At 63.1% G+C, this 138,063-nt stretch overlaps 3 protein-coding genes across 5 annotated transcripts in view; 1 reads left to right on the forward strand and 2 right to left on the reverse strand.

The window, feature by feature from the left end:
- Window positions 1–1,949: 1,949 nt before the first annotated feature.
- Window positions 1,950–60,423, reverse strand: SLC37A1 (solute carrier family 37 member 1). 2 transcript variants are annotated; one of them, XM_062175140.1, is made up of 19 exons: window positions 60,225–60,423; window positions 48,754–48,835; window positions 38,026–38,155; window positions 37,450–37,528; window positions 34,829–34,964; window positions 30,487–30,563; window positions 29,313–29,479; window positions 26,511–26,548; window positions 21,523–21,600; window positions 18,418–18,549; window positions 16,154–16,244; window positions 14,881–14,943; window positions 14,497–14,582; window positions 13,784–13,832; window positions 12,626–12,699; window positions 11,480–11,558; window positions 4,620–4,717; window positions 2,869–2,933; window positions 1,950–2,598 (listed from the first exon to the last, which is right to left on the reverse strand). In XM_062175140.1, the coding sequence occupies exons 1-19, from the start codon at window positions 60,278–60,280 to the stop codon at window positions 2,583–2,585; spliced, it is 1,596 nt and encodes a 531-aa protein (XP_062031124.1). In that variant the 5' UTR covers window positions 60,281–60,423; the 3' UTR covers window positions 1,950–2,582. The 2 variants fall into 2 exon arrangements, with proteins under 2 accessions (XP_062031124.1, XP_062031126.1); XM_062175142.1 differs by lacking the exon at window positions 21,523–21,600.
- A 16,197-nt stretch (window positions 60,424–76,620) lies between these two features.
- Window positions 76,621–101,295, forward strand: RSPH1 (radial spoke head component 1). The gene is made up of 8 exons (XM_062175143.1): window positions 76,621–76,674; window positions 79,703–79,808; window positions 88,472–88,562; window positions 89,022–89,157; window positions 92,203–92,274; window positions 98,157–98,316; window positions 98,783–98,917; window positions 101,225–101,295. Exons 1-8 carry the CDS (start codon window positions 76,621–76,623, stop codon window positions 101,275–101,277), a joined length of 807 nt encoding a protein of 268 aa, XP_062031127.1. The 3' UTR covers window positions 101,278–101,295.
- Window positions 101,296–109,672: 8,377 nt separating this feature from the next.
- Window positions 109,673–138,063, reverse strand: part of UBASH3A (ubiquitin associated and SH3 domain containing A) — a 30,570-nt gene continuing 2,179 nt past the window's right edge. Inside the window, exons 3-14 of one of the 2 annotated variants that reach the window (XM_062175148.1) lie at window positions 135,221–135,407; window positions 133,655–133,853; window positions 131,541–131,710; window positions 124,311–124,519; window positions 118,732–118,858; window positions 117,146–117,245; window positions 115,672–115,794; window positions 113,324–113,416; window positions 112,106–112,250; window positions 111,616–111,722; window positions 110,684–110,793; window positions 109,673–109,810 (exon numbers count right to left, since the gene is read on the reverse strand). In XM_062175148.1, coding sequence (XP_062031132.1) covers window positions 109,673–109,810; window positions 110,684–110,793; window positions 111,616–111,722; window positions 112,106–112,250; window positions 113,324–113,416; window positions 115,672–115,794; window positions 117,146–117,245; window positions 118,732–118,858; window positions 124,311–124,519; window positions 131,541–131,710; window positions 133,655–133,853; window positions 135,221–135,407 — 1,708 coding nt within the window. The remainder of the gene's footprint in view (window positions 109,811–110,683; window positions 110,794–111,615; window positions 111,723–112,105; window positions 112,251–113,323; window positions 113,417–115,671; window positions 115,795–117,145; window positions 117,246–118,731; window positions 118,859–124,310; window positions 124,520–131,540; window positions 131,711–133,654; window positions 133,854–135,220; window positions 135,408–138,063) is intronic. The other variant, XM_062175149.1, reaches the window with a different exon arrangement.

Here is a 138,063-nt window from a genome sequence, read left to right on the forward strand (position 1 = left end):
ATCATGGACCACAGGCCACGGACCACAGATCATGAACCATGGATCACAGACCATGGGTCACACATCACAGAGCAGGGATTGCCCCCCACAAGGACATGTGGCCCATCAGACCCTCCCCCGCCCCCGCCCCAGCCCTTATCCAAGCCTCTGGCTCTCCTGGGCTACCACTGCTGGCCTCTCCTTCCCCTCTCTTGTCCCGTGTCCCTTCAGAGACCCCCCCCCCACTGTGATCTCAAGGGTCTGGGGTCCACGGGCAGCCTGGTCCCACGCTCAGGCCCCCTTCCTCCCAGAAGGCTGCAGACAGTGAGTGCAAGGAGGGGGGACGCTGCACCCTCCTTCCTGAGGCCGTGTGGGGACACGTGCGGGGCGGGGTGGGGGTGCCGAGGCTTTGCTGCCCACAGCAGGTGGACGGCAGGGGGTGTGGGCTCGGAGCGGAGACAGCCACGGCAAAGCTGGTGGAAGAGGTGAGGGCTGGCCCCACCGTGCCCTCTGCCTGCAGGGACCCCCTCTGTGGCCCAGTGTCCTGGAGACAGGGACAATGGCAGCTCAGGATGACCTCCTGGACACACCCGCCAGGCCACGGTTTCCTAGGCTTCCAGCCAGGATGGTCCTGGCAGAGGGGAGAGTGGGGGTCCCTGCGTCTGACCTTGAGCCAGCTGGTGAATGGAGGGGCCGGATTCCTCCCTGACCTCCTGAGTTTCTGTGCCGGGCCCCTTGGAAGCCGGCCCTCGAACCACAAAGGGCTTGTGGGCTCTGCCCCCCTGGACTGCAGAGCCCCTGCCAGGCCTGGGACCTCAGCCCCTGGGGGGGTCCTCAGCTCTGCTCCCCGCCCCCCACACTGCTCCTAGCTGCCTAGGTTGTGCAGGCTCGGGGGAGCAGGGCAGGCCCTGGACCCTGGTCACCCTCCGTCCCCGGGGGGCCTGAGCAAGGACTCATGGCGGTCAGGGCCAGGCACGCCGCCAGCCCTGTCTTGGATGGGGAGCGGCTGGGCTGTCCCTGCCCCAGTTGGCCCCAGCCCTTCTCCCTCAGGCAGCCCAGGCCAGGAGCCCCTGCCTCAGCGTGGGGAAACAGCCCCGTGCGTGGGTCCGGCTGGTGGCGCGCAGGCGCCCTGTCACCAGGCAGAGCCGAGTGTGTTCCTGGGTCCCAGCGAGCTGCAGACAAACCACGGGGAGAGGAGGCAGGCGCAGGCTGTGAGTTTTAGGGCCTTCGAGGGCCCCTCTGTGTACTTCTTTTGTTTAAAGATTGCTTGAAAGGCAGAGTGAAGGGAAGTGGGGAAAGGCCAACGGCTGTTAGCTCGGCCAGGCTGAAGCCAGGAGCTTCTTCCGGGTCTCCCACACTGTGCAGGGCCCAAGGACTTGGTCATCTTCCCCTGCTTTCCCAGGCCACAGCAGGGAGCTGGACGGGAAGTGGAGCAGCCGGGACCTGAGCTGGTGCCCGTGCCGCAGGAGCAGCCCCACCTGCTGCCCCACAGCGCCGGCCCCGGCAGGAAGCTGCGGATGTGTGAACTTCTGTTTGTAGGACACGGACGCTGACGCGGTGACGGCAGCTCCCCGAGGCGGCTCCACGCGGGTCTGCGTCCCCACGTGGTCTCCACGGCCCAGGTCCTCCTAGGAGCCATCTTCCCAAACCCGTGCCCGCCCGCCTCCGCTCCTGAGAGGTGTGAAGCCGGCCCCACTCCGCACCGCCCGCAGAACCCGGGCCTCGGCCTCTGTGCTAGGTCGGGCCCGCTAGGAGCCGGGTGGGGGCCGGGGGCTCTGTTAGCAGTGGTCACGGCCTCCACCTGCGAGACCCCCGCGGTGTCCAGCGCCGAGCAAGCCAGATCACCCACCTCTGCCTGTGAGTCCCTGCCCCGGGGATGGAGGTAGCACACACGTTGTTGTCTGCGCCTTCCGCTCGGGGCTTTCTGGTTTTGTTTTTGTAAAAAATCGTTTTATTTCAAAGGTCAGATGAGCACTTAGCGAGAGAACCGAGGAAGCAAACGGCCAGGGGAGGCCTGCGTCCAAATAAATAACCCAAAGCCATTTGGAGCTCAGAGGCCCCGCAACACAGGGGAAACTCACACAACCCCCTGTGGCCTCCCACAGCCCCGCCCCGGAGCCCACGTGGACCAGCCACGCGGTGACCCTGGGCGACAGCACGCGCCCGTGGCTCAGAGCTGGCCAGGCCTGCTGCTTCAGGGCAGGCGGGCGGGAGGTGGAGACCCCTCGGGCGGGCAGTGGGGCCGCGTTCTGTCCCCACTTCTCTTCTCCCAGCCGCCAGCACCGGGTCCCCACAGCTCCTCCCGCGCTGCAGGTCCTGCTCTTGCAGGTTCCCGGCTCCTGACGCCCTGTGCGGAAGCCTGACGGGGACGGGGCGGTCACGGACCCGGGTGGGCCCAGGGCTGGCTGGGCCACCCGCCCTCGGGCTCAGTTAAGGCAGCCGGACAGCAGCGGCTCCCCAGGCCCCACAAGTCGTGTGAACAGTACCAGGAATTCTTAAGTCGCTTCTGCACGTCTTCTGGGTGCGTGTGCAAAAGGCAACGGCAAACGTCCTCCCCAACACGGGACCCTGCACTTGAACTTGTCCTTGGGGCCGCTCGGTGGTCAGTGCTCCTTCAGTCTGCAGGGAGGACGGCACAGCGGAGTCACGGCGGACACTGGACTCACATAGCATCCCCACCCCCGCCCGGGGACAGCCAGCGTCCCCCCCCACCAGCCATCTTGCTGGACACGGGCACACCCACGCACCGCTCCCACGGCCGAGGAGAAGGGGGCAGAGCCGGGGGTGGGGCCACAGCTCAGCCAGCCCCCCGAGAGGCAGTTAGTGGAAGACAGAGAGGGCGGGACACGCGTGCCCCTTCTGCCCGGGAGGGCTTCCCAGTGGACTTACGGAGCCTGGTCACTCGCCACTGGCCCGGGACAGCTCAACTCCTTGTGGATGAGACGGGTCAGGAACTGCAGCCAACAGAGACAGGACGCCTGTTACTGCCGGCGGGGTGGCCGGCAGCCGCGCCCGGTGGTCACCCCCCAGGACGCCTGTTACTGCCGGCGGGGTGGCCGGCAGCCGTGCCCGGTGGTCACCACCCAGGACGCCTGTTACTGCCGGCGGGGTGGCCAGCAGCCGCGCCCGGTGGTCACCACCCAGACCCCCTGCGGCCACTGCGGGCGCCCAGGTTGGGCGGCTCTCTCCCCATGGTGCCCTCCAGCCCGGGGGCCTGGTCACGCATGCGGCTGGGCCGTGACCCTGGAGCAGGCTCTGCGTTCGGGTCGTGTTTAAGGTGGAAGTAGTCCGGCCACAAAACCACGCTCGGCTCGGGAACTGGACTGCTGGGCCGGGTTCTATTCCACGTCCTCATCCAGGTACAGCTTTAGGGACACCCTGCTTCTCACCTCTGCCTTGGTTCCCTCCCTGGCAACCATCGCTGGGGCAACCATCGCCATGGCAACCAGCGGGGGCGTCTTTGTTACAGTGTTGTCATTCCACTCTCACTGTTGCGTTCACGTGTACAGAATTCCACGCCGGTTCCTGAACCTAAGGGCCTGTTCCTCCCCCGTGTGGGAAATTCTAGCTACTTTCTCTCCAGATAGCGCTTCATACCCAGCCCCTGCGTTCCCGGCCCTGGAGGTCCTACTCGGGCTGGACCACTCCCCGGCTTTGGGTCTCGCGGTTCCCATCACCGCTGTGATGCATTCCGGACAATTCCCTGTCTGTCTGCTCCACTTCGGTCTCTCTCTGGCTTTCTCAACCTGCCCACTGACTCCTAGGCCAAAGACCACACTTTTCATTTCCAGAACCTTCCACTGGGTTGTTTTTCAAGCCGGCTCTCCATTGTTGATAGTGTCTTTCTTTTTCCCTCATTAGTTCAGTTCCTTTCTTTATCTTTTTTTTTTTTTTTTAGACAGGCAGAGTGGATAGTGAGAGAGAGAGACAGAGAGAAAGGTCTTCCTTTTGCCGTTGGTTCACCCTCCAATGGCTGCCGCGGTCGGCGCATCGCGCTGATCCGAAGGCAGGAGCCAGGTGCTTCTCCTGGTCTCCCATGGGGTGCAGGGCCCAAGCACTTGGGCCATCCTCCACTGCCTTCCCGGGCCACAGCAGAGAGCTGGCCTGGAAGAGGGGCAACTGGGACAGAATCTGGGACTAGAACCTGGTGTGCTGGCGCCGCAAGGTGGAGGATTAGCCTGTTAAGCCATGGCGCTGGCTTCTTTATATCTTTTTAAAAGATTTATTTATTTATTTGAAAGGCAGAGTGACAGAAACAGAGGGAGAGACACCACCATCACCATCACCATCACCATCATCACCACCATCACCATCACCACCACCACCACCATCACCATCATCACCACCAACACCATCACCACCACCATCACCTCCCCCCCACCAAACAACGCCGCTGTTGTTGGCCCTCTTAGACAGACAGAAGCTGTGGCACAGGGAGGCCCCAGGCCACGCCCAGGCCACGCCCACGCTGGCTGACCTGCAGAGGCCAAAGCCAAACTCAGTGCCCTTGACCTTTGCAGTCCCGCCTGAGACTATAGGGCAACAGAGGCTGTGTGGTTCTGAGCGGAGAGCCGCCCCTCCCACAGCGCGTGGCCCCGGGCCCGCCCTCACCGTGGCTGCCCTGGCAGGGGCGCCCTTACCAGTAAGGCACAGGCGTCGGCCAGCATGAGCATGTAGAACACGTTGCTCCATCCGGACGGGGAGAGGAGCCCGGCCAGCAGAGGGCCCAGCGCCGCTCCTGCAACGAGGCAGACACACACGCGTGGGGCTGGGTCAGCGGGCTCTGGGCAGGACGACCGACACCTGCCCGGCCGGCACACGGACACGCTCGTCGTGGGGAAAACACCGAGACAGCAAAACCCCAGGCCCTCCCTCACAGCGCTGGGTAAGAGGGCTGGCAGGGAGAGTGAGTGTGAGCGTGGGTGTGGACGCAGTGTGAGCGTGGACGCGAGGGAGGGTGTGAGTGAGTGTGAGGAGTGTGAGTGTGGACGCAGTGTGAGCGTAGATGTGAGGGAGGGTGTGAGTGAGTGTGAGGAGTGTGAGTGTGAACGCAGTGTGAGCGTGGACGCGAGGGAGGGTGTGAATGAGTGTGAGGAGTGTGAGTGTGGACGCAGTGTGAGTGTGGATGCGTGAGGGTGTGAATGAGTGTGAGTGTGAGTGTGAACGCAGTGTGAGGGTGGACGTGAGGGAGGGTGTGAATGAGTGTGAGTGTGAGTGTGAACGCAGTGTGAGCGTGGACGCGAGGGAGGGTGTGAATGAGTGTGAGGAGTGTGAGTGTGGACGCAGTGTGAGCGTGGACGCGAGGGAGGGTGTGAGTGAGTGTGAGGAGTGTGAGTGTGGACGCAGTGTGAGCGTGGACGCGAGGGAGGGTGTGAATGAGTGTGAGGAGTGTGAGTGTGGACGCGAGGGAGGGTGTGAATGAGTGTGAGCGTGGGTGTGGACGCAGTGTGAGCGTGGACGCGAGGGAGGGTGTGAGTGAGTGTGAGGAGTGTGAGTGTGGACGCAGTGTGAGTGTAGACGCGAGGGAGGGTGTGAATGAGTGTGAGGAGTGTGAGTGTGGACGCAGTGTGAGTGTGGATGCGTGAGGGTGTGAATGAGTGTGAGTGTGAGTGTGAACGCAGTGTGAGGGTGGACGTGAGGGAGGGTGTGAATGAGTGTGAGTGTGAGTGTGAACGCAGTGTGAGCGTGGACGCGAGGGAGGGTGTGAATGAGTGTGAGGAGTGTGAGTGTGGACGCAGTGTGAGCGTGGACGCGAGGGAGGGTGTGAGTGAGTGTGAGGAGTGTGAGTGTGGACGCAGTGTGAGCGTGGACGCGAGGGAGGGTGTGAATGAGTGTGAGGAGTGTGAGTGTGGACGCGAGGGAGGGTGTGAGTGTGAGGAGTGTGAGTGAGTGTGAGTGTGGATGAGTGTGTGTGTGAATGTATGAGTGTGTTGTGGATGCGAGCGTGTGTGAGTGTGTGAATGAGTGTGTATAAGTGTGAATGGATGCAGGTGTGTGTGTGTGCGCGAGTCTGTGTGTGTGTGTTTTCAACCAGCACCATCTTTTTTCTGGAACCACTTCTAAAGATACATTAGGGTTAGGGTTAATTATTATTTTTAAAATTTATCTTTATTTTATATTTAAATAGTTATTTATTTGAGAGAGTTAGAGAGACAGAGAGAGATCTTCCAACCGCTGGCTCACTCCCCAGATGGCCACGACGGTGAGGGCTGGGCCAAGTCAAAACCAGGCGCCGGAGCCCGGGGTCTCACACGTGGGCAGCGCCCGCGGAGTGGCCGGGAGTGAGGGGCAGGGCTGCACTGCTCCGTGAGTGGCTGGGGAAAGCCACGCACCTGCGCGCTGAGTGCGTGTGTGCGTGTTCACAGTGTGTGCGGGAGAAGTGTGCAGAGATGCCCTGAAGTGTCTGGGTTCTTCGCACAGTGTGCGCGACGTCCCTGCGGTCTAGAGCCCAGAGGCCGGCCCTGGCCTAGCAGTCAGGGCTCCGGGAAGACGCCGCAGGCCACGCTGGAGCTCCGGGCGTCACCCGCTTCTCCTCCCGGCTCTGACTGCGGACGCCCACTGCCTGCTGAGACAGCCCAGAGGGCCCTGGGTTCCCGTCAGCCACGTGGGAAAGCCGGGTTGAGCTCCTGGCTTTGGCCTGCGCAGCCCCAGCCACGGAGGACACGTGGGGAGTGAGCCAGTGGGGGGGGGGAGGGCTCTCTCTCTAGCTCTTCCTCTGCCTCTCCAATGAACAAGTAAAAACATTTAAAACAGATTATTTATTTATTTCAAAGGCGGAACTACAGAGAAGGGGGAGAGGGAGAGAAAAAGAGATCGCCCGTCTGCTGGGTCGGACCCAGATGGCCGCAAGGGCTGGGGTTGGGCCAGGCTGAGGCCTGGAGCCTGGAACGCCATCGAGTCTCCCACACGGGTGCAGGGGCCCAAGGACTCAGGCCATCTTCCACTGCCTTCCCAGGCCATTAGCAGGGAGCTGGATTGGAAGCGGAGCAGCTGGGGCTTGAACCAGAGCCCACGAGGGATGTGGGCACTGCAGGCCGGGGCTTTAACCCGCTGGGCCACAGCGCTACGCCACAATGACGTCAAACGAGTTCTAAAAGCTGCAGGAACAAAGGGAAAGAGCCCCCACACACGTGTGTAAGAGCCTGGCACGCACTCGGTGCGCGTTCCTACCGGGACTGAGAGCACCCGGATACACGCGTGGGACGGTTTCTCCGGTGGAATCGCCGTCCTAAGCACGAAGAATCCTCAGCCGGTTCCTAACTCTGAAGCTGAGCTCCGGAGAACTGGCCCAGGGGCGCCTCCCACGGTGGACGCAGACCGGGCGAGTTGCCAGCGCTGACCGAGCTCACCCACTGCCAGCACGCGCCGCCTGGCGTCTCCGGGCAGCAACACCGCGTGTCCCAGTCACCCAGCAATGCGCACCTGTATTTTCTTAGAATTCCCAGGTGGTCCGCTCATGTTTACCTCAAACACGGGAAAACGGAAAAATCCCAGGCCCAGGGCTGTCTTGCGGTGCGGCAGGTTAGGCACCCGCCTGCAGTGCCGGCGGCCTGTCCCAGGGCGCTGGGTCGAGTCCCGGCTGCTCCGCTTCCAATCCAGCTCCCTGCTAATGCCCCCGGGAGGAAGGCAGCAGCAGACGGCCCGAGTGCTTGGCCCCTGCCTCCACGTGGGAGACTTGGAAGAAGCTCCTGGCTCCTGGCTGGCCCAGGCCTGGCTATTATGGCCACCTGGGGAGTGAACCCGGGGACAGAGCTCCTTCTCTCTGTCTCTCCCTGTCTCTGACAAATTGCCCTCGATAAGGCAGGGCTGTGGGCAGCCACTCTGCAGGAAGCACACAGACCGCAGCCCACGCAGACCCCTGCCCTGTCACTTGCACACCAGTGCCTGGCTGGACGTGCGTTAGCTCGGCCTCCCCTAACCCCGCGTCACTGGGTGGACGTCAGCCCCGGGAGCACGCGGGGGAACCTGGTGGGAAGCAATTCCTGCAGACATCGCGCGGCTCCCCTGTGACCTCGCTGGGCAGCGCTCACGGGGGACAAGCTGTGTGCCGTTTCCATGGCAACGGCTCAGGGCGCCTGCCCCATGGCAGTGGCACCCTAGCCCGGAGGAGCTCAGACGGGTGCTGCAGAGACCACAGCGGCTGCCTCGGGGGCCCCTGCTGGGTGGACCCCGCCGTCCTCTCGCAGGCGGCTCGGGGTGGCGCTGGCGGGCTGCCTCCTGTCTCCGGGCGATGCACAGCCTCCATCTGCAGCCTCACGTTTCTGCCCCTCCCATTAGGAGAACAGCAGGGAAACGGGTCGTCACCTGCCTTTGTGATTTTCCTCTCCTTAAACTCTGATCCCCTGCTTCAAAATAGCAACCAGGCTGCCAGCCCAGTTCCCAATCAGCTTCAGGCGGCTGGCGAGCCGGGGGAGCCGCAAATCCACAAGGACCTGCGGCGCGGAGGCTGCTCTCAGTCACACGGCTAACTGGGCCCGAGTCGCCTGCCCTCCTCCAAGGTCCTCCAGGCTTCTGGAAGCTTCCTTGGTGCTCTGTGGGCCAGCGAGAACGGTGGGCGCACTCCATGTGGGGGGCACCGGGCTGCCCTGTCCTAGTCCCGGCCCCAGCCCCAGCCCCATGAGGGACCCCGAAAGGTGTTCGTCATTCAGTCATCTCTGGAGCTGTGCAGTAAAGGGGCCCACGCTGGGCCCACGCCAGGGCCCCACGCCAGAGCCCACACCAGGGTCCACACCAGAGCCCACGCTGGGCCCACGCCAGGGCCCCATGCCAGAGCCCACACCAGGGTCCATGCCAGAGCCCATGCCAGGGTCCACGCCAGGGCCCCACGCCAGGTCCACGCTGGCCCCACACCAGGGTCCACGCCGGCCCCACACCAGGGTCCATGCCAGGCCCCACGCCAAAGCCCATGCCAGGGTCCACACCAGAGCCCACGCTGGGCCCACGCCAGGGCCCCATGCCAGAGCCCACACCAGGGTCCACGCCAGAGCCCATGCCAGGGTCCACGCCAGGGTCCCATGACAGGGCCCACACCAGAGCCCATGCCAGGGTACACACCAGAGCCCCATGCCAGGGCCCCATGCCAGGCAGAGCCCCATGCCAGGGCCCACACCAGGGTCCCACACCAGAGCTCCACACGAGAGCCCATGCCAGGGCCCACACCAGAGCCCATGCCAGGGCCCCATGCTGGGCCTATGCCAAGCCCACGCCAGGGCCCCATGCCAGAGCCCACGCCAGAGCCCATGCTAGAGCCCCATGCCAGGGCCCACAGCAGAGCCCCACGCCAGAGCCCATGCCAGGGCTCCACGCCAGGGTCCACACCGGGCCCCAGGCCAGGGCCCACACCAGGGTCCCACGCCAGAGCCCACACCGGGCCCACACCAGGGCCCATGCCAGGGCCTCAGGACAGAGCCCACACCAGAGCCCACACTGGGCCCACACAGAGCCCACGCCAGGGCCTCATGACAGAGCCCACACCAGAGCCCACACTGGGCCCACACTGAGCCCACACCAGGCCCACACCAGAGCCCACACCAGGGCCGACGCCAGGGCCTCATGACAGAGCCCACACCAGGCCCACACTGGACCCACACCAGGCCCACACTGGGCCCACACCAGAGCCCACACCGGGCCCACACCAGAGCCCACGCCAGGACCTCATGCCAGAGCCCACACTGGGCCCACACCAGGGTCCACGCCAGGACCTCATGCCAGAGCCCACACCAGAGCCCACACTGGGCCCACACCAGGGTCCACGCCAGGACCTCATGCCAGAGCCCACACCAGGCCCACACCAGTCCACGCCGGGCCCCATGTCCACGCCAGCCTGGGCTGACTTGGGGGAGCAGAGGCCACAGCTCAGCTTCCTGATCAGCGGCGCTTCTTAGCCCAGGCTGCACTGGGCACAGGGCACAGCGGCCGGCCCTGAGAGGTGGCCGGAGTGCGGAGCCAGGGATCCTGTGATGCAGGGGGGCCGGCCCTGCCTGAGGAGCCGAGGACCCCACTCCTCACCGAGGAGCCCGGCCTCCAGGGCCGGCCTGAGATCCCCACTGCCCGGGATCGGAGGGTCAGTTCTTGCTGGGGGGGACACAGCAGAGACCACCATGGCCGCTCCCGGCCCCGAGGAGCTTCCCCCAGCAGAGGGAGGCCAGACCGAGCAAAGGCAGGAAGTGCTGTGGATAGAGGGGGGCTCACTGAGCACACACGGGTACAGAGCTGCGCAGTGGGGTGGGGACACCCAGGGCACAGCCGTGCAAAGGCCCCGTGCAGGGGTCATGCTGGCATCTGTGAGCAGCAGCATAGAGGCTGGGAGGCTGTGGGCAGGGAAGGACGCTGGGTCCTGAGCCAGGAACATGGCAATGGGTACCCAGAAACGTCCTGTGGACATCTGCTACCCGGCCAGCACGAAGGCCACGTCCCGTGTACACCTGCCACCCGGCCAGCACAAGGCCATGTCCTGTGGACACCTGCCACCTGGCCAGCACAAAGGCCACGTCCTGTGGACACCTGCCTCTCAGACAGTACAAAGGCCACGTCCCGTGGACACCTGCCACCCAGCCAGCACAAGGTGATGTCCTGTGGACACCTGCCACCCAGCCAGCACAAAGGCCATGTCCCGTGGACACCCACCACCTGGCCAGCACAAGGCCACGTCCCGTGGACACCTGCCACTCAGGCAGCATGAAGGCCACGTCCCGTGGATACCTGCCACCTGGCCAGCACAAGGCCCTAGGGGGCAGCTGAGGGGAAATACCAGCCTGTCACCCAGGGCAGCAGGAGAGCCGGGTTCTGATTGAGCTGGGTCTCCTGAGCCACCCGGGTCTGCCTATCACTGGTTTTTCTGCTTCGAGACCCCCGGTCTGCCTCCCCACCCACCCCAAGCTCCCTCACCCAGCCCCCTGGTCAGGTGCTGGGGGCCAGGCGACACCAGGCTGCAGCCCCAGAGCCTCCACAACCCAGAGCCTCCTACGCCTCAGGTTCAGGGGCGTCTCCCTGGCTCCCAGGGCCTGGTGCAGGTGGGGTCCTGCCTGGCGGGGAGCAGTCACTGCTGCTTCCAGAGGTGGGGGAAGGGCAAGGCCAAGGCCACGGCCCTCTCTGGCTGGCGGGCTGGGAAGGCCTGGTGTTTTCCACCCCCCACCGCCTGAACCATCTTCCTGTGCTCCACAACACGCTTGGCTTCCCACCGAGAACCTCAGACGCCACGCGCCGGGGTCCCGTGTGCTCCGGGAGGACGCCTTCCCTGGCACCGTCCCTTCAGTACGAGTGTCCCCTCCCAACAGGACGGTGACCACAGCCAGGGGACCGCTTGCAACCCTGACCCTGGGGAACTGGGCCTGCCGGTCTCGTGCCCGCCTCACCTCCAACACCGCCCAGCCACAGGGGACAGCCCTACAGGCTGGCTGCCCCGGGCCGGCCTCACGCAGCGTGAGGAGGCCAGCCGACCCTGACGTTCCCAAGGCACCCAGAAGCCCAGGCACCTGTCGGCCAGGATGAGTCTGCGCACCTACAGAGCCGGTCCCGTCGATGATGGCAGTCACGGTGGACAGGGCGTGCGAGTTCCCCCTCAGGCTCTTGTGAGTCCCCTGGAGGAGAGCAAACCCAGGTGAACCAGGTCTCAGCGGCTTGGAAGCGGGAGAGCCCGGCCGCCCGGGGGACGACGGCCTCCAAGCACTTTGCCGGACGGTTCATCACGCAGCACGGCTTCCATCTCAGAGCCCGCTCTGCTCCATCCCAGGCCCACTCTCGCTTACCTCGCTGGGCAGCCAAGCTGCAAGGGCGCTAAAGTCACAACCCCCAGGGGCCCCTGCCCAGAGCGCTGCTCCCCGCCCGGGGCACCACAGCACGGGAGCTGAACGACTCCCGCCCCTGCCCCGAGCTGCGGCTGCAGCTGGGGTCTCTCTGTGGTGCGTGCCAGACCCCTCTGCGTGCTTCAAAACCAGCAAATGCCAGGGGAGGGCGAGGGGCCCGAGAGACCCAGGCACGAGGGCTGCGCCCTGGCTGGCAGCAGCTCCAGCTCTGACAGCTGCGGGCACAAGGCCGGGGGTCAACAGCACCCACTGAGGACGATGAGAGGAGAAGAGACCGGGGCAGCGGCGCCCAGGACAAACAGTGCCCAAGCTGTGAGCGTAAACACCTACGTGGGAGAGACACACACAGTGGAAGCCACCCACAGCCCGCTTTTCTCCGAGTCTGATAAAGCGGTCAAAGCTCTCTCCCCCATGAGGGCGGCCCCGTATCGGACCGGTGTGGGTCCTTGCAGTTTCCCACGCCCACATGGACGCGTGTCTCCTGCTCGCGCCCGCCCCCGGCAGGCTGCATAAAGGCCATGGAGGAAGGCCCCCCACCCAGAGGCCGCCGGGGGCGGGGCAGGGTTGTCCCTCTGGGTCTGTGACCCGGGATGTGGAGATGGAGGAGCCCAGGTCCCCCCGCTCCTCCCCGTGGGCCTGCCAGGGGCCCGAGACCATGCGGACGATGGCCTGGGCCTCAGAGACTCTGCAGGCCAGTCTGTTGGGCCAACCTCCTGTGACCCCAAGGGAAGAGGCAGAGGGCACAGGCGCCAGAGGACCCCCAAGACCACAGGGACAAGCCGTGTACACCCAGCGCCGATGGGCATGTGCGGCTCACTGCTGGCTGCGGGGCGGGCACTCACCAGGTCGGCAGAGACGGCGGTGGTGATGAGCGCGTAGGGCCCGCTGACCAGGGCTCCGCTGAGCAGCAGCATGGCTGTGGGAAGCAGAGGGGTGCTGAGCGCGGAGCAGTGCACCCTGGGAGCACCGTGCAGCTCGGCCTGGGCGGGGGCAGGCAGGTGTGGGGCAGGGCGGCCACCCAGCGCCACTGGCCTCCCGCTGTGCCTAGCACTGTTCAAGTCCCAGGTGCCCGAGGGCCCAGGTGCGGGCTCAGGTTCCTCCACCTGGGGTGGCAGCTGCTGTTGACACCTGGGTGGCACCTGGCCGCCCTGCCCCCTTCAGTTAGACCTGGCTGTGGCTTTCTCATCACGACAGTGGCTATGGCACCTCACTGCGGGCCCACGACCTGCCTTTCGGGAACCATCTCTCAGCGCACAGGCCTTTGTGCGAAGCTTCAGGACCCAGCAGGAGACTCCAGGCAGCCTCGCGGCTCTCGCCGCCAGGACGCAGGTCTTGGGTGCTGTCGTCCTGCCAGCCCCGCGGGGACCGCAGAACGGCTGCCCTCTGGTCACACCTGGCCCGAGCGGCTCTCAATGCCCACAGGAGGCGGCCGACACCGCCCCAGGCAGCTGCTTTCTGGGTCACTTTCCCTGGGACCACCCCGTCCCACGCCTGTGCGTGCCCGCTGCTGGCTCACTGCTGGAGGTATACTGTCAGCGCTGTCGGCGGGGAGCGTACAACTGGTCCCCAGGGTGACGTCACTGCTCCGGTGGCTGGCGGAAGCCAGCTGGGAGGAGATGGACTGGGCCCTGCCCCGGCTCCCAGGTCACCAAGCCAGGGGCTTGGCCATTTGCTGCAGCCCAAGAGCCAGCCTAGGCCTGGCCTTTCCCTCCAGGGTGTGGGTGCTGCCCGCTCTGCAGGGGCCACTCAAGGGCTGTGTCCAGGTGAAGACCCGGCCTGAGCAGCCTGCTCTGGGCACCCGGGGCTCGGCACTGCCCAGACCAGGCAGCCTGCACCTGCCCCCACCCCCGGCCTGCTCGCAAACCCGCAGACAGCCAGGCCTGTGCCTGGGGGCAGGAGTCCCCGCCTCTGCCCCAGCCGGGCACCTGCTCCGGTTACAGCAGCCTCCCCACCTCCTCTCCCCAGGCCGTAGGGCAAAGAGCAAGGCTCCAGGCACTCACCCACAGTGGCTTCCAGACCCATCCTGCTGACGGTGGAGAACACATACAGCTGTGAACAGGCAGACACGGTGAGACAGGGTGCCTAGGCCACCCCCAGAGTGGGACCCAGACTACCCCCCACCCAGTGCAACCAAGGCCACACCTCCAGTATGGGACCCAGGCTACACCCCCAGCATGGGACCCAGGCTACACCCCCAGCATGGAACCAAGGCCAAGCCCGGCCAGCATCCCTGGGCCATACTCTGGGTGACCGCAGGAGGCAGGAGGGGCTCCATGGGGCTCCTGGGGCTACTGGGGTCGGCGCTGGGCAGCCTTCCCTGGGCGCCCTGTGTGAGGTCCATGGCCTCCTCGGCTTCTCTGCCCGGTGACGTGGGGCCACACTCAGTCACCCTGTTAGTGTGCGAGGGCCACGCTGACCAAGCACTGGGCCTGACTGTGTTCTGGGCACAGTCACAGACTAGTGGGGAGGCAGATGGGCGAGGAATCACAGTGTAAGGGGAGGGGTGGCAGTGTCACTGCCAGTGTCACTGTGTTGCCACAGCACAAACAGCAAGGCCTCGCTCCTTCGTCCTCAGTGCTACTGCCAGAGGGGGGACTGACCAGAGAGGGGCATCCCTGCCCAAGAGCAGGCACAGCAGAGCGAACCAGGAAGGCTGGGGGAGGGGCAGGCGGGAGCACCCCAGGGTGGGGGCGGGGAGCGGGCCGGGGCTGACCGTGGGCGCGGCTAGCAGCAGCATGAGGCCGCAGGTGGAGGCCCTCTTCTCCAGGCGGTCCGAGATCACGCCCGCCAGGATCCCACCTGTGAGGGAGGGGGCAGGCGAGGCGTGACCTGGGTGCAGAACTCCGGGGAGCCACCCCTCCTCCTCCGAGCCCCTCCCCTGGGGAAGGTGACAGCCCCGGGGCAATGGGGCAGGCTCAGGGTGGGTTTCGGTCACCCTGCCGTAGCCCCTTCACCTGCCAGGGCCCCCACCCCACCCGCTGTCCCCGGCTCAGGAAGACGGGCAGGCCTCCATGGGGTGATGGCCTCGGCGGCTCGGGTGCTGTGAGACCCTGGCTGTCCCCAGGGGGTCCCAGCACCACCCCGCCGTGGGACTCACCGAAGATCCCACCCACATCAAACAGGGTGGACAGCTCGCCGGCTCTCTTGGCATCCAGGTGATCTAGGAAAACGGCAGAGTGAGCTCGGGGGGCGCCCTGGCCAGGGAGCTGCGGGGGCGCGACACAGGCCCGTGGTGATGGCTGGCTGGCTGGCTGGCCAGGGAGCTGCGGGGGCGCGACACAGGCCCGTGGCGATGGCTGGCTGGCTGGCTGGCTGGCCAGGGAGCTGCGAGGGTGTGATGCAGGCCCGTGGCGATGGCTGGCTGGCTGGCTGGCCAGGGAGCTGCGGGGGCGCGACACAGGCCCGTGGTGATGGCTGGCTGGCTGGCTGGCTGGCCAGGGAGCTGCGAGGGTGCGATGCAGGCCCGTGGTGATGGCTGGCTGGCTGGCTGGCCAGGGAGCTGCGAGGGTGTGATGCAGGCCCGTGGTGATGGCTGGCTGGCTGGCCAGGGAGCTGCGAGACCGTGACGCAGGCCCGTGGCGATGGCTGGCTGGCTGGCCAGGGAGCTGCGAGACTATAACGCAGGCCCGTGGCAATGGCTGGCTGGCTGGCCAGGGAGCTGCGGGGGCGCGATGCAGGCCCCGTGGTGACTGCTGGCTGGCTGGCCAGGGAGCTGCGAGACCGTGACACAGGCCCGTGGCGATGGCTGGCTGACTCGGAGTTACCAGGGGACAAGGACAAGCAGGGGCTGTTCCCTCCTCCTTGCTCTCCTGGACACCCTGGGCCCAGAGGCCGCTGTGGGCCCGGCCGCCCCCACCATCAGCCCGTGGTTCCGGCTCCTCCACACAGCGAGCCCTTCTGAGGGTTGCTGATCCCCACTCACCTTTCTCTTGGGGGCCACACACAAGGGAGGGGGCCCACACTGCGGAGGGGCAGGCTCCACCCCCCCACCCCGTCCCCAGTGTCCCCGCCCCTCTGTCCCGCAAGGGGAGACGTGCGTCTCCGGGAAGCAGGGCCTGGGTCAGCTCCTCAAGGATTTCCAGGCTCGGATCCCAGCGGCCCTGCCTCGGCTCAGTGTGGGCGGCCCCAGAAGAGGAAGGGCCCTGAGCCACGGAGCCACAGAGCCACGGCTGAGACGCCACGTGCCAGCCCTGAAGCCCAGACGACTGGGAAGTTTGAGAGCCTGAATTCTGTGTTGAACTGTGTTCTGCACCCAGTTCAAGAGCACGGCTCTCCAGGCACCCGTGTGGCCCACACAGGGCTGCAGACAGCCGAGGAGCGAAGGCGGGGCAGCTCCCCGTGGCCAGGCCCCGGGCGGGGGGGGGACTCACCCACACTGGTGATGTACAGCGGCAGCCAGAAGAGGAAGGTGTAGCTGACCAGCTTGGCGAACAGCAGACACAGAGAGAACTCGATCACGCCCTGCAAGAGAAGGTGGCCGGCTGTCCACGCCCGCCCACTGGCCTGGCCTCTGCAGACCTGGCCGGGCTGCGGCCACGGCCCTGTTGTCCAGGGTGGGAGGAGTGTGAGCCGGTCCTCACCCCACCACAGCACCCGCCTGCTGGCCCGGCCTCTGCAGACCTGGCTGGGCTTGGCCACGGCCCTGTTGTCCAGGGCGGGAGGAGTGTGAGCCGGTCCTCACCCCACCACAGCGCCTTCCCACTGGCCCGGCCTCCACAGACCTGGCCCGGCTTGGCCACAGCCCTGTTGTCCAGGGCAGGAGGACTGCGAGCCGGCAGGGACGCTCTCCCGGCACACGGCGACTTTTGGAGCTGGAGAGTCAGCCTCTCTCTCCAGTAGAAACGCGTGGCCATTTGATTCTCGGGCAGGAGCTGGTCGGGAGCTCAGGCGGAGCAGGGCGTGGCGGGGGTGGTCCAGGGCCCGAGTGCGTCCTCTTCCCTGGAGCACTGCCCAGCGGCCACGAAACACAGAGCAGCAGCTCCGCCAGGCCTGGGGCGGCCGCTCTGCCGCGCGTGACACACAGCAGGGGACGCAGGGGACGACGTGAGCAGAGGGAAGGACTCCTGAGACGGGGGTGGGGCGAGCAGCGGTGGCACAGTAACTGCAGGTGCCATCTGGAGAGTGGGGGGGCGGGCGATCCGGGAGCACTGGGACCCGCCCCTCCCCCGCCCATTCCCAGGCTGTCTGGGCCCCGGCACCCCCGTCGAAACAGGGCGAAGGTGCACATTCGATTCCTCTCTTTGAAATGAAACAAACTGAACCATCTGCACTGCTCTGGGCATGCGGGGCCATGTGCAGGAGGCACTGCGTGCCCCCAGGCGCCGGGCTGCGCGCCGGGCTGCCGGGAAATCGGCTCTCTTCATGCCCAGAGCAGCGCTCAGCCAGGCAGGCAGCCCAGGCCTCCCAAGCCTGTCCCCACCTCCACGTGCCGCCCGCGCTGGCATCGCCAGCGTGCGCCCTGCTTTCAGACAGCATTTGGGGCAGCCAGTGCCACGCGGTGTGGAAGGTCGCAGCTGCTAGCAGGAACACGGGTTTTCAAACCCCAGGTTGCCCCAGCGCTCTCCGTGGGCTGCCGCCGGCTCGGGCTTCGCTGCGGGGGACCCTGTGTGTTCCAGACCCTGTCGGCACTCTCTGTCCTGAACCAGTCCGCCCTCTCCTCTAGCTTCCGCCGTGCTGTTCTAAGGTTCTCACTGCCTGGTCTTCAGCCTCCCGGAGCCCGAGGCAGGGCCTGGGGGAAGGCGGTTGGGCTGTGTGGGAGCGCCCTGGGCAGGTGACAGTGCCAGCGGGCACGGTCTGGCCTTGGTGAGCCTGGGATGGCCGGTGCCACCTGGCTCCCTGGCACAGGCTGCTCCCCGCCTTCCTCACCCTCTGCAGCTCCCCACTCTCTGCTGTGGGAGTGGTGGGGTCAGGAACGGAAAAACCAGGAGCGACGGAAGTCGCCGGCTATGCTGCCCCCAACGCCGCACAGCTGCTCCTTCCTTCTCCCCGCGGGCCTGTCTCCCGTCCTCCTGTGTCTGCGCTCCCCGTGGCCCCTCGTCCCCCAGCAGGCCCGCGGGGCCGGCAGAGCGTGCTGTGTCGGCAGACCGAGCGCGTGTCGCCGGCCCGTTCTCCCGCTGGCTCGCGGCCCACGGGCACTCAGCCCCGGTGCTGGGTCCTCTCCGTGCTGTAGGCACCTCCCGAGCACCCACATGTACTTCACGGAGCTGGGCTCAGCTGGGGCTCAGAGCAGCATCAAGGACCGCACCCCCCGCCCGAGGCCTCCGGGCGAGCAGGGTAGGGGGTGAGTGCCCAGAGGGACGGGCTCGGGGGTCGGGGGTCAGGGACCAGGCCTCAGCTCCCTGGTCACTGTCACACGGGTGCCGGTCTAGAGCCGCCAGATTTTTCTTTTTTTTTTCCCCATTAAGACCAGAGTCCTATTTGTCCATGAAAGACTGAATTTCTAACCAGAGCAAACCCCTTTCAGAACAACGGAAGCCTAGTGGGGGGCAAGCAAAGGCCGCAGCAGCAGCTCCCGGCTGCTCCATCTTCCACACCAGGGCTTTACCAGCCCAGGGAACGCCGAGCCGGGATGGCGTCTTCAAGACGGCTGACGGACCCCACCCTCGCCCCACCTCCACCCCAGGGGGGCACTCACCGGAATCCTCAGGGCCCCCAGGAAGCTGATGGCGGCCACGCCGCTCCCGCTGTCCCCAGGGAGGACGACCATGTGGCTGGCATGCGCGGAGCTCTTGCCATCTGACAGCAGCAGGCACTGCATCTCCGGGTCCTGCAATGGAGAGAGGGTGAGGGCCAACTCCTCACGGCCGCGTCTCCCACCGCCGTCACGTTCGCGTGGCACAGAGCAGCATGGACACACCAGGTCCTCCCACCCAGAGACAGGAGTTTGAAAAGGTGAGAGAACGCACGGGGCTGCCACGGGGCCACTGGGTGACAGAGGAAGGTGAGGACGCCCACAGAAACACCACGGGGATGTGGTCAACGGTGTGGGGAACACGGAATTAAACGGTGAGTCCAGGGGCCAGACGGTGGTGTAGTGGAGAAGCCTCCGCCTGCAGCTCTGGAACACACAGGGGCTCTGGTTCGAGTCCCGGCTGCTCCACTTCTGATCCAGCTCTCTGCTGTGGCCTGGGAAAGCAGTGGAGGATGCCCAAGTCCTTGGGCCCCAGCACCCATGTGGGAGACCCGGAAGAAGCTCCTGGCTCCTGGCTTTGGATCGGCGCAGCTCCGGCCGTTGTGGCCATGCGGGGAGTGAACCAGCAGATGGAAGACCTCTCTCTCTCTCTCTCTCTCTCTGTAACTCTGCCTCTCAAATAAGTAATCTTTTTTTTTCTTTTTTAAAAAAGATGAGTCTATTTTGGTGCAAAAGTTTTTGCCATCCACGCAGTTTTTCAACACCGCGTAACCTGCAGGGAGAATCGCGCCTCACTCCACACTGTGTCACTCCACACTGGGCTTTTGTGACGGCCGCCGAGGAAGCTTAACCATCTGCTGCAGCCCTGGTGGCTGTGGGCTCTGCTCCGGAGAGAAACGTGCGAGACTAAGCTGACGGTGGCCTCACAGGACAGGGGGAGGCAGTGACTTCTGCGGAAATGTCAGCCGGAACTTCCCTACGAGGGCCCGGGCGTCAGCGTCCTGAGGCCCCTCACGACGTCCGGACGGTCCTCAGGGGCCCCGGACTCGGGGCGCCTCGAGTGGAGTTCGTGTGAATTCAGAGTTCTTCGTGAAAGCGCCCGGAGGTCCAGTTCACGAGCAAGACAGCTTCAGGGTCTCCACGAAGCCGAACTGGCTTCACAGAACTTATCTCGCTGCAGCCTCTGTGCGTGGATTCAGAACCCAGGGCAGCTTTTGAGGAAGCAGTGGGTGATATGCTCTGTGCCCTCACCCTGGATCTTTAGGATTCTCTTCCAGCGAAAAACAGAAACTCAGAACTGAGTGGCAGGTGCGGCAGGTGCAGCCCGTGTGGGTAGTGCCGGTACGAGCTCGGGGCCCAGGGTGTGCGTCAGCACCCAGAGGTGGCCTCTGGCTAGCAACCTGACGTTTAACCACACACTCTGGTGGTCCAGGCTGGGGACGACTAATGCCAGGCGTGAACGCCAGCGGCTTCCCCGCGGCCATTCCAGGAAGGGATACGGAAGCGGAGAGCTACAGTTGCATTTTGGGAGTACACGCTTCCTGCAAGAATTATGCCAGCTGTCCGGTCTGGGGGTCAGATCCACAGTTCTCAATGCTGGCTAAACACAGGACTCCTCCGGGGGCTTGGAGACCCAGAGGCCCAGCCGCCCCCGGGGCCCCTGCAGCAGTCTCTGGGGGTGGCCCCCCCCCCCCCCCCACAACCGCAGTCCTGAGACCTGGATGAGATGCTGGCCATAGAAAGACAACACTGTGCACGGGGTCGCCTCAGCCAGGAGGGGGCGCTCTGACCTGAGAGTGGCGACGGCAGTGGCCACAGGCCCGGCCACCCTGTGCCCTGGGCCCAGACCCTCTGCTCCTGTGTGAGCAGGGAGGGGCTCGATGGAGCGCAAGCCCTGGGCCTGCGTCTCCGCCAGGGCTCCCTGCCACCAAACCCCAGCCGCTCGTTTCCGGAGGAGACCGGGGAGCCAGGTTGAGCTCCTGGTGAGTTTTCCCAAGCGCTCGGCCGGGGGCGAGGGGCACGTCTCCCATGCGGTGCAGGGGCCCAAGCACTCGGGCCACCTTCTGCTGCTTCCCAGGAGCATCCAACAGGGAGCTGGATCGGAAGTGGAGCAGCTGGGACTTGAACCGACGCCCTGTGACACCACAGTGCCACCCCAAACAACATTTCATAAGGGTAGACTCCAGAGCAGGTATTGTAAAGCATTTCGGTTGATTCACCACTTCCTATGCTTGTCCTAAAAACCCGAAGACCAAGAAGTACACGGTATGGTTTTCCCCTGGTGTAGCGCTTTGACCACCAGGAATAAATTCCTCCAAGTGATCAAGGAAAAAAAGCGGGGCAGTGCTGCGATGGTTAAGCCCCAGTGCCAGGGCACGGGTTCGAGTCCCAGCTGCTCTGCTTCCAACCCAGCTCCCTGCTGATGCCCCTGGGAAGCAGTGGAGGGGTGCCGGGGTCCCTGCCGGCCATGTGGGAGACCCGGATGGAGTTCTGGGCTCCCGTGGCTTCAGCCTGGCCCAGCCCCAGCTGTGGTGGCCATCTGGGGAGTGACCCAGCAGATGGAAGATTCTCTCTCGCTCTCTCTCTTGGTCTCTTCCGTCACTCTACCTTTCAGATAAATAAAATAAATCTTAAAAAAAAAAGTCCACTGTGTCCCTGTGGGCTGAGGGGTCAGCCACGCAGAGGTGACGTGAGGCCACCCACAAGCCACCGGGGAGGCTGCTGGGCCGCACTGTGGCCTCCCCCCTCCCAGGCAGGTGCGCAACACCTCAGTGCCCAGCTGCAAGTTGGGGAGGGGTGGAACAACTCTGTGCCCCTCACCTCGCCTGGCCGTGACCTGCACAGCTCTGCTCTGGGCCTCCCTCAGAGCAGGCTGGGACACGCCCACTCCCCCATGGCCTGGCACTCACGGCCAGACGGCCAGGCGACCAAGCGTCCCCGTGTCCCTGTCCCCGATCCGGGACAGCGCCCGTTGCTGAGCGGCTGAATCGCGTTCCGATTTGATTAACAATCACAGAACAAGTGCAGCCTGCCGTCCAGAGAGAGCTGGCACGGGAGGACGACGGGGCCCCTCTGACCCCGCAGGCAGCGGCGTGGCGGAGAGCTTACCAGGGGCCTGTTCCCGTGGTTTACGGTTTGCTTCTGGAGCCTGAACCTGTTTGTGCCGTTCTCAACGCCTTTGGAATGCTGGGAGGGAGGGAGAATTTCAATTAGAGCAACTACGGAATCAGAAATGGAAGCCAAGTGCGCTGCTGCCCGACAACGACACACGGCGGAGGCCCGGGGCTGGGCAGTGCGGGCCCGGGGCCCCAGAGCCTCGGACAGAGAGCCTGCGGGGAGGCTAAGCCGAGACCCGGCGTGGGCAGGCCCAGCCTCCTGAGTGGCCGTGGCCTTCGCCGTGGCTGGAGAGACAACAGGGCAGAGGCCCTCCGCAGGTGACCTGGCTGGGGAGGAGGGGAGGAGGGGAGGAGGGCTCTCCCAGGCGGGGAGGGGGGCGTGGCTTACTCAGGGGCTGGGGGGGCATGGGCAGGCTGCCCTGACAGCTCCCAGCCCAGGGTCACTTCCCACTCTCCTGCCACGGGGCAGGGGTGGAGACGAAGGCGGTTCCTTGGGCGCAGAGATGGAGGGCCTCTCCAGGGCCTGGTCTAGGCCAGCTGTGCCCCCCGCCCCAGGACTCCCACAGCGGGAGACCCAGAGGCGCCCCCGGCTCTGGGTGGCCCAGAGCGCGAGGCTGAAGCAGACGAGGTGCTCAGAGCCACCCTGGAGGCACAAGTCCGCGTCCTGCACTCAGAAGGGCTCGGTGCGTGTGGGCGCCCCTGGCGGGCCGGGATGGTGAGCGGGCTGGCGCGCGCCCCTGACCGTTCCAGCCGGGGGCAGGCAGGCTCCTCCGCACCCTCCTCTTCACGTCCCCAGAGCCCCAGGTTTTCAGCCAGGAACCCGGGTGCTGAAGGCTCAGCCTCTGTTCGCTCCCTGCAACGAATGATGTGAGGACCTTCTAGGAAGAATTCCCCGTCCCCCTTCCTCCTGGCTGGGATACAGATGTAATGGCTGGAGCTCCAGCAGCAACCGGCACTAATCCTTCACCCGTTTATTCGACAAATAATTACTAAGCAGCAACACTGTTTTAGCTGCTTGGATACTTCAGCTCCGGCGTGAACAGGGGCAAAGCAGAGGCCGGAGGAACCTGGGCTGGTGGCGCAGGGACTCACCACGCCACCCCGGGCTGGCTATGCCTACCTGCACGACTGGACCAGGGAGGCAGAAGCCCCTTCCCATCCTGCCTGCGCCACAGCGCCTGGTTTCCCCGCTGCTTGCTGCCCGGCGGGAACCCAGCTGTCACGGAGACAGCGGCGCAGCTTCAGGCACAGCCTCGAGGAGGAAGGTGGGCCCTGCACGGCTGCCTCAGCCCGCGTGACCCAGCGAGCGCACACAGCTCAAAGGACGAAGCCACGGCCCTGCAGCCGCCGAGGGAGACACGGCTGGGTAAAGGACTGACTGCTTCCCGTCCCAAGTGTCCTGAGTCGCTGGAAGCAAAATAGAACTGGAAAACCCAAGTCTGGGTTGGATCAAGGTTCCCGGCTTACACGCGAGCTGGGACAGAGGGTCCCTTCACACGCGTGGCCAGGGACAGGGCCCACGAGCCCGATGCGGGAGCTCCGTCCTCCCCACAGGAACAAGTCACAGGACAGCAAACAGCAACACAGACGTGGGGCCAACAGTGACGGAGCCGAAGACGAGGAACAGCCCCACCCGATCCTGTGCAGAGCAATGCAACTACATGGGGGGGGGGGCGCTGTGGCGCAGCGGGGAAAGCCTCCGCCTGCAGTGCCGGCATCCCATATGGGCACCAGTTCGAGTCCCGGCTGCTCCACTTCCGATCCAGCTCTCTGCTGTGACCAGGGAAAGCAGTAGAAGATGGCCCAAGTCCTTGGGCCCCTGCACCCACGTGGGAGACCTGGAGGAAGCTCCTGGCTCCTGGCTTTGAATCAGCTCAGCTTCAGCTGTTGTGGTAATTTTGGGAGTGAACCAGCGGATGGAAGACCTCTCTCTCTCTCTCTCTCTCCCTCTCTCTGTCTGTAACTGTCTCTCAAATAAATAAAATCTTAAAAAGAAATGCAAAGCCAGCTAGGAGACAACGGGAGACCTCGATGGTGACCCGACCGTGGAGACAGAAAGGGCTGTGTGCTCGCCCAGCTGCCCGTCCGTCTGTCCGTCCGCGCACTCCTGTCTCCAGCAGCGTGGCTGGGACGTGGCGCACACACCAGGCTGCTCACTAGTGCAGGGCCACACGCGGCAGCTTTTGGCCCGTGAGCTCCGGAGCCTCTGCTACCAGCTTCACCACACGGCCGCCGCACCTCCGGACTCCTGGGCGCTTCACCGGACAGCGCCGCGCCACGTGGCTTCTGTGCCGTGGGACTTTCCCGTGCCGTGTGGCTTTCCCGTGCCATGTGGCTTCCGTGTGCCATGCGGTTTTCACGATGGGCTTCCTTCCCCCCGCATCGTGTTTTCAGGGCTCACGTGTGTCGCCGCACACATCAGCGCTTAACTCCTTTCATTGCCAGAGAAGATTCCACAGTGACAACGCCGTGTCTGAGTCGCCCGACCGCCAGCTGACCAACGCCTGCACGGGTCCCACACGTTGGCTATGAGGAGTCACGTGGCCTGGAACGCTTGTGTGAAGCTCCTGAGTGGACGCAGGCTCTCATTTCTCCTGAGTGGAACGGCTGGGTCACGGAGGCGCTTGGTGCTGCCGGGGCAGGGGCCACCAGCCGGCTGTGACCTCCTCCCCAGCGCCCAGCCCCGCCCAGCCCTCCCAACACCCCTCCCCCATCCGATCCCAGCACAGTGGCGGACATCCGGTGCCTCTCCTCGTGCGTCCCCGACGTGGTGGCGTCGGCAGCTTTTCCGGGAGTTCCTGGACACCTGGATGTCTTTGGAGAAACGTCTCTCCGAGTCATTTGCCCGTTTTTAAACTGGGTCACCTTTCCACTGCTGTCGCAGGTCTTTGTCCATCGGGGATGAAGTCCCTGACCAGAGCCGTGGTTCCCAAGCCTCTCCCTCATCCCAGGAGCTGTCTGGCCACACTTCACAGGCGTCAGGTCCACCGGCTCTCCCACCCCTTGCACCTGCGGAGTCGGATCTAAGAAGGGTCATGAAGACTTACTCCCGGGCTGTCTTCTGAGACTTCTGTAGCCTGAGCTCCTTCGTGGAGTCTTTGTGGAGGCGTGCGCTGAGGTCCAGGCTCACTCCCTGTATCTGGAGTTCCACTGTCCCAGAGCCTGCGGACTCTGCTGCCCCTCTCCCACCATGGTCTCGGCGCTCTTGCTGACAAGCGGCCGACGTCAAGGCGAGGGCTGGTTTTGGACTGGGGTCTGAGTCACCGATCCACAGGACAGCTAGGGCCACCGGCCCACTGTCTCGGTCCCGCCGAGCTGTTACCACGATGGCGTCTCAGGGCAACTTGGCAGGTGTCCCTACCACCAGTCGCTGCCGGAGGGGTCTGATAAAGTGAGATGAGCCGGGGGCCGGGGGCTTGGGTGGTGACGACATGGGGTCCACTGCACTATTACTCTGACCTCTTCATGCTTTCAAATTTCCATCACCAAAACATAAAAATATTAGAAAAAAATAATTATTCTAACAGTAACACTTCTAGACAGACTTGCCCAGCGTTGGTTCTATGAAGGCGTCCCTGCAGAAGTCCAGGGAAAGACACGTTACGGAAGCTGCGCATCGGGCTGCAGCCTTGCCTGCCACGGGAGAACCTCGCCCACCTGAGCAGGACCCGGTGAGGCTCCGGGAAGGGGGCGGCGCCAGAGCAACAGGAACTCCGCCACCACTGGGGGTGACACGTGGGTGGGAGAGTTGACCAGGACGATGCCCCAGGGAATCAGCAGCTTCCAAAAGGACGGCTCATTGAGGCAGGGAGGAGACGGCACTGATGGCCCGCAGTGGCGGAGCCTAAACCTCCATTTGGGCGGAGAAGATGCGACCGGCGCACGCCCTGGTTGCAGGGGGCCGGTGACCACAGGCATCTGCGCTGACTGTAGCGTTAGAGCGCCCCCAGCGCTCCCCCCAGCAGCTGCACCCAGGGCAGGCCTGATGGCATTTCGGGAAGCCCTGGAAAGGGAGGTGAGCCATGCCCTCCTGGGTGGTCCCTAAGACAAGGCAGGATCAGAGCCACAGCGACCAAGAGGGGCAGTGTCCCAGCAGAGCAGAGGGGAGCCAGTCCAGAGCCAAGGTCACGGCCAGGGTTTGGGGAGCGCAGGGCATTTTCTGCGGACTCTGATGACCTCTGCTTCCCTGGGGAAGTCACCGAGGCTAAAACCCCCGGGCAGCTTCCCAGAGAGGCAGGCCACGGCCAGTGCCCCACTCACGCCTCTCAGCAGGTGGGGGCCGTCCTGGGAGAGCTGCCGTGGGGTGGGGGCGCACACCTGAGCCCCAGCAGCAGCAACGCTCCTGCCTGGGGGGGTCTCTGTCCTCCTGAACACCGCACGACAGACAGACCTGCTCCCTGCCCCTAGGCCTGGCCCCACTGGGTGGACGGAGCCCTGGTTAGAGGAGGAGGGTGAGCGCCCAGGTTCTGCCGGACCCCAGAGCCCACTGACAATGACCACGTCCATGCACGCGTGGACGCCAAGGTGCCTGCTCGCGAGGCGCCTGGAAACGCAGCTGCCCGTCTGCGACGCTCGCCCACTAGCGCCCCCCAGAGGCCGGGATCTTCCAGTCCCCTTACGGTCCTCATTTTTGTTCACTCAAGCACCAGAACCCTTCTCTCCAAGTAAAGGGGCCGGGGGGGGGGGGGAGGATGGTGGTGGTGGTGGTGTGTGTGGCTCCTCCCTCACTGACGCCAGGCACTGCCCTGGGGGCCGGGATCTGGCCGGCGTGATCGCCCACATGCTGGGGGAGACAGACGAGAAGCAGGGCCGAAGCCTGTCGCGGAGCGTGATGGGAGCTCCCGGGTGACACGCGGCGAGACTGGCACGTTCTCACGTCTCGCGAGTGAGAGGAAGTGGTCTTAGAGGAGCAAGAGCGGAATGGCGCACTGACCGGACAGGCAGAGAGCGCGAGGGCGTGGGCCGAGCGCGAGTCCTTACCGCCGGGAGGGCCGAGGAGCACCGGATGTCCTTGGGATCTGCAAGGGAAAAAACAGCAAGGCTGACCCTCCGCCCACACGCAGGTCTCAGCCACAGCCGGCGCGCCCGTGGGTGCGGGAACCTCTGCGCTAGGGACACACGCCGACCGGGCAGGCTCTAGCTGCTCCAGCCGCGGAGACGACACACACTGGAAAGCGTGCGCGTGGATGAACTCGTTAATTCACGTCACTCTAGGGACCTTTCAGGAGCCACCCACACCCTGAGACCTCGCGGTATCCACCCTAAGTGGACAGCGTGACTTCATGTAGAGGAACAAGGGGCTGTCTTGGACTTTCACGGAGTGAGCACAAGGTTAAGAAAAAGACCAGAGCACGCCCAGGAGGGGTGAGGGTGCAGCTCGGCCACCCCCCACCAGCCTGCCACGCCGGCTCTCGGCCCGTGACCCCGACCGCCAGCCCCACGTGTGGCAGCAGTCCCCCAGCTCACGCCCACGTAGGGGCAGAGACGGCGTCCACACCGTGGCGAGGATGGCCGAGCAGACCGCGAGCACAGGGCGTTGAAATACAAAAGCACAAAAAGCAAGGTGCACGGGCCAGGGCCCGGAACCACTCCGGAGGAGTCCCTCAGGGCCAGGGGCGCGTCAGGAGCGAACTTACAGGAGACACAGTGCCCGGCCTGACACGGAGCAGGAGAGGGGAGCCGAGGAGCCGGGCTGCACCCTGCGACTTCAACACGACACCAGGGACCTGCGGCCAAGCACCGGGGAGCCCGCAGCCGGGCTTTGGCCACCAGGCCTGGGTGGGCACCAGCCCCAGTGCCTCCTTTAGGCTCCAGGGGCATCTGTTTTACACAGCCTGGTCTTCAGGCAGCCTTGGGCAAACCGTGCCGTGAGCACGGACAGAGCTGCAGGGCTGTAGGTCTCCCACGGCCAAGATCGCTCCCGCGAGACACAGGGTGACACCGCGAGAACATCGCTGTCCCCCAGTCTCTCTACTCGCACTGTGACACCCTTAAGGGTGGCCAGGGGAGGCCACACCTCCCGAGAGCCGCCCAGCCCCCACGCGTGGCTCCTCCTGGGCCTTTGCCTTGCAGGACAAGAGCATACATGTCCCCTGGCTGGGACGCGGCCCAGAGCGGCTTCAGAGCAGACACGGGGTGGGGGCACCCGTCTTTCGGGCCTCGCCCTGGGCAGGAGGCGGTGAAGGAGCAGGATGGACAGCCCCGGCCACCGCTAGTAGCATGCAGTGTCCACCCCGGCCGCCCGGACACGGAGGGCAGAGGCCACCACGAAGCACGTGGCGCTGCCTCCTCACCGCGCAGCTCCCGCCCCCCACCACGCAGCACCTTCGGCCATTCACACGCCCCTCCCTCAGGGCCCAGGCACCTCGTGGACTCCGTCACCTGGAGCCCAGCACGGCCCTGCGCCTGCAGCTCCAGCAGTCCAGGACGCGAGGGTCAGGGATGCCTGTTCACAAGGGGCCCGCTAGGGCGGCGGGGGCGGGGCAGGGTCTGCAGCCCCACTGCCTGGGGCCCCCGCCTGACGCCGTTGGAGGGGCGGCCCTGAAAGCACCTAAGGGCCACACACAGCCCCTGACGCGGCGCTGCTTCTCTCCAGGGCGAGGGGGGTGGGGTGGCGCTCAGATCCCTGCCTGCCGATCTCCACTCCGAAAATTAATTCCCAGCTCAATGACGTCAGAAGTTTGGTTCTGACTCCGGAACCGGGCGAGGAGTTGACTGTCTTCAGCTAATGAAGACGCGTAGCCCTGGGTCACGCTGTGGTGCTAGGATGTGGTCCAGGACGCGGCTTCTCAGCAAGCACCCGGCCGGCCAGGCAGCTCGTGTCCAGCAGCGAGACTGGGCTGAGCAGGTGCAGCCAGGTGGGCCGGGCCTGCACTGCTGCGTGTGAACGCCGTGGCTGGCCTGCACCCCTGCGTGTGAGTGCCGTGGCTGGCCTGCACCCCTGCGTGTGAGCTGTGGCCGGGCCTGCACCCCTGCATGTGAGCGCCGTGGCCGGGCCTGCACACCTGCCCGTGAGTGCCATGGCTGGGCCTGCACCCCTGCGTGTGAGTGCCGTGGCTGGGCCTGCACCCCTGCGTGTGAGCGCCATGGCCGGGCCTGCACCCCTGCGTGTGAGCTGTGGCTGGCCTGCACCCCTGCGTGTGAGCTGTGGCTGGCCTGCACCCCTGCGTGTGAGCGCCGTGGCTGGCCTGCACCCCTGCGTGTGAGCTGTGGCCGGGCCTGCACCCCTGCATGTGAGCGCCGTGGCCGGGCCTGCACACCTGCCCGTGAGTGCCATGGCTGGGCCTGCACCCCTGCGTGTGAGTGCCGTGGCTGGGCCTGCACCCCTGCCCGTGAGCGCCGTGGCCGGGCCTGCACCCCTGCGTGTGAGCTGTGGCTGGCCTGCACCCCTGCGTGTGAGCGCCGTGGCCGGGCCTGCACCCCTGCGTGTGAGCGCCGTGGCCGGGCCTGCACCCCTGCGTGTGAGCTGTGGCTGGCCTGCACCCCTGCCTGTGAGCGCCAGCCCCAGGCAGCTGAGATTCCTGGACATGAACGCCTGGAGCTGAGGACAGGGAAGAAGGAACTTCGACAAGGGACACTCCAGAAATCAGGAATGGCAGAAAATCCAGCGAGACCAGGAGGGAGATGGCTGCTCGGAAGGCCTGTGCATGAGCAGGCAGCCCCTTGGGAGGAGAGCCAAGGCACACAGCCGGCCCCCCTGCCCCGGGGCACATGGAAGCCCCCCGCCCACTGCCCCGGGGCACATGGAAGCCCCCAGGGTCCCGGCCGCAGCGGCGTACTTACGTTCGATGAGGAAGAGAAAGCACACTATCCCCATGGCCGCCACGATGGCCCCTGGCACGACGAAGGACAGGCCCCAGCAGGTGGACACCCAGTAGCCGGCGATCAAGGACCCCAGGATGTTGCCCACGGACGTGTGGGAGTTCCAGACGCCCATGATCAGGCCTCGCCTGCAGGACACAGAACCGCGCTGGTGAGAGGGGCTGCACAGGCAGGCACGCGGCGTGCACGGCCAGCGACAAGGACGCCAGCAGGCAGGGCCCCCAGAGGCTCATGGGAAACGGGACCGCGCCTCTTCTCTCAGAGCTGCTTCTACGATTTAACAGGACAGACGCCTTCCCTGACACTCTTGGAGGCTCACAATCTAAAGCCAGGCCGGGGAGGAGCGGCCTCGGCGACCAGGCTGGAGCTGCCGTGCGCAGGCGGCCGGAGCGCAGTATCCGGCAGGGCCTCCCCACTCGCTCCACGTCTTGAGCTGGGCCTGTGTCCTCCCCACACTGCCCAGAGCCCCGATGCAGGCAGGGCTGCAGCGCTGGGTCCCGTGCGGGGCCTCAGCCTTGGTCCAGGCTTCTGAGCATCGAGTTAACAGTGCAGGCTCCGCCATCGCCCCCCAGCTCTGCTCCAGGAGGCCAGGAGGGGCGGAGCCCCAGGGACAAAGTGCTCACAGCCGGCCACAGCCCCAGGTTTCCAAACTCCTCATTTTATTTTATTTTTAAGATTTATTTATTTATTTGAAAGGCAGAGCTACAGAGAGGCAGAGGTAGAAAGAGAGGTCTTCCATCTGCTGGTTCACTCCCCAAATGGCCACAACAGCCAGAGCTGGGCTGATCCGAAGCCAGGAGCCAGGAGCTTCCTCCGGATCTCCCACGAGAGTGCAGGGGCCCAAGGACTTGGGCCATCCTCCACTGCTTTCCCAGGCCAGCAGAGAGCTGGATCGGAAGAGGAGCAGCCAGGACTTGAACCAGTGCCCATATGGGATGCCGGTGCTTTAGGCCAGGGCTTTAACCCACTGTGCCACAGCACCAGCCCCGCGAACTCCTCATTTTAAACAGGGGTAAACCGAGGGCGTTTGCTGTCTGGAGTCTCAGGAAAGCCTAAAGCTGAGGTTTTTTTCTGCTTATGATCAGAATCTTCTAGAAAATAAACGCTGTTGGAAATGGGGCCGTTTTTTTCTCACCTTCCTTTTCCAAACCAGTTGCCGAGGCACGTGACGACGCTGGGCCAGCCGGTGGTCTGCACCAGCCCGTTGACGACCTGCAGCGGGGGTGGGGGGACAGAGGGTGGGCTCAGTGCCCCAGGAGCTCCGCTGAGCCGCTCACACAGGAAGGGGCAACACCTGTGGCCTCAGCAGCCAGGGGCATGTTCTGAAATTTATATTTGCATATCATACATATGCAGACATGGCTGATACGAATCCAGATTCTTAAAATACATAGATATACTTTATATATATATGTACACACACACACACACACACGAGTGCTTCCTCATAAAGTTTGTGGAAAATGGAATTAAAAGCATGAGCTGATTTTGCTGTAAAAACAGTTTTCAAATCCATGCAGTTGTTTTATAATATGCATTTCCTGCATATTGTGGAAAAAACCCTTTTGCACCAAATTTTTATACCAAAATAAACTCACACGTTCAGTCCCATTTTCCCACTAAGTGCCCTCATGGCTGACATACATGGAATACACACACAGTGCATACAGAACACGTATGCACACCCTAGACTCTGCTTTTGGGGCAGCTGCTGTGGCACATTAGGTTAAGCTGCCGCCTGTGGATGCCTGGAGCCCTTCCTGGGGCGCTGGTTCGAGTCCCGGCTGCTCCACTTCTGATTCAGCTCCGTTAATGCAGCTGGGAAGCAGCAGAAGATGAGCAGAGCTCACCGGGGTCTCCCTCGTGGGTGGCAGGGACTCTCAAGTACCAGAGTCCCTGTCACCCACGTGGAGACCCTGATGGAGCTCCTGGCTCCTGGCTTCAGCCTGGCCCAGCCCTGGCCGTTGTGGCCATCTGGGGAGTGAACTAGCAGATAGAAGACTGATCTGTCTCTCTCTCTCTGCCACTCTGCCTTTAACATAAACCCTTAAAAAATAAAAATAGATACTTCTTATCTTTCTTTTTTAAGCTTATTTTATGTATTTGAAATCAGAGTTACAGAGATGAATCTTCCGTTTTCTGGTTCAGCCTACAACAGTCAAGGCTGGGCTGGCTCAGCCCAGAGCCAGGAGCCGGAGCTCCACCAGGGTCACGGAGTGGGAGGCGGAGACCCAGGCACTTGAGCCGGCACCTGCTGCCTCCCAGCGTGGCTCAGCAGGGAGCTGAATCGGAAATGGAGCGAGGACGCCAACCCCGGCACCTGGTATGGGACGCAGGAGTCCCAGGTGCCGTGGCCAGGTGTACATCTAATAAAAGTGACATGTGCCTACTGTGGGTGCTCTAGGACAAGTGGAGGGAAGCAGAAAAAAACCCGGCCAGAAGCCCACCATCACCACCAGGCAGAGACCCCGCCGACAGCCCAGGGCCAAGGTCTTCAGTCACTTTTGAATCTAAAAACCTCACAGAGCAGAGCGTTCCGGCTGTGCCCTGAATGGTCAGAAGCCACGCTGTGACCCCAGCGTCCCAGCGGCTGGCGTTCCCTCGCTACGTCACGAAGATGGGGCTGTCGCTCGCCACCCTCTGAAACAGACGTGAGCTTGGCTGAGCCCGGGGGAGGCACCTCCGCCCTCCTCGAGCCCTGAGCCTGGGCGCCTGGTGGGGACTGAGGGGCCGGATCAGCAGCTTGGCTTCAGTCTCGTGAGACCCAGGGCCACGCTAGGACACCCCGCAAGACAAGGCCTAGCTTGGTGGTGGGGCCGGCAGAGCCCGGCACTCCTCCAGCGGACGGCCGGGGCCTCTGGCTGACCAGGCGTGGCCCACAGCCAAGGACCCCCTTCTCTCTAACTTCCTGTGTTTCCATCCTCAGCCCCTCTGTATCTGAGGGTTCAGCCAAGCTTGACAGACACTGTCGCCAGTCCCTGGGGGCCGCGTCTACTGCTGTAGACCTCTGCTGTCAGCGTCAGCCCCACACAACACCGCGTGGCAACAGGCCACATCATGTGGTGATGGGTGACACCGTGTGGTGACAGGCCACATCATGTGGTGATGGGTGACACTGTGTGGCAATGTGCAACACAGCCTGGTGACAGTGACACTGTGTGGCAACAGGTAACAGCCAGCCTTGTGATGGGTGACACCGTGTGGTGACAGCTGACACAGCCTGGTGATGGTGATACCGCGTGGTGACAGGCCACATAGCCTGGTGACAGTGACACAATGTGGTGACAGGTGACACAGCCTGGTGACAGTGACACTGCGTGGCAACAGGTAACAGCCAGCCTTGTGATGGGTGACACCATGTGGTGACAGCTGACACAGCCTGGTGACGTGACACTGCGTGGTGACAGGCCACATCATGTGGTGATGGGTGACACCGCGTGACAATGTGTAACACAGCCTGGTGACAGTGACACCGTGTGGTGACAGGTAACAGCCAGCCTTGTGATGGGTGACACTGTGTGGTGACAGCTGACACAGCCTGGTGATGGTGATACCGCGTGGCAACAGGCCACACAGCCTGGTGACGTGACACCACGTGGTGACAGGCCACATCATGTGGTGATGGGTGACACCGCGTGGTGACAGGCCACATCATGTGGTGATGGGTGACACCGTGTGGTGACAGCTGACACAGCCTGGTGATGGTGATACCGCGTGGTGACAGGCCACATAGCCTGGTGACAGTGACACAACGTGGTGACAGGTGACACAGCCTGGTGACAGTGACACCACGTGGCAACAGGTAACAGCCAGCCTTGTGATGGGTGACACCGCGTGGTGACAGCTGACACAGCCTGGTGATGGTGATACCGCGTGGTGACAGGCCACACAGCCTGGTGACAGTGACACAACGTGGTGACAGGTGACACAGCCTGGTGACAGTGACACCACGTGGCAACAGGTAACAGCCAGCCTTGTGATGGGTGACACCGTGTGGTGACAGCTGACACAGCCTGGTGATGGGTGACACCACATGGCAACAGGCAACACAGCCTGGTGATGGTGATACCACGTGGTGACAGGTGACACAGCCTGGTGACAGTGACATGACGTGGTGACAGGCCACATCATGTGGTAATGGATGACACCGCATGACAACGGGCAACACAGCCTGATGATGGTGACACCACGTGGTGATAGGTGTCACTACCTGGTGACGGTGACCACGTGGTGACAGGTGACCGCGTGGTGACAGGTGACAGCGCTCACATGGCACTAGTGCTCCAAGTACCCTAGAGGCAATCTCACGCTGACGGCAGCTGGGCACAGGCCCCGTGCAGGTACCACACTGAGTTATAGGAGCTCGAGGGGGCGTCCAGAACCCACACTGTGGGTGCCCAGGACAATACACAAGTGTGGTCACTTTAAATTTTTATAAAAAGATTTATTTTTATGAAAGGCAGAGAGACGGAGAGAGAGAAATTGTCCCAAAAATTGGCACTCCCCAAATGGCTGGGGCTGGCCAGGCTGAACCTAGGAGCCAGGAGTTCCACCCAGGTCCCCATGTGGGTGACAGAGGACCAGCACTTGGGCCGTCCTCTGCTGCTTCCCAGGCGCATTGGCAGGGAGCTGGATGGGAAGTGGAGCAGCCGGGACTCGAACCGGTGCTCATAGAGGATGCCAGTGCCACAGGCAGCAGCTTAACCTGCTGGGCCACAACAAACAGAAAAATCACAGGTGTTTCTGGGGTGCTACGTGACGTCTTGATGCACGTACCCACTGAATGGCGTCCGATCCAGCTCTGACATTAGCGTTTCTTTATGGCGAAGACACCCACAGTCCTGTCTCCTAGTTGGTCTTCCCTGGGGTAGGGGAGGGTACGGCACAGACACCCAGTCGCTCTCCTGCACCACAGCACCCACACTCGCAGCTCCGCTCTCGCTCTAACCCGATGAGAGTCACTTTTGTCCTTAAACTTCTTCGAGTGTCGCAGAAAAGTCTTGGGAAGCAGTTAGGTACGATTGGCCCTGGAGGTTTTACTGCGTCTCCCCAGTGCTGGTCAGTCACGCAGCCACAGGACTGCTGGCAGGGCGGACGGCCGGGGCTGGAGGAGGGCAGAGCTGGCCTCCCGGGCCTCGCCCCTGCTAGCGCCTCGAGCGGCTCTCCTTCCCTCCTGCACCCCACAGCCCTCCACTGCGGAGGGGGTGAGCCTGCGGCAAGACAAGACCTCCGACTCAGCCGGGCCAGGGTCTGACGGCTCCAGGGAGCTCCAGACAGGATGCTGTAGAGGCCACTCGGCCACAGCAAAGTCTCCGGCTGTCAGGATTTAGATCACACAAGGGAGGGGGGCTTCCCAGGCCGGTGACCCCAGCCTCAGCCAGGACACAGTCCTGCCCCTCCTCTCTCGGCAGAGCTGTGGTCCTGCGACCTGAACAGCCCCTCCCCTCAGCCCGGCACGCCGTGGACCTGAGCCTTACCTGGGTTACCACGTAGAACCCCAGGCTGTGCACGTCGTAGAAATAGCCCAAGCCAAACAGGGCGGTGCAGGCGCCGCTGGCAAACATGCCAAAAGTCAGGTAATACCTAATCGGCAGGCGCTCTCCGATGATGCCGCTGCGGAGGGAGAGGAAGACAAACATGAGCGAGCGGGCACGCCCCTCAGGCCCCGGATGTGTGCGTGCTGTTCTCTGGGCTTCCGGAACTCAGAATCCCCGCGGTTTCCAGGAAGGTTTAACCGCTGGTGCTCTGGGGCACCTGCTCGCCAGAACCCAGCAGCGTCAACACCTCCGGGACTTCCTGTGAGAGGTCACTGGCTGGCGACTGACACGAGCCGCACACTGGCTTGCAGAAGGCAAGGAATGGTTTAAAGAGCTCAGAACTGGTCCTGCTAGTTCCTCCAGCTTTCACGGAAACCATAAATGGCCTGTAAAGCTAGACTGCACTTTAAAACCCAACTGCCGCACTACACTACAGAAAAGGTCATGAAAACGGATCCTTAGGACCTTGAGCAAGTCACCCAACCCAGGAGAGGAGCTGTGTCGCCCACGTGCATGGCCCTTGGGACGTGGAACCTTGCCCCTCCTGTCACGGCGCCCTCCCATCCCAGGAGCTGTGTCGCCCACGTGCATGGCCCCGGGGACGTAGAACCTCGCCCCTCCTGCCACGGCCACCCTCCCAGCCTTGGAGACAGCGGAAGGCAGGGCTGAGGCCCCAGGGAGGAATCCCTCCCTCCGCTCCTTTCGGACAGTCGTGAACTGGTCTCCTTGGAGCTTCACCAAGTCCCTGGCCACTGTGGTGCCCGTGACAGGATGGGGCGGGGAGGGGACAGCCTCCAGGCCCGACACCTGCTGGGTATTCAACAGGCTTTGACCACGCTCAGCTGCCGCCACCCAACACCAGTGCACACGAGACACATTCTTCACTGCCGTAAGGGCAGTGTCACTGGGGGGCGACACCGTGACTTTTCCCGTGCGTGAACCGGCTGCAGAACGGCACAGCTGACGTCCGCGCCCTTGGCAGGACCACGGATGCTGGGGGTTTCACTCTCTCCTGCACAATCCCACCGGCAGCGCCGGGAACTAGCTCCGGCACTCTCCCTGGCCTCACACACCACAGGCCAGTCCCTAATGCCAAGATCTACCTGGAACCACGCACGTGACCTTTACACACGGAAACGGAAGAAAGTGGCTTCGCGTTAATCACTAGCAGCACCCGGGTCGGAGTGCTGGCCAATGGAAGCTGAACACCACCCACTCGGGTTTCCTGCTGCACCTGCCCAGGACAAGGGCACGGTCACACGGGCTCCTGGGAGCTGGAGCCACCGGCTAGGGCTCGGCAACATTCTCCAGGCCCGCGGTGCGGATCTGGGCGCACACTGACTCCACTTTGGAGTCTTTTTTTGGGGTCTGCAAAGAAAAGGCTGAGCGCAGTGGACACCGCCCCTGCCTGAACCTGGGCCGTTGTATCCGACGTCACCTGACGTTCAGAATTAGACGCCCCGCTGTCGTCAGCTCGGGCAGTTACTACCCCAGCAGTCCCGCCGGCCGCTGGGCTGTGTGGGCACAGGACGAGGCCCCTTCAACGAAGCCCTGGGGGTCCCTGTTTCGGTCATGAGACTTCTGTAGGGCCTCCCGTTAGGTGGACTTTGTCTCCATCACCTCTTGGATGGACGCATAAAAAACCAACTGCCAATAAAAACAATGCAGCCGCCTGCTTTGCTCTGGCCAGGGTTCTGGACCTCAGCGCGGCGAGGTCCAGGCCGGCCGTGCCGGAAGCAGCGTCCCCACCCTGCCGCGACAGCCACCAGTGCCTCCAGGCACCACGAAGGCACACCCCACCCCGGTCGTTTACACTACGGACCCTCCGCAAGAGCCCCCCTCTAGAACACGCGTGTTTGACCCCTCGGGAGACGGCTGCAGCCCCAGCTGGGCGGATCTCATGGAAGCAGCGCCGTGCTCACAGGGTCCCTGCCACGACCTACGACCTTGTCCTCTCAGAAGCTCAGCCAGGAGACAGGAGGCCCCAGCTGTGCTGGCAGCTTCCAACCAGCCAATCACAGGTCCCCTTGCCCATGGCTCTTCCACCACCTGCCCAGGCCAAGCCAGGAACGGGCTCAGGACTGGGGGGGGGGCACCCTGGGCCTGGCGCTGTCCTCACCGTCCATGGACATTAGCTCACCTAACCGGCCCCTCACTCCTGAGACAAGAAAGGGGAAACTGAGGTTCAAGAACAGGAGCAGCTTGCCCGGGGCCACAGCGTCCCTGGCCGTGTCTGTGCCCCTGGCCCCAGCCCCAGGCAAAGCCACCTCCGTGGGCTCTGGGTCCTGCTGGGGCATCAGGAGGAGACGCATGTCACCTGTCACTTGACCGAGTCTCTGTGCACAGACGGTGGCACTGCAACCACGGGGTGAGCATCCTAAGAGCCTCCAGTGCTCATTCCCAAGTGGCCACACCCAGGACCAGGACTGGCAGGGGTCAGGGTGTGCACAACACCCAGGACGTGAGCCCTCTGCCTGGGGAGCTGCCTTGTGGGACTCCTCGCTGCCCCCGCCCCGGCCAGAGGCGAGCCGGGTGCGCCGCGCCAGGCCACGCAGACCTACCTCAGGTACATGCCCACGGCGTAGGCGCACAGGAAGGAGTAGTCCAGGGCCCCAAGCAGCTGCTGGTAGTTGCTCTTATCTGCAGGGGGAGAATCGGCAGGGAAGCTCAGTGCTTGGGTTTATGGTCTGGAGCAAGGCGATAAAACACATCCATCCTCTCCACCCGGGGTCCGTGGGACGTGCAAGCGATGGCGTACCTTCCGCTGGGGATGCAAAGTCGCCGCATTTCCAGCGATCCCTAGAGGAGGGCACGCTCCACAGCTCACACCGTGGGAGGGCGGTCATGTCCTGTCGCTGTCTCCACGGCTCGGGCTTTTCTCCCGCCCCCCGCCCCCAGCACACCCCCGGGCCTCCCTTCCTCCCACCTGGATTCACACTCTGCAAAGCTCTAACCACCAGGCTACAAACACAAAAGGCAAGACAACGGTCAGCAGGTCTCACGTTTCCGGGGTGCCTGCTCTGCACACGGGCAACTCCAGGCCCCACGGCAGCTGCCACGGAGACACAGCGACACGTGAGGATGGTACTGCCACGGCTACAGCCAGTGGAGCCCCGCCGAGGAGGGCTGGAACTCACCGAACGGTGCCCAGCCACAGTCAGTCTGGTTGTCTGGGGGCTGGTGAGGGGGGCTGTACCCCGCTTTGCTCTCGCCGCTGGATCTGCCGTCGGCCGCATCCCAGGCGGCACAGTACCTGTGCAGCTCGCCCTAGGGCGGGAGACAGGAGGTGAGCCTGCCATCCGCCGCCGCTCCTGCTGGGTGAGTTCAAGGGCGAAGGGAGGCCCCACAGGAGTCCTAGGGCAGGGCCCCCGCAGCTCCACTCCAGACCAGGGTGCCTGCAGGTGCTGCTGAAGGCTGGCTCTGGGGCCTAGGCACTGCCCGGGGGGAGTGGCAGGAGTCCCAGGGGCCGAGCCGACTGCCTATGAGCCTTGACCCCGCCCACGAGAGAAGAGCGGGCATTTTCCTAGGCTCAGACCGCAGCGAGGCCGACTCTCACAGGCGACCGGAAGTGAGGAAGCCAGGCACGAGCAGACAAACCGAACAGGCAAACGTGTGGTGACAGCAGCAAGATGTGCGGGGGACGTGGGGACAGGGCACAGGGAGCCCCCTGGGGGTAGGAGAGGGCCCATACGGTGGGGACACACAGGTGAGCCGGCAGGACGCCAGGCCCCACGGCGAGGACCCGGGCACTCTCCTCCGTCGACGAGACCTCACGAGGCCCCCTGCCCAGCACGGCGCCCATAGGACCGGCAAGCGCCGGGGTCTAAGAGCTCGTCTGGGAGGGAAAGCCATGGCCCGGGAGCGTGGTGGCTGCTGCCGCAGTCCCCCATCTGCACACGGGGCGCCGCTTGCTCAAAGCGCAGTGCTGGGGGGGGGGGGCCCTCGAGACACAGACACTGGTGGAGCCCAGCAAGGGGACGTGGAGACTTTCTCAGAGGCACTGATGCTCCTGGCAAGGTGCCCACCTGTGGGGGGACACGGAGGGAGCAGTGGCACCCTGCACCTCCACGTCTTCCCAGGGTGGTCTCGCGCACTCCCACGGCTCCCTGGCACCACGCCAGCCTCAGCCAGGGACAGAACCCAGGTATCCTTCCCGGGACACCAGCGGGGTCCTCAAGAGAGCCGGGACCAGCAAGAGCCAGGCCCCGAAGGGCGCCACAGAAAGCTGGCTCCGGGGCCACCGCACAGCACGGCAGGTGAGCAGCCTGCAGCCCTGCCCACCTTCCCAGGAGGGAGCCCCCAGAGAGGCCGGGGCCGCGGTCTGCCTGGGCTGCCCGCCCCTGAGTCCTGGCAGGTACACAGAACACAGCCACCCTGTGGTCACACGGCTGTCACCAGCAGCGGGCTGTTCTGCTGTACCTTAAATGCTGCCCTGTAATGGTGGGTAGCCAAGGGCCCTGCCTGACAAATTCACCAATCGGCCGCAGACAGCTTTCCGCGGCACAGCTCACACGCCTCTGGGCCTGGGGGAGCGGGCACTGTTGGCCACTTGCCCATGCTCCTGCCCTCACCCAAGGTGACCGTGGGGAGCTGTGGATGGGGCTGGCAGTGGCACCCAAGGTGGCGTGGGGAGCTGTGGACATGGCACCCAAGGTGGCGCGGGGAGCTGTGGACATGACTGGCAGTGGCACCTAAGGTGGCGCGGGGAGCTGTGGACGTGGCACCCAAGGTGGCGCGGGGAGCTGTGGACGTGGCTGGCAGTGGCACCCAAGGTGGCGTGGGGAGCTGTGGACGTGGCTGGCAGTGGCACCCAAGGTGGCGTGGGGAGCTGTGGACGTGGCTGGCAGTGGCACCCAAGGTGGCGCGGGGAGCTGTGGACGTGGCTGGACGTGGCACCCAAGGTGGCGCGGGGAGCTGTGGACGTGGCTGGATGCGGCACCCAAGGTGGCGTGGGGGAGCTGTGGACGTGGCTGGATGCGGCACCCAAGGTGGCGTGGGGGAGCTGTGGACGTGGCTGGATGCGGCACCCAAGGTGGTGTGGGCGCTGTGGACGTGGCTGGATGCGGCACCCAAGGTGGCGTGGGGAGCTGTGGACGTGGCTGGACGTGGCAGCCTTGCCTGAGCTCCCGCTATGTGCTTTACGCTCTGCTCCCGTTTCCTTAGGAAGCCAAGGCTTCTGCCCACCCTTTCAGAAGCCGGTTTGGCCACACCCAGGAAGAGACTGACTGAAGAGAGCCACCAGCGGGCGGCCAGGGGGAGAGAGTCACGTGGGGCCAGTGTGGGGCCAGCGTGGGCCTTCGCAGAAGCAGGGCCAGGAAGCCTGCCGACCACGCAGCCTTCGTACCCCTTTCTCATTCTGACATTCGGGCTCGGGAGGGGCGTCCACGGAACACGGCCGCGGCACTCCGTCTCTCTCGGCTTCCTGCTCTGGTTTCGCTACACAAGGAGGGCACCCTCCTGCCCTGATGGGGACATGGGGTTGGCTGCAGCTGGGCCAGAGCTGGGACCTTGGCAATGTCGCCCACAACCCCCAGCCACCAGCTTGGCGGCTGCGAGCTTGGCTCCCTCCCAGCCGCTGAGTAGGGGCCGCCCCCAGCCCAGCCCACTCCGCAGCAGCCTGGGTGGGAGGCTGCGCGGGAACAGGGACCTGCCGTGACCATGACTCAGCATTACAGGGGCAGCGCAATGACTCAGCAGAAGGGCCGGCCCCATGCTAGTTTTCAATGTTTGGCCTTAAGTAGATGGAGGTGAACGAGCCCCCCCCCCCCATGGCCGCAGGGTCCCTGTCACGACACGGGGAGGGGCTGACTCCTCGGGGACCCACGCATTCCACAAAAGCGTCTTCTTCGCAGACTGTTCACCTGAGCACCTCCCAGCGAGTCACGCAGAAGCTGATCGGGCAAAAGGGATCCGTGAGAGGCCACGTGACTGACAGCGTGGACCAGGCCTAGGACGCGCCCCAGCTCTGATCCCACATCACACCACAGGACGGCGACAACAGCAAGCCGGCTGCGGTCTGGAGGCGGCGGTGGGGAAGAAGGCTCGGGAGAGCTGGGCATCTAGCAGAGGGCACGGGGCTGCGTGCACGCGGGGGCAGCGAGAGGTGGGGCCGCCTCCATCTGCAGAGCCCCTCCCCAGACGCCCGCACTGCCCCGCACTACCACCTGCAGGGCCGCTGACGGCTCCAGCAGCGAGCGGTTCTCCTCCGAAAGATGGCACAGGGATGGCCCGGGTATGGGGACAGGGACGTCCGTGCTACGCATCCAGGGAAGACTCCACTTCTATAGACTCGGAACACGCGCGCGGATGATCGTGCCCTGCGGCTAACGTGTCCAGGTCACTTCCTGCGGCCCATGAGGCTGTGTGGCCTCGTTTATTTTAGCGAGTCCTCTGAACGCCTTTCTAAAGAACTCCTGTGGGCAGGCGACTGGCACGGTGGTTGACCCCACTCGGGACGCCCGCATCCCGTACTGCGTGGCGTGGCTGGAGTCCCACCTCCTGCAGGCTTCCCTTCCGACTTCCTGTTACTGCGCCCGGGAGAGCAGCGGATGGTGGTCCACGTGCATGGGTGCGTGGGTGCCCACCATCTGTGGGAGGCATGCACTGTTCCTGGCTCCCGCCTTCAGCCTGGCCCAGCCCCTGCTGTTGGGATGGAAGACCTCGCCCTCTCTCTGTCACTCTGCCTTCCAGTTAAATAAATGTTTTATAAAAGTTACAATAAAAGAACTCTCCAAAGCACTGCACCAAAGAAGTCCTGGGAGACAAATGAGTTTTGGGACCCGAAGCGGGATGTCAGACAAGCTGTGTCCCATTTACGGCAGCGCCCGAAGGCAGCTGGGTTGTGAGTGACCACAGCGGCCACAACGGGCACACACACATGGTCCCCGGTTACACTCTCGCCTTGGTGCTAACCCACAGGCCTTTGGGGGAACCCAGGACTGGACCTGGTTCGCCGGCGTGGGTCTAGTGTCCCGCCCTCTCCTGCGGTGCTGGGCAGCTCCCACAGCCCTGGGGTCCCAGGCGAAGGGCACCGCTGAGCCGCGAGGTGGAGTTACGGGCAGCTAATGCATTTCCCGCCGCTATGCCGGCTCCACTCAGAGCTACACAGAAACACGCAGGGAGCCTGCCGACCACGGCTCACGTGTCCTGCACGTTCTCACACACGCCTTCTCACTCCAAGCACCCCCGACCACCTCCCAGGCAGCTGCTCCGGCTCTAACACTCTTCACGTGGATCTGCTGGAACCTAGCCAGACTTGGGAGAGGAGTGGGGCGCTGGGCGGACTGCGTCCCTGTGACGGCGGCTGGCTCCCTTTGTCTGTTTGGTTTCCTGCTTTGGGTTTTGCTCACCATGAGCAACTCTGCAATGAGGGCCTGTGCCGCTGCCCCGGGGATGGGTGCCGCTACCCCAGGGCGAAGTTCCCCGGAAGAAGACTGACGGCCGTGGAGACTTCCACCCCAACACGCGCTGCCAGCACTGGCCGCCCCCTCCTGACGGGCCGGCAGCAGAGGGCACCCACCTCTCCAAGCTCGCACCAGCTGGCAGGCGGCAAATGGCACCCACCTCTCCAAGCTCGCACCAGCAAGCGAGCGGCAAACGGCACCCACCTCTCCAAGCTCGCAGCAGCAAGCGAGCGGCAAACGGCACCCACCTCTCCAAGCTCGCAGCAGCAAGCGAGCGGCAAACGGCCCCCACCTCTCCAAGCCAGCGGGCATGGGCTACAGCTACATCAGCTGCACCTGTAGACACCCGTGACCTTGAACCTGGTTCTTTGTAACTTGGATTCTTTGTGAACGGTCTGACCCTCCCTCCTGCCTCCTCGTCCTTTGGGTTTCCCACCTCACAACAACACGAGCCTAAGTTTATTCTTGGATTTCTGCTGTTTAGTTCTTGCTTTTATATCTTTAACTCATCCTTTGTTTGCTCGGGTTTTTTTTTTTTTTTTGGTAAGAAAAGGATTCCGGCCGGCGCCGTGGCTCACTAGGCTAATCCTCCGCCTTGCGGCACCGGCACACGGGGTTCTAGTCCCGGTCTGGGCACCGGATTCTATCCTGGTTGCCCCTCTTCCAGGCCAGCTCTCTGCTGTGGCCCGGAGTGCAGTGGAGGATGGCCCAAGTGCTTGGGCCCTGCACCTGCATGGGAGACCAGGAGAAGCACCTGGCTCCTGCCTTTGGATCAGCATGGTGCGCCGACCACAGCGCGCCGGCCGTGGCGGCCATTGGGGGGTGAACCAACGGCAAAAGGAAGACCTTTCTCTCTGTCTCTCTCTCTCACTGTCCACTCTGCCTGTCAAAAAAAAAAAAAAAAAAAAAAAGGAAAAGAAAAAAAAAAAGGATTCAACCTTTATTTCTTCCAGATGTATAACCTCTTGTGCCAACATCATTCATTAAATAAAGCCACACTTTGCCTATCATCCGTCAAACACTCCATAATTTCTATTCTATTATACTGACCCTTTTGTCTATATTTGTGCAAAATCATAACTGATTTGTTATTTAAAAATAATTTTTTCATATTTTAATTTCATATCATAAGAGTGTTACCTTCTCCACACTTTTTCTAGTGATTAATTCCTAGCCATTCTTTCATATACACTTTAAATTATTTTATTCAGGGGCCAGCGCTGTGGCGTAGCTGGTAAAGCTGCTGCCTGCAGTGCCAGCATCCCATATGGGTACCTGTTTGACACCCGGCAGCTCCACTTCCAGTCCAGCTCTCTGCTGTGGTCTGGGAGAGCAGTGGAGGATGGCCCAGGTCCTCGGGCCCCTGCACCTACACAGGACCGGAGGAAGCTCTTGGCGCCTGACTTCAGATAGGCCCAGCTCTGGCTGTTACAGTTATTTGGGGAGTGAACCAGCAGATGGAAGACCTCTCTCTTTCTCTCTCTCTCTGTAATTCTGCCTTTCAAATAAATAAATAAATCTTTAAAAAAAAAGATTATTTTATTCAGGGGCTGACACTATCGTTAAGCCACTGCCTGCAGAGCCAGCATCCCACATGGGCACTGGTTCGAGTCCCGGCTGCTCCACTCCCAGTCCAGCTCCCTGCTGATGCACCTGGGAAAGCAGCAGAGGATGGTCCACGTGCTCGGGCCCCTGCACCCACGTGGGAGACCTGGAAGAAGCTCCTGGCTCCTGGCTCCCAGCTTCAGCCCAGCCCATCAGTGACGACTGCAGGCATTTGGGGAGGGAACCAGCAGGTGGTAGATCTCTCTCTCCCTCGCTCTCTCAAGTAAATAAGTTTTTGTGAAATCAGAAATTGGGGGCTGGCATCATGGCATAGAGGGCAGCATAGGCATCCCATGGGGCACCAGTTCGAGTCCCGGCTGCTCCACCTCCGGTCCAGCTCCCTGCTAATGCACCTGGGCAAGCAGCCAAGGACGGCCCTTGGACTCACATGGGAGACCCGGATGAAGCTCCTGGCTGTTGGCTTTGGCCTGGCCCAGCCCCAGCCCCAGCCATTATGGCCATTTGGGAAGTGAATCAGCAGACGGAAGACCTCTCTCTCTCTCTCTGCCTCTCCTCTAACTCTGACTTTCAAATACATAAAAAAAAATTTTTAAAAAAGATTATTTTATTCAATCAAAACAAACAAACAAACAAACAAAAAACACTGTTGAGAGTTTTGCAGGCCTGCATTCTATTTAATACTAACACAGGGAGGGTTGGAACTTTCTGGACGGCAAGTTTCCCACCCGAAGCCATGCTTTGTGTTTTCAGCGTTGCAGACTTTGCTCTCTGCCTGCCATGGAGGGTTTTATAGTATTTTTCTTAGAGGCCCTGTGTGTGCAGAAAGGGCTGGGCAAACAGTCAACGCCACCATTCCCCAGGCCCCCGGCTCCCAGGTCTCTGCTGTGGCCCAGCCCGGGGTGAACAGCCTCTGAAAGGCCTCCACGGCCGGGTGTAGCCCCCACCCGCCCGCCAGCCTGGCGGACACGTGCACAGTTGTGAGCCTGGTACGGTGGGGACAACAGTCGAAAGGATGGGGCTGTACCTGCGACACAGCCATCCTCCCAGCCTGATCTTGTCAGCATTTTCATGCACATTTTTTAAAGATCTACTTTATACGTTTGACAGGTGGAGTGAGGCGAGAGAGAGAGAAATCGATCTTCCACTGCGGGTTCACCACCCAAGTGGCTGCAACTGAGCCAGGAGCTCACCGAGGCTCCCACAGGGCTGCAGGGGCTCAAGTACTTGGGCCTCTTCTGCTGCTTTCCCAGGTGCGTTAGGGGGAACTGGCTAGGGAGCAGAGCAGCTGAGACTCAGGCTGGTGCTCTGGTACGGTGTCGGCAGCGCAGGCAGCAGCTTGACCTGCTACGCCACAAAGCAGGCCCAAATACAGGGTTGTCTGGGGCAGGCACTGTGGCCTAGTGGGCTAAGCCACCACCTGGGGTGCCCACGTTCCACATCAGCCTACCGAGGTAAGTCCTACCTGCATCTCCTTCTATTGTGAGCCCTGGGAGGCACAGACGACAGACACAGAGAGACAGACAATGAGATAAGGTTGATTCGAAAGGCAGAGTGACAGAGAGGAGGGGGAGAGACAAAGAGAACGAGAGAGAGAGAGAGAGAGAGCGCGCGCAAGCTTCTAACCCCTGGCTCACTCCACATAGGCCTACAACAGCCATGGCTGGGCTAAGCCAAAGCCAGGAATCAGAAATTCACCAGAGACAAAGAAAACCAATCTGCAATGAACAAAAATACATCCAGGGCTGGCAGTTGGCAGAGCAGTTACGACACAGTTGGGATACCTACTTCCTGTATTGGACCAAGTTCCCTCAGCTTCCTGTATCGGATCAAGCCCCCCCCACTTCCTGTATTGGATCAGGTGACCCTCTACTTCCTGTATTGATCAAGTCCCCTCTACTTCCTGTATTGGACCAAGTCCCCCCCCCCACTTCCTGTATTGGACCAAGTTCCCTCAGCTTCCTGTATCGGATCAAGTCCCCCCACTTCCTGTATTGGATCAGGTGACCCTCTACTTCCTGTATTGATCAAGTCCCCTCTACTTCCTGTATTGGACCAAGTCCCCCCCCCCACTTCCTGTATTGGACCAAGTTCCCTCAGCTTCCTGTATTGGACCAAGTCCCCTCTACTTCCTGTATTGATCAAGTCTCCCCCCCACTTCCTGTATTGGATTAAGTCCCCCCCACTTCCTGTATTGATCAAGTCCCCCCCACTTCCTGTATTGGATCAGGTGTCCCCTCAATTCCTGTATTGGACCAGGTCCCCTCTACTTCCTGTATTGGACCAAGTCCCCCCCCCCCACTTCCTGTATTGGACCAAGTTCCCTCAGCTTCCTGTATCGGATCAAGTCCCCCCACTTCCTGTATTGGATCAGGTGACCCTCTACTTCCTGTATTGATCAAGTCCCCCCCACTTCCTGTATTGGACCAAGTCCCCTCTACTTCCTGTATTGATCAAGTCTCCCCCCCACTTCCTGTATTGATCAAGTCTCCCCCCCACTTCCTGTATTGGATTAAGTCCCCCCCACTTCCTGTATTGATCAAGTCCCCCCCACTTCCTGTATTGGATCAGGTGTCCCCTCAATTCCTGTATTGGACCAGGTCCCCTCTACTTCCTGTATTGGACCAAGTCCCCTCTACTTCCTGTATTGATCAAGTCCCCCCCCCCCACTTCCTGTATTGATCAAGCTCCCCCCCCCCCCAACCCAGCTTCCTGGTAGCGTGCACTCTTGCAGACAGCAGCTGGCGCTAGTGCTCGGGCTCCTCCTACCGGTGTGGGAGACCCAGACTCAGTTCTGGGCTCCTGGCTTCAACCTGACACAGAGCTGACTACGGCAGCCATTTGAGGAGGGAACCAGCAGACAGCAATCTCTCCACCCGCCTCTACCCTCAAGTAAATAAATACATTTTTTTTAAATCAGAAAATGTAGGCCGCCACATCCCATATGGGCACCCGTTCGAGTTCTGGCTTCCCCACATCTCTGCTGATGTGCTTGGGAAACAGCGGAAGATGGCCCAAGTGCTTGGGCCCCTGCACCCGTGTGGAGACCCAAAAGAGGCTCCTGGCTTCGGCTTGGCCCAGCCCTGGCCATTGCGGCCATCTGGGAGTGAACCAGCAGATGGAAGGTCTCACTCGCTCACTCTGTGTCTCTCCCTCTCTCTCTGCAACTGTGCCTTCCAAATAAGTAAACCTTCGAAACAAATCAGGACTTGTTGAGTCAATCTAACAGTTACAGAGTAACCCAAGTCTCAGCGGATCTGCCATTCATCCTGTAAGTGACAGTAGAGACGCAATTGGTCATTAGATACGTCTCAGCCCCGTGACTGCCTCCCGGTAGGTATATACAGTTTGCTTTTGCTTTGCTTACGACGTCCTAGGAGACACAGGCTGGAGAGTTGGTGGACCCCCTACTCCTTCCAGTTTGATTTCTGCCGTGCCCACACAGGCTACAGCGTGGGACAGCTGGGTGAGGCTGCACGACACGCGGACTATCACGTGTGCTGGGATGTTCTTGGCCAGACCATGCTCAGGCAGTGCTGAGTCAGAAAACCTGTGAGCTACAGATCTGGAGGCGACGCCACAGCTCTACTCCAGCGTGAAACCCCAGAGGGGCCCTGAGGCACAGGGGCTGGGGTGGGCTCCTTGGAGGGAGTGGTTCTCACCCGAGTGAGCCCACTCTGTCTGGGAGGTGTATGGGGTGGGGGCAGGACTCAGCTCCGCCTCCTCCTACGAGGATCATGCCTTGTGTGAACGCTGGCCTTGTCAGTGAGCCCAAGCCCCAGGTGGGGACGCGTCTACACAGGCTGGGGCTGGGGTCCTTGGAGGGAGTGGTTCTCACCCGAGTGAGCCCACTCTGTCTGGGAGGTGTATGGGGTGGGGGCAGGACTCAGCTCCGCCTCCTCCTACGAGGATCGTGCACTCCTGGGCCCATGTCCTGATGCAGAGACCGGCTGGTGGCCGGCCCACCCTGCGTGCCAGGTACAGCTCCGTGGTGACGCCCCCGCCCTCTGCCCGTCCACCCACCAGGCACATCCACCCACCCGGAGACTCTAGCCCACCCTGTCCTGGTCAATGTTGGAACCCCAAAGCCTGTCACACCCCACTCCTGGCCGCACTGGACCCTCAGCTCCAGGGCACTTGCTAAAAACAATTTGCAAATGCCTCCCGCGTCAGTGACCCGCTGCCTCCCGAGGGTCACGGAGGAGGCAGGTGAGCACGTGACGCCCACTGGAGGGCAGGGGACACGGCTGGCCCTGGGAACTGACGCGTGTGCATCACCTCCACTGTGGGAGGCCTGAAGGCTGCTGTGGGCGTGGAGGGGATGGGGGGGGGGGCGGGCACGGAGGTCACAGAGCCGCAGCCCTGGCGCCGTGTCCTGGGCAGCTACAGAGAGCAAGCGAGGGGCGGCTGAGCCGGCCCTGGACGACTTCCTGTTCCTGCTACGAGACAGCCAGGGGCTGGGCAGGCGCGCACACAGTCCAGGGCGTGCAGCAGCCCTCCCGCCTCCTCCCCAGTTGTAACAGCCAATCCTGCAGGGCCGTCTACTCTGCTCTCATCTCAGAGTCCAGCTGAACACCTGTCCGCCCATCTCCGGCACAGCCTCGGCGGCCAAGCAGAATGACAGGTGAGGCGATTTGGAAAGCACTGGAAGGCCGGGCGTACTGGGAAGGAAACAGGGCTTAAAGCAAATATTTGAGCGTTCCACCAACATAAGTAAAGGTAAACTGTCCATGAAGCCATAAACTGCCACACTGTTAGAGTTTGGATTCAGAAAAAAGAAGCTAAAAAAACCAAAGCAGCAGTCCCTTGTCTCTAGCCATCTCCTTTGTCCCCACCTCCCCCAACCCCTCCAGGATGACACGGCCCAGGGCGGCGCCTGCCCCGAGCCCCGAGGCTCACCTTCACGATGCTGATGGGCTTGCGAGATAAGTGGAAGCTGGCGTACAGCACAAACGTCAAGGTGAAAATGAAGGCTCTGTACCTGCAACACCAAACAGCGAGAGGACCCTGGTGACCACACCGGACAGTGGAGAGGACCCTGGGGACCACACCGGACAGTGGAGAGGACCCTGGGGACACAGGACAGTGGAGAGGACCCTGGTGACCACACCGGACAGTGGAGAGGACCCTGGGGGACACAGGACAGTGGAGAGGACCCTGGGGGACACAGGACAGTGGAGAGGACCCTGGGGACCACACCGGACAGTGGAGAGGACCCTGGTGACCACACCGGACAGTGGAGAGGACCCTGGGGGACACAGGACAGCGGAGAGGACCCTGGGGGACACAGGACAGTGGAGAGGACCTGGAGGACACAGGACAGTGGAGAGGACCCTGGTGACCACACCGGACAGTGGAGAGGACCCTGGGGACACAGGACAGTGGAGAGGACCCTGGGGGACACAGGACAGCGGAGAGGACCCTGGGGGACACAGGACAGTGGAGAGGACCCTGTGACCACACCGGACAGTGGAGAGGACCCTGGGGGACACAGGACAGTGGAGAGGACCCTGGGGGACACAGGACAGTGGAGAGGACCCTGGGGACACAGGACAGTGGAGAGGACCCTGGGGGACACAGGACAGTGGAGAGGACCCTGGTGACCACACCGGACAGTGGAGAGGACCCTGGGGACACAGGACAGTGGAGAGGACCCTGGGGGACACAGGACAGCGGAGAGGACCCTGGGGGACACAGGACAGTGGAGAGGACCCTGTGACCACACCGGACAGTGGAGAGGACCCTGGGGACACACAGGACATCGAGGAGGACCCTGGGGACACAGGACAGTGGAGAGGCCCCTGTGACCACACCAGACAGTGGAGAGGACCCTGGGGGACACAGGACAGTGGAGAGGACCCTGGGGACACAGGACAGTGGAGAGGACCCTGGGGACGCAGGACAGCGGAGAGGACCCTGGGGGACACAGGACAGCGAGGAGGACCCTGGGGACACAGGACAGCGAGGAGGACCCTGGGGACACAGGACAGTGGAGAGGCCCCTGTGACCACACCAGACAGTGGAGAGGACCCTGGGGGACACAGGACAGTGGAGAGGACCCTGGGGACACAGGACAGTGGAGAGGACCCTGGGGACACAGGACAGCGGAGAGGACCCTGGGGGACACAGGACAGTGGAGAGGACCCTGGGGACACACAGGACAGCAAGGAGGACCCTGGGGACACAGGACAGCGAGGAGGAACCTGGGGACACAGGACAGTGGAGAGGACCTGGAGGACACAGGACAGCGAAGAGGACCCTGGGGACACAGGACAGTGGAGAGGATCTGGGGGACACAGGACAGTGGAGAGGACCCTGGTGACCACACTGGACAGTGGAGAGGACCCTGGGGGACACACTGGACAGTGGAGAGGACCGTGGGGGACACAGGACAGTGGAGAGGACCCTGGGGACACAGGACAGTGGAGAGGATCTGGGGGACACAGGACAGTGGAGAGGACCCTGGGGACACAGGACAGCGGAGAGGACCCTGTGACCACACCGGACAGTGGAGAGGACCCTGTGACCACACCGGACAGTGGAGAGGACCCTGGGGACACAGGACAGTGGAGAGGACCCTGGGGACACAGGACAGCGGAGAGGACCCTGGGGGACACAGGACAGTGGAGAGGCCCCTGTGACCACACCGGACAGTGGAGAGGACCCTGGGGACACAGGACAGTGGAGAGGACCCTGTGACCACACCGGACAGTGGAGAGGACCCTGGGGACACAGGACAGCGGAGAGGACCCTGGTGACCACACCGGACAGTGGAGAGGACCCTGGGGACACACAGGACATCGAGGAGGACCCTGGGGACACAGAACAGTGGAGAGGACCCTGGTGACCACACCGGGCAGTGGAGAGGACCCTGGGGACCACACCGGACAGTGGAGAGGACCCTGGGGACACAGGACAGTGGAGAGGACCCTGGTGACCACACCGGACAGTGGAGAGGACCCTGGGGGACACAGGACAGTGGAGAGGACCCTGGGGACACAGGACAGCAGAGAGGACCCTGGGGGACACAGGACAGTGGAGAGGACCTGGAGGACACAGGACAGCGAAGAGGACCCTGGGGACACAGGACAGCGAGGAGGACCCTGGGGACACAGGACAGTGGAGAGGACCTGGGGGACACAGGACAGCGAAGAGGACCCTGGGGAAACAGGACAGCGAGGAGGACCCTGGGGACACAGGACAGTGGAGAGGACCTGGAGGACACAGGACAGCGAAGAGGACCCTGGGGACACAGGACAGCGAGGAGGACCCTGGGGACACAGGACAGTGGAGAGGACCCTGGGGACACAGGACAGCGGAGAGGACCCTGGTGACCACACCGGACAGTGGAGAGGACCCTGGGGACACAGGACAGTGGAGAGGACCCTGGGGACACAGGACAGTGGAGAGGACCCTGGGGGACACAGGACAGTGGAGAGGACCCTGGTGACACAGGACAGTGGAGAGGACCCTGGGGACACAGGACAGTGGAGAGGATCTGGGGGACACAGGACAGTGGAGAGGACCCTGGGGACACAGGACAGCGGAGAGGACCCTGGTGACCACACCGGACAGTGGAGAGGACCCTGGGGACACACAGGACATCGAGGAGGACCCTGGGGACACAGGACAGTGGAGAGGACCCTGGTGACCACACCGGGCAGTGGAGAGGACCCTGGGGACCACACCGGACAGTGGAGAGGACCCTGGGGACACAGGACAGTGGAGAGGACCCTGGTGACCACACCGGACAGTGGAGAGGACCCTGGGGGACACAGGACAGTGGAGAGGACCCTGGGGACACAGGACAGCAGAGAGGACCCTGGGGGACACAGGACAGTGGAGAGGACCTGGAGGACACAGGACAGCGAAGAGGACCCTGGGGACACAGGACAGCGAGGAGGACCCTGGGGACACAGGACAGCGAAGAGGACCCTGGGGACACAGGACAGCGAGGAGGACCCTGGGGACACAGGACAGTGGAGAGGACCTGGAGGACACAGGACAGCGAAGAGGACCCTGGGGACACAGGACAGTGGAGAGGATCTGGGGGACACAGGACAGTGGAGAGGACCCTGGTGACCACACTGGACAGTGGAGAGGACCCTGGGGGACACACTGGACAGTGGAGAGGACCCTGGGGGACACACTGGACAGTGGAGAGGACCGTGGGGGACACAGGACAGTGGAGAGGACCCTGGGGACACAGGACAGCGGAGAGGACCCTGGTGACCACACCGGACAGTGGAGAGGACCCTGGGGACACACAGGACATCGAGGAGGACCCTGGGGACACAGGACAGTGGAGAGGACCCTGGTGACCACACCGGGCAGTGGAGAGGACCCTGGGGACACAGGACAATGGAGAGGACCCTGGGGGACACAGGACAGCGGAGAGGACCCTGGGGGACACAGGACAGTGGAGAGGACCTGGAGGACACAGGACAGTGGAGAGGACCCTGGGGACACAGGACAGCGGAGAGGACCCTGGGGACACAGGACTGTGGAGAGGACCCTGGTGACCACACCGGACAGTGGAGAGGACCCTGGGGACACAGGACAGTGGAGAGGACCCTGGGGGACACACCAGAGAGTGGAGAGGACCTGGGGACACAGGACAGTGGAGAGGACCCTGGGGACACAGGACAGCGGAGAGGACCCTGGGGGACACAGGACAGTGGAGAGGACCCTGGTGACCACACCGGACAGTGGAGAGGACCCTGGGGACACAGGACAGTGGAGAGGACCCTGGGGGACACACCAGAGAGTGGAGAGGACCTGGGGACACAGGACAGTGGAGAGGACCCTGGGGGACACAGGACAGCGAGGAGGACCCTGGGGGACACAGGACAGTGGAGAGGACCCTGGGGACACAGGACAGTGGAGAGGACCCTGGGGGACACACTGGACAGTGGTGAGGACCCTGGGGACACAGGATAGCGGAGAGGACCTGGGGACACAGGACAGTGGAGAGGACCCTGGAGGACACAGGACAGCAGAGACAACGGCGACACCCTGCGATTGCCCCATGCTGTGTGTGCTCCATCCAGCCCTGTGTTGCGATCACCCCAACTGCCCTCGTGTCACTCCCACTGTCCTGTGTGTTCCCCAGTTAGAACATCACCAGTGTTGCTGCTTCGGCTCCTTCGGACTGCAATTCCTTGAATACCTGACAGCAGTGCCCGCCCCCCCCAGAACCCTTCTACACAGTTGTGGGGTCTCCCCGACACCCAGCACTCCCCCGAGGCACCTGCTGGGCGTCCTCTGACCCAGCCCAACTCTGTGCTGTTACTGGCAGGTGGCCGCAGGCCGGAGACGGCCCCACCCCTCAGACACCAATCACAGCCCCAGACTGGGCCCTGCCCTGGCCCCGTCTGCTGGGAGTCTGGGGTTCCCTGGTTTGCGGGGCAGCTCCCGGGGCTCTGGGGAGCACTTTGCTCCGCCTGTCCATTTCCTGCAAAGGATGCAGTAGGGGGCACAGGCGGGGGGCCAGGGAAAGACGCAGGGGGCGGGGTGTGGGCAGGGGCACCGCCACCAGGAGGGCTCACCGCACAGGCCTGACTGGATGGTCACGAGTGACTGACACCCCACAGCCCCGCCCGCCCCCCCCCCCCCAAGCTGGTGACTCCCTGACAGCCAGGCCCACAGGGAGGGACCCGGGAGCCTCAGCCACCAGTCACCTGGTCGGCACCCACGAGACTCATCCCCGGGGAGATGCCGGGGTGTCAGGAGCTGGGTGCCGGGAAGCAGGGGCGGGCACCGAATGTAGGCGTGTCTCTTGCCATGTCACGTCACTGTCACGTGCGTTCAAGACACGGTAACCAGAGAGAAATGCGGGACTTGGAAGATGAGGCTGTCTGTTCCCAGAGCAGACGCCAGTCGGTTCCTCAGTGGACGGCTGGGCCAGCTGCGGCCCCCTGGGTGGCTGCCACCCTGGGCTCTAAGGTCAGATTTATTTTTAGCCGTTCCATTTCTAAGTGACTTTTTAGAAGCGCACACGCAGAGCGGACATAAATACAACACTGACCTCAATGAGCAAAGTGAGTGATGCCGGCCAGCTCGCCCGAGGCCCAGGACGGGACAACCCTGGCACGCGGCCCGGCTGCCGGGTTGAGAGGGCGGCTGTCCCCGGGCAGCGGGAGGCAGGACGAGGAGGGCTCCCCACAGGGCTGCTCAGGAAAGCAGTCACCACTCTGTGCCCCTCTGCAGGGAAGGCCCCTGGGGGCTGCCGCACTGCCTCCACTCCACCTGCTAATCTTTTAGTTAAGTAATCAATTAAATTTGAAAGGCCGAATGACTGCCAGAGATCTCCCACCTGCTGGCTTACTCCCCTGGCAAGGCCAGGAGGCAGGAACCCCTCCGGAGCCTCCCAGGTGGGCGGCAGGGACCCAGGTATCAGTCAGCCCCTGCTGCCTCCCCGGGTGCATGAGCAGGACGCTGGGACTGGGAGGGCAGCCCGGGCTCGCGCCATGGGCTGCAGTATGGGAAGCCCCGGCTGCACCCCCACCTTGGCAGGGGAACCCCGTGGATAACGATGCGCTGCACCCTAGGGCCCTGGGGCTCCTGTGTCTCTGGCCACCAGCAAAGCACCTGCAGACTAGAAGTGGCTGGCAGTGCCGGGCACTCGCCCCACCAGCTCCGGGATGCCCGGGCCTCGGGGAGAGGAGAGCAGCCAGCACCCTGCCAGGGCCTCCGTAGACGCTGCTCCATGCGCAGGAAACACCCGGCACCCTCCTCCTCAGGGCAGTGTGCAGGAACTTCGCAGTTTGTGGAAAGACGGAGTTAAAAAGGAAACTGACTCCGGTGGGAAAATTTTGAAATCCCTGTATATGACGGGTCTTCAAAAAGTTCGTGGGAAACGTGTATCTCGAACAAATTCCATGCGTGGTGTTCCCAGGACTCTCTCCACACTCACGCCCAAAGGCGACTAGGAAATCAGTGCACCTAAAAGGTGCATCCTTTACCCCAAGCCCAGAGAACAAAGCCGTAAGTGCACAAAACCTGCGTTGCTGAAGCTCGCTCTGGGCGAAGACTGGGAGTCTGGGCTCTGGTGGAGGCTGTGCTACGCCCCCTGCTGTGGTCAGAGGGTCCCCTCGGGAACTCAGTGGCCACGGGACAGCAGCAAGAGGCCTTCAGCCCGTGAGGGTCCGGCTCTCCCGCTGGATCAAGCCGCCGTCTCCGGGGGGCAGCGGGCAGTGTGAACCCCCACGCCCTCCGTCTCCCTCGCAGGCTTCCATGCCCCAGCCGAGTGCACTTGTCCCGTATCCTCCTGACAAAGGAGCGCACCCACCCGCTGTTCACCCCCAAATGCCTGCAATGGCCTGGCTGAAGCCAGGAGCTGGGAGCTCCATCCTGGTCTCCCACATGAGCAGGGCCCCAGTCACCGAAGCCATCGCTTCGCCCTCTCCGGGTCTGCAGTGCCAGGAGCCACGGCCAGGAGGCGAGCGCAGACAGTCTGCTGTGGGATGTGGGATGTGGGATGTGGGGTGTGCGAAGCTAAGCGCTCCCCGCCCTCCCCCGTTTCCCCTCCTAACCCCCAAGTGCCGCCTGAAGTGAGGCCCAGAGCAGAGTCACAGAGCATGTGGCGCTCCACCCGCCCCTGGTGTTGCAGGGATGTTCCCAGCCCCGACCTGCACAGGTGCCTGACCATGAAGGGCTCCCCAGAGCAGGTGCTCAGGGGGCCTTCGGGGCAGGCTCTGTGCGCTCCCCAGACACCCTCGGCATGGAGGGATGCGCTCCCTGGGTCTGGGGGATCAGGCCTGGCGGTAGCCCCAGAGCCCGCCCGCCCTCCCTCCCTGGCCATTCTGCAGGAGCTGCCACATGCCCAGCGGCTCACAGGGGCTCACAGGCACGGCCCCTCCAGGCAGGGTGGCAGGGCGGCAGGGCTCTGAGGGGCTGCCCTGCCCAGCAGGCTGCAGCTTCCCAGAGACCAACGTCTCCCAGGGAGGAAAGCGCACGCTTTATTTAGCCGGTATCCGGCCAGCGCCACTTCCTCTGTTTCCAAACCCGTCTGCTCCCACTTGCCTCATCTTCACACGGAACTCGTGGGGGAGGCTGGGGCACCTCCGGGACAGGGTCTGACCACGGCGTCCACGGGGCCCTGCCGGGCGGGCGCCACCCTGGAGGCTGTCCCCACAGAGCCTCCACCCTGGCTCCCAGAGCAGGCGGGCGCCCCTGGCTGCTGGGACTGAAGCCTGCTTCCCGTTTCCAACCTAGCCCCGCTGTCTCTGTCATCACTGACGCCAGCGCTTTGGACGGTGTCTGGCCCCTCTTACCCGGCACAGGGCTGGGCAGCTACTCTAAGCGCTCCAGTCCAGCCCAGGCCCCGGACGGCAGCGTCTTTTGGAAGCTGTCTTGCAGATGGATCGGGTGAGGTCACACTGGGTCAGGGAGGGGGCCCCAAACCCACTGACCTGCGGACCTGCGTCTTTCTAACAGGTGTAATGACACAGCGTGGCTCGGAGCCCCACTGCTGGCAACGCCGGAGGCTGGGGAGGCCAGGAAGCAAACCCCGGCAGAGGCCTGCTGAGAGCCCCAGGCCTGCGGGAGAGCCGCCGCCTGCATGTTAAGGTGCCTGCTTTGCCCGCCTTGCTCGAGTGGCCTAGGAAACAGAACCCCTTCACTTCTGCTCCCTGCTACACTCAGAAGCGGTATGGCGGGAAGTGGACGACCGTCCCACCCCCGGCGGCCACTGACTGTGGCTGCGTCCCACCCCCAGCGGTCTTTGCAGCCCCCAGGGCAGCAGGAATGGCACCTGGGTGAACCCCAAGTTTCCAGCAAGCAAGGCCCAGAAACAACAGCACAGGAGGAGGCGCCCGCAGAGCCTCCTTAACACTGCTCTCAGGGGGCCAGCGGTGTGGTGGTGTAGGCTAAGCATCAGCCCATGTGGGACCAGTTGGGGTCCCGGCTGCTCCACTTCCGACCCAGCTCTCTGCTGTGGCCTGGGAAAACAGTGGAAGATGGCCCGAGTCTGTGGGCCCCTGCACCCACGTGGGAGACCAGGAAGAAGCTCCTGGCTCCTGGCTTTGGACAGGCCTGGCTCTGGCTGCTGTGACCATTTGGGGAGTGAACCAGCGGATGGAAGACCTGTCACTCCCCCCCCCCCCCCAACTCTGCCTCTCAAGTAAATAAATAAATCTCTGGAAAAAAGAAAAGCTCTCAGGTGAGCGGCACCTGCTCTGTCCTCTTGCTCAGCGGAGTAATCTCACTCACACCCAACTAAGCAGCTCGATCTGGTAGATCAGAAACGATGGAACAGGCGTCCGAGCTGTGCGCAGAGGGCAGAGCCGCCCCTGTGCGCCGCCATCCCATCTGGTGCTCGTTTGTGTCCAGGCTGGTCCACTTCCAATCCAGCCCCTGGCCAAAGGCCTGGGGAGGCAGCACAACATGGCCCAAGTGCTTGGGCTTCTGCCACCACCTGGGAGACCTGGATGAAGCTCCCGCCTTCTGCCTGGCCCAGCCATGGCCCTTGTGACCATCTGGGAAGTGAACCAGCAGGTGGAAGATCTGTCCCTCCCTCTCTTTCTGTAACGCTTTCAAATACATAAACCAACCTTAAAAGAAAAAAAGGAGGGGAGAAAGGAAGAAACAAAGCAAGCAATGAAAGTGAACGGGGCACAGTGCTGTGACCCTGCCGCAGTGTCCTCTGGGAAGTCCCGATGTCAGTGACCACTGTCCACCCCACGGAGAGGACGACTCCCCCTGAAGTCAGGAATACGGGTTTGTGGTGCACATGCTGGGGTGATGCAGATACCTTGTTGGTCAGCTGCCACGCCCCGGGTGTGTCCCCCGGTCTGCACGAAGCACCCCCCTGAGGGCTCGCGGTGGTGACGGCAGACTCCCCGTCACGGCTGGCGCCACACTTGTCTCCATGCATTGGGCTGCTCAGCCCCAGCGGGGTGGCCACACTGGGTACCCGGGGGACCCAGGGCCCACAGCACCAGCACAGCTCGCTGCAAGCCTCCCACCGTCCCAGATTCAGCGGGAGGCCGCTCCTCTGTAAGCAGGTCCTGTGCCGGCTCATCTCCCTTCCTGCCCAGTCCTAGCATCCGCCATGTCTCCAAAGCCCCTGGCCCTGCCGCTGAGAGGCACCGCGCTAGGCATCGCTGTGTCCAGGACCTCCCGGCAGGGCGCATTTCGCCGGACCCTGCCCCGGGCACCCATTTCCGTGTCCATCTGATGGCACAGGCTCACCCTGGGACCCTAGCGTCCGATCCTACCACACAGGCTCAGCTCCAGCCCCTCCCTCCGTATCTGCAGCCCCTCCCCATCAACGACAAAGCGGAGTGTCCCAGCCAAACATCGGAATCTCATCGCCAGGAAATAACAGTCACCCCAAGTGGGGGCAGTTTGCGGCATAAATGGCTGGAACCCCTCACACGTGTCGAGGCCATAAAACGCGGAAGAGCCAAGAAACATTCCGGGTTAAGGGACATTAAACCCCTTGGAAGGCCACCACAAAACACACCTAGCACCGGAGCAAGGGAAGGGGTTATCGACGGGGGTGGGGGTGGGGGTGGGGGTGGGGAGCCAGACAGGCTGGGGGGAGGGGGAAAAAGGGCCTGGGTCGGAAAACAGGCCTTGTTATAGCCTCGCGGGAGGAGGGAATGGGAACAGCAAACCCCGTTGGAGTGGGGGTGGGGCTGCTGCTTATGGCTGGGCCGTTCGGTCACCTGACTCCCAGTAAGCCAGGCTGGGCCTGGAGCGGCCAAGATGGCGTCTGGGGCTTGAATGGCGCCTTTAGAGAGGCGGCATCATCCCACTGACGTCCCTGCATAGCTCACCGCCGTGCGTGGACCCTGGACGGGGGACACGCTGTAGAAGATGTTACTGCGGAGCGGCGCTGTGGCACTGCGGGTAGAGCTGCCGCCCGCGATGCCGGCGTCCCACATGGGCACCCCCTCCGGCATCACAGTGCGTGGGACTGAGTCCCGCACCCCCGCTTCCATTACACACTTCCTGCTCCTGCACCTGGGAGGCAGCAGAGGACGGCCGAGTGCTCGGGCTCCTGCCACCCACGCGGGAGACCTGAGTGGGGTTCCCAGCTCTTAGCTTTGGTCTGGCCCAGCTCTGGCTTTGCAGGCATCTGGGGAGTGAACCAGCAGAGGGAAGAGTGCGCTCTCTGTCACTCTGCCACTCAAATAAACAAATCTTTTTTAAAAAAGCATTGACAGGCCGGCGCCATGGCTTAACAGGCTAATCCTCCGCCTTGCAGCGCCAGCACACCGGGTTCTAGTCCCGGTTGGGGTGCCGGATTCTATCCTGGTTGCCCCTCTTCCAGGCCAGCTCTCTGCTATGGCCAGGGAAGGCATTGGAGGATGGCCCAAGTGCTTGGGCCCTGCACCCGCATGGGAGACCAGGGGAAGCACCTGGCTCCTGGCTTCGGATCAGCGCGATGTGGTGGCCGCAGTGGCCATTGGAGGGTGAACCAATGGCAAAAAGGAAGACCTTTCTCTCTGTCTCTCTCACTATCCACTCTGCCTGTCAAAATAAATAAATAAATAAAAATTTAAAAAAAAAAAAAAAAAGCATTGACAAGGGGCCGGACTTGGCTAAAGAGCCATGTTTTCAAGTCAGAGCCAAAACCCCCCGCACCTCATGCTCCGGCACCCGCAGAGGGCGCCGCGGTGAGGAGAGGGACAGGACCCGACTGTGGGCTCACTCACAGCCAAAGCCACTCCAACCCCTGAACTCTGACCTGCCTAAAAGGAGAACCTCCCAAAGGGGCTCAAGTGCTACAGGTCCTCTCCACGGAGTGACCATCTCTCACCAGCTCTCACCAGGCTCGAGTCTCCCGGAGCCGGTCGCTATCACAAACACAAACCATATCACAACCGTACCACTGTACCAGGCCTCCCAGCTGTGTCTTCAGGACCCCTTTGTCTTTCCAAAAAGCCTCAGGCTGCTTCTCTCAGGCCTCCTGCCTGCGTTCCCTCCCCTATGCCCCACCCCTCCCATACATCCCCGATGGAGCCTGTCTGTCTCTCCTTACCCTGTCTTGGTCTGTTGAACTGCTCAGGCCCCACGCACTAAGAGGGTAGCAGAAGTGTCCTGCCTGGCCGTGACCCGCAGGGAGGAGGAGAGCCCCGAGACTCGGGCTGTAGACTCGGCCCTGTGCCATCTGCCTCCTTCAGGGTGTGGGCGGAGTGAACCCACCCGGGAGGGGTCTCTGGCCAGCTCTGAACACTCGCTAGCCGGCCACTCACTGGGGCTCAGCGCCGTGTGCTAACCCTGCCAAGAGTCAGTGGGCCCCTCTGCAGTTACGTGGAGGACCACGAGGGAGCCCGATGCCACAGAGGAAGGACGCCACTGGGCAGAGGCTCGCACGTGGGTAGTGAGCCCCACGCAGCCCCCGACCCGCCAGGACTCACCACTGGTCCCTGGAGAAGGAGGCGATGAAGCGGATGCCGGCGGGGAGTCGAGCCATCTACGCTGCCACCGACCGGGGCCTGAGGATCTCGAACAGGCTCCGGGTCCCGCTCCAGGTTCTTCCCCAGATGGCCCTGTACTTCCACACAGGGTGACAGGGCTGCAACGTGGGCACCGGAGCCCCCCTCCCGGCGACAGCAGCTCCGCTCTGCGGGAAGGAGGAGAGACACTGCAGTCAGGCGTCCGGACAAGGGCACCCACGGAGGAGCCGGCGGAAGTTACCATGGCGCTTCCCTGAGGACCGTCGCCTGCATCACCAGGGCTCCCAGCATCACCAGGGCTCCCAGCGGGGCGGCATCTGCCCCAGGCTGGTCGCTTCAAAGCTCACCGGAGCAGCCGTGTTCACAGGCCGGCCTCCTGCCTGGGCCTCGAACCCGTTCACTCTTACAGGCAAACGAAGCTTCCAACACTTCGGTCCTGGGCCCTGTAATCAGAGCAGGGCCCCAGCCTCGCTCCAGGCCGCCCACCGTGGCCCCAGCCACCCTTGAGCCCTCGTGATGGAGAGGAACACGGAACTGGGCCACGTGCAGAGGGAACCAAGCATCCAACCATGGCGTTGGACTACAATGGAAACGCAGGGAGCGACTCCACCGGTCTGGGCCTTCCTGTCTCCTGTCCTGGGGTCACCCCGAGGCTGTGCAAAACCTCTTTAGGAAGTCAGAGCTAAAGGTGATAAGGGCCCCTGCCTGATAAGGGTTGTGGCTCGCATTTCCAAGTCGCTGTCTCCACCCTCCCCCACTCCCATCCCTCTCCCAGCGCAGTGTTCAGTGGCTGTCCAGTCACAGAGCCACACAGAGCCCTGGGGCAGCCTCTCCCCCGCCCCCTGCCCCCGCTGGGAGAAGCACACCTAGCACCAGTCCCTGCAGCCCCCAGGGCCTTAATCAGTGCACTCAGTCCACCTGGACCGCCTCCGCCCCACACCGACCTTGGGCTGGGTGCGCCTGGGAAGGTCTTAACCCCTCTGCTCCCTTACAGGCCCTAAGTCACTTAACCCTTTCGCTCCCTGACCTTCCCGGCTAAAACCCAGGACAGCAGCAGGAGTGCCTACAACCGGGGTGTTCACAGCTCAGCTAGGCGAGGCCCCTCCCCCGAGCCCGGCCCCCGGGGGTTTGTGAAGGAGGGAAGCAGCGAAGGCATCCCTCTCACAGGCGGAGAAATGGGCCGCGACTGCTGGATGTTGTGGGGCAAATTCCAGTTGGTCCTGTTTGCCGGGTCACCTCTCCCGGCCACCACTTCCTCCTGCCGGCCAGAGCAGAGGAGCACAGGACCCGGTAGGAGCCCTGGCTCCGGCACACAGCCTGGGCACAGACAAAAAAATAAAAATAAAAATAAAAATCAGCCGCTCCCTGGGGTCCCCTGGAACTCAGTCCCCCCACCCCCAGGGGAAAGGCCCAGAATGCCGGTTCCTCTGCAACCTGGCGAACACCTGGCCCCTCCACTCACAGCTTTAGACCCCACCTCCGGGGAAGCCCCGCCCAGCCCCGCCCAGCGAAACAGAAAGACCGGGGGAACGGCCAGGCAGCACAGCGGGGTTCTCACAGGCACCTGTGGTCCAGCCGCGGTGCCCAGGGCCAGCGGCTCCCGCGTCTGACACTAGCAGTCACAGGAGACCCACGGGTAGTTCAACAATCCTCACAACAACTAAAGGTTACCTCCAAGACAAAGAGGAAGAAGTGCACCTTCCCCACCCCCACTCCCCACAAGTTTCCACGCATCAAGCCACAGAAGACAACTCCAGAGTGGCCGGGCCACAGCTCCCTGCTCTAAAGGAGATGCGCCCAGGGCCACTCTCCTCCGCAGGGCACCAAGGGCTCCACACAAACTAGACGAGGCACCTGCCGTCCGGAGTCCTGCTTTCTCCTCTGTCTAAAAGGGGGTTGGGGGGGATCTAATATCTTTCCCAACTCCCAACTTCACACAATGCAAGTTCAAGGGCAGGCAGGTCAGGGCCCCAGAATCCCCCTACGGAAATCCAGACCTGGGTGGGGGAAGGGGCTTCCAGGAGCCGCCTTTCAAATGCAAATCTTGAGCCTGTACCTCCTCGGGTCACCAGCACCGGCCGCGGCCGCCAGGGCTGGGGGACTTCCCTGCGTGCTAAGTCCTCATTGTCACCCCCGCGGGTCGCAGGCGCTCGCGCCGGCCAGGAGGCCCACGGGCTCCGGGAACCGGCTGTTCCACACCGGGACGAGCGGGAGCCCAGGGCGCGGGCGCCCGAGCCTTGGCCGGGACTCAGGCGCCGGCTCCTCCCGGACTCGGTGCCGTGCCGAGTCACGGAGGAGGCGAAGGCGCCGGGCACGCCCACTCCCCATCGCGCGGCAGACAATGAGGGGGCTCCTCCGGGTGGGGAGAGCCCCCGCAGGTCCCCTACGCTCGCCCCGGCCAGGGGCTTCCTCCCAGCACCCGCTCCCTCGGCGCCCCTGCCCGAAGCCCTGCGGCGGCGCCGGGTCCGGGAACGCCCGGCATTGTCGCCTGGGGCCATCCCTCTAAGCAGACCCCGTAGTTCAGTTTCCTTAGTGAAGGGAGCTTGAGACCGGCCCCCCGCCTTCTCCCACACAAAACAAAATAAAAATCAAAGCCAACCAAAAATGAAAAGCGAGAGGACAGGGCCCGAGCCGGGCGGCGCGGAAGCGGTGCCCAGCTACCGGCTAGGGCGCGCGCGTGGCAGGTGCGCGCGGCTGCGGCACGGCGGCCGCAGGTGCGCCGCTGGGGAGGGGGCCCGCACCGCCCGCCGGCTCCCGGCCCCGCGTCTCACCTGCGCAGCCGAGGCCCCGCACCGCAGCCGGCGCGGCCCCGCGGGCGCTTCCTGCTCGCGACTTCCTGGAGCGGCGCGCGGGAGGCCCTGACGCCCTTTCGCTTTCCCCGGCCCGCGGGGCGCGGGGCCCGGGCGGCGGCGGGGCCTGACGGCTCCTCCTCCTCCCTGGTTCGCCCCGGCCCCAGCTTCGGCGCGCTCGCCGGGAACGCCGGGCGAGGGCGCCCGCGCGCGAGTGTCGTTACGCGGCTGGCCGCGGACGCCGCCTGGCCCGAGCCCCGGCCGTTCCTGCATCCTCCGGACGGAGGCGCCTTCGCCGGCCCCGGGCCGCAGGGGGCCCACCGGGGCCCTTTGTCCGCAGGCAGATCCCACCCAACGGCTGCAAGGACGACCACGACTCGCCCGGTGCCCGCGCACTTGGGAGGCCCCCCCGGCTCTCTGTCTGCTCAGCGGGCAGCATCGTGAAGACCAGCGTTCTGGAAGGCGACCTGGGGTGCATGGACAGGGCTGCTGAACGAGCCGGCCACTCACCTGGCGCTGGAGTGGCGCGTGCCCACAAGGCAAAGCCGGAGGAGCCCTGGTCCACGCTGACCACTCCCATCTCATCCCAAGGCCCGCGAGCTCTTGGCAAAAATCACTTTGGACAGAGAGGGTTGTTTTCCCGGGGGTTCCTGCAGATCCCCGCACCAGACACCCCTGGCGCCCAGCCCACCCCAGGGCAGAAGGCGGATTTCTAGGGAAGCGGCTGCCCTCCGTTAAAACCCAAGGCCTGCCTGTACACCCCAGCAGGGGGTTGGGGCACCCCTCCGTGGGGTCCCGGGCACCCCGAGGCCCTGCTGTTTTTCTGGAACACCCACTGATCCCCGTTCCTGCGAGCTCAGAGGTGGAGGGAGACCAAGTAGGCCGGATTGAGAAAGGAGATGGCCTGCGTGCCGCCGCGGGTGCCACCCCGGCCTCCCGGCCTCTCCCACCCTGGTTATGACTGCCCCTCCCAGGGTCTCCACACCAGCCCCGCCTGTCCCCCGTCCCCAGCCCTCGCACTGAACCTGGGCCACAGCCTCCTGGCTCGCCACTCCCTGCACACAGGGCTCTCAGTGGCCTCTGGTCCATCCCTAAAGCAAACCTGCTCAGCCATTCCAGGTTAGGACCTGCAGGACCCACAGAGCCAGAGGGAGTCCCCTGGGCGCTGGACGCAGGGCCCGGGACCACTGTTGGGGCTCAGTCTCTCTGTGCCCCGGGCTTCGGGGTGGCTCCGAGTTCCTGGGTCCTGGCTTTGTTACGCTGGGGTGTTTCTTTTCTTTCTTTCTTTCTTTTTTTTTTTTTTTTTGACAGGCAGAGTGGACAGTGAGAGAGAGAGAGACAGAGAGAAAGGTCTTTTTTCCATTGGTTCACCCCACAATGGCCGCTGCGGCCAGTGCTCTGCACTGATCCGAAGCCAGGAGCCAGGTGCTTCCTCCTGGTCTCCCATGTGGGTGCAGGGCCCAAGCACTTGGGCCATCCTCCATTGCCTTCCTGGGCCATTGCAGAGAGCTGGCCTGGAAGAGGAGCAACCGGGACAGAATCCGGCGCCCTGACCGGGACTAGAACCCGGGGTGCCGGTGCCGCAGGCAGAGGATTAGCCTAGTGAGCCGCGCGCTGGCCTGGGGTGTTTCTGTCTTGCTCCTCCTGACCCAGCTGTTCCTGGCGGCTGGCAGTGGAGAAGGCGTCTCTGCTCACCCACGGCCTCTGCACTGCGGTCCTGGGCACTCAGGAACAAGCCCCTGGCTGCAGGAGGGGACCCGGGGTTCCTGGTTCCCCGTCCTGACTTGGAAGGCGTCACCGGTGCTCGCTAATGACACAGGACAGGGGCAGCCCGTGGGCATCCGCATTTCCTCACATAACAGTGCTCTTTGTACGGCACCCCAGGGGAAACCAGAGGGAACGCGGGATGTGGACACCTAGCTCCCTGCTGACGATGTTAATCTTTCAATTTTACAAAGATTAAAAATTCACCTGTGATAAAAGATCCATCTCTATCAATTTCGTGTAAGAAACATTTTAAAATGTATTAGAGGAGATAAAAAATTCTGTAGAAGGTTCAGGTGAAATATTTCACCTTTTGAAGTGAAAACTGTGATTGCGCTTGGGAGGCGGTGCCTGGGGCCAGCACAGCCAGTGCAGCCCACCGAGGGCTCCCGGCCCAGCTCGACTGCGATTTGGGCGAGAAGTGAAGCTGTAAATGCGGAATCTCCAAAAAGTTCATGGAATGCACGTTATCTTTCAATTGCATTTTCCACACACTTTCTGCGGCGGCTTTGTATACCTGCGCTGTACCACACGCGTGTACACTTTGTGAAATAATTACCACACACGCAAGAGGCTTCCACAGCCTTGGCAGCTCATGACAAGAGCCTGGGTGGTCACTGACGTCATCCGTGAGCGTGTCAGCTGTTCAGTCCACAACAGGCGTACTGTGCACCTGCTCCCCACGTGGGGCCTCTCCCTGCCCCCTGACCTACATTTCGCCACGCGCCAGGCTCCCAGGGCGCCAGCCAGCACCAGCCTACTCTCTGCTTCGAGTTCCGCCCTTTTAGAGCCCACACAGCGGGAGGCACTCCGGTGTCTGCGCCTGGTCTCACTCCGAGTGCGCTGCAGGCTCCTCGGCTGTTACAGAGGCTGAGTGGCGTCCCTGTGTGTGTGGGGTGTGCACTCCACACTTCCTTTTGACTTGATTTTCACGTTACCTGGCAGAGAGACACCGAGGGGGGATGGAGGGGGCAGGCGGAGTCTTCCACCCGTGGACTCAATCCCCAAATACCTGCAGTGGGGGCTGGGCCAGCCTGAAGCCAGGAGTCCAGAGCTCCATCCAGATCTCCCACGTGGGTGGCGGGGACCCAAGCACCGGAGGAGCCATCACCTGCGCCTCCCAGGCTCCAGAGTGGAGCCAGGACTTGACAGAGGCACCAGGAGGGGTGTGGGCACCCGGGGGGGTCCCAGCTGCTCACCCAATGCCTACCCCACTTACATCTGATGATTGGGAAATATAATCCACTTACACTTAATTATCGATTGGTAATGATATTGCAATTTTCTTTCATTTTTTAAAAACGAATTATTTTACTTACGTGAAAGGCAGAGTGACAGAGAGAAAGAGAGAGAGAGAGAGAGATGGAGAGATGGAGAGATACCTTTCCCCACTGACTCATTCCCCAATTGGCTTCAATGTTTGGGGGGCCAGGAGCCAGGACTCCATCCGGGTCTCCCACTCGGGTTGCAGCACCCAAGCGCTTGGGCCAGCCTTGACTGCTCTCCCAGACACGTCAGCAGGGAGCTGGATGGGGAGTGGAGCAGTGGGGCCTGAACTGGCTCTGGTAAGGGAGCCTGGCCTCCCGGGCAGCGGCTCCACCTGCTCCGCACAAGGCCAACTCCGCCAGTTACTGTGGCGTCTCCGCTGCTCCCCTCCTCTGCTGCTCCTCCTAGTGGTGTGCTTGGTCCCCCTACCTTCTGTGTATCTGCTGCGGGCTCGTGGTCACCACGATGCTTGCATTAAACATATTTGTAACAGTCTGCTGATTTAGTAAGCTAGTAAAAACTTAACTTCAGCCAAATAAAAACCCTCTATGACTCCTCCCCCAAATAAAAAACCCTCTATAACTCCTCCCCCATTTTGTTACTGATGTCACAATTTACATCTTTCACATACTATATAACCACTGACACTATGTCAGTGTAACTATATGTAACTATGCTTTTAATATTTTTGTCTTTTAACTTTTTTAAAAAAATATTTATTTATTTATTTGAAAGGCAGAGTTAGAGAGAGCGAGTATCTTCCATCCAGTGGTTCACTCCCCAAGTGGACATAACGGCTGGAGCTGGGCCAGTCTGAAGCCAGGAGCCAGGAGCTCCATCTGGGTCTCCTACATGGGTGCAGGGCCCCAAGGATTTGAGCCACCCTCCGCTGCTTTCCCAGGAGCACTAGCAAGGAGCTGGAGCAGAAGTGGAGCAGCCGGGACTCGATCCAGCGCCCATATGGGATGCCGGCATGGCAGGCGGTGGCTTTACCCGCTACACCACAGCGCCGGCCCCAACCTCTAACCTTGTACTGGAGTGAGCGACACCAGCATTGCAGAGGGAAGGTGTTCTGAGTCCGACCGCAGCCTCACCTTTGCCGTGGGCTTCGCATTCGTCCTACTTGGAGAACTCCTGTCAGCGCTGCTTGTGAGCTGGCCGAGCGGTGGCCGAGACCCCGGCTTCGGCCTGGGGATGTGCCCTGCGTTCTGTAGGACAGCCTTGCCAGGGACAGTGTGCACGTCCCCTCCCGTCCTGGCCTGCCAGGTGTCTGCCGAGAAGGCCCCGACGTGTCCCAGGCTCCTTTGCGGGTGACAAGCTGCCGCCTCCCACTGCCCCCAGAGCCTCCTCTGGGACTTGGGAGCGCTGGGTGACATCTGTCCTCGTGAAGATCTGGGTCCGGGGGACTCAGGCAGCCGGGGGTCCGTTCCAGCTTTCCGTCTGGGGTTTTCCGTCACCCTTCCTGTAAGCGGGCTCTCTGCTTCTTCTGCTCCTGCTGGGGCTCCACGTTCCTGTCTGGCTCGCTCGACTCTGTCCCGTGAGTCCTGGCGGCTCTCTCCCCATCCGCTGAGTGGATGAAGTGCGCCGCCAACCGAGGAGCAGACCAGCCTCGCACAGGGCCCACGGAGGCCGGCCCTGCCCAGCGGGCAGCCGTTGGGACACGGGGCATCTGAGCGCCAGCACAGGCTCCTGTTGGAGCACACAGGATTCCACGTTATTGGAGCTGAGGGAAGGGAGGGCCAGAAGCCGGGTATTTAACACCGGGAGGAGAAACCTGATCCCACCGCCCGTGAGCAGACCTCACCGTCCTCCTCACCGTCCTCACCGTGAGAGAAGGCTGATTGAGGTTGGTTACTCACTCTCTGATGACGGACAGGAGGAAACCCCTCCCATCATTAGGCCAGCTCTGTGTTCTAGGCTCGGAGCCAAGATGACAAGCATCTGTGCACCGAGCGGACCGGACCGGGTGGAGGAACACGCAGGGAGGAGCCACACCGGTGCAGTGCCGCCGGTCTGCTCTCAGCGGGCTCACGCACGAAAGCCGTTTCCCCAAAGCGTCCTCCTGATCCCGAGACACAGCGGCCCTGAAAACACAGACTGAGCCACCCTGGGTGCAATCCACCTGCTGGCCCCACTGCGTCAGGCGGGGCACGCGACGGGGCAACAGGTCCACGGGAGAGGCCAGGATTGGACCTAGGGCTCCCAGGAGCCTGACGCGCCTTAGAGCATGTTGGACCACCGGGAGGACAGCGAAGGGGCTCCGAGCGGCGGGGGGTGAGACGGAGTGGACGCAGGCAAGCTCTGTGCTCCCGTCCGTGCCGTGGCTCCCATCCTGTGCCTTTTGGGGCCGTGTGATTTAAGCAGAGCCATGCCTGTTTAAGTGAAATAAATTAGACCAAACAGTAGTGTAAGAGAGAGAAGGTGGTGCTGAATCTAGGTCAAGGCCTTCCCGGGGTGGAATTTCAGACGCTCTGAGACCTGCACTGGGGGGGGGGGGGGGGTCCCTGCGGTGCCCCGGAATGAAAAGGGAACGGACCATCTGTAAGGGAGGCCCTGGTGCCATCCCTGGCTGAGACAGGCTGGGCCACGTTTCTTATGTCCGAGAACCTGGGAAGGACTGAACAGCATCTGGGCCCCCGGTGCGTGGCAGTTAATGGGTCAGCGCTGACCGCTGGTGGCTGCGGGCGGAGGCCTGGGCCCTTGGGGCGGGGGCTGGGTCCTCACGGGACTGGGCTCGGAGAAAGGCTCGACCGGATCCAGGGGCCCGAGCTGGGTCCACGCTGGACTCACTCGGGCCCGTCTGCTCCAAGTCCCTCCGCACTCTGACAGGTAGCGTAACAGCAACCTACTCACCGCGAAGCAGCCATGCCCGCGGTGAGCGAGCCGGCGCTTCCAGGGGGCTCAGGAGCCTTGGTTCCTGACGTGGCTTTGGAAAGCAGGTGGTGTCAAGTCAGGAGGCGGGCGGTGCTGTCACCCTCGCCCGCCTGCACCTGGTGGTTCACGGACCAGGGTGCTTCGGCTGTGAGCCGCGGGCTACAGCCGGGGGAGAAGGCCCTCACTCACATCCCCGTCCAGACCCCACTGGTCTAACCAGGGCTGCCACCTTGTCCCCCGCACAGGAGTCTGGGACGGGCTACCTCTGGGAGGCTCGGCGTTCATCGGCGGGTGGCGGTCCATGAGGCCCCGCCCATCTCCACTCCCACCTGGGCTCCCCGTGGTTCCTGTGGGGGGGCGGCCCGGGCTCACCCACAAACAGCTTCTTCCTAGTTCCTCATTGCGGTGACACGGGCGGTTAGACCATGTGCTGCGGGGCCTATGGAAACCCTTCCTCCAAGCACACGTGTGCCACTCCATAATGAAAGCGACATTTTAAATACGACCTTGGCCTGGCCACAGAGGGCGTGGGATTTAGAACCAGAAACTGCAGGCTCGACTCCCCCTCCTAACTCCACTACTGGAGACCTGGGGGGGGGGGGCACTTTATTCCCCCGGGCTGCGACTTCCCGGGGTTGATGTGAGGATGAGGAGGGTAAGGAGTTACAGTGCAGAGGCCATGAGGTCTGGAACGTTTGCCTGGTCGCTCATCAGTGAGATCTTATTACACAGAGCCACGCCTGGAACGCAGGGGCTGACCTGGGCACAGGCAGTCACGTGGTCTACAGGGTGCGGGGATAGCACAGCCAGAGACAGCAAGAAGGGGCTGGGCGCGGGCAGGGAGGGCCGGGGCAGGTCACCTGTGGGCTCACCGCGCGCAGAAGCAGGGGAAGGGACAGTGTGCAGAGAGACCACCCAGGGAACGACAGAAAGCAGATCGCCCGAGACGCCGCTCTGCCTGTTGGCTCTCGGCCTTGAGTCACACGCCCTGCGCTGGCCAGGGCGGGGGCAGGTGCCACGGTTCCCGCAGGCAGGGGCCCTCGCCTCCCACCCAGCGAGTCTCTTCCAGAAGCCGTGTTCTGTGGATCAGAACGTGCGATTCGGCAGAGGCCCACGCGTTCAGGAGCCCCCAGCCGTCCCAGGCACATCTGCTCTGGGCAGCAGGTGCACAAACTCTAAGTCACTGCCTAACGTGGACGCGCATTGCGTGGGCATTGGATATCATCCACGGTTTTCCACTCTGAGAACACACACACCGCCTTCCAATGAGAACACGTTACGCTCTGGAGGGCGGCCAGGGCACGTCCGATTTCACTATTTTACTAGGCCTCCAGGGTGGATTAACACAGAGTTTGCCCAGGAGTAGAGTGGTTACATCCCCTTCTCATTTCATTATTAACCCTTAGTCTGCAGCCCAGCACACACTCGGATGCCCTTAGGCAGCGACACGCTGACAGAATCCCTGGAAAATGAAGTCTGATTTGAGTAAGAGAAAAAAGCCAAGATCACGCTCCAGCAGGAAGATAAAAGAATAAAATACTTTGCCTTTTTTTTGGTCTTTCTCGAGTGCTTCATTAAGTACAACTCTGTTGCAAAACGCAGTCAATGTGATGAACCTGCACCGACAGTACACCTGCTGTGTGCAGGCCCCGGGCCAGGTGACGTCCCCAGGGCGGGGCGGCCGCCCAGGTTCAAGTCCGACATCCCTGGGCTCCACCCTGGTGGACGTCCACTGACCGGCTGGTGTGATAAACGTGAATGATCCACTTCCTGGATGGGAAGCCATCTGATGCGTCTCCACGTCCTTCCACGGAACTGCATTCCTGTGTGTATATTTGCTGTTCCCTCCTTGTTGGGTCCAACTTTGTAAGAGCTATCTTCCCCACACAGCCTGAATTTTTTTTTTTTTTTGACAGGCAGAGTGGACAGTGAGAGAGAGAGACAGAGAGAAAGGTCTTCCTTTTTGCCGTTGGTTCACCCTCCAATGGCTGCTGCGGCCGGCTCATCGCGCTGATCTGAAGCCAGGAGCCAGGTGCTTCTCCTGGTCTCCCATGGGGTGCAGGGCCCAAGCACTTGGGCCATCCTCCACTGCACTCCCGGGCCACGGCAGAGAGCTGGCCTGGAAGAGGAGCAACCGGGACAGAATCCGGAGCCCCGACCCGGACTAGAACCCGGTGTGCCGGTGCCGCAAGGTGGAGGATTAGCCTAGTGAGCTGTGGCGCGGGCCCTACAGCCAGAATTTTTGTCTGCATTATTTCTACAAACTTCAGTGTCCTCCCACACCACGGCCGATGGTGTCGATTAACCAGCACAACGGTAACCTGTTCATCACGGACCGATCTCTGAACGCCACAACCATCTTTGGTAGTTCCTCCTCTTCCTGAAAGAAACTCGACTGAGCACCACAAAGCAAACCGGGGTCAGAGTCCCACAGGGACCTACAGACCAAACGTTACCGGCCGCTGTGAGGGTGGCGGCCACACAATGCACAGCGACCCTACCCTGTACCAAGAGCCTCCCGGAGTCCCAGCAGGCACTGCACCACCTCAGCCCCAAGGTCACACACACCCTGCACTGTGTCACCTCAGCCCCAAGGTCACACACACCCCGCACTGTGTCACCTCTGCCCCAAGGTCGCAAACACCCCGCACTGTGTCACCTCAGCCCCAAGGTCACACACACCCCGCACTGTGTCACCTCAGCCCCAAGGTCACACACACCCCGCACTGTGTCACCTCAGCCCCAAGGTCACACACACCCCGCACTGTGTCACCTCAGCCCCAAGGTCACACACACCCCGCACTGTGTCACCTCAGCCCCAAGGTCACACACACCCCGCACTGTGTCACCTCAGCCCCGAGGTCACACACACCCTGCACTGTGTCACCTCAGCCCCGAGGTCACACACACCCTGCACTGTGTCACCTCAGCCCCAAGGTCACACACACCCCGCGCTGTGTCACCTCAGCCCCGAGGTCACACACACCCTGCACTGTGTCACCTCAGCCCCAAGGTCACACACACCCCGCACTGTGTCACCTCAGCCCCAAGGTCACACACACCCTGCACTGTGTCACCTCAGCCCCAAGGTCACACACACCCCGCGCTGTGTCACCTCAGCCCCGAGGTCACACACACCCTGCACTGTGTCACCTCAGCCCCAAGGTCACACACACCCCGCGCTGTGTCACCTCAGCCCCGAGGTCACACACACCCTGCACTGTGTCATTTCAGCCCCAAGGTCACACACCCCGCGCTGTGTCACCTCAGCCCCAAGGTCACACACACCCTGCACTGTGTCACCTCAGCCCCGAGGTCACACACACCCTGCACCACCTCAGCCCCAAGGTCACACACACCCCGCACTGTGTCACCTCAGCTCCAAGGTCACACACACCCCGCACTGTGTCATCTCAGCCCCAAGGTCGCACACTCCCTGCTGTGTCACCTCAGCCCAAGGTCGCTCGCAGACCCCATCAGCCCTGGAGTCGCACGCCGCGTCCACAGCACGGGTGACTAAGCTGACCTGGAGAGCTCCGCGCCGCCGGGACCCCAGCCCGGGCCCGGGTCTGACCCCGCGGACGCCCGGTGGGATCCCTGTGCAGGATTCCGCCACCCCGTGTGCAGATGGAGAACTTCCGGTGCGCGAGCGTGCGTCAGGCGCTTGGGCCGAGCCGGGGCCCGCAGCCGAGGGCCGGGAATTCTGTCCAGGGCTCCGCTCTCTCCCCGAGCAGGCGCCGCGAGCTCTGAGCTGTTTGGGTTTTCCGAGCCTCCTCTGTTCTCGGAGCCTGTCCCGGACAGCCGTGGGGACAGGCCGGGGACTCTGGGGACGCCCTGGTCACCACGGTAACCCGCGAGGCCGTGGCCGCTGCCCACGCCACTCTCCCTGGCCCCGCCGGACCGACCCCCCCCATCTGGGAGGTGGGCGTGACAGGGCCCGGCCCCTGCCCGTGTTTAAGAAAAGATAAAACGACGACTTCTTACTAGGGAGACAGCAGTGGACGCGGGCTCGCTCCTGCGGCTCCGGAAGCGCGACACCCGCAGCTTCCGCTGGGCATGACGGGAAGACGCCCCTTCGCCACGGGAGACCCCTCTGAGCATGATGGGAAGCCCCGCCCTGCGACGGAGGGCTCTGCCAGTGCACGATGGGAAGGACCCCAGGGGCTGATGGGAAGCCCCTTTTGATGCATGATGGGAGATTCCCATGGATGATGGGAAGAACCCCCCAGGGCTGATGGGAAGCCCCTTTTGATGCATGATGGGAGATCCCCATGGATGATGGGAAGACCCCCCCCCAGGGGTGATGGGAAGCCCCTTTTGGTGTGTGATGGGTGGCCCCTGGGAATGATGGGAAGACCCCCAGGAGCTGATGGGAGGCCCTGCCAGTGCATGATGGGAGGCCCCTGGGAATGATGGGAAGACCCACAGAGGCTGATGGGAAGCCCCTTTTGGTGCGTGATGGGAGGCCCCTGGGAATGATGGGAAGCCCCCCAGGGGTGATGGGAAGCCTTTTTGGTGCATGATGGGAGATCCCCACGGATGATGGGAAGACCCCCAGGGGTGATGGGAAGCCCTGCCAGTGCATGATGGGAGGTCCGCGGGAATGATGGGAAGCCCTGGGGCTGATGGGAAGTGTCCCCAGGGGTGAGGGAGGTCACCGTCCGCGGAGGTGGGAATCCCTTTAGCGGCGCAGCCAGGAATCGAGGGCAGGAAGGAGGCTCCGGCGGCGTCTCCTGGGCACCGGGGACGGCCGGCCGAGGGGGCCTGAGAGCCTCGGGCGCCTCCCGGGGCAGGGCCGAGCTCCTGTGTGCAGAGCGGCGGTGCCGGCCTGAGCCTGGGAGGAGCCGGGCCGAGCGCGGTGGGCACCGCGGGTCCCCTGGCGCCTGGGGCTGGGGTCGCTGCGTGGCCGGCGGTGCGTGCGCTCGCTGGCAGCTCCCCGGACGCTGCCTCTGGGAGGCACCATGGGCTGTGGCCACCGCAGCCGCGCGTCCCAGCGACTTGGGCTCCGGGAGCCGCGTGGGCTCCCCAGCAACGCCCGGCCACACCCCGGCCACGGAAGCCACGCCGCTCCGCGCCGGGTGTGCACATGCCCTGGGCCCCACCCTGCCCGGCACGTCTGCCTGTGGTTCACGAGGTCCTGGGGGCGCCCAGCCGTCCTCCCGCCCGTGCTGTGGCTTCGTGGCCGCCTCCGGGCCCTGACCTGCGGCTGCTCCCCGCCTGGGCCCCAGGGGCCTCTGCCCCCCTCTGCCCCCTCTGCCCGACGGTGGGAGCGGGTGGAGAGGCCCCGTGGCTGCCGCCCTTGGCCATGTCGGCCTCAGAAGCCGAATTTCCCTCGTGTGCTTCCGTGTGCGGGAAACCACACCATGGACGTGAGCCTGCCGGGAGGCAGCAGCGATGGCTCGGGTGGCCGGGTCCCTGCCACTCACGTGGGGCTTTGGGTGGAGCTCCTGGCTCCTAGGCACTCGGGGACGGAGCCAGTGGACAGCTGCTCTGCCCCTCTCTCTCGCCGTCTTTGTGTCTGTCTCTCTCTGTGTCTCTATCTCTCTCTGTCTCTCGCTCTCTCTTCTCCCCTCTGTGTGTCTGATTCTCTGCTTTCAAAAAAAAAAAAAAAAAAAAAAGCAAAAAAGCGCTGGGAGACCCAGAACTACAAGTTGGGCCGTCTGACTCTAGGGAAGAAATGTTGTTGCCAAACAACGGTGACTTTAAGACCCGTTTGCCTCCTTTTAAATCGATTTTTTAAAGACTGCTTAGACAAGGGGGCAGCTGGTTGGGCTGTCACTGCTGACGGGGTTCCGCTTGAATAGCCACAGAAGCCTGCACGCTGTGTAGACTCCGGGTGAAACAGTTATTGGTGTCATTCCCAGATATGCGCGAGGGAATGGGTACACAAGTGGGCAACTGCCAGAGCAGGTGTTTAAACAGCCGTGGGCACAGTGCGGCTGCCTGCCCAGCAAAGCGCCCGTTCCCCTGGTCACCAGCCCAGGGAGCCGGCCTGCATTCCGCCAGAAATCCAGGGCGCCGTCGACCTCGTGGACTCAGTAATTCCAGGACTCGGCTCGTCTGGTCCCATTTCCAAGTGAGGCGCAGAGGCCAGCACCAGTCCCCTGGTGGGTCACCTACGGAGGCCCGGCTTCGGGGTGGCCAGCAGCGTGCTGGGTGCCTGTGGTCATCGAGCCAAAGCGGGCGGAGCAAATCACCACGGCCCACACCCTGCGTGTGGCAGGCGTGCTGGTCGGTCAGTCTAGAAACTCGCCACTCAGTGACATTCGGCCACCCTCAGACCCTTAAAATAGGTACCTGGGAGAGACGACAGCTGGGTAGATGAAGAGAGACAGGTGACAGGTAGCAGACGGCCGGCTGGACGTGAGACAGGACCGGGCGGAAGCCCCCAGCTCCGGCTGGCCCTCGCTGGACCTGGGCACCTTTGGGAAGTGGCCCCTGGCCGTCCTCAGGGAACGGATGTGGGTTGGACAGGCAGACGGGGGATGTGTGTCCGCAGCTCCAGGCCGGCTGGGGGACACGGAGGACAGGGGCTGGAGGCCAAGCGCCCAGGGCGAAGGCGGAATGGACGCAGCTCCAGGACATGGGGACACGGGGGCCAGGCCCCGGGGAGGCAGAGTGGGACGGCCCACGTTCCAGGGGGTGTGTCCGTGTGTGAGCGCGTGGCATGTGCACACGTGCACACACATGTACATGCGTGTGCGACAGCTGGTGTGTACCTGTGTGAGGCCATGCGCTTCTGCATGCGCGCGAACATGCATGTACGTGCGTGCGCGTACGCGTGGGCGCGCGCCGGTGGCTGGGAGCGCGGGCGACACCTGCCGCGACCCCGCAGTGGCCAATGCCCGCCGAGGACGGCGAACCCGGAAGGGCCGGGAGCTGGCAAGGGCGCTGAGGAGCCGCAGCGACCCCCGAGGACCCCAGGGGCCGAGGGCGGTGCGCGGAGGGGCACTGCCAGGTCTCGGGGCCCTGACGCGGCGTGCGGGCGAGGCAGCCCGACGGCCACTTGGGGGACCCGGCCCGCCTAGGCCCCGCCTCCACCGCCTTCCCGGGCGGCGATTGGCCGAGGCGCCCTTCCCGTTGCCATGGCAGCACGCGAGGGCCTCCCTTCACGCCCTCTTGTCCTCCATCCCCGACGGCGATTGGCTGAGGCCACTTCTCGTTGCTATGATACTACGCGAAGCCTGCCAGTGGCTCCGCCCCTCGCCTCCCGCCACGCCCTCTTGCCTGCACACCCTCCCCACCCCCCCGCCTCTTCCTTGGCGGCGATTGGCTGAGGGGTTCTACCCGTTGCTATGACAGCACGCGAAGGCCTCCAGTACTTCCTTCCCCGTCTCTCGCCACGCCCTCTTGCCCGCCCTCCATCTATTCCACGACGGGGATTGGCTGAGGCGCCCTTCCCGTTGCTATGACAGTACGCGAAGCCTACCAGTGGCTCCTCGTCTCGTACCGCCACGCCCTCTTGCCCGCCCCCCGCCTCTTCCTGGGCAGCGATTGGCTGAGGGGCCGCCCGTGGCTGCTCCAGGCGCTCTCCTCCTAGCCCCGCGATTCTCAGCATCCGGGCCCGCACGAGACCTGGCTGGCCCCGTCTCCATGGCGACAGCCGACGCGGCGGCGAGGGCGGCGGGTGACCTACCTGCTGGGATCCGGGCTGGACCGAGGCCATGTCGGACCTGGGCTCAGAAGAGCTAGAGGAAGAGAGAGAGAACGATCTTGGGGTGAGGGTCTCCCCGAGCCGCAGTCCCGGAGGGCCAGGGTGTCCAGGCGGGGCCCCCGGTACAGCCCCCCGCAGCGGCACCGGGCGGGCGTGGCGTGGGCGCACGGTGCGGCGGGCTCGGAGCGCACTTCTGCGAGCCCGCCCTGCAGACCCAGCGCCCCGCCGCCCGGCCGGAAGCCCCCCGAGTCCGGGGCTCGCACCCCTACCCGGCTTCCCCGCGGTGTTCGCGGCCCTGCCGCCTCCCGGCCGCCTCCCTGGCTTCTGCCCTGGGCCTCCCCCCGAGGGGTAGCTTTCCTGGGCCCACAGATTAGGTCCAGATCACACGGGGGTCCCTTGGAAGGATTTCTCCTCTCCAGCAGGTGCCCGGCGTGGGGGGGGGGGGGTCCTCCCGACGGGCGGGGGCCTTCTGTGCCCTGTGCCACCTTGAACCACAGGTTCTGGGCTAGACGGTGCTAGAAAGGGCAAGAATAGCACAGCTGTTTGTTAATCAAGTGTTTTTCAAGTGAATTGCTTATTTATTTGAAAGGTAGAGTGACAGAGAGAGGGAGAGAGCCAGCGAGCGAGCTTCCGTCCACTGGTTCGCTCCAGATGCCCGGGACAGCCTGGACTGGGCCAGGCTGAGATCAGGAGCCAGGAGCTCCATCTGGGTCTCCCACGTGGGGGGCAGATCCACCCCAGGCACTCCCGGTGCCGGCCTCCCAAGCAGTGACTTAGCCTGCCTGAGTCTCTGACGTGTGTAATGTCGGTGTCTGTGTTTGTGTTGTAATAAATCCAGACATGTCCAATTCCATGGTTTTCACCTTAAAAAATAAATTCCATTTTTTAAAAAGATTTTTTATTATTTGAAAGGCAGAGTTACAGAGAGAGGGAGACACACGGATTGAGAGAGAGGTCTTCCATCTGCTGTTTCACTCCCCAGATGGCCACGATGGCTGGGGCTGGCCCAGGCTGTAGCCAGGAGCCAGGAGCTTCTTCCAGGTCTCCCACGTGGGTGCAGGGGCCCAAGCACTTGGCCTGTCCTCCTCTGCTCTCCCAGGTGCATGAGCAGGGAGCTGGACGGGGAGTGCAGCAGCCGGGACTCGAAGCTGGTGCCCACCTGGGATGCCGGCACTGCAGGCGGCTTTACCCACTACACCACAGCACCAGCCCCCACTTTATTATTTATTATACGTGCTCTATACTGAGGCTAGGTGCAGAGGAATGTTTATTTTATGAAAAACAGGAAAATTAGGGATGTGAGAAGCTTGTGTTATATTTTTTATTGATTTACTTTTAAATTCACTAAGTATTGGGCTAAGAGTATTTGAACCCTAAGTCTTGATAGGCAGTTTATTTATTTATTTATTTTTTTGACAGGCAGAGTGGACAGTGAGAGAGACAGAGAGAAAGGTCTTCCTTTGCCGTTGGTTCACCCTCCAATGGCCGCTGCAGCTGGCGCGCTGCAGCCGGCGCACCGCGCTGATCCGATGGCAGGAGCCAGGTGCTTCTGGTCTCCCATGGGGTGCAGGGCCCAAGCACTTGGGCCATGCTCCACTGCACTCCCGGGCCACAGCAGAGAGCTGGCCTGGAAGAGGGGCAACCGGGATAGAATCCAGCGCCCCGACAGGGACTAGAACCCGGTGTGCCGGCGCCGCAGGCGGAGGATTAGCCTGTTGAGCCACGGCACCGGCCTTGATAGGCAGTTTAAAAATAAGATGAAAAGGGCTGGCACTGTGGACAGTGGGCTAAGCCTCCACCTAAGGCATCCCCTATGGGCGCTGGTTTGAGCCCCGGCTGCTCCACTTCCGATCCAGCTCTCTGCTGTGGCCTGGGAAAGCAGTGGAAGATGGCCCAAGTCCTTGGGCCCATGCACCCACGTGGGAAACCTGGAAGAAGCTCCTGGCTCCTGGCTTCGGATGGGCGCAGCTCTGGTCATTGTGGCCAACTGGGGAGTGAACCAGCAGACGGAAGACCTATCCCCACCTCCCGCCCCCCCGCCGTCTGAAATTCTGCCTCTCAAATAAATAAATAAATAAATAAAATCTTTTTTTCCCCAAGATTTTTTTTTTTTTGACAGGCAGAGTGGATAGTGAGAGAGAGAGACAGAGAGAAAGGTCTTCCTTTTTGCCATTGGTTCACCCTCCAGTGGCCGCTGTGGCCGGCACTTCACGCTGATCCGAAGCCAGGAGCCAGGTGCTTCTCCTGGTCTCCCATGCAGGTGCAGGGCCCAAGGACTTGGGCCATCCTCCACTGCACTCCCGGGCCACAGCAGAGAGCTGGCCTGGAAGAGGGGCAACCGGGATAGAATCCGGCACCCCAACTGGGACTAGAACCCAGTGTGCCGGCGCCGCAAGGCGGAGGATTAGCCTGTTAAGCCACGGCGCCGGCCTAATAAATAAAATCTTTAAGAGAAAATAAGGTAAACTAAACCAAGCCAGTGCACACCGGAGCACCCCTCCCCCTGTCGTCTGAATTTCCTTGGGGGGGGTGGGGTGGCAAAGGCCTCTTCAGGCCACAGATAAGGGAGGGAGCCTAGGGGGAGACTCAGGTATTTGCCCTTGGTCTGTAGCACTGCGGGGAGCCAGGAAGAGGTGCGTGCAGGGCGGGGCCGTACCACCTGCGGGTTTCACAGTCCGGTCAGTCTGCTTCCGGTGGAAAGGGTTCTCATCCAGTCACAAGCACAGGTGTCTGGGGAGGGAGCGTGCCCCGTGCCCCCACACACCCACACGCGCGTCGGTTCCCCTCCCGGGCCGACTGAGCGTGGCGCCCAGGACCGGGAGATGTCGCCAGCACCGTGTCCACGGAACGCGTGGCACTGGACGGACGGGAGCCGCAGCTCTCCACTTCTCACCCAGGAGTACGAGGGGGAACGGAACGAGGCGGGCGAGCGGCACGGGCACGGGAAAGCGAGGCTGCCCAACGGCGACATTTACGAAGGCAGCTATGAGTTCGGGAAAAGACATGGCCAGGTCAGAACCAGGGGCGGGGCCCGCTCCCGTCAGCACAGGTGGAATCCGGGGGTGACGGGGGCCCTCCGACGGCTGTTTCAGGGCGTCTACAAGTTTAAAAACGGAGCTCGGTACATCGGAGAGTACGTGAAGAACAAGAAGCACGGGCAGGGCACCTTCATCTACCCAGACGGCTCGCGGTACGAAGGTAGTGTGGGGCCGGCGGCAGAGCCCGAGCCTGTCTCTCCCTTCCCTGTCTCCACTCGCCTGCGAGGCACAGCGGGCTCAGGCCCTCCACGTCCGTCAGTGACCCAGGGCTCAGGTCCCCCACGTCCGTCAGTGGTCCAGGGCTCAGGTCCCCCACGTCGGTCAGTGACCCAGGGCTCAGGTCCCCCACATCGGTCAGTGGTCCAGGGCTCAGGTCCCCCACGTCCGTCAGTGGTCCAGGGCTCAGGTCCCCCACGTCGGTCAGTGACCCAGGGCTCAGGTCCCCCACATCGGTCAGTGGTCCAGGGCTCAGGTCCCCCACGTCCATCAGTCGTCCAGGGCTCAGGTCCCCCACATCCGTCAGTCGTCCAGGGCTCAGGTCCCCCACGTCCGTCAGTCGTCCAGGGCTCAGGTCCCCCACGTCCGTCAGTCGTCCAGGGCTCAGGTCCCCCACGTCCGTCAGACCTCCAGGGCTCAGGTCCCCCACGTCCGTCATTGGTCCAGGGCTCAGGTCCCCCACGTCCGTCATTGGTCCAGGGCTCAGGTCCCCCACGTCTGTCAGTGACCCAGGGCTCAGGTCCCCCACGTCCGTCATTGGTCCAGGGCTCAGGTCCCCCACGTCCGTCATTGGTCCAGGGCTCAGGTCCCCCACGTCTGTCAGTGACCCAGGGCTCAGGTCCCCCACGTCCGTCATTGGTCCAGGGCTCAGGTCCCCCACGTCCGTCATTGGTCCAGGGCTCAGGTCCCCCATGTAGGTCAGTTGTCCAGGGCTCAGGTCCCCCACGTCCGTCAGTCCTCCAGGGCTCAGGTCCCTCACGTCGGTCAGTCCTCCAGGGCTCAGGTCCCCTACGTCCATCAGTCCTCCAGGGCTCAGGTCCCCCACATCCGTCAGTCGTCCAGGGCTCAGGTCCCCCACGTCCGTCAGTGGTCCAGGGCTCAGGTCCCTTTCGTCGGTCAGTCCTCCAGGGCTCAGGTCCCCCACGTCTGTCAGTCCTCCAGGGCTCAGGTCCCCCACATCTGTCATTGGTCCAGGGCTCAGGTCCCCCACATCTGTCAGTCGTCCAGGGCTCAGGTCCCCCACGTCTGTCAGTAGTCCAGGGCTCAGGTCCCTCACGTCGGTCAGTGGTCCAGGGCTCAGGTCCCCCACGTCTGTCAGTCGTCCAGGGCTCAGGTCCCCCACGTCTGTCAGTAGTCCAGGGCTCAGGTCACCGACGTCCGTCAGTCCTCCAGGGTTCAGGTCCTCTAGGTCGGTCAGTGGTCCAGGGGCCAGGAACGTGGTCATGGGGTTTCTATGGAAACCAGAGAGCTTGCTTGCAGTTAATTCAGGAATCTGTCATCAGTGGGAAATCTGGTCCCTGTGGCCAGCTTGGGGGTGGGCCTTGCTCCGACAGCAGCAAATGAGAGGCAGGAGTCTGTCATCGTGGCTCCGCCTCCCCGTTCTGGGTTTCTTCCAACCCCTCTTCTGAGGGCCGGGGTGTTTTCTTGGGGGCCTCTAACTTGTGAGCTGGGCTTCGCCCATCTCAGCCGCAGTCCCCCACCCCGAGCCAGCGTCTCTGGAGCTCCTTGTCCGATCCTTTCCCCGAGCCTCTCCGCTGCCCCTGTACCACTGCCATGCGGCATGACTCGCACCCACACCTGGATTCGTGCTCCCCAGGCCCCGTTTACTTATTTGAAGGGCACAGTGACACACAGAGATCTCCCCTCCACTGGTTCACTCCCCCAAATGGCTGCAGCGGCCAGAGGTGGGCCAGGCGGAAGCCAGGAGCCGGGAGCTTCATCCGTGTCTCCCACGTTGGCGCAGGATCTCAAGAACTTGAGCCACATCCGCTGCCTCCTAGGCACACTAGTGGGGAGCTGGGTGGGAAGTGGGGTGGCTGGGACGAGAAGTGTCACGGGAGTGCGTATCTGGATTGCCAGTCCCCATCCGTTCTCGTTCCTGCCACGGGAAACTGGCAGGATTCCCGCTCCCCTGGGGCCTGTGAGCTGTTTCCGGAAATCAGCGCCTGCGGATGGGGGTGCAGGAGCTCCGGTTCGAGGCCACGCTGGACAGAGTGTGGGTCCCCTGGGGACCAAGGCTGGAGATTGGGGTCTGGATTGGGAGGCAGGTTTGTGGGCGCTCTGTGGAGACCCAGCTGTCCACAGAGACACGGCCATCAGATCTCAGGGCCCCAGGGTTTTCACGGAGCTCGGCACGCAGCCCCCAGCCCGCGAGGCTGCAGAGTGGGCTGAGCAGGCCCACCCTCCGAGCCCTCCCAACAGCAGCTCCTCCTGCAGGCTGGCGCCTTGTGAGTGACGCTCCCGTCTCCCGGGAAGCTCCAAGGATTTCCGGAGCTCTGTGCTAGGAACAGTGGCCCGACACTAACGCACACAGTCGCCTGGGAACAGTCGGGGTGGTTGCAGCCCCACAGCGGACAGGTGCAGCACCTGCCTCGGGAACTCCTCCCGCCGCAGCCCAGGAAAGCGCCTCATTCCTCCAAGATGGTGATGGGGACCGGACTCCGAGGCTGCGCTACTAACCTCAGGTCCGAAAGTCAGTCATCTTCTAACCACAGGCTGGCGAACGCCTGGCTGACCGCCACCAAGGGCCCACGTGTCCCACGAGGTGGCCCAGGAGGGAGCAGGAGCTCCAGCAGGCAGGGTGGGGGCCGCTGGGAGGTGAGGCCAATGGAGGCAGGAGGCTGGAAGCCAGGTGTTGGGGTGGGTGGGGCCACCTGTGCAAATTTGGAAGCTTGGGGGTGGGTGGGGGGCACCTGAGGGTCTCAGGCTGGGAAGGCAGAGAGGGTGTGGCTCTCTGGTCTTGCTGCCCGCCCACTGCCCACCAGAACTCATCAAAGTGAAGTTCCACAATGAGATTTCAGAGGGAGGCCTATGGCGAGTGCGGGGTGGGGGTGGGGACGCCCCATACCGGCTCAGAGCGGTTTCCCCACTGACCTTAGTTCCTCTCTTCTGAGTTTGGCTGCCCCGGCAGAGGGGGCCAGCTTGGCGAGACCACACTGACCAGCCTGGGGAGGGGGGTTTAGCCCCCTGGGGGCCAGGTCTGGGGGCCCCATCTGCCTTGGTACTGATGGCAGAGCTTTGTAAGGGACACAGTGCCCCTCCCAGGGGAAAACCCACAGGGCAGCCAGCGGTGGGGGTTACTCAAGAAGAGAAATGTGGCTGCTAAGACGACATCAGAGGCGAAAGACTTTTTTTTTTAAAGTGCAAATTTAAAGCCACAGTAACACAGTTTCCACTTGTCGTTCACTGCAGGACAGGGTCTGTCTTGCCGCCGGGTTTTCCGTGGCGGCTCCGTGGTCTGTGGGCGGAGAGCAGGACTGGAAACCCTGACTCCCTGGCGGGAAATCGAGTGACTTTTTGCAACTGAATTTTTCGGTTTCTGAAATTTTTCTGCGAATCTGCAGCAGGTTTTTCTGGTCCTGCTGCCCTGAGAGCAGAGGGGCGTGGCGGTGTGGTCTGGTCTCCTGCTGGAGGAAGCCCGGTGGCCAGTGTAGCTACTGTCCAGCCGGAGCCAGCCGGCGGTGGTGCCCAAAGCCAATTCCGCGCTTGCCCCACCCTGTAGGCTGTGGTGGGGAAGAAGTACTGGGGCTGCTGACCATCCGGCCATCACCACAGACACCTCCTCGGGGCGGGGCAGGGGGCACTCTGCTTGTCCCCCCACTGTGCTTGTCCCCCACTCTGCTTGTCCCCCCACTCTGCTTGTCCCCCACTCTGCTTGTCCCCCCACTCTGCTTGTCCCCCACTGTGCTTGTCCCCCACTCTGCTTGTCCCCCACTCTGCTTGTCCCCCCACCCTGCTTGTCCCCCCACCCTGCTTGTCCCCCACTCTGCTTGTCCCCCCACCCTGCTTGTCCCCCCACCCTGCTTGTCCCCCACTGTGCTTGTCCCCCCACCCTGCTTGTCCCCCACTGTGCTTGTCCCCCCACCCTGCTTGTCCCCCACTCTGCTTGTCCCCCACTCTGCTTGTCCCCCCACCCTGCTTGTCCCCCACCCTGCTTGTCCCCCCACTCTACTTGTCCCCCACCCTGCTTGTCCCCCCACTCTGCTTGTCCCCCCACCCTGCTTGTCCCCCACCCTGCTTGTCCCCCACTCTGCTTGTCCCCCCACCCTGCTTGTCCCCCACTGTGCTTGTCCCCCACTCTGCTTGTCCCCAACCCTGCTTGTCCCCCCACCCTGCTTGTCCCCCACTGTGCTTGTCCCCCCACCCTGCTTGTCCCCCCACCCTGCTTGTCCCCCACTCTGCTTGTACCCCCACCCTGCTTGTCCCCCACTCTGCTTGTCCCCCACTCTGCTTGTCCCCAACCCTGCTTGTCCCCCCACCCTGCTTGTCCCCCCACTCTGCTTGTCCCCCACCGTGCTTGTCCCCCACTCTGCTTGTCCCCCCACCCTGCTTGTCCCCCCACCCTGCTTGTCCCCCACTGTGCTTGTCCCCCCACCCTGCTTGTCCCCCCACCCTGCTTGTCCCCCACTCTGCTTGTCCCCCCACCCTGCTTGTCCCCAACCCTGCTTGTCCCCCCACCCTGCTTGTCCCCCACCGTGCTTGTCCCCCCACCCTGCTTGTCCCCCCACCCTGCTTGTCCCCCACTCTGCTTGTCCCCCCACCCTGCTTGTCCCCCACTCTGCTTGTCCCCCCACCCTGCTTGTCCCCCACTGTGCTTGTCCCCCACTCTGCTTGTCCCCAACCCTGCTTGTCCCCCCACCCTGCTTGTCCCCCCACTCTGCTTGTCCCCCACCGTGCTTGTCCCCCACTCTGCTTGTCCCCCCACCCTGCTTGTCCCCCCACTCTGCTTGTCCCCCCACTCTGCTTGTCCCCCACTGTGCTTGTCCCCCACTCTGCTTGTCCCCCCACCCTGCTTGTCCCCCCACCCTGCTTGTCCTCCCACTGTGCTTGTCCCCACTCTGCTTGTCCCCCACTCTGCTTGTCTCCCCACTCTGCTTGTCCCCCCACCCTGCTTGTCCCCCACCCTGCTTGTCCCCCACTCTGTTTGTCCCCCACCCTGCTTGTCCCCCACTCTGCTTGTCCCCCAACTCTGCTTGTCCCCCCACTCTGCTTGTCCCCCACTCTGCTTGTCCCCTCACTGTGCTTGTCCCCCCACCCTGCTTGTCCCCCCACCCTGCTTGTCCCCCCACTCTGCTTGTCCCCCCACCCTGCTTGTCCCCCCACTCTGCTTGTCCCCCCACTCTGCTTGTCCCCCACTGTGCTTGTCCCCCACTCTGCTTGTCCCCCCACCCTGCTTGTCCCCCCACTCTGTTTGTCCCCCCACTCTGCTTGTCCCCCCACCCTGCTTGTCCCCCCACTGTGCTTGTCCCCCACTCTGCTTGTCCCCCCACTCTGTTTGTCCCCCCACTCTGCTTGTCCCCCCACCCTGCTTGTCCCCCCACTCTGCTTGTCCCCCCACCCTGCTTGTCCCTCCACTCTGTTTGTCCCCCACCCTGCTTGTCCCCCCACTCTGCTTGTCCCCCCACCCTGCTTGTCCCCCACTCTGCTTGTCCCCCCACCCTGCTTGTCCCCCCACTCTGCTTGTCCCCCCACCCTGCTTGTCCCCCACTCTGCTTGTCCCCCACTCTGCTTGTCCCCCACTGTGCTTGTCCCCCACTCTGCTTGTCCCCCCACCCTGCTTGTCCCCCCACTCTGTTTGTCCCCCCACTCTGCTTGTCCCCCACTCTGCTTGTCCCCAACCCTGCTTGTCCCCCCACCCTGCTTGTCCCCCCACTCTGTTTGTCCCCCCACTCTGCTTGTCCCCCCACCCTGCTTGTCCCCCCACTCTGCTTGTCCCCCCACCCTGCTTGTCCCTCCACTCTGTTTGTCCCCCACCCTGCTTGTCCCCCCACTCTGCTTGTCCCCCCACCCTGCTTGTCCCCCACTCTGCTTGTCCCCCCACCCTGCTTGTCCCCCACTCTGCTTGTCCCCCACCCTGCTTGTCCCCCACTCTGCTTGTCCCCCAACTCTGCTTGTCCCCCACTGTGCTTGTCCCCCACTCTGCTTGTCCCCCCACCCTGCTTGTCCCCCCACTCTGCTTGTCCCCCCACCCTGCTTGTCCCCCACTCTGCTTGTCCCCCCACCCTGCTTGTCCCCCACTCTGTTTGTCCCCCAACTCTGCTTGTCCCCCACTGTGCTTGTCCCCCACTCTGCTTGTCCCCCCACTCTGCTTGTCCCCCACTCTGCTTGTCCCCCCACTCTGCTTGTCCCCCACTCTGCCTGTCCCCCACTCTGCTTATCCCCCCACCCTGCTTGTCCCCCACTCTGCTTGTCCCCCCACTCTGCTTGTCCCCCCACCCTGCTTGTCCCCCCACTCTGCTTGTCCCCCAACTCTGCTTGTCCCCTCACTATGCTTGTCCCCCACTGTGCTTGTCCCCCCACCCTGCTTGTCCCCCACTCTGCTTATCCCTTGGCTACTTCAGGCCCAGAGGCCCGAGGCTGTTTTGCGGAATCCTCTGTCTTCTGGGGTGCTCCCCCATCCCCCCTGTTGTCCCTATCCCCCTGCTGTCCCTGTCCCCCTGCTGTCCCTGTCCCCCTGCTGTCCCTGTCCCCCAGGCCGTCATGGAACCCTGTCCTCTTCCTCAGATGCTGGCAGTCGCCACCCTCCCCCTCCTCTGGTTGCTCCCTGAGCCTGGACTTGGCCCTGGGAATCAGTGGGGTGCTCTCTGCCGCCGGCCCCTCCCCTGCTGAGGGTGCCCCGTCCGCCTCCCCCTCCCCAGCCTAGTGACGGCTCCCTGGCTCCCGGAGCTGTTGGCCCAGCCGCCTCCCAGCGTGCCCGGGAAATGGTGGCGTGGCTCGGGGGATGGGACCTTCTTTTGTGGATAAGCCTGGGGGCTCGTTCATGCCACACGTATTGCTTCAATCCTTGGTGTTTTCCCGGCAGAGCGAGCATTGAGTATCTGCCTGGGGAAGTGGATCTCTCCCTCGAAGCCTGGAGCGTAAGGTAGCAGCGGCTATGGGAGTGAATTTTCGTTAGCAATGAGAAATCAAAGTAAATAGTTTTCACAACACCCCGAACATTACAGAACCCAGAAAGGTGCCCGCGTCTGTAAGAACACATCTCGACTTTCCCTGCCTTTGTGGACGCTGCTGGCTCTTTGAAGGCCTGCACACGACCACAGCTTTGAAGTCTTTTCTTAGAATAGGAAGCTAACTCTTGTTTTCACCCTTGGATCAACAAAGTGACCAAATTAGGTTTTGTTTTAATTCTCGGTCTAGAAGGATATCATTCATCTCAGCGACTAGCCATGGCTGGCGTCGTGTAAGTGTTCAAGAGAGCTGTCTGTCGTAGGGAAGCCCTGTCAGTCTCCCTCCCAGGTGGCTGGAAGCTGTGAGGAGCCCCCGCTCTCCTGGCACGGGGACTCGTGGTAAACGCCTTTAGCCGGTGACGCGGTTTGCTGAGGAGTCGTCCTGGCTTTACGACACACTTGAGAATCTCAGCGTTTCCTCGCATACCTGCCTGAAAGGAGCAGGTACCCAGTGTGGCCGGGTGGACAGGGCCGCCCAGGCGAGGGACGAGGCCACGCAGGGGGCAGGGCCAGGTGGTGTGGCTGGGCCCGCAGGTGCAGGGGAGCCAGCAGCTGGGTGGGAGTCAGAGTGTGGTGCTGGACAGACCGTGGGATTGGCCAGGTTTTCTGTTGCTCTAAAAAGACCCTGGAGGGGCTGGCGCCACGGCTCACTTGGCTAATCCTCTGCCTGCGGCGCCGGCACCCTGGGTTCTAGTCCTGTTCGGGGCACCGGATTCTGTCCCAGTTGCTCTTCTTCCAGGCCAGCTCTCTGCTGTGGCCCGGGAGTGCAGTGGAGGATGGCCCAAGTGCTTGGGCCCTGCACCCCATGGGAGACCAGGAGGAAGCACTTGGATCCTGGCTTCGGATCGGCGCAGCGCCGGCCGTGGCGGCCATTTTGGGGGTGAACCAACAGAAGGAAGACCTTTCTCTCTGTCTCTCTCACTGTCTAACTCTGCCTGTCAAAAAAAAAAAAAAAAAAAAAAAAAAAAAAAAGAAAGAAAGAAAGAAAGAGACCCTGGAGGAGCAACTTAGGAGGGATTGAGGTTTCCTCGTGTTTGCAGTTCGGAGGTTCACAGTCCAAGCTCGGCCTGGAGCCTGCTGGAGCTGGCGATGACGGTGCAGGCGGAGGGAACGTCCCCCCGCGAGCTGGCAGGCAGAGGGGACACAGGCCCTGCTTGGCGGAGACAACCAGCCCCCTGGAGGGGACTCCCCCACCCTTGAGGTCTTGCCCCTCATGGCCTAAAGACCTCCCACTGTCCACCCCAAGGACATCTGAGCCGTCACCAGGTCAGGTCCCTGTCACGCGACCCCAGTCATCACTGACCATGCACACAGACTTTGGGGACCTTGGGAACCCCCCCAGCTCTTATCAAGCCTCGAGGTTGCTGCGGGGCCACTGAGCAGCCGCGGGGTGAATGCAGTGTTGGGGGTCATCGGTGAGAGGCCTGCGTTGCCTTGGCTGGGCTCACCGTGGGCCCTGATCTGCACAGGTGACTCTCCGTCCTCGCCAAGCCCTCCCCTGGCCAGCCTGCCAAATGGCTCGGCCAGGCCAGGCCATCCAGTGCAAGAGGATGGGGCACAGGGAGAAGTGGGAGGAGCCACGGGCAGAGCTCTGTGGGGCGCAGCGCCAGGCCCTCCCGGCCACTGCCCCTCACCCAGGCCTGCCCTGTGTCACCCCTAGGGGAGTGGGCCGACGACCAGAGGCACGGCCACGGCGTGTACTATTACGTCAACAACGACAGCTACACCGGGGAGTGGTTCGCTCACCAGAGGTGCGCTGGGAATGGCTCCGGGCCGCTTCACTCCCTAAGAAATGTCCCTTAGTCACAACAGAGCCCCTCGCCGGCTCTGCCAGTTCCAGTCTTTCCGCGGGGGCCAGGGCAGCTCCCAGGGGAAGCCTGGCCTGGCAGGTGCAGCTTCAGCAGCGGCCGTCTCCCCGGAACACGTGGCGCCTTCAGCCGCGAGCCCCCGGGGGTGGGGAGCACCGAGGGGCTGTCTGGGGGATGGGACCACGGCTCTCGGGGTCTCTGCCTCCTCCCGGGGAAGGCAGGAGGCGGCTGACCCAGGTGACGCTGACCTCTGCACCCCTTACTGTCCCTGAGCCCCCTTAGTCGTGCGCCTGCCCCCTGCTGGGCCACCCCGGGCCACCCTCACGTCCACAGTGCGGGTGACAACCTGGGGGCTTCCCCCGAGGCTGAGACAGACTGCCCTGTGCCCTTCGTCTTGAGCAGGCATGGGCAAGGCACCTACTTCTACGCGGAGACGGGCAGCAAGTACGTCGGTACCTGGGTGAACGGACAGCAGGAGGGCGCGGCCGAGCTCATCCACCTGAACCACAGGTACCAGGGCAAGTTCCTGAACAAAAACGTAAGTCGCTGGGAACCACGCTTGCGGCGTGGTGGGCGGGGCCTCCTCCCGTGGGGTGTGGGTGGAGAGCGCTGAACGCTGGCCGCCTGCCGCTGGGGCACGCGGCCTCTCACACCCACAGTGGAGTAGGGGAGCCAGGGGAGACGCGCAGCCCTTCTGCCCCAGCGGAAAGCCCTGGGGTCTTTGGCATTGTCCTGTGGGGTGGGGGGGTTCCTCCTGCTGTGCCCCAGCAGAGACCCCCAGCTCCCCCCACCCCGGCCGTCGCAGCCCACCAGCCCCTGATGACACAGGGGCATCAGGGCCACCCTGAGCACCCTGCCTGGGCCGGGGGCTGCCAGTGCCCGGTGCCCGCCGCTGCCCGCTTGTGTCTGGAGGACTCCTGTGTGGGCAGGACCCTCTGGGGTGCAGAGAAGCCCTGTGTCACGGAGGCTCCCACGCCGGGTGGGGCGTCCCGGGAGGAGTGTGCGGAGCGCCGACAGTGTCAGAAGTTGGTGTCGGGAATGGTGACCGGGCTGAACCAAGTCTCCACAGACTGACCGAGCCACCCGCTGCCCCTGCCTCCCCCGGCTCCAGGGGGTCTCCTTGCACACACCCCGTGGGCGTCACGTGCACACAGATGGCTGACACGGGGCACGGTTTGGGGGGTTTTGATTTCTTGAGTGGATTGCACCATGTTGGGACACAAAAGTCTACACAAAGCTACACCTCCCGTCACCCTGCGCGTTTGTGAGGGTTAAGTGTGTAGGAGGCCTTTGATTTGGACGGAGCTCCTGCACCAGGTCCAGCTAGGGCCACGCGCTGAAGATCCACATCACCGACCTGGAAGTGAGCTGTGTTGGGTCTTCCAGGGGTCCCAGGGAGAGAGGCATGAGGCCGGCGGTCACCTCCGTGTTATCCCTCACAGGGGGAGGGCCTCCGAAGTGACCCGTCCACTCCGTGTCCTCGGGTTCTGTTCTCCTCTGCCCCCTCCGTGCCCTTCCCGCCCCATGCACCTGAACACTCCCGCGTGACAGCCGCGTTGCCCGGTTCTAGGGTGAGCTGACGGCCACTGAAGACCAGTGCATTAAATAGGTTGCGGTTTGGCCGTCCGACAGGAGCGTTTGTGTAGATTAAGGGATGGAGGTGCTGGCACACGGTGCTGGTGTCCTGAGCCACACAGGTGCTGTCCCGGCAGACGGCTCAGCCTCTCGCCCGCTGGTCTGTGCCTCTTGGCCATGAAGTGGCCTCAGCACCAGCGATGACCAGCCGATAACTTTTGTTATTTGTCCTTCAAGTCTGCTGGGGGTGGCTGTCCCGCCCCGCTTCCAGGGTGCCTCTCCCTGACCGTTAGTGAGGTCAGTCCTTTCCCCACGTTTTTACTGCTGGCTTCTATCTCCTGGGGGGTTGTTTGGCTGACAAACACAAGTTGCACTAATTGGAGCCGTGGGGTGGCAGCTAGCGGCGTTCAGACGAGCAGTCTGAGACAGGCGCCGGTGGCTGGGACAGCGTCGCACTCGGTACAGGAGTCGCTGCAAGCCCTGAGGGGGTGTGGGGCAGGGAGTCGGGGAAGAACCAGAGTCTGTGCTCCCACTACAGACCGTGGAGCTTTCTAGAAGCTGCAGATGTTTGAATGTGGCCGGGAAGAGTCCATGTGGAGAGCTAGCGGGGTGGACGTTTGTTAGCTTAGGAGTGAGGAATTCTAGAGACGTAAAGGGAAAAGCAATGGTGTCGCTGCGTAAAATCGCCCGTCATGGGTTCACCTGTGTGAGGGGATCTAAGAGGTGAATAGCACGGAGCTCTGCACGGACGCTGTGGTGCAGGGACGCTGTGGTGCAGGGACGCTGTGGTGCACGGACGCTGTGGTGCACGGACGCTGTGGTGCAGGAATGGCTGTGGTGCACGGATGCTGTGGTGCAGGGACGCTGTGGTGCACGGACGCTGTGGTGCAGGGACGCTGTGGTGCAGGGACGCTGTGGTGCAGGGACGCTGTGGTGCGGGGACGCTGTGGTGCGGGGACGCTGTGGTGCAGGGACGCTGTGGTGCACGGATGCTGTGGTGCAGGAATGGCTGTGGTGCACGGACGCTGTGGTGCAGGAATGGCTGTGGTGCACGGACGCTGTGGTGCAGGGACGCTGTGGTGCACGGACACTGTGGTGCACGGACGCTGTGGTGGACGGACGCTGTGGTGCAGGGACGCTGTGGTGCAGGGACGCTGTGGTGCAGGGACGCTGTGGTGCGGGGACGCTGTGGTGCGGGGACGCTGTGGTGCACGGACGCTGTGGTGCACGGACGCTGTGGTGCGGGGACGCTGTGGTGCACGGACGCTGTGGTGCAGGGACGCTGTGGTGCGGGGACGCTGTGGTGCAGGGACGCTGTGGTGCACGGACGCTGTGGTGCGGGGACGCTGTGGTGCAGGGACGCTGTGGTGCAGGGACGCTGTGGTGCGGGGACGCTGTGGTGCACGGACGCTGTGGTGGACGGACGCTGTGGTGCAGGGACGCTGTGGTGCAGGGACGCTGTGGTGCACGGACGCTGTGGTGGACGGACGCTGTGGTGCAGGGACGCTGTGGTGCACGGACACTGTGGTGCACGGACGCTGTGGTGGACGGACGCTGTGGTGCAGGGACGCTGTGGTGCAGGGACGCTGTGGTGCAGGGACGCTGTGGTGCACGGACGCTGTGGTGCAGGGACGCTGTGGTGCAGGGACGCTGTGGTGCACGGACGCTGTGGTGCACGGACACTGTGGTGCAGGGACGCTGTGGTGCACGGACGCTGTGGTGCACTGGTGGCTGTGGTGCAGGGACGGCTGTGGTGGACGGACGCTGTGGTGCAGGAATGGCTGTGGTGCACGGACGCTGTGGTGCAGGGACGCTGTGGTGCACGGACGCTGTGGTGCAGGGACGCTGTGGTGCAGGGACGCTGTGGTGCAGGGACGCTGTGGTGCGGGGACGCTGTGGTGCACGGACGGCTGTGGTGCACGGACGGCTGTGCGTGACCTGGGGAGGCGAGCTGGGGTGGGCGGGACGGACGGCACCGTGGCAGCCTCTGCCTTCTCTTCGCCTGCAGCCCGTGGGCCCTGGGAAGTTCGTGTTTGACATTGGGTGTGAGCAGCACGGAGAGTACCGCTTGACAGACGTGGTAAGTGCGGGACATGTGTGGTAAGTGGCGGGACACCGAGCTCTTTCTCTCTGATCCTCGGCCAAGAAGACCCCGCGAGCCCAGCCCACCCCCGGGAAATCTTGTGTCCGTGCACGGTCAAATTGCCAGAAGCAAATGGCATCACTCCACATTATTATTATTATTATTGAAGTTTATGTATAGATTTGAAAGGCAGAATTGCAGAGAGACGAGGTGCAGGCAGAGAGAGAGAGAGAGAGAGAGCAAGCGAGCAAGCTTCCATCCGCTGGTTCACTCCCCGAATGGCTGCAACGGCCAGGGCTGGGTCAGGCCAAAGCCAGGAGCCTGGAACTCCATCCGGGCCTCCCATGGGGGTGCAGGGGCTCGAGCACTTGGGCCGTCCTCTGCTGCTTTCCCAGCTCATTAGCAGGGAGCTGGATCGGAAGCGGAGCAGCCGGGACTCATACCGGAGCCCACGTGGGATGCTGGCACTGCAGGCACTGGCTTAAGTCATTTTGCCACAGTGCTGGTCCCCATTTTTTTCACATTACCATGGACATCTAGACCTGGCTTTTGTGGCCAGGGAGCAGCCCGTCCTGAGCTACGAGTTCTGGACAGGGTTAGATCCCAGAATCCGCGGCCGTGTCACCAGCGTGTCTGGTGACGGTTAGGGTGTCGGGTGAGTGACTTGCACCTGTGAAAACCTCTGTATTTAGCACGCGAGAACGAGTCCTGCACTGACCTTCCCTGGCTCGTAGCATCGGGCGACTGATGCAGTCATTCGGAGACGTCCAGGCAGGCGTGTTCACGGGGTGGTGGGGGAGGGGGTTCTGTGCGTGTCTTCCTGGGTCCTGTCGCTGCTAACGTTGGGCTGATGTCTGCCTTTAGTTAGATTTCCTGGTCTTCCCTCTTGCTTCTAGTTGTTTGTGTGTGTGTGTGTGTGTGTGTTAAGATTTATTTATTTATTTGAGAGAGAGAGAAAGAGAGAGAGAGAGAGAGAGAGAGGTCTTCCATCCTCTGGTTTATTTCCCAACTGGCCACAACGGCTGGAGCTGTGCCGATCCAAAGCCAGGATCCAGGAGCTTCCTCCGGGTCTCTCACGCAGGTGCAGGGGCCCAAGGACTCGGGCCATCTTCTACTGCTTTCCCAGGCCACAGCAGAGAGCTGGATGGGAAGTGGAGCAGCCAGGACTTGAACCAGCGGATGCCGGCACTGCAGGTGGCAGCTTCACCAGCTACACCACAGCGCCGGCTCTTGCTTCAAGCTTTGAGCCTTTGGCTTCTTTGTTTACTTGCGATTACTGGAAGGAGCTTTGTGTTTTAAGAGGGAGCCCCACCGGCAGAGCAGGGTCTGAAAGTGACCAGAGCACTTGATTTCGTTGTCTGCGATGAGACACCCCTCCCCCCACCCCAGCCTGAGCACGGCTTCTTCCCGAAGCCCCGGGTGCCGCAGCCTGGGTTTCAGGCGGCTTCCCGTAAGCCACCTGCCCCTACCAGAAGCACAGAGGAGCGTGACGCAGCCTTGACCACGCTCCCACACTCGCCGCGTTCATGTCTGCCCGTGTGGCCACCTGCCGTGAGCTGGCCTGCTGTGCAACTGTGGCCATGACGGGTCTGGGGCTCTCCCTGGACTCCTCCTCGAGTGGGGAGCCCCCTCCCCCTGCCCTGGGCAGACCCCATTGTCCCTGCCACCTCTGGGGGGTGCATCTGGCCTGTCGTCCTGCAGGGGACGGAGCAGTTCTTGTGCCTGGTGGGTGACAGACAGCAGGGCTCATCTTACGAGTGCTGTGCGTGCTGAGCCTCTGCTGGGGAAACCTTGGAGAAGGCGGGGCTTCAGGGTGGGGGGGAGTGGAAAGTACACGAACACGTGGGAGGGGGCGACGCTGACGGGAAGCCGGCGCCCTGCTGTCACAGACACCCGGGCAGGGAAAGCCCCTGCGGTCAAACAGGCACCGGGGACGGCGGAGGATCGAGCAGTTTATCCGCGCCTGCGGGCTCCGCGGGACCCATTTCCCGAGAGCCGAGCCACACTCCAAGTGTCTCCCACTGCTTCTCGGTTGGTCAGCACCGCACCTTGGCCGTCACGGCACTGCTGGGCTTAAATTGCAGCCCGCGTGGCTCAGGACCACACTCCAGTGTTTGTAAGAGACCGGGGCAGATTCGCAGGACAGACTGCTGGCTGGAGACCCAGAAGCAGAGCCTAGGGCACCGTCTCCCTGGCCAAGGTGACCGGCACAGCCGCCTCCGAGCTAACGGGAGCAGCCGCTGTCCACGGCCAGTGCTGGGGGAGGGGCCCGCTTTCCTGCTCTGTCTCTGGTCCCGGCCGCATTTCCTCTGCACTGCCGCTGTGCAGGAAACCCACCCATGCCTGACGCCAGGCCGCTCCTGTCCCCTGGGTGTGCGTGGGCTGTGCTGCCTGAGAGACGCCCCGCCCCCCATAAGGGGACGCGCGCCCTCCAGAGCAGGGGCTGGCGGACCGCGGCCACTGCCAAACCTGGCTCTCCACCTGCTCTTGAATTAACTTGAGGTTTACAGATGCACACAAACATACATGTACACTGACACACACACATAGAGACAGACACACACGTAGACTTACGCACAGACATGCACACGTACACAGACATACATGCACACATACATGTGCACAGGGCTCACCCATGGGCATGCACACTTACACACACGCACAGAAATGCACACACACAGACACACGCAGACATGCGCACTACACACATGCACACATACATGTGCACAGGGCTCACACACAGACATGCACACTCACGCCCACACACATGCACAGATAGACACATAGACACAAGCACAGAAGTGGACTCTCACACATGTACACATACACGTACACAGGGCTCACCCATGGACATGCACATTCACACCCACACCCATGCAGAGTCAGCGTGGAGTCACGTGTGTCAAGTGCTAACAGAAGCGAGGAAACGGAGCTGCGAGGTTCTGAGCTCACGCGTGTTGGCCTGATGACAAGAACCGTCTCGGGAGCCTCCGCGCCAAGCCCACCCAGCCTCACCCAGGGAACTTCTGCGCCCAGCAGTCCCTGGGCTGGCGCCACCCTTGTCACTGGCCCTCCACTGGCCGGGACGCTGTCTGGAGGCACCGTGTGTGACCTCAGGACCCTCTCCTCCCCCGGCCACGCCCCTCAGGCTCCCTTGGCCACGCCCAGCGTGTGCTCCAGAGTCCGTCCCATGTCTGGGAGTCTCTTTGTGTGTCAGCGAGGTTGCACACGCACACGTCACGAAGCCGGCCACTTTGAAGCATTGAATCAGCCATCAGTGCCCTGCAGCTCTGAGCCTGGCTCGCTCCCCGGACAGAAACCCGGCAGCAGCCCTGGCTGCGCTCTCACGCCGTCGCCTTACCTGGCTTCCCGTCTCCGAGTTTGCCCGCCCCAGATTCTGCCTATGGACGGCATGGCGCCACCTCTGTGCTCCCGTGTCCGGCCTGCTGCACTGAGCGTGTTTCCCGAGTTCGTCCGTGTGTGGCCGTGTCGGCAGTGTGTTCTTCACGTGGCTGAGTGATGCTCCGTTGTGTGGCTGGACCACGCTTTGCTCATCCGTTCTCCTCCCGGTGGACACTGGGGTTGCTTCCACCTTTAAGCTACCGCAGTGAACACGTGTGTGTGTGTGCATGCGCATGTGTGTGTCTTGCTTTTTTATTCTTTTTCAAAGCTTATCTATTTGAAATGCAGAGAGAGAGAGAATTTTCCATCAGCTGGTTCACTCCCCAAATGCCCCCAGCAGCTGAGGCTAAGCCGAGCTGCAGCCACGAGCCAGGAGCTCCATCCAGGGTCCATCGGGGCCCCAGGACCAAGGCTGCCATCTGTTGCCTCCCGGGTGCATTGGCAGGAAGCTGGATTGGAGGTGTGGAGTGGCCGGGACACTGACAAGGCGTCAGATGTGGGATGGGGGTGTTCCAAGTGGCCTGACCTGGGCTACAGAGAGTGGCCCTCTGTTTTGAATTCTCTGGGGCACATGCCTGGGTGTGGATGGCTGGGTCCCTTGGCCGGCCATTCTGCGCAGCCGCCTTCTTTGTAGTGGCTGCAGGGTTCTACGCCCCCCCCCCCCAACCCCATCTCCAGCTGTGCAGGAACGTCCACTCTTGTTTCTATAAATAAAGCTTTATTGGCACGCAGCCCTGCCGAGCGACGCCCTCTGGCGGCCAAGTGTGGGGCAGTGGACGGGAGCCTGTGCTGAGGCTGGCCCCACGGCCCTGCTGTCCCACGCTGCGGCCCGTCAGTGAAGTGTGAAGTCACTCCAGTGGGTTGTGAGCAACATTGCAAAAAAAAAACAAAAACAAAAAAAAAAAAACCAAAGGGGAATTTGGCATCAGCAGCCCTGCAGTGGCCTGGTCCTGGAGACGAACGGTGAGCTCGCTCCAGGTTTGTGGGTGTCTTGTGTGGGACGTGGGCTGGGAACTGCCTTCCCTCCCGGTGGCGGCTTGGGACGATCGCACCGTCCCCTGCTTGGGCCGCCTGCGCTCCTGAGCCCGAGCTGGCCTCTGCGGCCGGTCAGGTCTAAGCCATCTTATTGGTAACCACTCGACAGAGACGGAAGCCAGAACACAGCAGCTCCCTGGCCTGGTCCCTTCTCAGTAATGTCAGTTGCTTTCGCCTCTCCGTGAAATAGGACACGTGAGGGCCGCTCCGTGGGCGGCTCCAGCAGGCAGAGTCAAGGTGTGGGCTGGCTGCTTGGCCCCAGGCCACTCTCCCAAGTGGCCGATGGCCGATGGCCGATGGCCGTCTCCCCTGTGCTATTGTGTCTCTGGGTCCAGATCTCCCCTCTGAGTGAGCCACAGCCATTTGGACTGGGCCCATCTTCTTAACTTCATTTGAATTTGGCCGTGAGGCCCTGGCCTGGGGTACCAGAGCTTAGGGGTCCAGCATGTGTTTGTTTCTGTGGGGTGGGGGACCCAGTTCAGCTCCCAGCACCGAGGCAGCTGTGCCAGGACGCTGAGGTGGGCACACAGGGGCTCTGGGGCCCATTGATGACCTGGGACACGACCCCACAGCCCCTCAAGGTCTCTCCCGTGGAAGGAGTGACCCTTGACCTCAGCTGGACCGGCAGCGGGTGTAACTGGGCAGACAGGCGGTGGGAGCTGGGGCTGTGCAGCTTCCCTGGGGGAGGGTGCCTGCCGGGTTCTGGTGGATCTGCTGGTTCGTGGTGGGGGGCAGAGGCTGCTCCGCCAGCGCCCCCGGCACTCTGATAAACACAAATGCTGGAGCCCCACCCCGGGCCGCCAAGCCACAGCCTCTGCAGTTGGGCAGGGCCCCCTAGGGGTTCCAGTGGAGGTTGGGGGGTGGGTAGACACCTGCCGAGTTCTGTCCTGGGTGCTGTCGCTGCGTCACAGAGAAGCTTCCACAGGTGCCCAGCAACGTGGAATTTTGTGGGAGTCGCCAATCCAAGAGGCAGGAAAATGTGCTGGGCGTGGTGGACACGCGTGGACATTGTCATCTGTGTTCCACGTTCAGGGCCATGCGCTGCTCTGCCCGACCTGGCCCATCGCCCTGCACCCCGGAGCCTCATGGATCGAACCCTTCAGAGCTTTCTAGAACTTTCTTACCCTGAGGTTGTCTGGCCGTTTATATAACTAAACGTAGAGCTGGGAAACAAGGGCCGCTTAGCCTGGGCCCCTCCTTAACGGCTGCCGACAGTGCGGAGCCCGCAAGCCTGCTGGCTTCTGCTCTCACCCCGGCCCCCGCGGGAGCCGTTTGCAACCCTCGGGGATCCCGGGAGGAGCTGGCTGACGTCCGATCCCTGAGCGGCGTCGGGCAAAGGCTCAGATGCACTTGGGGACCCGTGCTCTTTGTCCCTTCATTTCTGATACTGCAGAGCAAGGCTGCTCAGACGGCGTTAAGTTCTCGCTTCTGCTTTGGCCCAGGAGAGAGGAGAAGAGGAGGAGGAGGAGGAGGCATTGGTAGCGGTCGTACCGAAATGGAAAGCCACCAAGATCACGGAACTGGCCCTGTGGACGCCGACGCTCCCCAAGGAGCAGGCCCCGTCGGAGGGACCTGGCCAGGAGGAGACCCCGCGGACCGAGGGTGCGGAGCCCCTGCGGGTGGTCGACACCCTCTTCTCGGCCGGTGGAGGTGGGGCCGGGGGGAGCCTTTGGGACCAGACACCCCCATCGAGGGAGAGGAGGCGGACGGAGCACACAGGGAGAAGTGAGCGGGAGGCGGGCCGGGCCCTTCCGCCCCTCGCCTGGGGCAGAGCCTGGCTGTGGGCGTGACCCCGGCTGTGACAAGAAGGACCGGGCAGCCCTTCTCCATGGCGGCCACCCGGGGCAGGGGGTCCGTGCTTTGCCACGCTGGGAAGCTGACTCGGGTGCTTGTGAGCAGCTCGTGCCCGGGTCTCGGCGCCTGGTGGTGATGCCTGTGTGGTACGTGTGTGCCCAGGAGGTGGGGGCAGGTGCTGGCCAGGCCAGGGGAGGCCGCCCGCCCCCCGCAGCCCCGCACGGTCCCTTGCGTTCCCCTGCCCTCAGCCTTCGCGTCCCCTGTCGCCTCTCAGGCATCGGAGAGGACATGGAGGAGAGCCCGGGCCTCCTGGAGGGGTTCGAGGGCGAGATGGAGATGCGGCCCGGGGACGAGGACGCCGACGTGCTCAGAGACGACAACCGGGAGTACGGCTACGACGTGGACCAGGGTGAGGACGCGCCCCCCGCAGAGCCGGGAGCCCCTGTGGGGAGCTCACCCCGGCCCAGGGCCTCCGGCAAGCCTTGCTGGGTGCCGCCCCCCAGCCGTGGTGGCGCTCATGTCTGCTCCCGCAGGGGGCCGCCTGCTGGAGAAGTGGACACGTGGTTTTGCCCCATGACTTTTACCCTGCAGAGTCACAGGTGTACAGCCCAGGGCCCCCCCGTGTTGGGGGTAGCGATGAGTCCAGGCGCCTCGGTCAGAGCTGAGGGCAAATTCGCACCCATGGCCTGGCCGAGACGGAAGCTTCCAGACTTGTGCACGGCCAGAAAGCCCGGAGGATCTTCTTCGCCCAGTGCCTCCCGTCTGATGGAGGCTGCTCCTTGTTGTAGGGGAAAGGTCACCTGGGAAGGGCTTGGGGCTGGGGGGTCACCTGCTCCCCTCCCCCCAGACTCAGCCCCCGGATCAGGGCCCCACCTGACTGAGAGGAAACTTGGCTTGGGAGTGGGTAGCCAGGGCGGTGCATCCTGCCTCTGTCCCATTTGTGTAAGGTGGGCGACAAGGATGCCTGCAGGCCCCAGGCCCACAGGGGAGCCCAGGAGCCGGCACAGCACCCAGGGCCTCACTCAGCTGCTCTGCAGGCCCGCGGGCGGGGCGGCCCAGGGGATGCTGGGTTTGACCTCAGGGTGTGCAGGGGCGAGGCACGGCCCATCCCGGATGGCCCATGGCCCTGCCAGGGAGGAGTACCAAGATGGGGGGGGGCGCTGAGGGGACCGGGATGGGTGAGACCAGGAAGGAGACCCCGCACCCCAGAGTGTGTGGGGGTGAGGATGACAGCCCCGCCCTGGCCCTTTCTTGCTGCGATTTGATCCTGGGCGCTGTGGGGAAAGGCCCTGTGGGAGCTCTGGGGGCGCCATTCAGGCCTGGCTCTCCCAGTTCGTCTGGGGCCAGGGGAGGATGGGCCGGGATCTGTCCAGAGAGAAGGGAGGGGACCCAGGTGAGGACGAGAGTCCCTGGCCCTGAGCTGGAGAGACCGGGCCAAGCTGATGCCATCTGGGGCTGCTGCAGCTTCCCGACACCGCCCCGTCAGAGTGTCACCGTCACCCAGCCATGGCCCACAGGGACACCAGCCGTGTGGGAGCTTGAGGGCGGGGGGGGGGTGTGCTCCTGTATCATCACCGCTGGGGACATGGTCAAACACCCCGCAGGGCACAGGGCAGCCCCACAGCAGGAGTTCCTGTGCCCCAGGGTCCCCAGGGCCTCCCACGAAACCTGGAGCAAGGAGGAAGTGGGCTCTGAGGCAAAGCGTTCCATGCAAACATAAAAACAGGAAATGAGCTCATCACAGCCCCCACATTACACCCGAGAGCCCCCTACGGTTTCTCTCTTAAAATATATATTTGTTTGTTTGAAAGAGAGGGGAGCAAAGAAAGAGGAGAAAGACAGAGAAAGAGGGACGTAGAGAGAGGACTGGGCCAGGCTGAAGCCAGGAGCCCGGACCCCCTCGGGGTCTCCCATGGCGGGGGCAGGGACCCTCGGGAAGCTGGACTGGGGTGGGGGCAGGGACTTGATCCCACACACTCTGATGTGGGACTTGAGTGTCCCCAGCGGTGGTGTCGCCCACTGAGCCACAACACCTGCCCCACGCCCGGGGTTTCTCCTCCAGCGCAGCCGGCAGTGGGTGCTGCAGACTTCACCTGCATGGTACAGTACGAGGGCCAAGGACAACGTGCTCCCCACGAAGCTGCCGCTTTGGGTGCTGTGTGCAGGCACGAGAGAGTTCCTGACGCGGCATGAGGGCCTGTGCCTTAGCATAGCCTCTGAATGTGTCTTTTTTTCCTTGTTAATTTTTATTGATTTATTTGAAAGTCAGAGTTACAAAGAGGGAGAGAGAGAGAGAGAGAGAGAGAGAGAGCGAGCTTCCATCTTCTGGTTCACTCCCCAAATGGCCGGGAGCTTCTTCCGGGTCTCCCACGTGGGCACAGGGGCCCAAGCACTTGGGCATCTTCCACTGCTTTCCCAGGCGCATTAGCAGAGAGCTGGTTTGGAAGTGGAGCAGCCGGGACTCGGACCGGTGCCTACACAGGATGCCGGCGCTGCAGGCCGCAGCTTTACCCCCTGTGCCGCAGCCCTGTTGCCTGCTGACTGTAGCACCAAAGACACCCTGGAGAAGTCCGGATGAGAGAAAACGCAGCACGCCGTTGCTGCCGATAAATGATTGATCATTACAGCGTCTTTGTTGCAAAGGAGCTGTTCGTGAACAAAGAATTTCAGAACCAAGTGACCGCGGGGCGCACTCACGCTCGGCCTTTCTCCACAGCCAACGCCAGCTTCGAAGAAGAGGAGGGCAGACAGTCGGACCTGCAGGAGTGAGGGCCGCGGGCGGGGCTGCTCCTTCCGTGTCGCCTGTCGCCTGTTGCCTGTGCAGCTGGTTTGCAGTTGCAAATAAACCTCCCCCTTATCCTTGGCTTCGCTTCTCGTTCTGTGGACTGAAGGTCGCCGGATTGTTTTGCCACTGTTTCTTTTATTTATTTTTAAATTCTATTTATTTACTTGAGAGGTAGAGTTACAGACAGAGACAGAGAGAGGAAGAAACAGGTCTTCCATCCCCTGGTTCACTCCCAAATGGCGGCAATGGCTGAAGCTGTGCTGATCCAAAGCCAGGAGCCAGGAGCTTCTTCCAGGTCTCCCACATGAGTGCAGGGGCCCAGGGACTTGGGCCATCTTCCACTGCTTTCCCAGGCCACAGCAGGGAGCTGGATCGGAAGTGGAGCAGCCGGGACTCGAACTGGCGCCCACATGGGATGCCGGCTCTGCAGGTGGCGGCTCTGACCTGCGCCACAGCGCCGGCCCCTGCTGTTTCTCAGTGGAGTGTCTTCCAGGGTAAAGACAGCCACATCTGTGCCGGCATGGGCACCGGTGTGGATGCAGGCTTCGCTCCCCACCTTCCTTCTAGAGAGCTAGGAAAGCCCCAGAAACTAAGGATTGCTGTGTGCAACTCTGGGAAAACACGGCCTCATAAGAAGCCAGCAGCCATGGGGGGCCGTGCGCCCAGCAAGCACACCCCCAGCCTCTCTTGTTCCCTGAGGTGCTGGCCAAGGCTGTAAAACACTGTCCCCATTCGCAGACCCGTGTGGCCCACGGGCTCCTGCAGGATTCCCACTGCTGGCTGGCGTCCCTAGGTTCCCTGCCAAGGCTGCGTGGGCTGCGTCGTTAGACCCCCAGCTGCCCCCAACCCGTGTCCGGGCCAGGCATCAGCCGGGACCCTCCCTTTCCACGTCCCCGAGGCTGGCCCCCGACACTGCCCACTGCAAACCTCTCTCTCGGCTCCCACCCCACGGTGCGCGCCCCACTGGACGAGTCCCTGCTGAAACTCCACACCCCTCCCCGCCCACCCTCACAGCAGCGGCCACTGAGCTACACGCAGACGTCACGGCAGAAACAGGAGCAGACACGGGAAGTCCGCCAGAGCCCAGCCAAGTCCACCGCACGCTCAGGGCAGTCGGCGCTCCCCGGAACGCGAGCACTTCGCCGCCGTTCAGGACAGGGACTTGTGTGGGACGGGAAGCTGGGGGAAGAGCTGTCGCCTCTGTCACGTGGTTAAACACCCTGGGGGGGGGGCTGGGAAGGAGCTCTGAGGCCGAGGCCGGGGCTCCTGGGGGAGCCCCCTGCCCCTCACCCCCACCACTGAGTCCCCACCCCTCACACCTCTGAGCCTGCTCCCGGGAGGGGCGTCTCGCCGTCCTCACCTGTCCGGTTCTCTGCTTGGTCTTCCGGGTCCTGGCCTGCCTGCCTTGCTCATGTGTGTGAATTCTCATCTTCTTGAGAGGCAGAGGACAGATCTTCCGTCTGCTGGTTCACTCCCGAAGTGGCTGCAGCAGCCAGATCTGGGCCGGGTCGAAGCCAGGAGCCAGGAGCTCCAACCGGGGCCTCCATGTGGGTGCAGGGGCCCAACACTTGGGCCGTCTTCTGCTGCTTTTCCAGGCTGCATCGGAAGTGGGGCAGCCGGGACTCGAACCTGCGCTCTGCTTGGACACGCAGGGCTTCCCATGCAGCAGCTCAACCCCTGCACCACACGCCCGCCCCTATTTCTTACGGCTCAGGAAGTCACAGGCAGGCTCGAGGGACTCACGGTTCACCACTGGAGGGGGGGTCCTTCCTGGTTCACTACAGCAGAAGAAACGGTTTGCCGGCAGATGCACCGCCACGGGGGGGCGCCTGGCTTGGCCGGGGCCGGGTTCAGCCCAGGGCGTGGGGACGAGCAGGTTCTCTCTCACTGCACCTCTGCTGCGCGCTGCATGAGGCCAGCGACAACCCGCTCTCGGAGCCCCTGAAATTCAAGCTCCTCTCAGGAGGGCGGGAGAAGGGTTGAATTCTTGCCCTTGAACTCCGATCTCATGAGGCTTGGTTTGAAATCTTCACTTGTAAAAATGATTCATTATTATTTGGATGGGAGGTGGACGTGAGTGTGTGCACAGGGATGTGGGTGTGAGTGTGTGCACAGGGAGGTGGGCATGAGTGTGTGCACAGGGAGGTGGACGTGAGTGTGTACAGGGAGGTGGGCGTGAGTGTGTACAGGGAGGACGTGAGTGTGTGCACAGGGAGGTGGACGTGAGTGTGTACAGGGAAGACGTGAGTGTGTGCACAGGGAGGTGGACGTGAGTGTGCGTAAGGGAGGTGGACGTGAGTGTGTGTACAGGGAGGTGGACGTGTGTACAGGGAGGACGTGAGTGTGCGTACAGGGAGGTGGACGTGAGTGTGTACAGGGAGGACATGAGTGTGCGTACAGGGAGGTGGACGTGAGTGTGTACAGGGAGGACATGAGTGTGCACACAGGGAGGTGGAAGTGAGTGTGTGCACAGGGAGGTGGACGTGAGTGTGTGTACAGGGACGTGGACATGAGTGTGTGTACAGGGAGGTGGACGTGAGTGTGTGTACATACGTCATCTCCATGCTCCCGGAGTGTTTATCACGGCCATTTGGGTGTAACACACGCCCAATTGTTTCAGTGTAGGCTTTGTAAGGCCAAGGCCATTCTCTTAGGTAGCACAGTGGAACCATCGCGGTTCAGATGGGCCAGAAGGATACAATTTCCCAGCCCAGCTGACCCCCAGGCACATTGGAACCTTGGCCTTTGTCCCCAGCAGGAGCCGTTATAGCTAGCGCTGGTGGCACTGGGGGTTACTCATGTGTTGCCCGGATTTTTGCCTCTCATTCTTCATGGACTGTCTGGGGAAATGTTCTCCCAGCTTTGCTTTTTTTTTTTTTTTAAAGAATTTTATTTACTTATTTCGAGAGGTAGAGTTACAGAGAGAGGGAGAGACAGAGAGAGGTCTTCCATCCTTTGGTTCACTCCCCAAATGGCTGTAACAGCGGGAGCTTCGCTTCGCTGATCCGAAGCCAGGAGCCAGGAGCTTCCTCCGGGTCTCCCACGTGGGTGCAGGGGTCCGAGGACCTGGGCCATCCTCCACTGCTTTCCCAGGCCACAGCAGAGAGCTGGATAGGAAGTGGAGCAGCCGGGACTCGAACAGGAACCCACATGGGATGCCGGCACTGCAGGTGGCAGCTTTACCCGCTACGCCACAGCGCCGGCCCCCAGCTCCTCTCGGGCTGTCTTCTGTCCGGCTGTGGAAGCTCTGTCTGCGCCCCTCTGTCTCCCCCAGTCCTTCCTGGGAAGAAGCCTGCGATTTGGAAGAATCCACCTGGGCAGACCAAGTCGCGGCGCCTTCTCGGCTTTCTCTGGCTCGATCCCATGCTTGCTCTCCAGCGCCTGTGGTTGCCACGAGCTCAGTCCTCCGGCTTTCAGGACCCAAGAGCTGGCTGGTCCCCCCGTGCGGTGACAGCCTCCGTGGGCCGCAGCTGCGCCAGTGGGGGCTCAGCCCTCCCGTCCCTGTTTCCCAGGGTCCGCCATCCTCCAGGACCTGCCGCATTTGGCCCCCTCTCTGCTGGCACCAGGTGGAGTCAGGCGTCTGTCGCTCGGCCACAGGGTCACGTTCTGAGGACCCTGGCCCCGGGCGAGCTGTCGCTGTGTGAGCATCGCACCCTAAGGCGGCTGTGGCTTCACCCATGGTGCACTCCTGGACAGAGCTTCCACAGCTGTCCTGTCCAGCTCTGTCCACGCCCCTCTGTCCTGTGTGAGGCCTCTCATCCACGACCATGGCACGTGGCAAGGGACCCCAGTCCTGTCCTGTGACTTCTCTGGGGTGGGGGGCGTTGCCTGCAGCCTGGAGTGGAGGCGGGGCCTGGCGTGAGGCTGGATCCCTCATCTTGGTGACCCAGGCTTCGGGCCCCTCACCCCCTGGGGGCTCCTCACCCCATGGGGGGCCCCTCCCTCTCTGGGTGGCCCCTACCTCCTAGGGGGCTCCTCATCCCTGGGGGGTCTCTCCCTCTCTGGGTGGCCCCTACCCCCTAGGGGGCTCCTCACCCCTGGGGGGCCCCTCAGCCTCCACCGGCTCTCATCTCCTTGGCTTCCGTGCCCCTTGGCTGAGCCTGGCCTGGGGCCCTGCAGCCCCTCGCGGCCCTGGTACCCTCCCCAGTGGGGGTGTGGGGGCCTGTGCCTTGGGGCAGCTCCTCGACTCTTCCCCCTTTACCCCCACCAAGCCCGGCAGGGGTGGGGCCTCTGGACCCTAACTCCTCTCCACACTGCGAGACCCCAGTTCGCTGGCAGCTGCACGCCGGCCTCTCTCTGTGGCTGGTTGTGGTTTTCCGTGGGCTGGGGACAGTGGAGGAGGGGGTGTGGGAGGCGGGAAGGGAAGAGGCGGAAGGGGTTGGGAAAGATGGGGAGGGCGAATGAAGCGGCTGATTGACGGCCGACATCACGGACCTGCGCGGACAAAGGTGTTTCTCTTTCCAAACCTCAAGTCAGGCAACCCTGGGGGACTTTGTGACCTGGTCAGCTGCCTCCCGCCAGGTCCCTCCTCTCCGGAGCTGTGGGAGTCTGGGGGCCGTGCGGGTGGGCGGGGATGATTCAGTGCGCTGGTCTCCACTCTGTCCCCCACAGCCTCTGTGCAGAGCCCAGTGTCGCCGGGCGCCCCACACGCTGGGGTCCCCCCGCCTTCTCTGTCCCCCACAGCCTCTGTGCAGAGCCCAGCGTCGCCGGGCGCCCCACAGGCTGGGGTCCCCCCGCCTGCTCTGTCCCCCACAGCCTCTGTGCAGAGCCCAGCGTCGCCGGGCGCCCCACAGGCTGGGGTCCGCCCGCATTCTCTGTCCCCACAGCCTCTGTGCAGAGCCCTGTGTCGCCGGGGGCCCCACACGCTGGGGTCTGCACCCCCTGCCTTCTCTGTCCCCCACAGCCTCTGTGCAGAGCCCTGTGTCGCCAGGCGCCCCACAGGCTGGGGTCTGCACCCCCCGCCTTCTCTGTCCCCCGCAGCCTCTGGGCAGAGCCCAGTGTCGCCAGGCGCCCCACAGGCTGGGGTCTGCACCCCCTGCCTTCTCTGTCCCCCACAGCCTCTGTGCAGAGCCCAGAGTCGCCGGGCACCCCACAGGCTGGGGTCCCCCCACCTTCTCTGTCCCCCACAGCCTCTGTGCAGAGCCCTGTGTCGCCGGGCGCCCCACAGGCTGGGGTCTGCACCCCCCGCCTTCTCTGTCCCCCACAGCCTCTGTGCAGAGCCCAGTGTCGCCGGGCGCCCCACAGGCTGGGGTCCGCCCGCCTTCTCTGTCCCCCACAGCCTCTGTGCAGAGCCCTGTGTCGCCAGGCGCCCCACAGGCTGGGGTCTGCACCCCCCGCCTTCTCTGTCCCCCACAGCCTCTGTGCAGAGCCCAGTGTCGCCGGGCACCTCACACGCTGGGGTCCCCCCTGCCTCCCCTTGGTTCTGCTGCTGCCTCGTGCGTGCCCAACCCTGGGCTTTGTGCCCCGACTGTGCCCCATGCTCGCGTTTCAGGAGGCCGCTTCCAACCACGCACCTCCTCCAGGGGCCGTCCCTGACCCCGTCCCTGACCCCATCCCTGACCCCGTCCCTGACCCCGTCCCTCAGGGCCCCTGCTTGGTGTCCAGGCTCCCGGAGCTCTTCTGGTTGCTTCTGTGCTGTTCACCGTAACTTTGCCATTCACTTTATCCAGCACATATTTCCTGTATTCTGCCCGGCCCCGACACCTGTGCCCAGCCAGTGCACCTGTGCCCGGCCCCGACACCTGGGATGGCCCCGACATCTGGGCCTAGACAGCGCACCTGTGCCTGGCCCGACACCTGGCTGAGACACAGGCAGCCCCCAGTTAGCTGGCGGGGGCGAAGCTCCCTCCATGTGAGGCCTGGCTGTGTCTGGTGGGATGAGCCAGGCACACAGGTACCTCGGGGGCTGGGTCCTGGTTCTGCCTTCACCTGGTGCAAGGGTGGGGGCAGTTCGAGGTGAGCTGGGGTGGGGTGGTAGGAGGAAGAAACCTCGGATCCTGGGCTTTGGCTGCACCGGGAGGGGTCCGGTCTGCAGCCCCATACCATGGGCAGAGCCCCCTCGGGAGGCCCCCCCACAGCCGTTCCGGCCCCTTCAGAGTCGGGGCTGCCCCCGGCTCCCGGTCACGGTTGGCCTCCCCCATTCCTGGGGACCCACCCCTCACACTGGCAAATTCCTGGTGCATCCCCACCCCACCTTCATCAGAAGGGAGGAGGGCAGGTGGGTAGGACCTGCTGGGGGCGGGGACTCGTGTGGACCCCAGACCCTGGCGTGAGTGGGGCGGGTTGGAGGACAGGCCCCAGCCCCCAGTCGTCCCTGTCCCAGCCCCCGGGGCCCGGGACACACAGGGGCTCAGGGGCAGTTAAGAGGTGAGAGCCGGCCCTAAGATGCTGGGGGTCCTGGGGACACTCGAGGGAGGCAGGAGTGGGGCAGGGGTCCGTGCAGAGGACAGGAGGGGACGGGTGGACCTGGGGGTCCGTGTACAGGGACAGGAGGGGACGGGTGGACCTGGGGGTCCGTGCAGAGGACAGGAGGGGACGGGTGGACCTGGGGGTCCAGGTACAGGGACAGGAGGGGACGGGTGGACCTGGGGGTCCGTGTACAGGGACAGGAGGGGACGGGTGGACCTGGGGGTCCGTGTACAGGGACAGGAGGGGACGGGTGGACCTGGGGGTCTGTGTACAGAGGACAGGAGGGGACAGGTGGACCTGGGGGTCCGTGTACAGGGACAGGAGGGGACGGGTGGACCTGGGGGTCTGTGTACAGAGGACAGGAGGGGACAGGTGGACCTGGGGGTCTGTGTACAGAGGACAGGAGGGGACAGGTGGACCTGGGGGTCCGTGTACAGGGACAGGAGGGGACAGGTGGACCTGGGGGTCCGGGTACAGGGACAGGAGGGGACGGGTGGACCTGGGGGTCGTTGCAGAGGACAGGAGGGGACGGGTGGACCTGGGGGTCCGGGTACAGGTACAGGAGGGTATGGGTGGACCTGGGGGTCCGTGTACAGGGACAGGAGGGGACGGGTGGACCTGGGGGTCCGTGTACAGGGACAGGAGGGGACGGGTGGACCTGGGGGTCCGTGTACAGGGACAGGAGGGGACGGGTGGACCTGGGGGTCCGTGTACAGGGACAGGAGGGGACGGGTGGACCTGGGGGTCCGGGTACAGGGACAGGAGGGGACGGGTGGACCTGGGGGTCCGGGTACAGGGACAGGAGGGGACGGGTGGACCTGGGGGTCCGTGTACAGGGACAGGAGGGGACAGGTGGACCTGGGGGTCCATGCAGAGGACAGGAGGGGACGGGTGGACCTGGGGGTCCGTGCAGAGGACAGGAGGGGACGGGTGGACCTGGGGGTTTGTGCAGAGGACAGGAGGGGAGGGGTGGACCTGGGGGTCCGTGTACAGGGACAGGAGGGGAGGGGTGGACCTGGGGGTCCGGGTACAGGGACAGGAGGGGAGGGGTGGACCTGGGGGTTTGTGCAGAGGACAGGAGGGGAGGGGTGGACCTGGGGGTCCGGGTACAGGGACAGGAGGGGAGGGGTGGACCTGGGGGTCCGTGCAGAGGACAGGAGGGGACGGGTGGACCTGGGGGTCCGTGTACAGGGACAGGAGGGGACGGGTGGACCTGGGGGTCCGTGTACAGGGACAGGAGGGGACGGGTGGACCTGGGGATCCGGGTACAGGGACAGGAGGGGACGGGCGGACCTGGGGGTCCGTGTACAGGGACAGGAGGGGACGGGCGGACCTGGGGGTCCGTGTACAGGGACAGGAGGGGACGGGCGGACCTGGGGGTCCGTGTACAGGGACAGGAGGGGACGGGTGGACCTGGGGGTCCGTGCAGAGGACAGGAGGGGACGGGTGGACCTGGGGGTCCGTGTACAGGGACAGGAAGGGACAGGTGGACACTGCGCTCTGGCCTTGGGGGGCGGGGAGTGGGCGCCCTGGGAGGGAGACAGTGCAGGGAGGGGTCCCACGGGAGCGCAGCCCCCGGCCGAGCCAGGGCGAGCTGTCCTCACCGAGTCTGCGGTCATTTATTACGGCGGCGCCGGCCCGGACGCCTGGGCCATGGACACCGCGCTGCCCGGTGTGCCGGGGGTCTTCCTGCCTGCGGAGTGCGGGGCCCCCACTGAGCACCGCGTGTGGCGGGGGAGGAGGCGGTGGGACCTGACCCTGCCGGAGCAGCGCAGCCACGCGGGTGGTCAGCGCGCACGTGGGGAACCCGGGCCGGAGGTCAGAGCCGCGCCCGTGGGCCCTGGAGCCCCCGCCGGGGTGAGCGGGTGAGCGAGGCTGATGCGAGGGCGAATGTTCTGGAACGCGGAGGCCTCGGGCGTGGCGCGCGGTCTGCGGCTCCCCACGCGGGGCGCTGAGCCCACGCGCGGCCGCTCAGCTGCCCAGGATCCAGCTCCGCCAGTCGAAGGCCGCGTTGGAGCCGTGCGTGAGCGTCTTCACGGGTGGGCTCACCAGCTCCCACCGCCCCTCCTCTCTGTTTTCTTCACAGAAGCACATGCCCAGAGATGGGATCTAGGACAGGGAAACATGGCTGTCAGTCACTCTTCGCCAGCCAATCAGCCCGCAGGGCTACATGTCAGTCACTCTGCCAGCCAATCAGCCCTCAGGGCTACATGTCAGTCACTCCGCCAGCCAATCAGCCTGCAGGGCCATGCGTCAGTCACTACTCACCAGCCAATCAACGTGCAGGGCTACACATCAGTCACTTGTCGCCAGCCAACCAGCCTGCGGCTACTACCACGCCCTGCGGGGTGGACCAGGTGGCCCCAGCTGCTGTGGGCATCTGGGGAGTGCGCCAGCGGATGGGAGCCCTCTCTCTCCCTGTCTGTCCCTCTCTGTCACTCTGCCTTTCAAATAAGCACACATCGAGGAAAAAGATGCCCACACCCCTGTCAGAGCTCCCTGGTCTGTGTCCACCGCAGCTCCCAGTTCCCAGGAGGCAGCGCTGATGGCTCACGTGGCGGGTCCCTGCCACCCACGCGGGAGACCTGGACTGAGGTCCCAGATCCGAGCCCCGGCCATTGAGGACATCTGGGGCGTCAACCACGTCTGGCTGGCTGGTGATGAGTCTCTCTGCCTCTCAAAGATAATAATAAAAAAGATGGGGCCAGTGCTGTGGCTCAGCGGGTAAAGCCGCTGCCTGCAATGCTGGCATCCGATATGGGTGCAGGTTCAAGTCCCAGCTGCTCCACTTTCCATCCAGCTCTCTGCTATGGCCTGGGAGAGCAGCAGAAGATGGCCCAAGTCCTTGGGCCCCTGCACCCGCATGGGAGACCTGGAGGAAGCTCCTGGTTGCTGGCTTGGGATTGACACTGGGGTGTGTGTTGGCCCTGCGCCTCCCAGGGCACAACTTTGTGGCCCAAAGGGGCAGGAGCAGGCACCCACCTTTCTCACCAGCTGGGCAAACTCCCCACAGCTCCGCGGCGGCAGTCCGAGGAGTGGCCGGGTGCAGGAGTCCAGCGCGGAGCCATGGCTCACGATGAGGATGACGCCCACTGCAGGAAAGAGACACCTTGGGGTGAGGGCAGGCAGAGGGCCCAGTGCTGTCCGTGGCCCCTGTGGTGCCGAGCCTCGAGGGGACCCAGGGCAGGGGCTGGGGCAGGGGCAGGTGCGCTGGGCACTGGCTCAGTCCACCCCAGCATCCTTCACCTCCCACGGGGACCTGGGGGCAGCCCCTGCCTGCCAGCCCCAGAGATGGGTGGGAGTGACTGAGCCACTGCCCTCTGGCCAGCTTGCCAGGCACTGTCACAGGCTGTGATGTGATAGTGGCTGCCGCCCAGCCGGGATCCAGTCCCCTTTAGAACTGTCGGTGGGTTTATAGCTGTGAGCCTGCCGTGACTCCCACTGCGACAGAGACAGCTGGCGACCACTGGCCCAGTGAGTCTCCCAGGGGTGACAAAGTTATCCCTGCCAGCTTGGGGACAGAATGGGAAGCCAGCTCTGTGTGTGCTTCATCCAGGACAGTGGAAGCCAGGAGGTGGGAGGCCAGCCCAGCCCAAGCCCGCCCCCGCCCACACCTGGTAGATCTGACTCTGTGCCTGCCTGGTCCCCTTGCATCCTGGGAGCTGACCTGGGTGTTTGGACTGACAGCACTGTGTTGGCCCTGGGTTTTTTGGCCACTCAGACACAGAACGGGGTCCCCAGGGCTTAGGGGGCATGGCATGTGTGTCTGCACACCCGGTTAGGATAGCAGCAGTGACATCGCACTCGGCTGGCCGCAGAAGGGGGCCAGGGAGTCTGGAGTATGCAGGGGCTCAGAGAATGATCCATTGTGCACCCTGGAGGTGAGCCCATCCCCAAGGCAGCAAGGCACTTACTGTCCTGTGGGCAGGCGCTGACCATCTGTGCCACGCTCACGGCGCACCTGTCCACGTAGTCGTCATAGCTCTCAGCTGGTGTGAGGGAGGAGAGGGCAAATGCAGGCCTGGAATGAGGAGAGAGGTGGGGTGGCCATGCTGGATCCTGGGAACACAGGCTCAGGACCGCGGGGTGCAGTCGGCAGGGGGTGCTGGTTCTGTGCTGAGGGAGGGCAGCAGTGCCCAGCACACGTTCTTTGGAACACGGGGGCCTCTGTGTGGCAGAGGCAGGCGTGGGAGGGAAAGAAGAGGACCCTGCCCTCGGCCAGGCTCCCAGCAGCTCCTCAGACCTCTTTTCTCTCAGATTTTGAGAGCCCCGGCCCCCACCCAGCCCCACCCCTTGGCTCTGCACCCACGGACTGGAGCCCGTCCTCCCCTCTCCAGCACAGGCCATGAGCGTTTCCTTCCACAAGAACCAGCGCCCCGGGGCGGGGAGCTCAGGGCCACGCACCTGTAATTAGTGTCCACGCTGAGACCTGCCTCTTTCAGCTCCTCCAAGGTCATGAGGGCCGGGGGCGCTTTGCTGGCCTCCCACTTTGTCCACTCGAAGATCCCGGGCTCCACTCTTATCTTGAGCCTCCTCTCCAGCTGGAGTTCTGGTGCGACAGAACACAGGGGTTTGTCCTCGTCCTCGTCCACTTTTGCTTCCAGCAAATGAGTCCCCGCCTGGACTCAGACTCTCACACACACCTCCGGACCGCCTCTCAAACAGGTGGCTTTTTTCTTAGCAAATATTGCTCTGTGGAATTTCCCTCTTTCTGAGAGCAAAATCGCTGGGCAGTTGGCAGGTGCTGGAGGAGTGGGGACCCTCTGTCCACGGGGAAGAGGGCTGGCAGGGGCTGTGGACAGCAGGCTGGTGCCCAGCCCCCACTTCAAAAGCACAGCCCTGGTGAAGGCTGAGAACCACCGAGGACTTGGCCAGCTCAGCGCTGGATGGGTCCCAGTGCTCTGGGCACAGAGACGGGGGTCTGAGAAGCCGTAGGCGGCCCCTTGGTGCTGCCTTGGACGGGCATCTCCCGGTCCCTGGCAGCTGTCTCATACCTGCAGCCTCACTCGGACTCCCAGCGGTCCCTCCCCTCGTCCACTTTCTGCCGCTGACCTGACTTCCTGTGGCTCCAAGAGGCCGAGGCAAAGAGCCCTCCACATCTCCCCACCTGCTGCACCTGTCACGGGCTCTGCCCTCTCCTACCACTGTGAGGAACAAAGCCCGTGCTCCCGGCCATGCCCACCCCAGGGAGGAGCAGGTGGGACTCAGGCCGGCTAGCAGAGCCCAGGCCTCCCAACAGGCTGTTGTGTAGACGGACACTGCGGCCGGTGCAGGCGGCTGCCTGAGCTCAGCCTTTCAGAACCTTGGACAGCGCCCCGCAGCGCCCCCTGCCGGGAAGAGCCGGCATTGCAGCTCCCAGCCTCGTAGGCGTCTGCCTGCCTGGCTCCAGACACAGGAGCCTCCACAGGGGGCCAGAGGTGAAGGGTACGATGTCAGACCCAGGCGCTCGCCGGCCCCAGCTCCCACCCTGGCATTCCAGAAGCACCTATGGGCTCAGTGTGCCCGCCTGCAGCTGCCTTGGCGGGATCGTTCCTTGCCCACCCCTCACCCGTTAGCCAGCTCCGCCTCCACCCACTTCCCGCGAGGTGGAAGCAGCGTAGCAGCCCGGCCGCCGTCACCCACCTTCCAGGATGTGTTTTGCCGTCTGCACGCAGCGGAGCGCTGGCGAGGCGAACACAGCGGCGATTCTGATGCCGCTGGCCAGCAGTGCGTCCCCTGGGAGAGAGCAGGTGGGAGACGGCCCTTCGGAGTTCCAGCCTGCAGTGGGAGGCTCACCCCCTGCGACGGGCACGGTGCGAGACGGCCTGATGCCACCCTGTGGTCTGTGCACCCCACCTGCCCCCCTGGGGTGTGGGCGGAGCCTGTGACAACCGTACACCAAGCAGCAGAGGGAGCTGATCCTGGGGACTGCCCACGCCAGGAGCACCCTAGACACACAGATTCCCTCCAGGTGGCCCCAGAGAAAGCCGGAGAGCTCTGAAGGCGGCTGTCGGCTTCCCGGGGGAGGGCTCTGGGTGCCGAGCAGTGTGGGAGGCCCCAGGAGCTGAGAGCCAGCACCAGGCAGGCCCAGGGCCACAGCCACAGGACGGAATCCTGCCAAGAGCCTGCGTGGGTCTGGAAGGGGCCCTGGGCTCGGGATGAGAGCCTGGCTCAGCTGACTCCTGGTTCAGGGCGCTGGGACGTGGGACTCAGTGCCCTGAGCCTGTTTCTGGTCTGCGGAGCTGGGTCTGTAGGGCCGCGGCCACTTGTTCTGTAGCATCAGAAAGCCCAAGGCCGCCGAGGCCCCTGTGTCTCCGAGCCCCACCCTCTGGGAAGTGGGGAGCCCTGGGGTACAGAAGCTGCAGGCGAGGTGTGGGGGCCGTTACCGGTGGAACTGTGTCTCCCTCTAAAACCCGACGCACTGGGGTCCTAACCCCTGGCATCTCCGACTGACACTGTATTGGGAAATGGGGTTCTAGAGGGCGGCTGCACCTGGCCCAGCCGCGAGGTCACAGCCAAGGTATTCAACCAATCACGGATCCAAAGAATTGGGAAAAAATTGCGCCTGTGCTAAGCCCGCACCGTTTCCTCCTGTGGTTACTCCCTGGATAGTGTTGTGTGACAGTTTCGCATCCAGCGCTTGCGTTGTGTGCGGCATCACAAGTGGTCTAGAAGATTAGAAGGGTCGGGAGGCTGTGTGTGGGTTCTGTGGCCCCCGTGTCACTTCACTCAGGGACTCTGGCCTCTGTAGACTGCCCTGGGCACCAGGGACTCCGTAACCAAGTCACAGGGAGGGAGGTCTAAGCCGGTGTGAAGGGTGGACACAGCGACACCCACAGGACACAAGGAGAAGATGTCATTTGCAAGCCAGCGAGAGATGCCTGGGACACACAGCCCCGGCGCCCTGCGGCCTGGACTGTGGGGCTCCAGTCCTATGGGGCTAGGCTTATCCACTGTTTAGGCCGCCCAGCGTGGGCTCCATATTGCAGGAGCCTGAAAAAGTGAGGGCAGAGGCCAGGAAGGGCCCACACAGACGCCCACGCACGGGTGCTCACACATACACACACACATGAGCTGGGGGCATGCAGCCGGCTGGGAGTCAGGTGTGAGGCTTGGAGCTGCAAAGCTGAGTGACAGGGAGGCTCTGGGCCCTGGGCAGGCCCTCAGCTGCTCTGCTGTGCGCACGCGCGCGCGCACACACACACACACACACGGAGCACACAGGGCTGTGGGGAGTCAGCCCACACTGCTGTGCAAACACACACACACACACACACACCCCACAGCTCACACAGCCCAGGGCAGCTGACACCCTCTGTTTCCGACTGTGTCTGGGGCCCTCTGGGAGCTGAGATCAGCCGTGGTGTGAGGACGGCACTTTCACTCTGGCGATCAACCAACGCTCCACACTGGGGGCTGGCGAGCAGGGGCAACCCGGCCGGCCAGGCCCTGGGTGGACAGCAGGCCAGCCAGTCCCTGGGTGGGCAACAGGACAGCCAGGCCCTGGGTGGGCAGCAGGCCAGCCGGCCCCTGCGGCTCCCTGCAGTGAGCAGCTGCGTGGCCAGGGATGCCTTCTGGCCTCTGTAATTCGAGTTTCCGAATCCACACAACAAAGTCCAGACGCGCTCGGGGGTCTCCCTGAGCCAACAGCGGAGTGGAACGCAGCAGAACCCCCAGCAGAAAGCAGGGCCCAGCGTGACAGAATTGGAAACAACGCCAGCAAGGGACGGGGCTGTTCACCTGAGCCACCTCCTTGGCGCCCAGCGGGGTTGATTTTTCCTCCCTCGCTTGCCCGTCTTCCGTTCCTCCCGGCTCCCCTGGGTGGGACACGCACTTCCCCGCTCCGTGACCGTGCGTGAGGCCCTGGCCCTCCCCGCCTGGCTTCCTCCTCCTCTGAGGCTGGGAGTGAGGCTGACGCTGAGGCCCAGGGCAGGCGGCAGGGGCTCCCTCGGTGCCGCTGGGCCCAGATGCTAGGGTTGTTACCCCCCTACCTGCCATTCTGGCCTGGAAGATCCCACAGGAGGACAGCGGCGGGTCGTTCTCGAAGGCCCTGAGGCCACTGCTGCGCCTGGGCAGGCTGCTGGGAAAGTTCAGGTCGGGCCGGTGGTACCTCCCTAGGGCACAGAGGAGCATCAGCGGCCCCGGGTCCTCGCGCAGGGCGGACTTGGCCCCCACAGCGCCCCAGGCCGGCACCCCCGTGGCGAGCGAGGTCACCGCGTCGCTTCCCGGGGACTGGGTGCTCAGAGACGTGGGTTCTGTCCCAGGAAAGACTGAGGGCTCCAGCCACTCGGTGCTCTCCCAGCTTCCGCAGAGCGGCGTTCCCACTTTTCCTGATAAGGAACCGAGGGTCCTTATGGACATAGCTTACCTGGACAGTCATCTCAAGTCGACCTCAGTTAATCAGGTATAACCAGACCCCGCCCCCGGGGCTGCCCAGAGCCACAGGCTGCTCGGCCTGGGGGTGCCCAGAGGCTGCCTGGGGCACCTGTGCTGGGACCTTGGGCCGTCAGACCCCAGCCCTAGCTACTCCGCGTGCTGCCTAGAAGCAGACGACCTAATCTCTCTCGTTGGAAAAGTGAGGAAGTGGCGGGCCAGGGAGCTAGTGCCCAGAGCCCGGTGCTGAGCGGTCAGCGGGAGGTGGGCTGCCCTGCTCGCCAGATGGTGCTGCCAGCCCGCTCTGCTTGGCTCACAGCCACCAGGTGGCCCAGGCGTCAGCTTCTGCAGTACGGGGCAGCTGAGCCGGCTCCCTGTGTGTGTCACTGCCCCCTGCTGTCTGGTTCTGTTTCCCTTGGGCCTTGCTTCCTAGGGGCAGCCATGTTCTGGGCCCTGAGAGCCCTTGGCGACTGCTCAGAGCACCCCTGGTTCACCCACGGCCCCTCCTCTGGGCCAGCCCAGCCACTGTGAACGGACTCTGTCACCCTGGGTGATCCCTTAATTGATGCAGTCGGCCACGGCTTGGTGGCGTAATTCTGGGCTGGCCTTTGGGGTGAGCACTGCCAGGGGCGTGGGTCACCCGTACAGGGTCCACCCTGCGTCCACCGCACGGTTCTCAGTCCCTGGCAGTCGGGAGCGCAGAGCTGAGAACAAGGGCCCTGTGTGCCTGTCAAGCTGCGTAGCAGGTGTCGTGGGGATGTGGCAATGGTAGTCAGGATTAGCTGGGAGAGACCCAGAGAGGAGACAGGGGCCGGGGCCATGTGGCAGTTGGGGGGTTCAGGGGCGGCACTGCTGGTGCCTGCTGTGGTCGCTAAGGTGTCCTGGCTCCACGGGCACTCGCTGGCTCCCTGTGCCCACTGCACAGGTGTCCGAGGTGGGCCGCTCAGAGACGTCCTGCACGTGCAGGTGCACCCCACGTGGACACTGTGGTCATCGTCGTCACAGACGATGGGGTTGGGCACCACAGAGGGGATCTCTGGTGTTAAAAGGCCGGGACGCTGCTGTCTGGAGTTTCGCCTAGACGCCACCTACCGTCTGGGGTGCAACACTGCTGCAGCCACGACTTCCCGAAGACCTGGTCCACTCGCTCCCCGTGGCGCACCACCAGCACGCGTCTCCTCGCCAGGGCGGCCTGTGGGGAGGGAAGCGAGGCCCGAGCCGCTCAGCATCCAGGGGTGGCATGGTGACTGCCCCCACCCCAGCCTCAGCGCAGGCCCTCGATTCAGGGTTCCGGCCACAGTGTCCCCGTGACACCAAGAGGGGCTGTGTTAGGCACTGGGACATGGAGCTGCGGTACCTGCCATGGTCCCTAGACTGGTGCAGAATTCCCTGGGGCAAAACAAGGGAGGGTGGGAGCACAAGTAGTTGGGGTCCTCCACGGGAGGTCAGCTGGGGGCTGCTGGGAGCCAGGATGGACAGGGCGGGGAGGGCATCACAGGAGCCAGCACGCGTGGCCCCTGCACCTGCGCCTGCTCTGTCTTTGGCCACCAACGAGCTAATATTTGTGTGGTTTGCTACTGAGGAGCAAAGACGTGGCCTCCTCAGCATGAAGCCCTGGGGCACCAGCTCCGGCATCACCCTCTGATTCCTGCAGACTCTAGAGAGGAAAATGCAAACGGCTTAACAGGCAGAGACACGGGGCGGGGGTAGAGGAAGAGAGGTCTTCCATCCACTGGTTCAGCCCCCAAATGCCCACAACAGCCAGGGCTGGGCCAGGCGGAAGCCAGGAGCCAGGGGCTCCATCCGGGTCTCCCGCGTGGGTGCAGGGGCCCGAGGACCTGGGCCGTCACCTGCTGCCTCCCAGGTGCACACTAGCAGGAGAGTGGATCAGAGGCAGAGCAGCTGGGACGTGAGTCGGGCTCTTGTTTGGATCCCAGCCTTCTGGGCTGACCACTCCCATTAGGCTTTGTTCTGCCCGGTTAGGGAGCCCAAGGCCTTGTGCCATTGGCCACTTCCTCCAGTAGGTGTCTCTGTTCCTTGGGAAGTGGCAGGGGCTGGGGGCACAGGCCCCCCGCTTTGCAGGAGTTCCTGGGGCCACACCAGAGGCTGCTCCTGCCAGCCCCTGCCCGGCCCTGTGCAGTGAGCCGCACAAGGCAAGCCGGACCCCTGCAGCCTGGGGGCCTCGACAGTGCTCGGTGCTCCTGCAGCATCGGAGACCTGGATCACGTCCTGGCCCCAGCTCCAGCATGGCCCAGCCCTGCTTGTTGGTGGCGTTTGCAGAGTGAACTGACTCATGGGAGTGCCCTCTCTCTCTCTGCCCCCATCCCTCAGGGAGGGCATTGTGGGCACTGGGCTCAGCCACGGCTTGGGATGTCAGCATCCCACTTGGGATGTCAGTTCCGATTCCATCTGCTCTGCTTCGGACCCAGCTTCCTGCTAATGAGCCCGGGGGTGGGGGCAGCAGGTGATGGCTCAAGTGTTTGGGCCCCTGCCACCCACATGGAATGGAAGACCCGGGCCGGGTAGAGTTCCTGGCTCCTGGTTCAGTCTGGTCCAGCCCCAGCTGCTGCAGCCATTTGGGGGAGTGCATTGATAGCTGGACGATCTCTCTCTCTGCATTTCAAATAGATGAATATCTTAAAAGTAGATACAAATTGGAAAGTGGGCTGCTGTCTTACCTGCAAGGTCTGTAAGGTGCCAACGCTCTGAGCTGGCTGTGCAGCGGCAAACTCCCCGCCTTGCCGGCCGCTGGCTTCACCGTCCTTCCTGGAGTTCAGGTCCACGGCCAGGCTGAAGGTGTAGGTCCTGCAAACAGAGGCAGCGTCTTGTGGTTGCCATGGAGACACAGCGTCCAGTCCTGGATGCGCTTGAGAACTCCCTGACCTGGACACAGAGAGGGCGGTGTGGAACTGTGGGCGCACAGCCCATGAGGACAATGTTCCGGTTTGTAAAAGACTCATTTATGTATTTGAAAGTCAGAGAGAGAGAGAGAGAGAGAGAGAGACAGAGACAGAGAGGTCTTCCATCCGCTGGTTCACTCCCCAAATGGATGCAACAGCCAGAGCTGGGCTGATTTGAAGCCAGGAGCCAGGAGCTTCTTCCGGGTCTCCCAGGTGGGTACAGGGGCCCAAGCACTTGGGCCATCTTCCACTGCTTTCCCAGGTGCATTAGCAGGGAGCCAGATCGGAAGTGGAGCAGCCGGGACTCGAACCGGCGGCCACATGAGATACTGGCACTGCAGGCAGTGGCTTTACCCGCTACGCCACAGCGCCAGCCCAGGTGTTTTTCCTGCAATTTTGAACGAGGGTCCTTCTGAAAGTCTGTGGGAAATGGAGTTTCCTGCAAAGCTTTCACAGATCCCTTTTTACCGAAGGTGCAGTGGTGCCGCGTGGGTGCCGCGGGCCTGCGTGGAGGGCCAGGGAGGCAGGCGGCTGCTCGGCGGGAGGGGCCGTTCTCACGCATCCTCCGGGGAGCACTGCTGTGATCACGCTCTGTGACTTCCTCTGTGGCTCTGACCCCCTGGCTCCCACGTCACATGTCCTAGGGGCTGGACGAGGTGGGGAGGAGGGAGGGCTTCTCTCTGGAGCACGGCTCCCTCTGCCGTGGAACTCTAGATTCTGCTATGAGTGGATTTCGGTGGAGGAAGACCATCCCCGCCCCCGCTGTCCTCAGCTTTCTCGTCCCCTCTGGCCAGGCCCCTGCAGACTTTCGAGAGGTTGCTCGTGTCTGGTGGGCAAAGCTTCCCCACGTCTTCTCTCCTGCTTACACTGTCCGAGTGTCCCGTGACGTTGAGACGACCAATGCCATTGGGTTTCGCCTGGGGGTGACTCCGGGAGGAATCGGCATGTTTCCCGGTTCACCTTTCCCAGGCAGGAGCGTGGCACATGTTCCACCTGCTGCACCCGGCTGTAATACATCCTCTTCCTCAGAGCCCCGAGCCCCCCGGTGCCACACAGCCGTCAGCCACTCCCCAGGCTCCCGCCCTGAGCCCTCTCCCAAGCCAGGAGCTCCCCGGTGTCCGGGCCACAGCCTCGGCCGCCGCCCTCGCACCGCAGGGTCAAGGTCCTGGACCGTTCCTCGTTCCTCGCCGCATGGTGTTGTGGTGTTTTGATTGTTTGCTCAGTCCCTGGCTGCCTGGAGGCTGTGGCTGTCTTCCCGCCTCACTGTGTGGTCTTGTTTTCACCTGCAGGCTGTGGGCAGCGTCCTGGCCGAGGCGATTCCCAGGGGTCGTGCCTCCCCCACAGCCAGACGCAGGGAGGGGAGACGCGGTGCGAGCTCCCGGCATGTCCTGAGCAGGCGGAGGGCCCAGGGAACAGCCCCACCTCCTGGTTCCCTCCTCCTCCGGAGGCTCCTGGGGCCAGCGGGGAGCTTTGCCGTGCACAGCAGCCTGAGCAGCCTATGGGCAGAGAGAACGCCCAGCTTTCTGGTGAGATGCGACGGGGAACCTGGGAAATGTTGGCCACGGGAGGAGAAAGGAGAGAGCCCGGCTTCTGGAACTTTCTGTCTTCCTCTTTGATGACACCCCAGGCAGACGTGTGACTCGGTTCTCCAGGGCTCTGCAAAGGGGCACCAACGCAGGGTGGGGTGGCACCGGCCCTGCTCCCGCCCTGGTGTCCCGGGGCACAGGCTGGGGCTTCCACGGAGGCACGGGGCCTCATGGCCCTGGAGGCTGGGGTGTGAGGCCAGGGCTGGGCAGGGCTACAGGTGGGGGCGGCCCTCTGTGCGCCCCTCCTCTTCCTAGGACGACACTCACAGGTCCTGTGAGAGACCCCACTCCACACACGTGCGGCTGGTGGAGGCTGGGGCTTCAGGGGCTGTCGCTCGGCCTTGTCACCAACTTGCTGTGTGGTTGAAGCGTCCGTTGACAGGTATGCCTGCACTGACGGCCGCGTCCCCGACCTGGCTGGAAGGTGACCGGTCCTCTGGACTCTGACACTCGCACCCTTAGCACTTCCCAGCACCTGCTTCCTGCCCAGAGCCTGGGAAGCCGCCGCCATTCCTGAGTGGGCTCCCGCTACCCACAGCCCTGACGCGGTCCCCAATCTTCTACCCGGTGAAAGACAAGGGCCGGGGCGGGAGGGGCCGCCTGGGGACGGTGACTGATGGGTTAGTTGACAAGCCCTGTGGTGCTGCCACCTCTCGGCACTGTCCCATCATTGCCAGAAGGTCAAGTCCATGAGTGAACAGTTTTCGGGCCTCCTTCCTGGGGACAGAGGCAGGGCTGTGCCCGTGTGAGCTCCCAGGGCGCCAGGAAGTCTTGGCCCACAACAAAGGGCTTTTCTGGGTGTGTTCCCCGCCCCGCCCACTCTCCGATGTGGGGATGCCCCACCCTGCTGTCCTCCCGCGGTCACCCCCACCCTCCTGGCTGAGACCTGGGAGGAGGTGCCAACGCGCACAGAATGGCATTAGCATCTTGGGGTGGCTTCGCCTGTGTCATCGAGGCCAGGCTGAATGATGGTCCCCAGAACTCCCCTTCTGGAAGTTTCTGATGAGGGCAGGCTACCAGGGCCTCTTAGAGCCGGAGGGTGGAGGGAGCAGGGCCAGTGGCCTGAGGTCACACTGGGCTTCTCCCAGGTACCAGCGCAATGCAAGTGGGTGCTGCTGGGAGGGGCTCAGAGACCTGACTTCTGCCCGATCCGCTGGATTCCAGCGGAATCCCCTGGGCTCCCCGAGTGGGCCTCAGAGACTCTGTTGGGAGCCATTTTAATTTTATTTATACATTTATTTGAGAGGCAGAGAGACAAAGAGAAAGCGCTCTCCTCTGCTGGTCCACTCCCCAGACGCCTGCAGTGGATGGGGTGGGCTGGGAACTCAGTCCAGGGTCCCGTGTGGGGGCAGGAACCCCACGACTTGAGCTGTCAGTGCTGTCCCCCAGTGCCTGCTTGGTAGGAAGCCGAGTCAGGGCCTGGAGCTGAGCATCAGAATCGGCCCTCTGATGTGGACGGAGCGGCTCAGCCAGCGTCAAGGGCACAGCGGCGCCCAGGAGTCACTGTCGGAAGGCGGAGGCACTCCCTGAGCTCAGACTCCCAGAGCCCTGTCTGCATGTCCCGCCTCCGGGTGTTTGTGCTCATCGGCTCCGTGGGGACAACGCGCCCCAGCCTGCGGGGGACTCTCCCTTTCCACCTGAGCGCCCGGCCGCTGACCTCAACAACGGCCAAGACAATTCCTTGACGTGAACCCATACAGGTCACACGTACAGCGGCCGTAACAAAGCGCCTTTTTCAAAAGGTGCATGAACAATGGAACGAGATAAATTCATTTTGCTGCAGAGGACTCTGAAATCCACGCAATTTTCCCCTAATACGCGTTTTCCAAAGACTCATTGTGTGCTGTGTGTCGTGCAATAGAAAACATCTTACACACACGTGAAATATTTGCGAGGATTAATATTACAGCTGCGTGGAATTCTGGTTCTTTTTCTCTGGCCAAAGCCTCGCCAGCACTAACTTTGGTATCGGGAGTGGGGGGCTAGGAATGTACGCAGCATGGCAGAGCAGACCCCAGTGAGCGTGCGCAGTCTGGACGTTGGAGGTGCTGCCAGAGCCACTCAGAAAGGAGGGGCCCCGTGCTACAGAAAACTGGAGGAGGCCAGGTTAAGCCGCCATCCGCAACCCTGGTGTCCCACATGGGCGCCGGTTCAAGTCCTACTGCTCCACTTCCCATCCAGCTCCCTGTTAATGCACCCGGGAAAGCAGCGGAAGATGGTCCAAGTCCTTGGGCTCCTGCACCCAGTGGGAGACCTGGAAGAAGCTCCTGGCTCCTGGCTTCAGCCTGGCCCAGCCCTGACCATTGTGGCCATTTGGGGAGTGAGCCGGTGGATGGAAGATTCTCTCTCTCTCTCTCTCTGTCTCTCAAATAAATAAATCTAAACATTGGAGGAAGGGTTCCTTATTATGTAGTGACAGAGAGTGTGCATAGGAAGTGGAACTTGTTTTTTTTATTTGACAGACAGACAGTGAGAGAGAGACAGAGAGAGAGGTCTTCCTTCTATTGGTTCACCCCCCAAATGGCCGCCATGACCGGCGCTGCGCCGATCCGAAGCCAGGAGCCAGGTGCCTCTTCCTGGTCTCCCATGTGGGTGCAGGGCCCAAGCACTTGGGCCGTCCTCCACTACCCTCCTGGGCCACAGCAGAGAGCTGGACTGGAAGAGGAGCAGCCGGGACTAGAACCGGCGCCCATATGGGATTCCGGAGCCACAGGCGGAGGATTAGCCAAGTGAGCCACGGTGCCAGTCCTAGGAAGTGGAACTTGTAAGCAGTGAGGTTGGTGACGCAGCCACCATAGCATTCAAGTCTCACCTGGTTTCTCCCTCCTTGTGGGACTGGCAGAGGAGACAAACAACACTGATGATGCTAAAGGCGCCGGGCTGAGAGACCCCAGCCGGGCAGGACGCCCCAGGGCTCGGCAGCTCCCAGGAATGACTTCCACCACCACCAGGCGAGACCCTGGCCCCGGCCCACAGCTCGGTTACAGGCTTGTGAGGTCCTGAGCCGGGGACCCGGTTCAACCCGTCCTGGCTGCGGACCCGCGAGCACTCAGAAAAGGGTCCCGGCTGATCTAGCTGCTGCACGTGCGGTCAGTTGTCCCACGGCAACAGATAACCCACAGTGCACCGGGCTTCGCTGCTCACACGTCGAGCAGAGGGATGGACGAGCCCGGTGGCTGTGCAGTGACGTGGGGGTGGGGGGTGGCTGCCTTAGGGCAGTAAAGATGGCGTCGTTCGCGTTTTCTTTCTTTCTTTTTTTTTTTTTTGACAGGCAGAGTGGACAGTGAGAGAGAGACAGAGAGAAAGGTCTTCCTTTTGCCATTGGTTCACCCTCCAATGGCTGCTGCGGCCAGCGCACCGCGCTGATCCGAAGGCAGGAGCCAGGTACTTCTCCTGGTCTCCCATGGGGTGCAGGGCCCAAGCACTTGGGCCATCCTCCACTGCCTTCCCGGGCCATAGCAGAGAGCTGGCCTGGAAGAGGGGCAACCAAGACAGAACTGGAGCCCCAACCGGGACTAGAACCCGGGGTGCCGGCGCTGCAAGGTGGAGGATTAGCCTAGTGAGCTGCGGCGCCGGCCATCGTTCGCGTTTTCTAAACATTATGGGCAGAAACCTCAGACCCATCGAGGACCCCCGGGCCCCTGCACGATGATTTCCTAGGACTCAGAATGCTGCTGTGTAAGTGACGGGGTGTCCGGGAGCGTGTGGCCGCTGTGGCCCCACCAGACCGGGACTCAGGGAGGGCGGGGCCGGGGGCGGGGCGACGCTCACCTGTGCTTCACCCAGGTGTCGGCCTCGCTGGCTCTCTCCGTGTAGTTCTGTGGCAGGAAACCGCGGCAGCCGGTCCGCTGCGACGTCCCCACGGCCCAGCCCTCGCTGGCCTCCTCCTGCTGCGTGGGGTCCACGAAGACGTAGTCGCCGGGGCTGAGCGCCAGCTCGTCCACGTTCTGCGGTTCGTACTGGAACAGTGCCTTCAGGGTCTGGAAAGAGGAGACCGCGCTCACGTCTCGAGCCGGGGCCTCTGTGGGGCCCTCGGCGGCAGGAAGCCAGCTCGGGGCTGGCATCGGGGCCCAGCCGGGGCCCCCGAGACCCCACACATGCCTTTGTCTAGCCACACGTGACAGAGATGATGGCACGGAACTCTCCGGGGAGATTCAGAAATAAGTTTTGGTATCTGTGAGGGCACTTTGAGAAGTCTGTGAGAAGGAGGCCAGCGCTGTGGCGTAGCGGGTAAAGCTGCCACCTGCACCTCACATGGATACAGGTTCAAGACCTGGCTGCTCCACTTCCGATCCAGCTCTCTGCTATGGCTTGGGAAAGCAGTGGAAGATGGCCCAAGTCCTTGGGCCTCTGCACTTGCATGGGAGACCCAGAAGAAGCTCTTGGCTCCTGGCTTTGGATCAGCCCAGCTCCGGCTGTTGCAGCCATGTGGGGAGTGAACCAGCACATGGAAGACCTCTCTCTCTGCCTCTCTGAAACTCTGTCTTTCAAATAAATAAATAAATCTTTTTAAAGTTTGTGAAAAGGGGGCCGGTGCTGTGGCATAGTGGGCTAAGCCTCCACCTGTGGTGCCGGCATCCCATATGGGCGCTGGTTCAAGTCCTGGCTTCTCCACTTCAGATCCAATCCCTGCTAATGGCCTGGGAAAGCAGTGGGAGACGGCCTAAGAGCTTGGGTCCCTGCACCCATGTGTGAGACCCGGATGGAGCTCCTGGCTCCTGGTCCAGATCGGCCCAGCTATGGCCATTGTGGCCATTTAGGGAGTTTCTGTCTCTCCCTCCCTGTCTGTAACTCTGCCCCTGAAATAAATAAACAAAATCTTTTTTTAAAAGTTTGTGAAAAAATGGTACAAAAAGATGATGATTCTGGTACAAAATAACCATGCGCTTTCTTCGTAATGCGCATTTCTCAGGAATATTAAAGACCCCTTGTCTGTTCGCTGTGCATCCTGCGTCCTGCACCCACACACTTGGTCATTTCTTACATGAAGGCTCTTCACGTGTAACCAGGCATTCACGGGCGTTCACGAGGAGGTCCACAGGGGCTGGCGTGGTGGCCCAGCCGGTTAAGCCGCCTCCTGCACTGCCCGCAGCCCATGTGAGCGCTGGTTGAATTCCCAGCTGCTCGACTTCCCATCCAGCCCCTGCTAATGCATCTGGGAAGCATGGAGGATGGCCCAAGTGCTGGGGCCCCTGCCACCCACGTGGGAGTCTGGATGGAGCCCGGGCTCGTGGCTCCAGCCTGGCCCAGCTCTGGCTGCCGCTGCCATTTAGGGAGAGAACCAGCAGATGGAGGGGCGCTCTCGCTCTCGCTCTCTCTCTCTCTCGCTCTCGCTCTCTAACTCTGCCTTTCAAACAAATAAATAAACATTTTTTTTTGACAGGCAGAGTTAGACAGTGAGAGAGAGAGACAGAGAGAAAGGTCTTCCTTTTCTGTTGGTTCACCCTCCAATGGCTGCTGCGTCCGGCACACCGTGCTGATCTGTAACCAGGAGCCAGGTGCTTCTCCTGGTCTCCCATGGGGTGCAGGGCCCAAGCACTTGGGCCATCCTCCACTGCCCTCCGGGCCACAGCAGAGAGCTGGACTGGAAGAGGGGCAACCGGGACAGAATCCGGTGCCCCGACAGGGACTAGAACCCGGTGTGCCGGTGCTGCAGGCGGAGGATTAGCCTAGTGAGCTGCGGCGCCGGCCAATAAACATTTTTTTAAACAGGCCCCCTGCAGCTTTCCCCGTGCACAGGGCACCGTGGGTTCTCCGTTCCTGGTCTGTGTGGGTCCTTTCTCAGCCACTCGGTTCCCAGGGGCAGGACCCCCACGCCACCACGCGGCACGGCTCCGTCACCAGCGGGCTTTCTGAACCGGAAGTGCCCCCTTGTCCGGGGATCTCCGTGCACCTGTAGCTCATGTGTGTGTGGTGCATGTGTGGTGTGTGGTCTGTGTGGTGTGTGTGTGTGGTGTGTGTGATGTTTGTGTGTGGTGTGTGTGTGGTGTGTGTGTGTGGTGTACGTGTGTATGTATGTGTGTGTGGTGTGTGGTGTATGTGTGCGTGTGTGGTGTGTGTGTGTGTGTGGTGTGTGTGGTGTGGTGTGTGTGTGTGTGGTGTGTATGTGTGTGGTGTGTGTGGTGTGTGTGTGTGGTGTGTGGTGTATGTGTGCGTGTGTGGTGTGTGTGTGTGTGTGGTGTGTGTGGTGTGGTGTGTGTGTGTGTGGTGTGTATGTGTGTGGTGTGTGTGGTGTGTGTGTGTGGTGTGTGTGTGTGGTGTGTGTGGTGTGTGTGATGTTTGTGTGTGGTATGTGTGTGGTGTGTGTGGTGTGTGTGGTATGTGTGTGTGGTGTTATGTGTGTGTGTGGTGTGTGTGTGGTGTGTGTGTGTGGTATGTGTGATGTGTGTGGTGTGTGTGTGTGGTGTGTGTGTGTGGTATGTGTGATGTGTGTGGTGTGTGGTGTGTGTGTGTGGTGTGTGTGTGTGTGTGGTGTGTGGTGTATGTGTGTGTGTGTGCGTGTGATGTGTGTGTGGTGTGTGTGATGTGTGTGTGTGGTGTGTGTGTGTGTGGTGTGTGGTGTGTGTGGTGTGTGTGATGTGTGTGGTGTGTGGTGTGTGTGTGTGTGGTATGTGTGATGTGTGTGGTGTGTGGTGTGTTTGTGTGGTGTGTGTGTGTGGTGTGTGTGGTATGTGTGATGTGTGTGGTGTGTGGTGTGTGTGTGGTGTGTGTGTGGTGTGTACGTGTGTGGTGTGTGTGTGGTATGTGTGATGTATGTGGTGTGTACGTGTGTGGTGTGTGTGTGTGTGGTATGTGTGATGTGTGTGGTGTGTGGTGTGTGTGTGTGGTGTGTGTGTGTGGTGTACGTGTGTATGTATGTGTATGTATGTGTGTGTGTATGGTGTACGTGTGTATGTATGTGTATGTATGTGTGTGTGGTGTGTGGTGTGTGTGTGTGGTGTACATGTGTATGTGTGTGTATGTATGTATGTGTGGTGTGTGGTGTGTGTGTGTGGTGTACGTGTGTATGTGTGTGTATGTATGTATGTGTGGTGTGTGGTGTGTGTGTGTGGTGTACGTGTGTATGTGTGTGTATGTATGTATGTGTGGTGTGTGGTGTGTGTGTGTGGTGTACGTGTGTATGTATGTGTATGTATGTGTGTGTGGTGTGTGGTGTGTGTGTGTGGTGTACGTGTGTATGTGTGTGTGTGAGATGTTGATTTCCAGTTGCACGAGGATGTCCACGCTTGTAGAGAGCAGAGCTTCTGTCTTCTACCCAAACGCCTCCCGTGTGGGCCCAGGGCAGTGCGCTCACTCGCCTCCCATGGTGAGAGCTGATGGAGCCGCACGAACGGGGCCAATGTCCCCCCCGGGCTGACAGAGCCGCATGCACGGGGCCCACGTGCCCACCTGGGCTGTCACAGCCACACGCACAGGCCCACATCCCACCTGGGCTGACGGAGCCACACACACGGGGCCCACGTCCCCCCTGGGCTGACGGAGCCACACACACAGGCCCACGTCCCCCCTGGGCTGACGGAGCCACACACACAGGTCCACGTCCCCCCTGGGCCGGCATAGCCACACACACAGGCCCACGTCCCCCCTGGGCCGGCATAGCCACACACACAGGCCCACGTCCCCCCTGGGCTGAAGGAGCCACACACACAGGCCCACGTCCCCCCTGGGCTGACGGAGCCACACACACAGGGCCCACGTCCCCCCTGGCTGACGGAGCCACACACACAGGGCCCACGTCCCCCCTGGGCCGGCATAGCCACACACACAGGCCCACGTCCCCCCTGGGCCGGCATAGCCACACACACAGGCCCACGTCCCCCCTGGGCCGACGGAGCCACACACACAGGCCCACGTCCCCCCTGGGCTGACGGAGCCACACACACAGGCCCACTTCCCCCCTGGGCTGACGGACCCGACACACAGGCCCACGTCCCCCCTGGGCCGGCATAGCCACACATACAGGCCCACGTCCCCCCTGGGCTGACGGAACCACACACACAGGCCCACGTCCCCCCTGGGCTGACGGAGCCACACACACAGGCCCACGTCCCCCCTGGGCTGACGGAGCCGCACACACAGGCCCACGTCCCCCTGGGCCGACGGAACCACACACACAGGCCCACGTCCCCCCTGGGCTGACGGAGCCACACACACAGGCCCACGTCCCCCCTGGGCCGACAGAACCACACACACAGGCCCACGTCCCCCCTGGGCCGACGGAGCCACACACACAGGCCCACGTCCCCCCTGGGCTGACAGAGCCACACACACAGGGCCCACGTCCCCCCTGGGCTGACGGACCCAACACACAGGCCCACGTCCCCCCTGGGCTGACGGAGCCACACACACAGGCCCACGTCCCCCCTGGGCTGATGGAGCCACACACACAGGCCCACTTCCCCCCTGGGCTGACGGACCCGACACACAGGCCCACATCCCCCCTGGGCTGACGGAGCCACACACACAGGCCCACGTCCCCCCTGGGCTGATGGAGCCACACACACAGGCCCACTTCCCCCCTGGGCTGACGGACCCGACACACAGGCCCACGTCCCCCCTGGGCTGACGGAGCCACACACACAGGCCCACGTCCCCCTTGGGCTGATGGAGCCGCACACACAGGCCCACGTCCCCCCTGGGCTGACGGAGCCACACACACAGGCCCACGTCCCCCTTGGGCTGATGGAGCCGCACACACAGGCCCACGTCCCCCCTGGGCCGACGGAGCCACACACACAGGCCCACGTCCCCCCTGGGCCGGCATAGCCACACACACAGGCCCACGTCCCCACTGGGCCGACGGAGCCGCACACACAGGCCCACGTCCCCCCTGGGCCGACGGAGCCACACACACAGGCCCACGTCCCCCCTGGGCCGGCATAGCCACACATACAGGCCCACGTCCCCCCTGGGCCGGCATAGCCACACACACAGGCCCACGTCCCCCCTGGGCCGACAGAACCACACACACAGGCCCACGTCCCCCCTGGGCCGACAGAACCACACATACAGGCCCACGTCCCCCCTGGGCCGACGGAGCCACACACACAGGCCCACGTCCCCCCTGGGCTGACGGAGCCACACACACAGGGCCCACGTCCCCCCTGGGCTGACGGACCCGACACACAGGCCCACGTCCCCCCTGGGCTGACGGAGCCACACACACAGGCCCACGTCCCCCCTGGGCTGATGGAGCCACACACACAGGCCCACTTCCCCCCTGGGCTGACGGACCCGACACACAGGCCCACGTCCCCCCTGGGCTGACAGAGCCACACACACAGGCCCACGTCCCCCCTGGGCTGATGGAGCCACACACACAGGCCCACTTCCCCCCTGGGCTGACAGAACCACACACAGGCCCACGTCCCCCCTGGGCTGACGGAGCCACACACACAGGCCCACGTCCCCCTTGGGCTGATGGAGCCGCACACACAGGCCCACGTCCCCCCTGGGCTGACGGAGCCACACACACAGGCCCACGTCCCCCCTGGGCTGGCATAGCCACACACACAGGCCCACGTCCCCCCTGGGCCAGCATAGCCACACATACAGGCCCACGTCCCCCCTGGGCCGGCATAGCCACACACACAGGCCCACGTCCCCCCTGGGCCGACGGAGCCACACACATAGGCCCACGTCCCCCCTGGGCTGATGGAGCCACACACACAGGCCCACTTCCCCCCTGGGCTGACGGACCCGACACACAGGCCCACGTCCCCCCTGGGCTGACGGAGCCACACACACAGGCCCACGTCCCCCTTGGGCTGATGGAGCCGCACACACAGGCCCACGTCCCCCCTGGGCCGACGGAGCCACACACATAGGCCCACGTCCCCCCTGGGCCGGCATAGCCACACACACAGGCCCACGTCCCCCCTGGGCTGACGGAGCCACACACACAGGCCCACGTCCCCCCTGGGCTGACGGACCCGACACACAGGCCCACGTCCCCCCTGGGCTGACGGAGCCACACACACAGGCCCACGTCCCCCCTGGGCTGATGGAGCCACACACACAGGCCCACTTCCCCCCTGGGCTGACGGACCCGACACACAGGCCCACGTCCCCCCTGGGCTGACGGAGCCACACACACAGGCCCACGTCCCCCTTGGGCTGATGGAGCCGCACACACAGGCCCACGTCCCCCCTGGGCCGACGGAGCCACACACACAGGCCCACGTCCCCCCTGGGCCGGCATAGCCACACACACAGGCCCACGTCCCCCCTGGGCCGGCATAGCCACACACACAGGCCCACATCCCCCCTGGGCCGGCATAGCCACACACACAGGCCCACGTCCCCCCTGAGCCGACAGAACCACACACACAGGCCCACGTCCCCCCTGGGCTGACGGAACCACACACACAGGCCCACGTCCCCCCTGGGCCGACGGAGCCACACACACAGGCCCACGTCCCCCCTGGGCCGACAGAACCACACACACAGGCCCACGTCCCCCCTGGGCTGACGGAACCACACACACAGGCCCACGTCCCCCCTGGGCTGACGGAGCCACACACACAGGCCCACGTCCCCCCTGGGCCGACGGAGCCACACACACAGGTCCACGTCCCCCCTGGGCCGGCATAGCCACACACACAGGCCCACGTCCCCCCTGGGCTGGCATAGCCACACACACAGGCCCACGTCCCCCCTGGGCCGGCATAGCTACACACACAGGTCCACGTCCCCCCTGGGCCGACGGAGCCACACACACAGGCCCACGTCCCCCCTGGGCTGACGGAGCCACACACACAGGCCCACGTCCCCCCTGGGCTGACGGAGCCACACACACAGGCCCACGTCCCCCCTGGGCCGGCATAGCCACACACACAGGCCCACGTCCCCCCTGGGCTGATGGAGCCACACACACAGGCCCACTTCCCCCCTGGGCTGACGGACCCGACACACAGGCCCACGTACCCCCTGGGCCGGCATAGCCACACACACAGGCCCACCTGGGCTGACAGAGCCACACACACAGGCCCACATCCCCACCTGGTAGTGCACGAAGCGCATGTCTCGCGAGTAGAGAGCCGCCGTCCACTGGCAGCTGGGGTCCGGGGGGATGGCTCTGGCCAGCTGCTCCAGCGTCCTCTGGTGGTGGGGGTAGAACTTGTGAGCCAGGGTCAGGTGCAGCTGCTTGGTGCACGGCTTCACGGTGCAGTCTGTGGGGTGAGGGGCGCACAGGCTTGAGGGGCGCCCTCTCCTGGACAGCCAGGGCCGCTCGCCCGGGACCCCTCAGCCCTGCGTGGGCAGCGCCTCCCGCCCCGCCCCGCCCCTGCCCCACTCTCCCTGTGAGCTCGCTTGGATGCCTGTGGCATCTCAGGGTCACACATGGCGATGCCTGGATCCTGCAAGTCTCTCCAGACGCAGGAAAGAGGAGGGCGTGGGGCTATGGTCAGGGTCTCGGACCCAACCGTTTGCCAGTGAGTTGTCCAAAGAAAGGATTAAGACGGGCAAAGCAGGAAGCTTCTTCACCCCCAGGCTGTGCACACGACTCCGCAGCCGGACCCCTAGCTGAGCTCCCGTCCAACAGTTTATGGCTTGGCCGTAGAGTCCCAGGAGAGCACCCAGCACCTCTAATGGACACCTCGCTTTGGTCAAGCAGGAAGCCTGGGGCCGCCGAGCCCAGCCAGCTTCTCCCTGCAGGTCGGGGGGCAGCCTGGGCCTGGGGTCAGCAGCTTTACCCTGGGGGAGGCAGGGCACGAATGCTTTACCCTGGGGGAGGCAGTCGGTGCCTTCGCAGCGACTGCTCTGGCTCTGCCACCCAGGGGACCGGCCTGAAGCCTCATCCGGCCCCTGTGGGCAGGGGGACCGTGGCAGAGCACCGGGGCCTGGCCAGCTTCCTGTTCCAGAGGCCTCTCGGCAGTCGTGACCAGGGACCTGGCCACGCAAGTCCCTTGCAGACACGCAGGGTCTGATGCCCTGGAAGGCGGCCACAGGAGGTCGGGGGCTCCTGATGCCTGCCTGCCGTGGGTGGGCGGGCTGCTGGGTTGCAGCCTCTGAGCCACTTGGCCGCAGCTCGAGGCCCGCGTGGCAGTGGGGGAATTCCTGCTGTGACATTTTTCAGCAGGTTCGAGAGGATGGGCTTGCCAGGTGAGTCAGCGTGACCTGGAAAGAACCAGCCTCGCCGGCTCGGTGACTCACCCGCTTCTGAACGGGCCCTTGTCTTACACTGGCCCCGAGGGGGACCGACGATGACCTGAGCCGCGATTGGCAGCTTGTCCCCAAGGGGACCCCTTCTAATCCGCTCAGGGTCAGGCCGAGGGCAGGGCAGGGACATGGACATGAGGTCAAAGCCGGCGCTCCCAGGAAGTGGGGCCGGTCAGCGTGAAACCCAGGCCGTGGACGAGAGCAGGGTTCAAGTTCGGGTTCCACCGGGGCTGGTGAGGGCAGTGGCTCCCTGGGGTTTCTGCAGCAGTCAAGGGAGATTTAGATGCTCCCAGACCCCAAGCCCGCAGCTCCCAAGCCAAGGCGCGGACAGGGCCATGCACCCTCTGAGGGTCCTCTCCTGCCCCTCCCAGCTCCTGTGGCCCTAGGAGCCCCCGGTGTGGCTGCCTCGTTGCAGTCTGCCTGGGTTGCCACAGGGCTGCCTCCTCTCCTTGTCGGGGCACCAGGCACTGCACAGTGATCACTCAAAGCAACCCAGCCCTGCTGCCTTACCCAGGCAGGGCCCCACGCGAGGGAGCCAGCTGAGGCCCCTGGTGGACATCAGTTATGGGGGACACGCTGAGCCCAGCCCAGGGACCCTACGCAGTCCCTCACCCTTGGCAGGTGTGGCCTCTGTTTCAAGAGGCCAAGGAGACCCCGGAGGAGTAGGTGAGATGCCGCTGGATGTGTGGCCTCGGGACAGCAGGAGCCACGCTGACCTCTGGGGTGGGCACCGCCCAGCCTCCAGAGGCTGTACAAGGCCACAAAATCGCTTGGCCTGGCCCTGCCAAACAGCCATGGGCGGAACCCGAAATTCAACAGAGCTACAGCGGGCTCATTTTTAAGCAATTTTGTGCGACCCACGAACCAGGTTGTAAATATCCCAAAAAGGCGTCTCACCCGAGGAGCCCCAGCGGCTGGAGACCTGCACAGCCCCCCGCCCCGGGCTCGCCGCCCACCTGCTAAGACCGAGGCCTCCGAGGCGAACACCATGGCGAACTCGCGGATGAGGTCGGCGGGGCCGTCGCTGATGAAGAAGCCCAGGTAGCTGCCGGAGGAGTGGAGAGCCAGGGGCACGGCGGGCGGGAAGGAGGCGCGGGCCCTGTCCCCCGCCTTCTTCAGGGCCTCGTACAGACACTCCACCTTCTGGTCTTCGCACTGCGGGCACGCGACAGAGCCCGGGTCTCCTCTCCGCTCAGTTTCTCCCACAGAAGCCGTGCAGCCGGCGGAGGGACGCGCCCCCTCCCCTGCCCCCGTGTGCCAGGCCCTGCCTCTGCCCCCCAACCCCCAGCCAGGCCCCTCCCTCCCGCCTGCCCACCCCGGGTCACAGCTTTGCTCAGTGGCCGGACGTGGTGTTGGGGCTCCCAGCAGCCTCAGAGGCGGCGGAGGGGCTCAGAGCCCCAGGGGAGCCCTCAGAGCTTGCTTCGTCATCAGCCCTGGGTCTCGGGCCGGAGAGACGGTGATGGCGGTGATGGCTGGGGGCCTGTGGAGCTTTTTCTTGCCAAGGCTGGGTTCCCCTCTGTGTCGAGCACCGAGCTGGGCAGGGCTGGGGCTCGTGCCCTGGGGGAACAGCTGGTTTACTGCCAGCAGAGCGCGGCCGGGCCAGCGCGGGGCAGAGCAGCTGTGCCTTCTCCCGGTCCCTCCGGTGGGGCTTAGGGAAGCGGCTGCCAGCCCCCGCCTCACCCCAGACCCCCGGCTCCTTTATTTTAGGGTGTGATGCTTTAGGTATGTTTGTGACAGAGCATATTCGGAACTTAGATGAAAGGAGTAATGGCTCTACCAAATAAGGAGAAATAAAAAGCAAGAAGACCATAGCCCAGCCGGAAGACAGGCACGGGCACATTTGCAGATAGTCACAAAATTCTTCCCGTGAAAGTATACAGTGTGGCGTAGGGAACAGTGTTGCAGCATACGGAGTACCAAGCATCAGCACCCAGTCCTGTGATGGTCTGCCCTGTAGCCTCAGTCTGATTCGTCGTGGGTAGTGTAGCACACAGTGCAGTATGCTCTACTCCACAACCCCTATGCGCTCTCCCGGGACAAGCCCTGGGTTTGTGCCAGCCACAGTCCCCAACTCCTCGGCATGAGGAAGCCCCGCCCTGCTTCAGGCCCTGTGCTGGTCTCGGGGCACGGGTGGGTGGAGCACCTACGGTCCTGCAGACAGAACGGAGGCAGGAGTATGGGGGGAACCCCCCACCCCAGTCTCTGGGTGCTGGGGAGAGGGACTGTGAGCTGAGCGTGAAGATGAGCAGAAGGGCAGCCCCCCCATCCTGGTCTCTGGGTGCTGGGGGGAGGGGCCGTGAGCTCTGGGTGCTGGGGGAGGGGCCGTGAGCTGGGCGTGAGGACGAGCAGGAGCCAGCGGGTGAAGGCGGGAATGATGGCAAAGGCGGCCCCCCCGCAGGTCTGGGTCAGCCCGACAGGACGAATGGGCTTTGGCCTCATTGCACACGGGCTGCTGGGACGCCCAGCCCCATACCACAGCCCTGGTTGCCCAGGGACCACGGGGACGCCCTGGGCCGGCTCACCGTGAAGAAGTCGCAGAGGGTCACGTGCGGGAAGACCTCGTGAGCCCTGTTCTTGGCACACTGGCGCCTGCTCTCCTTCCAGAAGTCCTGTAGTCGCTCCAGCAGGGGCCCCGTGGGACAGAGGAAGAGGGCGTACTCCTGGGGAATGGGGTCGTCGAGCGAGGGGTCGTCACAGTGGCAGCGCAGCCTGCAACAGAGACCAGGCCGTCGACCGGGAGTCTGCCCCGAGCACAAACAGCCGCCAGGACCCTGCCCAGCGTGGCGGGATGTGCTGAGCCTGTCATGGGCACGCGCGGTGGCATTGAGTGTCCGGCCGGCCCTGGCTGAGCCGCACCCAGCGGGGCCCGGTGTGTGGCCTCGGTCCCTGTGCACCTGCACTCAGACCCGTGCCAATCTGATGCCAAAGCCTTGGAGTTGACACATTTAGTGGAAAAAATATTCATGTCTTCGTTTTACCGCAAACTTGAAATTAAATGTAAAAGCCCAAACCATAAAAACTGGGCCAAGTTTAGGTGGCTGTTCCATTTCCTTCCATTCAGGAAGTTAATTTGAATACAAGGGAAAACGACGTACAAACCCCACAGGAGCTGCTTCCCACTGGTCACAAAAACGGAAGCAGAACCGTCCACGAGACACGGTTTCCCCACCTGTCCAGCTAGCAGCGTTTCTAAGGGATGGAAGGTGTCCGGCGTCGTGGTGTCGCTGGTTAGGCTGCGGCTTGTGACGCCAGCGGCCACGTAGCAGTGCAAGGTGGAGGCCCTGCTGCTCCGCCTCTGATCCGGCTGCCGGCTAATGCCCCTGGGAAAGCACGGAGGACGCCCACGTGCCGCCACTCACCCGCAGGGGACGGCCCAAGTGCTGCGCCACCCACCCACGCGGGAGACCTGGAAGGAGTTCCAGGCTCCTGGCTTGGGCCTGGCTCAGCCCAGGCCGTTGCAACCAGCAGTGAGTGAACCAGCAGATTGCAGATCTGTGTATGTGTGTGTGTGTCTGTCTGTCCCCCCCCCCCCCCACTTTGTAACTCCATCTTTCCAATAAATAAAATAAATCTTAAAATAAAGAAACTTGGCCGGTGCCGTGGCTCACTAGGCTAATCCTCCACCTGCGGCGCCGGCACCCCGGGTTCTAGTCCCGGTTGCTTCTCTTCCAGGCCAGCTCTCTGCTGTGGCCCGGGAAGGCAGTGGAGGATGGCCCAAGTGCTTGGGCCCTGTACCCGCATGGGAGACCAGGAGAAGCACCTGGCTCCTGGCTTCAGATCAGCGCAGCGCGCCAGCCGTAACAGCCATTTGGGGGGTGAACCAATGGAAAAGGAAGACCTTTATCTCTGTCTCTTTCTCTCTCACTGTCTAACTCTGTCTGTCCAAAAAATAAAGAAACTTAAGGAACGAGCCAATAGGTAGCTCTGCGTGTGCCTTACAAACCGCCGACTGCTGTCCGGCTACCGTGCACCTGGACCTCAGCGCAGATCTGCAGTTCCCCTGAGCTTTCCCTCCGCTCAGCTTTGGCAGCGTGGATTTTTTTTTTTTTAAGATTTATTTATTTTATTTGAAATTCAGAGTTACACATACAGAGAAGAAGAGGCAGAGAGAGAGAGAGAGAGAGAGAGAGTCTTACATCACTGGTTCACTCCCCAGATGGCTTCAACGGCAGGAGCTGGGCAGATCTGAAACCAGGAGCCAGGCGCTTCCTCCCGGTCTCCCATGCAGGTGCAGGGGCCCAAGGACTTGGTCCATCCTCCACTGCTTTCCCAGACATAGCAGAGAGCTGGATTGGAAGCGGAGCCCTTAGGATTTGAGCCGGCGCCCATATGCCGGCACTGCAGGCAGCGGTTTTACCTGCTGCGCCACAGTGCCGGCCCCCAGCGTGGATCTTTCAAAGGCTGCAGCCCATTACTTTCACACGATGGCACTTCAGAAAGCCCATGGAGATGGAGTTGGAAGATGAATCTATTCTGGTGCAAAACACTTTGAGGTCCACGCTCGACTTTTCCATACTGCACGTTTCTGTGAACTTTAGAAAGCCCTCTTCGCAGGGGTTTCAAAATTCTTTGAACCAAAATAAGCTTATCTTGAAATTCCATTTTCCATAAACTTTTTAAGTCTTCTCCTATAAAATATTGCACTTGTCATTCCCATAGGAATGGACATTTACATTATTTTTTTTTTTTTAAAAATAAGAGCAAAACAAAACAAAAAACGTGGGGCTGGTGCTGGAGTCTTGGTGCAGCAGGCTAGCCCCTGTTCATGTTGCCGGCATCAACTGGTGAGCCGCTTTGAGCTCCCGCTGCTCGGCTTCCGATCCAGCTCCCTGCGAATGCCTGGGAAAGCAGTGGAAGATGGCCCGAGTATTTGGGCCCCTGCACCCACGTGGGAGACCTGGAAGAAGCTCCTGGCTCCTGGCTTCGGATCAGCCCAGCTCTGGCTGTTGCAGTCATCTGGGGGAGTGAACCAGCAGATGGAAGACCTCTCTCTCTCTCTCTATTTCATCCTCTCTCTCTGTAACTCTGCCTTTCAAATGAATAAATAAATCTTAAAATCACAAAAATCCCCCAAGGCTGGCTCACCTCTTCCGGGCCCTGCGAGTTTCTCTCGGCAGATGCCGGGAGGTGGATCTGCCGGGTGCTGAGGCCACGCGTGTTCTCAGGACCCACAGGCACCGGCTCCTCCCCAGGGCTGCCAGCGAAGCTCGGGCCCTGCCCCCACTGCAGCCACCCCAAGCACCTCTTCTGTGTCAGTGGCGTCACTTTGGGCCTCCCTGGCTAGTGGGGCCCATTCTGGCTGAGTCTGGGGGACCCAGGACCCCGCTCCTTACTGGCAGCTCTGGGCCGTGCCCCTCCCAGCGGT

This window comes from Lepus europaeus, chromosome 2, assembly GCF_033115175.1.
Source record: "Lepus europaeus isolate LE1 chromosome 2, mLepTim1.pri, whole genome shotgun sequence".
In the NCBI taxonomy this organism is placed as follows: domain Eukaryota; kingdom Metazoa; phylum Chordata; class Mammalia; order Lagomorpha; family Leporidae; genus Lepus; species Lepus europaeus.

Excerpts from the sequence above, each read along its gene's own strand:
- SLC37A1 (XM_062175140.1), bottom strand. The coding sequence starts at position 60,280 with ATGGCTCGACTCCCCGCCGGCATCCGCTTCATCGCCTCCTTCTCCAGG. Across the intron at positions 29,480-30,486 it reads AACTGGTTTGGAAAAGGAAG|GCGAGGCCTGATCATGGGCG; the intron begins GTGAGAAAAAAA and ends TGTGTCCTGCAG. Across the intron at positions 12,700-13,783 it reads GGGTCTGGAAGCCACTGTGG|CCATGCTGCTGCTCAGCGGA; the intron begins GTGAGTGCCTGG and ends TGCTTCCCACAG.
- RSPH1 (XM_062175143.1), top strand. The coding sequence starts at position 76,621 with ATGTCGGACCTGGGCTCAGAAGAGCTAGAGGAAGAGAGAGAGAACGAT. Across the intron at positions 76,675-79,702 it reads AGAGAGAGAACGATCTTGGG|GGCGTCTACAAGTTTAAAAA; the intron begins GTGAGGGTCTCC and ends CGGCTGTTTCAG. Across the intron at positions 98,918-101,224 it reads CGGCTACGACGTGGACCAGG|CCAACGCCAGCTTCGAAGAA; the intron begins GTGAGGACGCGC and ends CTTTCTCCACAG.